Source organism: Trematomus bernacchii, unplaced genomic scaffold (genome assembly GCF_902827165.1).
Source record: "Trematomus bernacchii unplaced genomic scaffold, fTreBer1.1, whole genome shotgun sequence".
Taxonomy (NCBI): Eukaryota; Metazoa; Chordata; class Actinopteri; order Perciformes; family Nototheniidae; genus Trematomus; species Trematomus bernacchii.
Genome location: NW_022987735.1, coordinates 237,030 through 379,764, shown reverse-complemented (window position 1 = coordinate 379,764; position 142,735 = coordinate 237,030). Strand labels below are relative to the sequence as shown.

General features: G+C 40.9%; 2 protein-coding genes across 8 annotated transcripts; both read right to left on the bottom strand.

Moving 5' to 3' along the window:
- Positions 1–34,702: 34,702 nt before the first annotated feature.
- LOC117495008 (zinc finger protein aebp2-like) lies at positions 34,703–58,118 on the bottom strand. 3 transcript variants are annotated; one of them, XR_004557146.1, is made up of 9 exons: positions 57,436–58,118; positions 55,839–56,049; positions 55,376–55,483; positions 54,412–54,587; positions 51,760–51,884; positions 45,698–45,765; positions 38,651–38,764; positions 37,471–37,500; positions 34,703–35,971 (listed from the first exon to the last, which is right to left on the bottom strand). XR_004557146.1 is itself a non-coding variant. In XM_034146065.1 (9 exons), the coding sequence occupies exons 1-9, from the start codon at positions 58,047–58,049 to the stop codon at positions 35,965–35,967; spliced, it is 1,464 nt and encodes a 487-aa protein (XP_034001956.1). In that variant the 5' UTR covers positions 58,050–58,118; the 3' UTR covers positions 34,703–35,964. The 3 variants fall into 3 exon arrangements, 2 of the variants coding, with proteins under 2 accessions (XP_034001956.1, XP_034001957.1); XM_034146065.1 differs by having other exon boundaries at positions 54,401–54,587; XM_034146066.1 differs by having other exon boundaries at positions 54,401–54,587; positions 55,839–56,040.
- Positions 58,119–59,212: 1,094 nt separating this feature from the next.
- On the bottom strand, positions 59,213–142,447 carry plekha5 (pleckstrin homology domain containing, family A member 5). 5 transcript variants are annotated; one of them, XM_034145976.1, is made up of 29 exons: positions 142,339–142,447; positions 142,164–142,240; positions 140,872–140,929; positions 93,836–93,919; positions 87,169–87,289; positions 86,974–87,078; positions 85,276–85,348; positions 83,097–83,197; positions 81,736–81,851; positions 78,326–78,907; positions 76,495–76,978; positions 75,911–75,994; positions 75,108–75,227; positions 73,551–73,604; positions 72,564–72,644; positions 69,611–69,673; positions 69,442–69,522; positions 68,556–68,705; positions 68,335–68,436; positions 67,619–67,774; positions 66,863–67,009; positions 66,183–66,300; positions 65,195–65,310; positions 63,742–63,951; positions 63,481–63,642; positions 62,878–63,011; positions 61,978–62,120; positions 61,597–61,693; positions 59,213–60,302 (listed from the first exon to the last, which is right to left on the bottom strand). In XM_034145976.1, exons 1-28 carry the CDS (start codon positions 142,428–142,430, stop codon positions 61,605–61,607), a joined length of 3,903 nt encoding a protein of 1,300 aa, XP_034001867.1. In that variant the 5' UTR covers positions 142,431–142,447; the 3' UTR covers positions 59,213–60,302; positions 61,597–61,604. The 5 variants fall into 5 exon arrangements, with proteins under 5 accessions (XP_034001867.1, XP_034001863.1, XP_034001864.1 ...); XM_034145972.1 differs by lacking the exons at positions 66,863–67,009; positions 72,564–72,644; positions 73,551–73,604; positions 75,108–75,227; XM_034145973.1 differs by lacking the exons at positions 61,597–61,693; positions 66,863–67,009; positions 72,564–72,644; positions 73,551–73,604; positions 75,108–75,227.
- Between the last annotated feature and the right edge of the window lie 288 nt (positions 142,448–142,735).

The following is a 142,735-nucleotide window of genomic DNA, read 5'->3' as shown; positions in this document are numbered from 1 at the left end:
GACTTTTAAGGAAACGTTTTTGCCTCTTAAATTGAGAATATAAAGCGTCTCATGCCCTTAATTTTTTTCCGTTCATCAACTGGGGAGGAGGGCCTCAAAATATCCCATTAAGAATTGCGTGAGGACAGTCTTGTAGACGGCAACAGGCTTTAAAAAGCCCTACTTAGTCTTCCCAGTGGCTGTTTGACGTCATTTAATATAGGAAAGACTGTCTTAAGTAAACTGACAAAAATGAGAAACCTCTCTAACAGCTTACAGTTGTCATTTGGTTAAGCCTGAGAGTTGTAAACATCAGGGAAAAATCGCACATGATCCTGCCGAGTAGAATATGTGCTATAAGTTAAGTGTTAACACGATGGAATTCTTAAAGGCTATTAATTATATACCTCATAACACAGGAATGAAATACCTCTTATCCGATAATAACTTAACACCCTGTAATAGATTCAGAGAACCAAGCAGATAGATTAAGCATGATATAAAACATCATGTCATTCATAAGTGAAAGCCTGACCCAAGCAGTAAAACAAATTAATAAGGAGCTTTGCAAATCCAGATGTGCTGTAGAGGTGGAATGAAGGAGAGGAAAGAGCCAGTCATGCCAACATTAATTACACTGTAATCAGAGTTTTCCGATTTGAATTCTATTGTAATATTATATTTTAACTGTACTATGTACTATTTGATTGACCTGAACTTTAATCTTATTTTATAATTGTTTGCGTGATAGAGAATATGCAGTGTGTTTAGTATTATGTACCTGTATAGGGACTGCAGATGGAAATGAGCTATTACCTTAAATCTGGCATAAATCATCTCTTCTCTCTTCTGAGAATAATGTATTTGTATGCATGGTCCTTGTTTAAATAAATACACACATTACAGCCAATACTTTCGCTCTCTTTTAATCAACTTCAAATGTGTATTTAATACATCCTCCATGGGTAAAACTGCAAACTTAATTTTTTTTTTTTAGATGCAATTGTTCCATTTTTGTATTTTCTTTAATCTTAACCACACAAGGTGCTGCCAAGGAAAGACCTCTAGACATTTGAGACATTTTGGCTAAAATGCCAAACATCTGTCAGTGACAATTGAAATACTCCTTGTGTTTGTTGAAGAACTTTATCCTCCCTTAGTTTTGCCTACATTAGTTTTCTTCATGTTCACCTGTCAAGTCACTTTCTCTCAGTAAGTAAAGCACTCGGCACCTTAATATATTTACCAGATTACCATGGAAATTGACAGAGATATAATACCGTCAGTTAGCAGCAGCTCAGCAAAAGCCTTTGACTGGATTAATCTCTAAATGCAGGGCTTTTGTTGGTAAAAGGGATTTCTCTGCCTGACGTTGTTTAAACAGAGATTCAGAGTTGGCACAGAGAGAGGACGTGTGTTTCATTGACGGAAAAACCCTAGATTTTATGAAGGCATAAAATTAGAAAAAAAGCCGTATTATTTGCCTTTTCCTGTGACTGGATGATAAGCTTTTGTCGGACTTTTGTTTAGAGCAAAATAGATTTGGTTCAATTTACAGAAGGCATGTGTGTCCCGGGATACACTGAGCATGAACTGGTGTCAGGAGTGTTTATAAGAGCGGTGCATGCACAGACTCTCTGTACCAACACATCCCGTTACCCTTTAAAGGCAAAGCCAGCAGAGACACATGTTACTGTTGAATTTAGAGTTGTCACGATATCAGATTTTCACTAGACAATGATCATGGCCAAAATAATACCAATAGAAATAGATATATATATAATACATAATGCTATCAGTCAAATGAACCCCTTACTAGGTTTTCTGTGTGTTTTGTCTCTTTTTCGGCAATTAATTAAACTTAAAATACAAGTTATTGGGCTGGAGAGAGAGTCAGAAATCTGTTCAAAAGCCTATATTTATTATTTGCTGGATCATTTTACACAATAATATCATATTTAATATTACCATGTACGTTTTGTAATTCTACTGCTATCATCTACACTGGTATATCGTGATTTCCATTTAAATGGTGATTGAAAATAAGGAGTTCACATGTTAAGTAAGATTTTCCCGGAGCTGAAATAATAAAGTTATCATGATAGCAAGTATCGCAGAATGAAATGCTATAATGTTACACGAAAGAGCTCTTTCAAACTACACCATCACAGGCAGTGAGTATTTCTCTGTGTTCTGGGTTGAAGGTGAACCAAAGGACACTAATGTCATCAGGAGCCTCCTGTGTTTTCTGTAATCTGTGCTGGTGTGTCTCTTTATGCGCTCCAACACATTTACAAGTGTATCCACTGAGCTACAGGAGGCAGTTTTAAGTCCAGGCCATGTTCTCCAGGAATTTGTTTTCATGTTGACAAAACAGTTAGCTGACTTTCAAACCCTGTGACGCCACAAACCCCTGACTGCTTATTTTTCTCCTTCAGGAAACCTTAATGAGTACTACACTGAGTTCGGACATGAGCCACATTTTTCAGAATATATAGAGCTGAAACATTTCCCTGGGCCTGCATTATGCACAAGTTATTCACGGCTCACTGGGAGCGTTCAATAATTAAAGTGCTAAAATGGCGTATGTTTAAACATTTAAACACCGCCTTTCGCCTTACTTGTGCACTGTACTATTTTTCCCTCTATCCCACCAGCTAGATGTGCATGGGGGATGTGTCGTACAGCGACTTAACAGGATACAACTAACATTGTTGTCACACAAAACAACCAAAAAGAGATAAGTGGAATTATTCAAAAAAAATAATCTTACACTATGTCGGAGTTCCTTTCAAAATATCTATTTCATCAGCATTTTACAGTTAATTATAAAACAATGATTCCTTTGTTGTAAGTATGTTGGTGACAAGATCCTACTTAGCTGATTTGCCATGACACGCTGGATTTTAAAATATTTAAATAAAACACATTAATGGATTTAATAATTTAGACATCATGAGAAATCAAATCAAATAAAAACAGTCTACTGCGCAGCGATAAATAAGTTGCAAACTGAAAAACTATCTGGAAAGACTGAATAAAATATCCAGAGCAGAGAGCGATGAGAGCTGCCGAAGTGTGTCCCATCCCTGCGGTATCAGATTAAGGGCTTAATGACTTCCAAAGGCCTAGGTCATTTCCTGTCTGTGCTTCCTGGTGCTCAGACCTACATGTATGTGTGTTGGAGTTTCCCTGCAGCCCTCACTCTGCTCCCTGGGGAGCGGGCCTAAACGTGGTCCAAGTGGTAAAAGCCAGAGACTGGAGCTCTCCGACAGACCCAACCACCGGGCCCTGGCACTGATCTAATCTGTGCTGGGCAAGAAAACCCAGCACAGCTTGTTATTCCTCCGGTGCAGGAGAAAAGTGCTCCTTGTGCTCTGATGTTGGCCTCAGTGGCCAGATAAGCCTGCATACTCACTAACAGCTCAGGAATCCCAAGATGAAGTCTGTTCAGGAAACGTATGCCCGTAGATAAATGTATGAGCAAGTAGTCATGACTGTGAGTGTGTCTGACAAACCAAGCCTCCAGCCATATTTGCATATGTATGAGAGCATTTCATGTTTGTTTGTATGTGCAGCTGACGGCACATGCACATCATGTTTGGCTGATACAGCATGCACACCATCTGGGAAGAATATACTCAGTATGTTCAAGTTTCCTTGGCTGGATATATTTGCTGATCCATGATGACTGGCAGAGAAGCAGGAGCTCTTGCTGTGTAGTGCGCTGTGTACGAGACACTGACATCATGTGATGTGATGAACCAAGGTAAGCTTTACCACACACACACACACACACACACACACACACACACACACACACACACACACACACACACACACACACACACACACACACACACACACACACACACACACACACACACACACACACACACACACACACACACACACACACACACACACACACACACACACACACACACACACACACACACAGGTATTAAGCATGTACACACCCAGGATTTACCCAGGAAGAAATGGCAATTAGCAATTATGTAAATGTTTTCCAATCATGAGAACTATAACGAGCAAAACCTTTTATGTATTAAAATAATTACCATAGAGAGTCACTAACAATGATGCATTGTCAACCACGCTGTAAACATCAGACAGCTTCCTCTTTGCTATCTGTTACAAAGCACAGCACCATGGTTGCTGGATTCCCCTCCATTGACAAATAAAGGTACTAAGTTGATGATTGGATATGACTCTTCAAGAGATTCCTTCGAAGCAGTAGTTGACTTCTCTCCATGAACCATATCCTGCAGCTTCATATAGTGTCCAAAGTTTAAGATTTAAGAGTGTTTATTCCTGTCTTGTTTACAGCCCACATGAGGTATCTAACAGATATACAGGTGATACTATTTTGAACTGTGCTACTGTTCAGTTCAATAAGCACTGTACGTTTTCTATTATTGGCAATAAATGCAACATTAATGCATTTCCCCATATCAATAAGAATATGGAGAAATGGTATGATTATGATTTCAAAAACACTTATGTGCAACTTATCCCTGTCAGAGCTTTAAACTGGAGGCTGATACCCTTACTGCTTCAGAGAAACCAAAGCATGGCTGACATTCACCTTTGACCTCTCTGACGGAATTCCATACATGATACTTAGAGCTAAAGAGAGTCAAAGCTAAACATTCAAAGACAAGAGGGTTCCTCATTGTAAGTTTGGATAATGAGAGGGTCTCAAAATATAACCTAGGTTTACTTTTCATATAGACTACCTTGTTGGTAAACTTACATAATGTTCTGTTATTATTTTTCCGTTGAAAAACACAAGCAGTTTCCCCTTTGAATTGTATGAAAAGGATTTCATTGAAAGAGTTTCCCTGTGTCATGGGGATTTTATGTTATAGACATGATGCTGTCTCCACATGTAGCCCTGAGATCCAGTTTACCATTCACTCTCAGGGTCACGACTGGAAATAATTACAACACTCACACCACTGCATTTTAAACACTAAGGTTGGTTGGTCTTCCCTCAATGAGAGACGTAATAAACACTGTTATTTATTTATCTAAAAAGTCCCAGTCGGGAAATTGCAATCTTATATCTCATCATTTTTGGATCTCTGCTCCATACTTAACTTTCTGCTCTGATGTTTCAGGAGCCAAGGAGAGAAGTTATTTAGGAGGGGGAGCTCTGACTGTAATGTGCTGATGTCATGGAGTCATCTACAAAGCCACCTAGAATCAAAACATGTACTCTTCTGTAACTAAATAATCTCTCCTTACTATAATCTGTGCCTGCCTGTTCTTTTGACATTAACTCCCACTTGTAACCACGCCACTGCTGTCAAATAAAATGTGTGCTCAGCTTACATAGCCTGTATTAATACAGGATAAATAAAATAAAACACAATTAGCTTTTATAGGGAATGGCAAACTCTGCTGCTACAAATACAAGACCTTTTGAGCATGCATCAGCTCCTTCTCCTGCTCTGGTCCTGGCTCATATAACAGCTGCTGGTAATGCAAGTTGAGAAAGCCAGGTTCATTCAACCGACCTGCAGCGTTTCTGCAGCATGAATGAACACTGCATGTGTGAACACTAGGAGCAGAGAGAGGGTATATATATATTGAGGGGGAGAGTATCCAGCTCATGGATTATAGTGTCAATCGACAACTTTCCGCTCTAACTTGTCAATATGATGTATATGTTTATTGCACAATGTAATGGCTGGAGAATGAAGATATCATTGGTGTTTATATTGGTTCCTTATAAGCCTCACCTTCACTTTGCAATTTGTTATTCCTCCAGGTCGCTTTCACAATAAAATACTACCAAAGATTCATTCCACAGAGGCAACTCAACAAAAAGGTTTAGAGTAGCTATCCCGAGCTTACAGAACAACAAATAAATGGTCAATTAACTCTTTCTACTAACCTAAATCATTAAGTAACTGAACCCGCTAATCTTTTAAATTACAATATGTTTTACTCTGCCTTTCTCATAGCACTGGGTCAGGGTTTATAATATATTTATACTTTTTTTAAGTCAACAATTAGATTTGATGCTGCAGTTTGTCCTGTGTCGTTGGTAACTGAGGAAACTAAAAGCATTGAGTTGTATTGGCATCAGCAGCACAAACAATAATGCCACTTCATTCTTTATCCCATTGTCAATTCCGAGCACAATCGTCCACATTGATTCATTCTCGACCTTGCTGACAAGCTTTATATAACAAATGCAAAGGCAAACCCATCAGCCATTCAGTTTGGATTAATGGTTTAAAAAACATATCATTTCTGACATTCATGTTAAAAAAAAGAATTGTATTAGTTTTTTCAATAGAGTTTAGATTGTTCTTCCTTTGCCGAATAATTGGACGATCGATTCAACCACGCACAGAAACAACGTTATGATACTCATTATGTTAATCAATTGCAGCAATAATACCATTTTTATATTTTATCTTGATATGCAATACTTCATGTCCCAATTCATTTCGATGCACACATGCTGGAATGGAGTACCATGAATGTGTATCCATTATCATTTTAGTGCCCATCAACCCACTTAATTAAAAGCACTCAATAGTAAGGATAAATGACAGTCAATAATTTCAGAATATTAAATAATTATTTTTCAAACATTTCAACAAACATGATAATACTGATATTGTTTTCTCACATGTGAATAACGGCCGACCTGCTACCTTACTGACCGAGTCCACACACAGAGGCATTTTCAATTTAGAGGTCACACAAGTCATGGCTAATAGAGTTCTGTCAGGATTACAAAGGCTTAATTCAGATTAATTGTAACATGTATTCCTCTCCGCTCTGTGTATAAATCAAATGTGACAGCACAGTATTGAGTCTTGCTGCGGGGCCGGTGGGTATTACGACAGTAACTTGACATCTACACACAAGGCCTCTCAGGGCAGGTGGTTTTAGGCTGCAGAGATTTTTGACAGGCTCCATTAGCCAACACTTGACTCTGATACGGAGGAGAGGATGTAGACTGGAGCTCCAGACCCCCCGGGGTCCTGTTTACCTTTCAGACCACACTAGATGATAGTCTATCTGACAAGGAAGAATGTGAGAGATACACTCATGCTAACACCGCAGGACACCAACAGTGTGCCAACATATAAAACATTGTTGCAGAGACTGTGGGTGTTCATGACCTCACTCCCTCCTGGTTTGGAGCAACAACGTAGCTGTCAAACTGAGAGTTTTTTTGATCATGAGAGAAAACCTTTGTTTTTATCTCCTATCTTTTATTTTACATGTGTGTGTGTCCATCTAATCTAGATTGGCATATGTTGGTTTTGTATTTTGTTGTACTTGTTATCATCTTGGGAGTTTGGGTATATGTTTTGGAGCAAAAGAGGGATTGGAATTATACTAATTATTTCTATAGGATGATTTTATGATTTATGAAATGCAAAATGTGCGAGAATAGAAGTCAAATCAATGTTTCAGCAGTTTAAAGAAAAACAGAGCCGGAATATTCTGTACAAGATAAACAGGAAGTACAGTACCTGTGTTCACCTGACTAATTTAAGGCAACTATCTACTATTACTATATTGTGTTATTGGTAGATGTCTTTATTTGGTTTTATTGGCAGTAGTTATGTAGAAACTGGGTGAGTATGCATTTTGCGGCGGGACTGCAAATCATATCCTTGACCCTTCAGTGTTGAGGTATCTCTGAACATAAGGCCACCCCGTTACCAACCAATCATTGTATTCTGTCTACTCCTCTCTCTCTCCAGTGGGAATCTTTCCAGCGGCTCTGTGTCTCTGTGCAGAAATCAACACAGGAATCTGTTTGGTTAGCAATGTACAATTAGAGGGTTTTTATAGTGTTTTATAACGGACTGGGTTATGAAAGTGGGGAAGATAAAGGAACGACTCCGTTTCGAAAGAGCAACGTACTGCAACTCAGCTTAACTCTGTAATAAATATGTAATGCAATGCTCTCACAGTCTCACAGTATTGCTAGTCAGAACGTTTTGCAAAATGTACCTGACAAGGTGTTAACGATTTTCTCAAGTTCATAATTTAGACTTTTTAAATTATTCAATGTAAAGCCTTTTTATTGTAAGAAAAATAACTCTGTGATTTTCCAAGCCCACATTTTCTTTTCCAAAAACTATAATCACTGCAACATAGCTCTGTTGGTGAGTTCAGGGAGAGTCAACATACACTTTTGCACATTACAAAGTCCTCTAAGAAAAGCCACAGATGGATCTAGAAACCAATTTCAGAGACCAGGATGCAGAATCATTTACATTTCACAACAAGAGATTCAAGCCAACTCAATTTTCCATGTAGGAAGAACGTAGTAACACGAGTAAGGGATGTGATATCTTTTAAATGATTTTTTTTCCTTTATCGTAATTTGTTAATGTCTCAGGATTAAACAGAATCGACAGTGTTTACCGCTCAGTAAGGATCACCCCTGTCTGTATTTTAATTATATTCTTGTTTGGTTTATTTCCACAACGAGAGAGACAGATGTGTTCTGGTAACCTTCCACTATTTTTTAAGGGTCCACTTAATCAATGTGTCTGTTTGCGGTCCAGATAACGAAGCTCAGACATATGAAACAAACAGGGAGTCCAAGTTTCACCCAGTGAGAGATTTGGATGGAGTCTTGGACTCTTGGCTAACCGGAGTCTTCCTCATCAGCAGCAGAGAGGCTGGACTAATGTCCGGAGAGGAACCAACAGCACAGTGCATGTGAGGCTGCTGCAGCATGACACCAGTTTTTAAGAAAACAACTACAGTAATAGATGGGGATTACTGCAGAGGATTTGACGATCATAATCAGATTTGACACTTTGATCACTATCCAATCCTACTTTATTTCTAGAGCACATTTAAAAACAACAGAGATGACCAAGCGCTGTACATCAATAAATATATATATTAAAAATAATCAAACAGATATAAAACACATGTAAAACACAGGACAATAAAACCATACTAGCCACAGACTGAAAAGTCAAAACAATATAAAACCCCAATTTAACTGTGCAACAAACATCTCAATATTCTGTTTTTAAGACTTCATGTGTTGAAGAGAAACAATGCTACACTGAAAACAAGGAGCCTAACGGCCCGTCCACACGGCGGCGTGCGTTGAAGCTTCAACGCTTCTTCCCATTCACTTTGAATGGGGTGACGTCACGCTTTGCCGAACTGCATTGTGGTTCCGTCGCTTCGCTTTGCTCGCATTGCTCGCTTCAAAAATTGAGAAAAGTTCAACTTTTTGAAGCGTCGACGGAAGCGTCAGCCAATCAAATCATATGCCAGTACAAGCTCTAGCCAATCAAACCGCGTGCTTGTGTGTCCGGGCGGGAGATTCATGTGATTGGTTGTTGGTCGAGTTTCAGACACGCCCGCCGGCAAGCTTCAACGCACGCTGCCGTGTGGACGCTGCGTGAGGCTTTGCTAGGGATAAGTCAGTGATTTCAGGAAGTGCCCGTTTGATTTGGAGAAAAAAAAGTGCAATTTTGGAAATGATTATGATTAGCTTTTGACCATGAAGAAAATCTAAGAATGTATGCAAATATATATATTATATATAATATATGATATTATATATATATTATATATGATATTGACTGAAAATATGGCATCAAATGAAACATTATATTATTTAAATTATTTATAATTTTCCAGAGCCCAAGTTCATTATTATCAAATATATGTATTGTAAGTATTGCAGCAACTCATTTCATTTTAGCAGCTGTAAAAATAAATGATTTAGTCAAATAAATGTTTTAACATTGGTATATAAATAAATAATTTGAAAAAACCTCTAAGGGTCTCTTGAACTATCGGCCATTATCAAAACCTGATACGGGGAACCTCCAATGTGTTTAGCACATGAGGAACAGCCTGTCAGGACGTACTGGAGTATAACATCTTTTTTTGTGTGTGAATTAATAAGATGGTGAAAAGCAGCCTCCATCCGATTATCATTCATAACATACCGACAGCGATACCACAGCACACACCACGTCACTGCACTGCTCTTCAGTCATTACTGTCATAATCCATTACAGGGTTTGAACGAGGCTCTTTGCGTTTCAGTATTGTTTTCACTGGAGCTGTAGTCTAATAGTTGCTGACTTGGCCTTACTTGACAAAGTTTCAGTGAGCTGGCAGAGATGATAGATTCTGTTGGTCGCATTGTTTTTCCAACATCTCTATTTGGCTGGTCTGACCCTGTCATTTATAATGGCCCCCGGTCCATGTTTAATTCATACAAGCCGCGCAGAGTGAGGCTCCACACAGGAAGCTGGCATTACAAGCGACGGCCATTGCACTTTCCTGCGTCATATTCTTTATCGAGACGGAACTCCGAGACAGGATTTATGATCAGCAGGCAGAACATGATTCGTCAAGCCCAGTTCTTGCACCCCTGCTAACCTCAGATTTCCCATCAGTTTACTAACAACCAAACAACTTCTCCCGGCTATTCTCCAAAGCTGTCAGCAATTACATCCTGAATGTAAATCCATGCTGGAGCTGTGAGTGACACAATGTAAACACTAATCAGTTATGTTGCATGCTTTATCTCCACAGTGTTACAGTATGGTGACATTAGCTGGGTGCCTTCCAAGTTGCATCAGGAGCCTCACTGAGTCTCCGCAGCCTAATTAGGCGCTCCAGTAGCGGCTGTCAACACCACCATCGTGGGCTTCAAAGCTCGGGCTGTAGCGTGTGATCTGTCTAAATATTTCTTTCATGAAACCCTCGTCACATCAGTGCTGAAAAAAAAAAAAAAGGGTCAGAGAGAGAAAGAGAGGAGGGAGGAGGAAAGAGTGAAATCAGGTGGTGAGATCGAGCCAATGGAAAGGAGCTCGACCCCCCCTCAAAGTATTTGAAGCTCCTTGCATGTCATGAGCAGACCCAGAGGGACTTCTTCTGTGATGCATGAAAAATCTCTTTTTATAAGTCCTCACTTACACTCTGATGCTGCACGGCATCGCTCCAATGGCAAATACTGGCTGATAATTTGCTGTTGCCGCAATGTCGCAAAAAATGTTTACAACCCAAATGTAAATTAACATGAAAAACCTTTCATTTTTCGCTTCATCATAAACATTTATGTAAAATCTTGGCATGACTGTGTATACCATACTCGATGGATAATTCAAGGGGTTTTACACAAACAAAGAAAAGAAAGGCTTACCTAAAGAGGGAGAACAAACAAAGTTACTGTACAAGCAATTCTTCATAACAATCCACATTCTGCAGGGGAGAATTAGCCTCCACTGTTCGGGCTGAGGGTGGAAACATAGTTGCGAGTGAGTGCTGCAGACATTCTTGGAGTGTTAATGTCATCATGATGGGCTCACCATGGGTCCGCAAACTGACAGACCATCATCTGCATCAGGCCTCCAGGCACGCTTGTGGTCCCGAGTGTCTCAAGAGCGAAGCAGAGAGAGAAATCTGCAGTTGTTTAAAGGTTACACAACATAATATTTGGAGGTGATCTATTTCTTCGAAGGACTGTGGCGGCGGTGGTGACGGCAGTGGTGTTTGTGGTCAGGCTGGAAGGCTCTGATCACATACCGGCTCTGCGTCTGCTGCAGCTGGAAGCATGGATGTTAAATGTCCTGAAGAAGAACTGCATAAGATGGAAATAAAAATTCCACAAGATGTAAAAGGCCTGAACATTTGCATCACTCACTATGTTTCCTTTATGATCTCATGTTAAGAGATGAAATAAGACAACATGATATAACGTAAAAATGCCAGTGGCTGTAAAGAATCTCTTGAGACTGAGATACGCATGCATGCACAAACAGTCATATGCACGCACATAGTATACATGAATGCTCCCATTAAAGTTGTATAACGTCTTTTATTGTTTCCCTGTCTCTCTTACTTTTCTTCCATATGCGACTGTTGATTTGTGTGACATACTGTATGACCATGGTTGCCACGATTTCCATCTCAAAAGCACAAATAAGACAAATTGCACATTCTCTCACACATGCACATTTCCAAACAATGACGCACATGATCATACACAAACATCGTCAAGGAACATCACAACTAACGAGACTAAGCTGCTCTCGAAGAACACAGCAAGATTTAATCTAAAAAGTAACATACATACATTAGAGAATATTACACTGAATATTTTCTTAGTTTATGGTTTCATATAACATGAAGCCAGTCACACAAACTCTAACTGTAGCCATTCATTAACTAAGGCTTTGTCTTTAAATGTGTGGCCCTTACACAAGCACTCTATGTACGTCAGCATCTATAAGAGATCAATAGACCAACATGCCATCACAGTAAATGTTTGACACCACCTATAACCATTAAGCAACGTGAAATTGAGATGATAGGAATTTTTTAAATCATCAAAAAATCCTCAAACTCTTAGCAAGTCCATAGGGCATTTTTTCTCAGACTGCATATAAACAGCCTGGTAAACTCCTCCAGTCCGTCGCACACTTCCTCTCAGATTTCAATAAATAAAGTTGTTTGGTAATTCTCATGTTAGAGATTAACATCGGCAGATTTTAGACAAACTATTATATTTTCCTTTCAGAAATGATTGGAGTGCTTTTCCTACTCTAATAAAAGCTATTCCAAGCAATGTTGATGACATTAAAAAAGCGTAGAAACTATATACACTGTAACTGTACAACTATTAGATGTTTACGTAACTGTAGGGGTCATATTCATGTTAATTGGGTGTTAAAAAAGTCTTCTTTTTCTCAGTTATATTTCTTTGCTTTACCAGAAATATTTATTTCAGCATCAAATATGCCGGATTAAGTTGAAACAAATAAAATATCAGATCTTGTTTGATATTTTCAAAATCAGATCTCTGTTAAAATGAACCCTGTCTTCAATAGTAAGAGGCATTGCCAGAGCAACAACAAACACAGTTCTTCCAGTGTCTTCATCTGAACTGTGATGCAGAGACAAGGCTGAGATGAGCAAAGGATGCTGTCACCACAATCAACCCAGTCAGAGACGGGAGCATGTGTCATCAGAGGAGGACTTAAGGTTATCGTATTTCAAGATGCTCTGCTCTCATATTTTCTCTCAATCTCTCCGTCTATCTTTCCCCCGCTCTTCCTCTCAGCTCCCCGGCCTACTCTGCATCGCTGTGAGCAAACAGAGCCTTTCCAACAACCCCTGCTATCTCCAAATGTCAATCATATACAGGAGAATGACTGCAGGCAACACATTTTAAACAACCATCGTAGTGTCAGCTTCAGATTAACCACGGGCAGGACACGGGAGATGTGTTTCCTCAGGTCCTATCAAATCAAAAAATCCTTTGAATTTCAAATAAAAAGCAGCAGTGGCACCTGTGGCACGGCAAACAGTGAGGCAGCATGTGCCACAGGCGGGCCTTTGGTGTGACATCAACCAGCCAACCAAAGAACACCCTGTTCCCAGTCGCTCAACGGTTCACCAACATGTGCAAATGCATCAAAGCTGAACACAGGGCCATTAAGGAGGTGACAATGACTGCCAGGAAGCTCAGTTGAGAGGGGTGTCCGACTCCACAGATACAGCACCACACGGTCACTGCACGGTGGCCCTGAGAATCACTGATCTTTGGTGGAGGACAACCTAATAAATCAGCTGAGTGGCTGTTTTTTATGTGGGCCCTGCACTATATGCTTTTATCTTCACTATTTAACTACTGTGAGCCTGATAGATACAGGCAGTAAAAAGGAAGAGGTCTGATAAACAGTGCAGAGGGCACCACAGTCATCCATCACGGCCACCTCGGGGTTTGGCCTTCTACTGTCGTGATGCAGAGATTATCTACCATCGGATAACTGGAAGGGTGGCAGCCCATGAAAGTGTTGAATTTCAGGTGAGCATTTAGAAATGTAAAGAAAATCAGGAGTTCAATCTTCTTGTCCTCTTCATATTTGAAGTTCTAAGATTCTCCCAGGGGTCTCAAACTCAAGGCCCGGGGGCCAAATCCGGCCCGCGACTTCATTTTATGTGGCCCCGCAAGAGCTTGCAAAGAATATAATACGTTTATTATACGGTTACATGCCACTTTACAGAAGCAGGTTGCCCATAAACTACATGTCCCACAATGCATCTCGTTTTGTGACATGCGCACTGAAGAGAATTATTTGCCCTGGACTTCTGCTTTCAGACGTAGTTAATTACTAAGTTATTATCCTATCCGATAATAATCCAATTCAGAGGCAATAATGTAATATAATACATTATTTTATATATATATTATATATTTATATAGTTACAACCGGCCCTTTGAGTGCAACCTTTATGCGAATGTGGCCCGCGATGAAATTGAGTTTAACACCCCTGCTTTACATAGTTGAAAAAATAAATAAACAAACCATTAACTTTAAATGTTAATTGTTACCTTGCAACAAGCTGCCATACACTACCCCCATCCAAATGCGAGTGCAAACAAAATGGGTTTGCACCTGGAAGAAAATGGCATTGCGCCTTTTTCGCACCTCTTATGGATGTGCACCTGGACTACATGTAGGCCTTCAGCATTTGACCAAGGGTTTTCCTTAACAGAAGCAGATGTGACTGATAATAAGTCAGTATGCTTCAAACTAAGTTCTTATCGTATTGTCTACCAGCATCTGAAACCCTTTCCCCACCAATTTTCTACATCAAAATGTAGGGGGTTTGTCCCTAAGTTCTTCAGACAATCACATATTGTAACAACGCCCACTTTAAAGTTGATTGGCCAGGTGTGCAGAGGTGACAAAGTATGCAGGATTTGAACTTTTCTAAAAAATGTGTGAATGCTTTGAGATCACAGCATGGATCCCGCCTTAATGCATGTGCCATCTTGGTCACGTGTGCAACTATTAAAACAACATCAAGTTACGCTGTGTGAGAGTTACAGTTACTCTCTGAAACTGTCGTGGAACTGTGGACAATTGTACATCTTCAACTTAAATACTCAGGAAGGCTGCTGCATGTGTCATTTTTTTGTGCAATGTTTTTGCCATTGTACAACACATTGGAAACGTTTGTTTCTTGCTTCCTCATTTTTCTCATCTTTAAAAATGTTGCAGCTCTGTGTTTTTTGGATTGACGTTTAAAATAAATTGAATTGGTTGCGGGTTCCACTGACCAACGAGTCAATCATCAACATTTGGCACGGCCGCAGACCGATGTTTCAGATTTCAAGAGGCACACGCCCAGTCCCCGCGCCAGCCCCAATTACACAGCTGTGGAGGTTTGAGGGTCCACACGCCAGTTTGTCCAAAAATATGGACCATTATCCCCATTTGAACAATTCACCGCATTGCTCTCTATGACTGCAGGCTTTCCCCATGCTCTTCAATGTGTCCATTTGGAACAGAAATAAACACATTTTCCATTAGGATACGGAGTACTCAAATTGTAACAATAATTTAGAAACCCGAGAATCAATTCACACAGTAGTTTGAATCGCTATTTTCATTTCATTTCAAACCTTTATTTAACCAGATTGGTCCCATTGAGATCATAGATCTCTTTTTCAAGGGAGACCTGCAGCATATAGGTTCCACATGAAACATAAAACAATAAAGGACATCATACAATTAAGCTATTGTGTGTTATCAATCTGTATTGTACAAAACAAGAGTACTTTCATGGACATCTCCATAGTAAATGAAAACACTTAGAAACTCTCCAGATAGTCATCCTTCCTGAATCGAAGTAATGGCACACTTGGACATGCTTGTCTTGTATTGAAAGGATATACTGTAGTCATCAGTTTAACACACTGAGTCATAATGAGATCTGCCTCTAAAGTGAATTGACCTGTTTGATTTCTCTGGCTAAGTAAGGGAAGGATCTTTCCAAAGCAAAGTGAGGACATGATTATCTGTCTCCCACATTAAGCTCCGCACTAATCTCTCTGCTGTCCTCTTCAGAGTCGTTACATATGCAGACAGTATTATTTTTATGTCGGGAAAATGAAGAGATTGTTTCCCGGCTCTGGCACTGTCTGTTTCTCCCGTGACGCCTCTCATCACTGCGGAAAGTCTCCCTCTCGTCGGCCGTGTTAACAGCCAGGAGCTCGGGAGACAAACTCCCTTTCTCAGATGGCCGATTTCTCACTTGTCACCGTGAAGGAGAGGACTAAAGGCTCGCTGGCACATCTGAGGCCACAGAGGGATTGTGCTCGTTGTCCTCTCCTTGCTCTCTCCTTCCTTTGACTTACTATCAGATGAACTATGAATCACACAATGAGGCCAGCAGCCGGAGTGAGTGACATCCCAAAAAAAGAGAGAATTGTTTCCACCACACATATTCAGGCATGGGGAGTAAAGGATCACATGGGTTTATGTAATCAGGACACAACAAAAGGTAACTGTAATCCCTTACAGTTACATAACAAAAAGATGTGATCAGATTTCTGTTATGTTTCTCAAAATTGGGGAGCAGGATTACAATGTTACTACAAAAGAGCATATAGTGTTTGTTGGAAAAGGAACAGATGTATTTCTTCTTTGTAAGTATACTGTTATGTAGGCCAATACTTTAAGTGTGAGTCTATACGATTACTGCCTGAATTTGCTTCATGGTTTCTTTGGTTCTTTTTTAAATTCAGTTGGAGAATGTATATGTTCATACAATTGTGTGTGTGTGAGATTAACGGATTAAACTAAAATTGACTATTTACTCAGATTTTATTTTTGTTTTGTTTTTAAACTGTAGTATATTTTTGTCCTTTCTAAGGTTACTGTTGACTTACCTAACACACTTTATTAAAAACCCATTGTCATTATTTTCATTTGTATATGTATTTGCATTGCATTTGATATTGAGGTAATCTAAAAGTAAAGCTAAGTAATCATGGTATTTTGATACTTAGATTAGGTTACATTTTGTACAGGTATTAAGTAATTGTAACTGAATACATTTTTAAAGTAACCCTCTCCAACCCTGCACATGTTTTTGAGCAATATGGAAGAATAAGTCTAGAAGTATGAGAGGAAATATGAGGGGAACACCCCTGCATCGTTGAAGCCATTCTCATTTCCCTAAATTCATTTTACAGTTTACATTTTCCTCTTTGAGTCACAACAGCCAGCCAGAGTGAAGAACTCAGGATCATGTATGATTGCATGTATGATTGCATGTATGATAATAACGGGATTTGTATGTATCGCACACACTCATAGCCAGAATCCAAATTATCTTTCAATAGCATCAAGGTGCGCTGCACATTATAGGATGTGACAGGACAATTTGAGGATATAAATTCAAAAAATTACCATTTAACTTCTAAGATTGAAGCTGAACACTTTCTATTGGAACAGTTATACTTTAATTATTTTTGTTGGATTGGCATCTAATTCTGTGGAAATTGTCAAATCTAACCGGAGAAACGTGTGGTTTGAATCTTGAGGTGGAGCATTTATAAAAATAAGAAAAAGATAGAAGAAGCAGTCTTTATCAGTGTACATTAATCTATTTTAGCGTCACGTCTCTGCTTTTGGGACGATGCATTCATCATGATAGTATGATATGTAATGTAATCAAAAGTGACTGTTTAGCACTCAGGTGATTTCCTCCCATGCACTCTCCATGCAATCATTTCACTTGAGTCTGTTGTCTGAGAGTTGTTTTACGCTTCTGAATGACTGATATCGGTTTCTATAAATCAAGGAGAACAGGTGCAATGATCAAGACCATTATGGAAGATACAAATGCATATTGACGTTTGAAGACAACTGGAAGAGTCGTTCATCCCTTGTGTGTTGCATAACTAATGCGAACAAACATTAGCTTGTGTGGTAAATTAGGAGGAACAGTAAACAGAAACAAATGAGGAAAAAATGATGTTAAAAAAAACATGTTGATGTATTGTAATCAGATATGTAAAACTGCGATAAAGACCATAAGATGTGTCTTAAAGGTTTGAGGAAATGCAGCAGGTGGATCCAGTTAACGTCATTTTGTTAAGCTATATTGCCGCGATCCACAAGCATACAGACTTAACTCTACAAATGTTGTAGCGAATCAAATTAATCTAATGAAACAAGCATTACATAACAACTAATCAGCCTAAATAATGCTGATAGAGCCACTGAGATCTAACAGGCAGACATTAATCAATCTTCTCATCAAAATAAATGTATAAGCAAACTATCTCTTCAGAAATAATGTTTGCCTTTCCCCTATACTGTAGTTTAGTAGTGATGTGTATGAAGGTTACTGTTTCTGATGGGAGATATCTTGAGTTTAGTTATCAGAGTCAATAAGAGAGGAAGAGGAGAGACCTTGAGAACAGTAGGGTTCACAGCCAGAGAAGTGACTCGATAAACACAACTTCCCTGATAAGAAGTAAAGTTCTCAAGTCATGCAAAAGTGTGAAAAATCTCTTTACGTAGTACATTTGATCTCAATTGTATTTCCTCTGCTTCCAGCATTTTTAATTTCACACAACTGTAACGCTATCCCTCCTCCATGGAGCTCTGATTGAACTAAGTCTGAACAGAGGGAGAGTTTGATCAAATGCTCAGAGTACTGTGAGCTGTATGCCGCAGCTTAAAAAAGAAAACTGCAATTGTCCCATCGTGCTTCATGTTCAAAGTGTTCTCCTGCAACATGTCTACTGTGAGCCTCCTCTCCTTTGCCGTGTTGCATCATGGACGGCTGATGTAAGCTGGTGAACACAAAGGGAAACGCTCAACGTCATTACTTTGGGGAAGCCTGTCCTGCGGTTTTTATCGTCTAATATAGCCTGACCACACCCAGACGGCACTCCAGACATCTGCCTGCGTCTGGATGTCTTCATTCTGGTGAGACTGGTTATCTCTTTCAGCCTGAGCTGGAGGATTAAGACAATGTTTCCAGAGAACAATTGTAAGAGAACAGCAATGTGAAATTTGGAAAATGTGTTATTCTTTTCAAACAAAGAAGCTGATAATATGATCAGATGAAAGAGAGCGATCCGTAAATTATAACAAAGGACAGGAAGATGAAAACGTTGTGGGTGGTTGGTATAGTTTTCTTTTTCTGGCAGCTGTCCCGATGCCAAATTCGGCGACACATCTAAGAGTTGCCGTCGCGTCCTGATATAAATTCAATGAAATGGAAAAAAGCAGGGCGTCCAATTTTATTCATGTGTTCCCACCCTAACCAACTGAACTTCACCATAGCCGGATTTTCCACTTCAAAGGAATATTGAGAGTGGCCCTTTTTTTCCTGCTTCGCGAGTCAAGGTTTCAATCAGTTTGCGAGTGAGACTGTAAATGTGAAATCAGGCATTGGAAATGTTATTTGAAAAAAAGAGATGCTTTCTCTTCCTGTGGAGCTATCTGTGGAGCTGGCGTACTTTTGACAGCACCTCAGGGACATTCACAAAGAATGAGAACAAAAGCTTACCTTTGTAGCGGAGCATATTTTGGAAGGTTCAAACTGGACAGGGCATAAGGGACGGAGCCACAAGAGAAGGCTGACTAAATAAGCAGATTCTGACCCACTTAAACCACTACTATTAAATGGGTTGTTTGTAATTTAATATGTGGGGCAGAAAATACATTTACAGAGAGAAATAGAAATCAAATAATATCAAATACATAATTACAAGCTAAGAGTCTTAATGAAACATCTGTCCAGGGGTCCTGCCTATCCATCCATTATGGAAACTGTGGGACCGCTGCCCACCTTCACAAACACACTGCAGCACAGACCCTCTGCTCTCATATCGGGATGAGATGCTGCAGCAATAGAGCTCACTCAATCCCCCCCCCCCCCCCCCAATAATGGCCTGACAGCTGGGGGGCTTTACCATCATCAGCATCAACTTGAAAGCTCATCATACAGTATATTCTCTTTTTGTATAATTGCTCCACATATTGGTTTATTTAATACTATCACTTTTTTCCCTTATGATTTACTTTTGAACATTATATATTGTTCCCTCTGGAGTTAAATCGACAAGTGTATTCATAAATTGGCAAATCAACACAAGTAATGTGCAACTATCTTGATCATTCATTCATCTCGAGAGTCACTTTTAAAGCATAAATGCCAATGATTATAATAATAATATATGGTATTGTTATGCCGCTTTTCCTCGTGCTCAAAAACGCTTTACAAGCAAGTAAAGAAAAACAACAACAAAAGGTTATAAATTAAAAAGGTTGTACCAGCCTGTTAGATTTGAGTTTATAAAACGTAATAAGAAATCAGTTTTGGGTTGGACTGCTGATCGAGACTTCAGACAAGATGTTTATTTGGGCTGTTACAAATGTTTGTATTATACTTTTACTTTCTTTTTTACAAGACTATTGATCAACTATTAGAAAAAAATAATATTTTATACTAATTAATAATGAAAATTGTTTGCTGCAGACAATCTATAAATCAGATATGCACAGTATTAATCCATTTCTCTGGGTTTGTGATTAACTATTTCAACAAGATTCAATTCAAGATTGATAATGCCGATTACAGTATACAAAACATAAAGATGAAAGAATACATCTTAGAAATATAGGAAGAAAGACAATATCATTTGCGATTTTCTTTTATAAAGTAAGACATGTTTTGCATATGCGGCAAGTCAGACCCTGTGTTCTTCATGGGTGAATGTTTGAAACAATATTTCAATTCTATCTGTCCACATGGGTGAGGATAAAACGTACATGTTAAGAAATGTCATATATATGTGTAAGGGATTTACACCGGGTGTAACTGCATGCCAAAGTGCAGCACTAAGACATGCGTACTGGTAATTGGTTTTAGGTTTAAGAGGTGTGAATCATGACTGCATGTGTGTGTGCATGTCTAATATACTGTACAAGCAGAAGCACAGTAATCTTGACGGTGATGCTTATGTGCAGCCAAATACTATTGGTGTGTGTGTGTGTGTGTGTGTGTGTGTGTGTGTAGCAGTTCTGCAAGACAGCTTGGAGATAACCTGGTGACGTAACAGTCAGAGTCAGGTCCGCTATCTCTCCCTGACAGCAGGGCCGTGCGTCACTCCTTACATGCCGAGCCAGCGAGAGAGAGCAGGAGGGAGAGAGGAGAGAGAGAGAGAGCAGGGAGAGGAGTTAGGGAGAGAGAGGATAGAAAGATGCCTCGGATCATTTAGCTGAGGCGTGTGGGACCTGGGCCAGGGCGACACTAAAGTGGGAGTTTTTAATAAGAAGAGGAGGGACAGAGGGAGGAGAGGGGGGTGATTATGGAAAGCACTTTCTACAGTAAGTAGTAATCAGTGAGAGAGAGAGAGAGAGAGAGAGAGAGAGAGAGAGAGAGAAAGAAAGAACAGCAGACACTGTTTGAAGAATAGAAATGCAAAAGGAAGAAAAGGGGGAAGAGAACACAAAAGGGTTATCTGTAGTGAGAGAAAATAAACAAAGTGAGATGTGCACAGGAAGAGGCCACAGTTCATCGTATGATAATGAACATTTTCACAAGAAGAAAAAAAAGCAATATGATTCAAAGAATCTGGAGCAAGGTTTGTCAGAGTGTACCAGCTTGTGCTCAGGCTAATTATAAGCATTGCTGTGTGATAATTACATTCATGCCCGTCTCTTCTGAAGAGAAAAAGTCTCCCTGTGGATCGCTCAACAATCCAGTATCTACATGCCCACAAACATACCTGCCATTCTTTTATGGTTTACAGGTCGAGGATTTAAAATGAAGAAAGTTGTGTGAACATAGATGTGTAAGACACTTTAACCTTCTCTCTTTGTATGTTTGCATATTTGTGCGAATAATACATGATTAATTGGACTGAAATTCAACTAACATGAAACTAATTATGTAAATTCAGAGTTTGGTGAAATGAAAAACAGCTCTCAATATAATGTAGTCCAGTGCAACATAACCTTTAGCTATGACCTCAATAAAAAACTGAATTTACACATTTCCAACAATGTCAGCAAAAACTGAACATTATTAACTTTTTTAAGGTAGAATTAAAAATATTACAATGTATAGATGATTGTTTAGGTAAACATTAAAAGTGGCCACTGATCGTATACATGTAATTACATCAATGCAATCCTAAGAAGACAACAATCAAGCTACACAATAATCTAGGCTTGGAGCAGATAGATCTATAAATAGGGTTTTTGGAGCTTGATAAACAGGTGAGGTAAGCTCAATGAGTTTGTTTAACTCTTAGACAGGAGCTCAGTTATTAAAATGAACAGCCAAACTAATGTTTATACATAAAGATCCATGGGAAATAATACAAAAAAGTAGTAGTTATAGTTACGGAAGAAAACAAATATCTAAAACACAAACACAGGCTGCAATGTTCTTTGATGTCAACTACAGAATGCATGACCTGAAAAGAAAATCAACAAAGAGATGTGAAAGCGTGACAGCAGGAAGTGCTAGTATGCAAACCTTCAAAAAGCCGTACTGACGTGTTATCATCAGAACAGAGAAGCTTGTTTATCAAATACTACATGCGCAGAAACAATTTGTTGAGAGGTAAAAGAATGATTTCAGATATTGGGGGAAAATCTGCCTATTTATTTTTTGCAGGGGGACACAGAGGATATCAAAATATGAATCTGATAATCTAACTAATAAACATATTCTCAAAAACGTTGGCACTTCTCCTTTAAGTTGAATATATGCTAGAGTATGTACAGTGTGTGATTTGAGTGTAGCAGAGCAGCTCCATGTGTTCCTGTGAACTCACTTTTAGGCTTTGCTCCATTAATGCACACAAACGTGCATATGTTCATAAATAATGCAGCAGAGTCTGGAGTTCATTTGGTCAACATCACAGGAATGTGTTTGCTGATGAGGAAGCTGCTGCCCTCAGTTCCCTCTCCATATCAATGAGCTAGGACTGGGTTGTGCGTCATCAAAACAGATCACAGTGTTTACAGTCAACGTCCCTGTCTGTCGGTATGAAACCTGCATCCAGACAGAAGAGCAGAGAGAACTGCACTCACCGTGAGGAGGAGACGTCTGTCAACGATCCTTCATATCATTTTATTGTTACAGCAAACTGTAAACAGCTGTTGTGACAATAAAGTCATCAGTGAAGACTATGAGTGCAATAATGAGGTACATTTGTGAATCAATAAGGAAAACAATTCAGGAAAGCAGGAAGTAGAAGCATAAGAGATCTGTCGTCAACAAAAATGCAGATAATGATGTGGCGTTTCCCTTTGCTTAGTCAGGGCAGGTAGAAAAGAACTAAATAGGGCAAATAAACAAAACCAGTCCCTTATGTTCTGGCCAAATCAAATCTGAAATGTTGTGCGTGCTATATCAACGATTAAAAAGACATTGTTATTCCCCCTAGAGCTGTGGGTTATTCCAAAGTGTAGGTTGCATCATTAACTTAATGGCTCATATGTCGGAGCAAAACCACAGTTTAGCTTTAAGCACTTCCGTAGTGAAATCACAGCCGGAAATTTGACGCACATTAGGAAATTATGCAGATATTAAAACACATACTTACAACAAAAAGAGCGAAGATATATACAATTGGAAAAACAGATGCATAAAGCAAATGCTGCAATACAACAACTTTTCAAAGCAAACGAGGTATTAAAGAGCATTACATAAATATATAAACACATGCTTTCTTTTATTATATAAGTCATACGTTTATTTTGTTTCCATTGAACATTTAAAGGTGGGGTAGGTCATTTTGGAGAAATTAGCTCGAGTGCGCTAGAATTTGAAAATACACAGCCGGAGAAAATCTGCCACTTCCTTACAGAGCCCCTCCTCCAACACACACGAACGCGCACATGACCAATGAGGGCACGAGATAAGTTTGTGCACAGATGGAAGGCTGACAGGCAGGTAGGCTAAAATGATTGGTCGTGCTTTTTACAGTACTACGGCTTCCACAGATCACATTTTTTTATGGATTTTTTGTCAAAGCACTTAAGATATTCATTGCTATCGGGATGTTAAGAGCATTCCATGGAATATAACAAAAAGTGTATCTCGAGCCGGTTTCTCAAACTTACCTACCCCACCTTTAAGTCTTGCGGAAGTTGTATTTTGAGACAACTTAATTCATCATTTTATTCTAAAGAGTTTATTTGGAGTTTTTTGGATTGAAAATGTCACTATATTGTTTATTTCCCATCAAAATGAGCTATTGAATAAGATTAAGTGAACTGAGCCTGGCAGACTGTTGTTTTCATTCATATGAGTTCCTGTGTTCTCAGGAGAACTGAGGAAAAGGGGGCATGCTCAGAGACTTATGACTTCCTCACTCACTTCACTCCTTTCCTGACTATATCCCAGTGTTTATATTTTTACACACACACTCATTCATGCATGAGCAGGGAGGCTTTCACACAGCACTCACAGGTCCAGCACAACTGCTATTTCTGCACTTGAACGGAAGGCATTTCAGTACTGAAACACAATGGCTAAAGTCATTGTCTGCCATGTTTTGGACTCCGGGTGAAAGAGCACATGAATGAATATTACTGGCACTCCAGTGCATTAGAATCACATGAATGTTGCATGGGCAATGCATTTGATGGTGAGGACAGTTGGCTCTGTGGTTAAACACCACTGCACAAACACTACATTGTCCAGGTGAAGAGAAACAGGAGGCCATTGCCCTACATCAGAGCAGAGGAATGATGAGTGATGAGGGAGGGAGAAGGAAGCAAAGGCGGAGCAGAGGTGGGAGAGAGGGGGGAGCAAAAGAGAAATAAAGAGAACAAGTGTGGAGAACGACTGTTTATTTGACGAGGGGTGATTACGATCAGACAAGGTGAAGCAAGCACTTTTGCGAAGGGTGTGATCCCTGAAGAGAGGAAAAATTGGATGGGCAGGCCGAAAGAGGGGGGCAAAATATGTGAAAGGGGAGAGACACAGAGGAGGGGGGTAGAAAGAGAGAACATTCAGAAAGAGCGGCTGCTTTGAAAAACATCTGGGAGCCATCAGGGAGCAGAGAGAAAAACGCTGGACTCAGCTGAAACTCTCGCTACACGGCTTGCTACTCGCCTGCTTCCCGTCCAACTAACACCTTCCCCCAAAAGACACACAGTAGAGGAGGGAGAATCTATCAGAGAGCAGAGAGACCTTGAGCTCTGCAAGCTCCCACTCCCCTCACACCACTTCTGTGGACCATGCATTGTTAATGAATGGGATTCATCTGAGGTCAACGTTGCAAAAACGTTGCAAAAACGTTTACTGTAAATAACATTCAGACACGCAACTTTTCATGACTGAGATTCATTAGGAGCTGTAAAATGCCACACATCAAATCTTCACCGTGATATGTTTGGTGCGGCTACGCTATATCCAAGCAAATATACTGCGCTCTGTACTGACGGCTGTCACCTGCACTCATTAATCATCTGAAGGATTCAACATATGACGTTAGAGGAGGCAGCGTTCTTCCATAGATGGCTGTAAGAATTCACCTCCCCAGACTTCCACTTGAAAACACACAGAGACATGGAGTTTCCTGTGTGGTCACAGTGGTGTGAGCAGAGGGTGGCATCTGTCCATGTCTTCACCCAAATGGCACGGCTCATGTGATGGCATTAACAGAAATGTCAGTCACCCGGTCCCAGCGGTTGTGTAAAGGGCAGACTCTCTTTCTCCGTGGCACCACCACAGCTATCCACTAAACCAACGGATTCCCATAGCATGTCTCCATTTCAGTTTCAAAGGATGGCGCAGACACGCAGCTATAAATGATATACGCATGAAGCCTACACTGCGGTCTTTGAGTAGAAATATCTAAAATCAGATATCCGTGGAAAGTTAATGAGTGTGTAAAGAAGAAGTCTAAAATTCCCCATTTTCATTGTTAAGGTGGAACTATCGAAAAAAGGTCATGGGGTCATTAAAGTTAAAGGATTGTCACCTTGGGAGAATACATGTTCCAATTCCTCCTTAGGTTACATCCTGGATGCAAAATGTTGCATTTTTCTCTGAGGGGAAAACAAAATAGAAACAGTACATTTTCTAATTGGAGCAGATTATATTGTAAGAAATACCTTCATGTATTCCCAATGTACATCTTTATTTATCATTTATCTAATATTTCCTTATGTACAATGTTATTTTGTTTAAACAATCACAACCTGACCAACATTTTGGCCCTATGCACCAATTAACTAAAGAGAGAGAAACAAATAAGTTCATATGCAGCTCCGAGATGTGAATATGTATTTTCTCAACATAATCAAATGTATATACGCTCAAAATTACACATAGATCCAATCTCACAATGCTAGCCTCGCTAACAGCGATGGGAATTATCACTGACCTCTCAAAGCCGGGTCAATTACAGTTTGGTCCTGAAACCCCCTTGCAGCAACTTTGTCCATCGCGAGTTACCTCTGGACAAGACCATGACAACTTTGTATCAGCATGCATGTCATGCGGAGAGAAGATTCATTTCTTTATGAGACATTTGTAGAACCCTTCTTTCCATCAAATCTGTAACAGGTCCAATTTCAGTGGTAATCCCTTTCTGAAAGAACACATTGATATGTAAATTATTGTCTGTGCGAGCAGGATTGTTATTAAAAAGAGGACACAGATTGAAAATGATTCAGGGACGACCCCGGTAATATATTCATACCATGGCAGCACGCTCCTGTCTCAACATGTCAGGACCTCCCCGATATGTCCTACGCAAACCGTCTATATTTCCTCAGAGATAATTGGTAAGAGATTTATTATGAATGAAGAATTATATATATATGAACATAAGGTTGCCTAGTCAGTTTATAGGCCACTACTTCAACCAAATTCCCCTCTAAGTCTGACCTGTACGTCATTATCTCTTCTAAGTGATTTTCTCCCATCTCTAGCGGTTTCCCCTCCCCCACTCACATCCTCTGCCCTCCTTTTATCCAACTTCCATTCTTGCTCTCTTCGTCTCCCCCACACGCCAACCCCGCCTCTCTCTCTCTCCCCTCTTCCTCCTCTCATTGCCTCTTCTCTTCTGGCACATCCCTCTGTCTTTGTGTTGCCATCCAGAAGAGGTAGCGGTGACGATAGCGGTGATGCACGGCCCAGGACAGCGTTGCGGAAGAAACACGGGCATCATCATCATCATCATCATCATCATCACCATCATTGTCATCATCAGCCAGATGAGGAGAGCCAAACTTGAGCTGTGTCCATCCCCATCAGGCTGGCTGACAGTCACAAACTCATCTCTTATTCACTCCACTCATCAATTATACACAGGCCAAAGGAGCCCTGAGAGGCAGGACGCTGCAAAGGACCCTTTTTCCACGTGTCGTCCCCCAACTGAGACACATCGCAGCGCTCAGCCCTCATCATCAATGTCCTCCTTCAGTCTCCCTGAGAGCAGGAGACAGCTTGTCATCATGCCTTTAGCAACGGCTGCTGTGTGCGGATGTCATGTATCTCGTCGTGAGACTAAGGTTAGATCATCCCGCCAACAGTGACAAGATGATGAGAGAGAGGGAAGACCTGAGGACCCTCCTGCATACAAATATTCCATTTCATGTTCATTTGTGGTGTGTCCTCCATTGGGATCTATTAAAAAGAGCAAATACTTCAAAGTGCAGTGTAATTGGTTGCTCCCTTTAGATACAAATCCACAGACCAAAACAAGACTGACAGATAGCCAACATCAATCCTGCTCAGGTATTTATACAAGCCTCCGTTTTTAGTCCACATGCTGAACCATTGTTTCACCAACTGTGATTTACCACACAAGTGGGACCCATAACAGCTAACAAACATGACATATAGTCCTGGGAAACAGATTAGGAAAGGATAAGCAACATTTAACAGTCGAGTCAGTCCATTACGGCTCCAGGTTGGGCTTGTATCAGCAACGTGTCAGTTAATGCAGAGTAAAATAGTGCACAGGATTGATAGCTTTGTCATCAGAGTTTAGATTTCTTTTGATGTTGTGTTCAATGAAACATCATTAATACAAGAAGAGCTGAGCCTTGTGATGTTATCTGAAGGATACAGCCTTCGTGCACTTCTAGAAAGGAAGATCAGAGGTTAACGGTGAGTTAGCTATCACCCGAGTGCAAACGAGGCTAATTCTGACGAGTAATAAACCCTCCCAGCCATTCTTTGGAATATACAGACTACTCTTTTTTTTTTTAAACAAGAGGCTAGTTTGATGTTTTAGAAAGACAGCAGCATCCGCTCACACACACCAACTGTTTTACAGTCACTAGTTATTTCCATATCAGGCAATGCAGCTGGTGTTGGGGAGCCCATTCAGAGAGGTGGGCTGGCCCTCAGATGAAAGAGGTAGCATCCATGCCAGAGTTAGCGTGACATGCCCATTCCTTCTGTGTGTGTGTGTCCGTGTGTGTGTGTGTGTCCGTGTGTGTGTGTGTGCGTGTGTGTGTGTGTGTGAGTGAGTGAGAGGGAGAAAGACTGGTCACCACTGCATAAAGTAATCTGACCTGAGCAGGCATCTAAACACTAACCTTGCAAGTCAGCCGGATCTAACAAGCTCAGCTCAACAGTTCCCCTCGCACGAGATACAAGCCAAGGGTGATGGATTCAATATGTTTTCTTTAATGACAATGTTTTATCTTTTAATCCAGTCCTATTTATAGACACATTTTTCATCCTATATTGGAGAGTCAAACCGAGTTATCTAGGGCTGCTCTGATTGGTTTTGTCTGGAAGCACATTGATCACTATTATACAGATTGCAACCACCTGAATAAGGAGTGTTGGTATGTACAGATGCAATGTTACTCATTTAATTCAAACATATTGAGAGCCAACAGTACCGCATGAAGATCTATTGTGCATCTTGTGTGCATGTAGTGACTAGGATTGCAATAATGAAGGTGAAATGTGTGCATGAAAGTGTTTATTTCCAAGATTATTGAATGAATAGTACGGGGATATTTGTGTGTGAAATTCTCATTAGAGCTGTATCACAGCACATCTGAGATCCATAACATGACCGAATCAAAAAAGACTTCACATTTATTTATTGTGTGCATGACAGCAATGTGTCAACATTCACTGCGACGTGTACACAGGCCGCTAATGTGTAACCAACGAAACATACTGGTGTACAATAACGCAGCATTTCACACACTGTAAATCCCACACGTCAAATTCTATTTCCTGTTGGCAGGACAGGCGAGTACATATGGGATTGACTCTATTTCTCTTTGTTCTCCTCACAATGAGTATTATCTCAGAGTTGTAGCTGCTGGAGCCTAATGCTCGATATCAGGAGCAGATCGTGAAGGGAGGAAAGGATGGAAAGAGGGCAGGAGATAAAGATAGACAGAGAGAGACAACACACAAAGATAGGCAGCAACTCTGACAAATTGCTGAAGCCTGGAAAATGGGAGGCTTGAGAAGAAGAGCTAGCAAGCCAATCACATTTTAGGGAAAACATGTTTTTAAATCATCAGAAAAAGGAGATCCAGCACAGATAAAATAACTACCAGCAAGCCCCAATTACTCCAATAATACTTACCTGTTTTCTGACAATGGGGGAGATGCCAGTGATGATGAGATAATGCTTATGGCAATGATTAGAACATGGCTTGATGTCCTGTGAGTAATTTGTTTTGACATTATCTTGCACAATAGTACAGTGTTGCACCATCGCTCGCTCTCACGTGTCCTCTTTGCAACAGAGAAAATAGTTTACATTCTGTCTGACGTTGATCCCAAGCAATCTGACATGAGGGAATTGGTTAAAAGGCAGACAAGAAGCATGACAATATTCCCATATGGTGACCTCAGTCACACACACATGCATCCTCCAGAGACATACGCATGTGAAATATGTTATGGCATAATACCTAAAGGATTGAGACTTACTCCATTTCACATGAGGTAGAAGGGAAGCTGATGCTAGGCATGGCTAATGTGCCTTCACTAATTGGTTCTCCCCAAGGCCTGAGTTCAGAACAGCAGAAACAGCCGATCCATTTATTTCTGCATCTGTCATCAGAGCACAGCATGCTGCAATCCCTATCATCCCATCCGCTTCCCTTGACCCTCATGAATCAGCACATCAACCTGTCACGATTAGGTCAAAGCTGAAGATAAATAAAGCACTGTAGCCACACAGGCTCCTAACGTTTGTTTAAACTGTAATTCTTTCACTACATTGTATACTTTCTGTTGTAAACTGACATAAATCTGAAGGACGAAAATGAATTCTCATGTCATTGTATTCAGTACACTACTTTAAAAACCTGATTTACATATAAATAAATGAGGATAAATAAATATACGAGACGTAAATCATAAGCAGAGGTCAGGAACATAAAGTAATGTTAGTCTGGAAGCGGAGCATAATTGGTTTATGTTTATATTGGTGATTATTTGTCTTATGAGGATTTGCAGTTGGAGGTTGTACAGTTGTATCTCTCTGCAGAATCTAATCCCACCAGAACCAGAAAACAAACATAAAAAAAGATACAGTCTGATATATGAAGACAACAAATCAAAACACAGCACAGTATTTCCATCTGAAATAGGAAACACATAATGCTGCAATCACAGATACCGTTTCTTTCACTCCCTAGTGTTGCTGTTTTTCCTCCACTCCTGATGACACTGAGAATCTGATGAAATACTATCGTCTATTAATAAAAGCTGGTACTATTGTTCAGCCTGATGGGAGAGTGGAGAGGGAGCGTGACACTGGATTTGTTTTTGCCACACTGTCGAATGCCCTTTGGCCAAAACCCAGGCCCTTTGGGCATTCATGTGAATGAGACTGGGGCGAGCACAAAGAAAGTGCTTGACATTACCTCATGAATGCAGGCCTTCCCATTGCTTGTATTTCAACCGTAATAACCCCTAAACAAGGCAAGGCACTAAACACTGTCTTCAAAAGGTGGTGATGCTATATTTGCGTGATGATTGTGTCTATTGGACTGATTGCACTGAGGGAGCAACGATGCGCTTCTATGGGAGTGGACAGTCTGTATAAGGATACTGACAATCAGGTTTCATTTATATTTTGTGTAATAGCCTATGCTTAATCATTTGCTTTTCGCAAGTTATATAGGAAACTCTGTCCCAGTGTAAAGTATACATCTTAAAACAGGAAGCGATTAGCCTAACTTATCAAAGACTTGACGCAGAAGGTAACAGTTAGCCTTCCTACTCACAAGTTCAAAAACAGCTACCTACACCCTTTCATTATAATCCAATGCACTTTGTCAAAAATCTGTAAATATTTAGTCATACTTTTATCTGTTCGATAAGTATGCTGAAAATATATTTTGCTCATACAGCGCCCTGTACAAACACACTTCCAGGGCATCACTTCCGCTGAAAATAAGTACCACGCTGATGACCTTAAGCCATGGCACAAACAGTCATATTATAACAAGTTAGCATCAGACTTTTAAAATGACTTGTGACCTGACACGCAGCAACAGTTCCTCCCACCTTCATTTGGTCAAATTGCTCCATGCTGATGACAGAAAACAATCCTGAGCTTCACAAAATCTAAGACTGAAAACTGAAAGGAAGGGATAGCCCGCACTGTAACCCAGAGACCACCACGAAGGACAGCCTGGCTTCCCCAGCTGGAAGATGTTTAGACAGGATCAGGTCCGTGTGTTGACAGGAGAGGTCAGCAGTCAGGGCCACTTAAGGATAGATTATTGACCGCTTCTCCATGCAGTCTGCACTAATAGAAGAGTCAAACGCTGTCAAAATATATTTGTGTACAATGCTTAAACAAATGAATAACAGAGTGAATAATACAAGGAGACAAATCTATGGAAGGAAAGTTATGTCACAACACAGAGTAGCAGCATCTCAAATGGACTAGAAGGAAAACACTGAGATAGAGAGGCCTCTCAATAAAAAAAACATTAGGGCTTTTTGCTGTAGCAGAAGAGTCAGAAACATGACAGAAACCCAATTAAAACGACATCCACAAAGGAAGAGTTGGGGAGTTTACGAATAGTCTTGCAGCTGATATGCCCATGTCTTCTCTCTTCTAGACACGCACCATGTGTATACTTGCTCCGGGTCCCTGCATTCATTCCTTTTATGGGTCGTCCTGCCAGTGATGCATGTGAAACGGTCTTGTTTATGTACTAGATTTCTCTGGTTCTACCATTTTTTTTAATTACTCTTTCCAAAGCCAGATGCTGTTGATTATTAGGCTACTGTTGTATGTTAGTATGCAGCCAGTGAGTAAGAAATGCGAAAACATTTCTCCTGAGTCTGATGATCTATTTTTTGGTGCCGAAAATGTGATCCCTTTCCTTGTTTCGTCAGAGCTACCTCACGTAGGACAAACTGCATTTGTTTCCAAACAAACAAAGACCGTGATTACATATTACAAAATGGCCATAGCAGCCCGTGTCCAAAGCAAGAACCAACCATAAGGATGACAATTTGAAATATACACCCAAGTCTCAGTGCTATGATAAAAGCACTGAGAGTTAAACATCCAGTATTTTTTATAAATCTCAATTTTCACGTTCGTTACCTACTCAGTTTTCACAAAACTTTGATTGTTCCAACTTCCGCTACCTGGAGAGATCGACTGTAAGACATTTGGTTGAACTGCCTCTTGGAGAAATGCTCTCTAGCTAGCAGTGAGGCAGTGTATAAGTCTTGGCTTTTATAGTGAAAGTTAAGAAGGGAAGGAGTGCTCTGTAATGTACTGCTGTTGACAATTTGGGAGCAATAAAGAGTTTGATTTCCTAGTTTGGACTACAGAGCCCATGTGTTATCATTTTATTACCTTTATAAGTATATGCACAACTTAAGTGTTGCCAAAATAGGGCAATTATCCTTAAAAGGCACACAGAATTGCATAGTGAAAGCAAGGGAAACGATCTTACTGCAGATAGGGCCATTGTTTTGAACATTGTGGAAGCAACATTTCCGTCATAACGATAAGTCAAAGGAGAAAGGCATCTATTCTTATTCATTAATAGCCTTTACATTATCAATCATAAAGCCCTACCAAACTGAAGTCTTCACGTTGACCAAAAAACAAGTTTCTAGGATTTTCTTCTTTGAAATATCCAAAGTAGCGGGGAAAAACAATTCCAATTCAGGATTTAGCGCAGCAGCTCATCGCTTTTGTTCTTGATGTAATACCTTCCTTCTTCACCGAGACAACGGTGCATGCAGCCAAAGCAAAAAGGACGATTTTGAGCACAATGACAAACTCAGATGGGTGATTCAGAAACAAGAGTAAGAAGATCTGCAGCAGATGGAAGAGTTCCAGGTTTGAGCAGTCGTAGCACCAAACCAACAGACAACACTTGCACACACTGTCACACATGACAAATGGACCGGCTTAATGAGTTTCACATGTCACAGTACACAATGTGCTTCAATTACTGAAGCAGAGCAATGTTGAAGAATGTCATTTAACTCCCATGCAAACATGCTGTGATGAACCCAAAACAAGAAACACTTTTTCATCTGGGATTTCCTAACGTGGAGAGACAAAAAGGGATTTGCATCACACTTGGAGGAAGAGAAGCTGAAGGAGGGAAATTCACCTCAGAGATGAGTGAACAGGCGTCACTTCAGGGTAACATCCCAGCGTCTCCTCCACAGACAGGCTGAGGCTGGATCAGGTTCTGCAGGCAGAGCTCTGCCAGCCCGCCAGACTTTCTATCAATCATTATTCCTGTGCCAACTGATGTCACTGCTGGAGTCAGGGTTCAAACAAACCTCCACAAAGTGCCAGTGTTTCATTAAAAAATGGTCATGTGAAGAAAAGCCTTGAAATGAGACAATACAGAAACATGTAGGCTCAATGCAGGGGCAGATATTATAAATCTTCCAAAGTTGGATGTTATACGATTAATAATGTGATTTACATGATGTTTAGTAAAGTCAAGGTTTCCGGGTCAAAGTTACGGTAAGTACAAAAGAAAATCAATGTCGGTTGGTTTGATTGGGTACTCATGGATGTGTTGGTCATAGTAAGAATCTCGAAGTAACAAAAGCAAAAACTCAAACACTTTGCTAGACTTACTAAAAGCCAAATGACAGCAATACAAAACAAATTGGTAATGAAAGTGGAAGGGCAATTCACTGAAGTAAAGGAACATGTACATATCTCAAGAAAGAGCACAGAGTAAATCACAGTGTATACAACATTTAAAAAAAACGAGTAATATTGATCACTTTGGGAAAAAGCATTCCTGATTTGGCCCACTTCCTGTTTGTAACCTTGACTCCAACTTTTGTCAGAGCCACAGGGTCTGCAGGGTTATTTACTCACCGATACAAGAAACTGAAGGTCTATTCAACTGTCTTACAATAGAAGTCACAAGCAACTGATATATTGTACAAAAATGTGCACACTCTAATCTCACAGTGCACACTTATCATGAGAGCTTCCTGCTCAGCGACAGCTTTAAATCTGTGATAAGATAATAAGTGATTGTTGATGGCAGTTTCAGGATTTTATAATAGAATAAACAGGACTTACTAAAACCTATACAGTTTGTCAAGTGTAATGTGTTTGCAACGTGAAACTAATAAACCTATGTCTGACACATTATTTTGCCTAAGGTTTGAGTATTAACGTTTTTTGAGGGACAAATAAGAGCATCAAAAATACACTTTAACATATGAAAGTTGGACCAGATGCACTTGTTTACATTTGAACATATTGGCAATTTACTGAAATGCAAGTCAGGCGTTATTGTAATGAGCCCAAAATGTGTGTGGCTGCATATCTTGGACTCATCTCTTTTCAATTTACCCAAAACAGTTGTGCGAGCTGCCTCGGCCCAGTGCAGATATGAGAAGGACATAAAACAAAGCACACAAACCAACGGGGTGCCAACAGTTTTTAGTGCTTGGCGTCACAAAATAATGGAATAGCACTTGAAGGCCTCATTTTATCACAAGCTGGAGTCCCAACTCCCCATGAATTTTGCATGTGTGAGTGCATGAGATATTAAAGAACAGGACAGCCATGTTGTAGAGGACCTCTCTCTGAACTCACTTTTCTCTGCAGGCATGTTAAGTAACAGCTGAGGCCAGCAAGGGTCCTGCCCCGCCGGCCCGTCATTAGCTCCTCCACAGCATGCTCCCAAAGCTGCTCCGCTAATGGACGCCAAATAACTCAGCCAATCCGCTTAATGCACACATACGGAACTCATATTCATAACACAATGGATGCATGAACCCTTCCTGCCATTCAAACACCTTGCACCCTCATGTGTAGAAACAATGTGCTTCAACATCATTTGCCCACATTTTATTACAAACAGAGAATATCCATTCCAAACAGGGACAACATATATATATAAAAAACACATTTATTTTAACAATAACCTTTGAGTGCTTAAATATGATATGAATTATGTACATGTTATCTTGGGAAGCAGAGGTGATTTACCCTTTGAGTGCCGAGTCATTTCTATGCTCTCTCTGCAGACTGGGTGAGATTAAGAGTCATGTCTGACATGACTAACACAACATCACTCTTTGTTGTCATACACACAGGTAAAAGTACTGTAGGAAGAATAAATAGGATAATCAGTTAAGACTTCTGTCATATACAATGTTATTTAAAGTAGAAAGTGCTATAATACCCCTACAAGTGACAGTTAGCATATATTATCACAGTAAATACGGTTTCAGCAAAACCTTCACAAAAATCCACAGAACACCAGCATTTTCATGATATAAAAATAAGTTATAAATCTGCATAAATATTTTACACAAAAACAGTTATAAAATATGCTGTCTTTTCTGACAAAGTTACACACAACAGTTTGTATACTTTTGGGTATTAAGAACATTTTCAGTTTGGTGTTTGTTAAAAAAAAAAAGACATTCTTTTACATTTTTGATGAAAAAGAGTAAAAAAACAAAACTGTAAAAGTCCCGTTTTCCGCCACGCTTGAACAACAGTTCAGATATACTAAAGTGAAGAGAGAAAAAAATGCAGCACGGCCAAGTTTCATTTCCTTTTATCGCCACTTCAATCCCCCCGTTGAGTAGACACAGATGAAGAGCGTCCCATCCCATATAGACAAACCTCCTATGAACAAGCGTTTCCCCTTAAGTATGGAGTCCACAGATGACTCTCTAAAGGCTGAGCACAGAGAGGAGAGAAGGACACAGAGAGGGAGAGAAGGACACAGAGAGGAGAGAAGGACACAGAGAGGGAGAGAAGGAGTTGTTCTCAGTGTGTCATGAGAGAGATTACAGCATGAAAAACAAGCTTTATCCTGGATGTTCAGACAGACTTCCTTCACAGACACATTACAGTGTGTACGGAGCTTTTGCTGGACGGAACTACTGAGGTCAATTATTGGAACAATGAACAACGGCCAAATATGACCTGATATTGGAGTGAGACGAAGGAATGCCAAGGGTCGTGGCTCCCAATTAACTGGCTTCACGGTTCACAGGAACTGTGAAATTGTGGGCGATAAGTAATCAACTACGATGATGTTTCACCACAGGAGGGCCGGAGCCCCGAGGAAAACTGTGAAGGCACGAACATTACCATGCCATCGAGGCAAAAGCCTTGTTTGAGCTCCATTATGGCACAAAGATTATGGACATTTTAAGTGTTTTCAATACTACAGTATAGAGAAATAGCAGTTGAGATACAAAGCAGGAATAAGGCAGCGGCTCTGTGTTGTCTGCATACACAGAACAACGTTACTGTGAACTTCAAAAGCTGTGTGCAGGTGGTGATAAAAGGCATTGATGATGTGACATTAATGCACCGCACGACTATCTTTTATTCATCAGCCTATCCGTTCTGTATCTGAGAATAAAGACACAGTATTTGCAAAGCCACAAACTTTGCAAATACTGCAGTTATTTAAAATACATTGAACTAAAAGAATATTTAACTCATAACGGAATATACCAAAGGCAAAATCGCTTGATTTACTCTAATACGCGCATTATACGTTTTTCAGTTTGGAACTGCAATGCAAAACAATTACAATATTTGCATTACACTTATTATACTCAGAAATACAATAAAGTATGTCTACACAAAGCATTATGCGTTTCCTTCAATAATACCATGAAAAAACATTGTGCACTTACTGTTATTGATTACCAAGATGTAATAATGGTGTGTTTGAGTCACACACACTCCATTGTGTATTTTGTGTGTAGATATATCCAGGGTTCATACACTTTTTCACCAATGATTTTCCATGACTTCTCCATGACCTTTACCAAATGTTCCATGACCAAAGAAAATGACTCTTTCTCAGCGGTACCACTGAAAATTGTTTATTAGAACACGGAACAGGAAAATAAGGTCTGCATATGAAACATGTTGTAAAACAAATAACTTACAGTATTTATGATCATTATAGTATTACTATTTCGGCGATTAGAAAAAATAAAAATTATATTTGATGCAACTTTAGTTACATTTTCATGACTCTTCCAAAACTTTGGGAGAAATATTGTTTTCCATAACTTTTCCAGGGCCTAGAATTTGCATTTCCATGACTTTTCCAGGTTTTTAATGACTGTATGAACCCTGTATATCGTATCTAAATAAGTCCCTAGGTATATTTTAATATATTTGTTATCACATGTTCAACTGTTGAAGCTTACCTGTGTTTCAGTCGCTTTTGAGGAAGTCCTCTGAAAAGACAGAAAAAAGTATGTGAGGCCACTTTGCAAAAACATCTCACTTTGTACGATGGGATCATGTGTTTGAGCTGATTTCAGTGCAGTAGGACTTGTGATAAAGTGCAGTAACCTCTACATGGAAACATTGTTGAAATAATATAATCCTGGACTGCCACTACGTCAGTGTCTTCCTGCCATCCCATTCACGTGCAGAGGGGTTCAAATCCCCTGCTACGCTTACTGCCACAGGCACCAACCACCTCATTTGTTTAGGGATTTCATGCATTAGGACAACCTTGACATAAACTGGCTGAGTGCTGACGGTTATATTCAACTGTGAAACCAGAGTCCAGCAGCAGCCCCTGCAGTTACTGAGCCTTCAGGTCTAATTAAAATCAGCCAGCCTGTGTGCTGATCAGTGCACTCATGAGCCATATATCTCCGGTAAGATGACCACTCTGTTATTTTAGGCACATTGTTCCTCTTTCAGGATTCATTTTCAGCTTTTTATGGCGTGTCATAAACCCAACTTGTTTTGTTCATCTCAGTGATGAATGAACCCAGTCTGCACAAGATTCAAATAACAGTTAATGTTTAGTGGAACGTGATGCAATTGAAGACGGAGATAAATATAAGCTATGAAGTTACAGTTGCATGCAAGCAAGAAGTGATTTTTCCTCCTTAATCTGTTAATCGGATGATATCTTCGCTTCCCTAAATAAATCATTTGTTTTCATAATATAGCATTTAGAGTTTTTTTACACCAGTAAAATAAGCATTAAATTGAGCAATGAACCTAGATCAGTTTTACAGTTTGAAATGTGTGCCTTCACACAAACCAAGTTTCTTTTTTTATGCATTTGTCTTTTCTGTCCTCATTTTTTAAATCAGGAGTTGGTGCCATCTGGTGGAACAAAGTCTTAGGATGACACACACACACACACACACACACACACGCACACACGCACACACACGCACACACACGTGGAGGGCAGAGGATGAGCATTCAAAAACACTTTGTTGTGGTCCTTGAATGCTTCACACAATGAAACCTACTGAGCATTACATAATATTTACACCTGGGCAACATGCATTTAGATCTACAGCAGTATGTGTATAAAAGGCCACTGGTGGCATCACTCACTCACACACACACACTCACCTATAGATGTTTTGGTCTAGCAGCATGGCAGCATCCTGCGGTAACTGGGATAAGTGCACCACTTTAGTCTTCAGCTGCGACCGCTCCGTTTCATTCACCCACACGTCAGGTAATCTGTAACACACACACACACACACACACACGCGCACAGAAAGGACATTTGGTCAGGGTTTGAGCTCTAACAAGAAAGAGAGAGAGAAAAGGGGGGTTAGGATGGGAGTAAGGTTGAATGGAGCGGGTTGGGAGGGATGGACAAAGAGCCTCATTGAGTCCAGCGCACATGTTAACACCTTCCTCTGAACACTGAGTACATTTCCATAAGTAACATGTCCTTGACCAAGGCACTGGGACTGACATGCACACACACACACACAACGGTACACACACACACACACAACGCATGCTGTCCTCCCATTCTCTTAGTTATCAAGTAACTTCTAAACTGTATCTTTATATATTTTGTTCACTTGTGTGCAACAAGATATACGAGATGGGGCGTATGTCAATGTTTATTTGCATGCATGCCAGTGTGTTTTTGTGAATTTAAAATTATACAATTTTAAACTAGCTTTATTCTGTGTGGAGGCTGTGGCGCAGTGGACTAGTGCGTTGGTGTTCGGATAAGGGGAGCACAGGTTCAAAGCCCACTGCAGTCAGCATGTCGTTGTGTCCCAAGACACTTCACCCCAAATTGCTCCTGTGGGGATTGTCCACAGTATTGAGTATGTAAGTCGCTTTGGATAAAAGCGTCTAACAAGTGACATGTAATGTAAAAAGATATTCCAGAAAATCAGAACAGTCTGATGTCACCACCTCTTTAAGCTGTAGGAAGGTGATGTCTTTGAAGACAAAACACACAAGCACATGATGTACTGTACCCGCAGCAGCGTGATCCCCCGGTGAAAGAGGGGAGTGTGTGTGAGCACTGGCGTGGCAATTCGAGGTGCAGCAGAAACAAAGAGCTTAGCGAGTCCACTGCGCCTCCCCTCCCTCACCCACCCCCCCCTCTCCGCCCCCAGCATTCCCCCCGTCACCATGTGCGTCATCACAGGAGCCCCCAGAGATGCAGACATACGCGCACACACACTCACACACTAACTCTCTCTCTCTCACTCACTGCAGGCAGCAGTTAGGCGGGCAGGCAGCCACTGAGCCAAATCACTCACTCACATGCCGAGTCAGCCCATTCAGTGTGGATGTGTGCAGGTATCACTTCACATGCATCACATTCAGCACAACTGGTGCAGGTAAGAGAGGGAGGACTATTGAAAACGGACAAATGAAGGACAGGAAAGGACAAAGGGAAAGTGGAAAAAGGAGTGGCCCATTTTACTGTACAACAACTTGCAAACAGTGTTACCAAATACTTTTATGGCATGTTTAAGTAGCTGGAGGGTGGGGTTAGCCACAAAGGACCATTAAATAAATATGATAAAGTGCAAAAAGCCACAGTAGTATTCTAATCTACCAATATACCTCCTGAAATGCTGTTTTAAACAACATCCTTTAGGTAATCGTTTGAAAAGCTTGACTAGATGTTCATCATTATCCCATGTGGGCCTTAATGTCCGTCCCTCTGTGCTCTTTTAAAGAACACATGCACACACACACAGAAATCAGGCATAGTGAGGTTTTTTTAGCAAGAATGTGCACACCTACAATTATGTGTGCATGTAAAGTGACCAGAGCAGTCAAAAGCCCAACTGACTGATTTTCAAATGTTAGTCAACAGCTGTTAGTTTTTCTTGAGCTAAGCAGTCAAACTGAGTCAAAGTAAATACACGTATTAGTCTTTGGTTAAAATTAAAACGACATGAATTAAAATGTTTTCTAAGCAGCTCATCAGTCTTAAGACTACACATAGAAAGTGAAACAAATAAAATATGTGATGGTAATTGTGCAAAAGTGTGAGGAACAACATGCAAAATGTCTGATCATTGTACAGTTGATGTACTTTTACCCTCGAGTACACATTTTGAGTGGGAGCATTGAAAAGGTATTGAAATAGATATTGTGGTGCATGGTCTCCATCCCCTTTAATGGAGGGGAGAGAGGAAAGAGGAAGTTAAGAGGCAGGTCCAAGACGAAAAACAGTCCCCTTCAGAGCAGCTTTAAAGTTTGGGTTAGTCTTGAGTTAGTGTCCATGTGCATCACAAACTTGAAATGACAAACGAGGACCTAACGAGTGTTAAATATGCAGTAAACACACGTGTGTTTGTGTGTGTGCACGCTCACATGCTCGTTCCACTCCAGAGTCCACGTAAACATGTCTGAGCGAGTGTGCCATGGTACTGATGAGTTATTATATTCTGATGGATGTGAGGCACACAGGAGGGCTGCTATGGGGGGAAGGGGGGGGGGGGGGGGGGGGGGGGGGGGGGGGGGGGGGGTCAGCATGTCACGCACATATCACACATACACCCAAGTGTTCATATCCCTCCCCCACACACACACACACACACACAAACAAATAGATGTTCAAAGACCCAAAGGCTCCATTCAGTCACACCAAACCAAATAAAGACAAATGGATTTATTTTATTTTCCAGAGGAGACCGTTTTTTTGGCTTGCCCTTTTATGAGCCAGAAATGTATATTGTGAGTGGGCCTGTGTGTGGGGGGGGGGGGGCAACTGGGGGTGCCTGCCAGAGTGAAGCCCTGCCTTCCTGCCTGGATTGATGACTGGCTCCAGGCCTTGAAGCTCACAGTGGTGACAGGAGCACTAAGTTCATCACAAAGCAGCAGAGTGTATATTAAATCTCTAACATATTAATAAATGGCTTCATATGGAGCAGCAGGAATGACTACTCAAATGTTCAATGTCCCTATAAACTGCATCATCCGAAAGAGAGCTCAGAAAGATAGTCCAGGGACTTCAAAGGTCTTTGCACCAAAAAGAAAAACCTTGTTTTGCGGGTTGGGCTGCAAAACGTCAGCACCATCACTCTTTTGATTGCACTCCAAAATAACTATATATGGATTTATTTCAATTTCAAAATATTTCTATAGGACTTGGAAATATGCATATTGTGAGTTGCCATTCACCGCCGAGTAACACATCAAAATATACTTACACACAGAATGTTAAACCTCCGACTTATCCAACATTTGGAATTATAAATGGATAAAGAAGCTTGCCAATGCATACTCAGGTAGTTTTGTGTTTTTTTCTTGCTTGACATCAACACAGGCCGAACTGAGGTTTAATTGATGTTTCACGAGTAGAAGTGTATTCGTTTTTACAACCAAATTACTAAAGTGTTATACCTCTTTGGAAGTGTGGGATGGTTCCGGTTAAAAATCTATTTAAATATCTACATTTTCCACAGAGTAATCCTTTCATTTGTTTAGAAAACACACACATGCATCTTTTGATATTCTTTTGTAAATTGGTCCATATATCCAATGTGTTGCTATTCATTAACCCTACCAGAGTGTGATATTCTTAATGCACTTTTGTAACAGTCTAAAAATGAAAGCAATGAAAATAAAATAAATCACAAACTAGCTAACAAAGGATGAAGAGATAAACCCATGTTGTGCACGATAAGCACCGTGTAGTTTGTACCAAAGTGATGTACCAGCATGCACCCAGAGGCTCGAGGCGTTCACTGTCACCGGCTGTGTTTCTACTGTTTGTTATTCTGAAGCATTCAACAGTATGCACGGGAATCCATTCATTCATCCATCAAAGATTAGACAGCAATTATGGCTCTAGGTTTCGCTCGCAGCCCACCCACCCCCTCCTTAGCGAGCCGCTGGTGGTTCATGTTCAGAATGGTTCATGTTAATCAGTTACTCATTAGTCCAAATGGAGTTAATGAGTGTCAGTCAGAATGTGAATGGTTTGCTCCAGCATTAATAAACATGACTTCCCACATTCACACAGCTAATCATTACACACAGCTAACACACACACACACAGTGTTGAGGGTCACAGCACTTGATGGCTGAATAAATGACCACCAGGTTAGATACTAGGACATTACATTACGCCAAAACTAAACATTAACTTGGCTCAATTGACACTCCGCACCAACCAAAACAGTTTACGCTAAATCACTCCTGTGAACAGGGATTGCAAGCCCTTCAATTGTTAATTCCACATGCTGAAGCCATGTGCATCCGGCTTTACAAATAGCAAGGCCAAGCATTTACAAAGTGTACAGGGTGGTGTCTTTTTTTCAGCTTTTACACAAGCAAAAACAGTGTGTTTGTCTCTGTATTTTTAATTGAAATTGTAAGCATGTCCGGCTTTCTACCTGGGGAGTATCTTATTCAGGCTAGAGGCAGCAGCTCTATCCAGTTTCAGTCAATTGGACGAAGATTACATCCCTGTAACCTCACGAAAGTTACTCAAAATATAGCTGCAGACCACAAAACAAGAACAATTCTGTCTCTTTATTTCCATGACTTCCAAGTAGATCATCAAATGATAAGCATTGCAGTCGAGCTGGTGATGTCCAGCTTTAGCTTTAAGGGCGATATCATGTATCTAGCCCGCAAAAACGTATAGGGTAACATTTCATTTGTATTTGTATTTGTTCCGTTTATGGTATGCACAACTTAATGTATAACAATTGTTTACAAAACACGTCTCTATAAAACACACCATCGACCGAAAAGGAGCAGGGAGAAGAAAATAATCTTATATGACCGGCCCCTTTCTAAAAAAACTAAATAAATAGAAATAGATGGTCTGTCCTTCATATTTTCTTATTCACAGCCAAACATAACAGTATCGTAAGATAATAAGAGAAACACAAAAACTTCCTACAAAAAATACTTATTTCCCACTTGACAGTTAAAGGTGGGGTAGGTAAGTTTGAGAAACCGGCTCGAGATACACTTTTTGTTATATTCCATGGAATGCTCTTAACATCCCGATAGCAATGAATATCGCTTTTACAAGACTACGGTTTAAAAAGAAGTCAGATTAAAACGTTTAAATCTCAGCCAAAAGCTTCAACGGACACATTCATACCTTCATCTACTGGTCAACGTTGTCTCTGTAGGGAGATAATGCTGCCGCCCTCTCAGAATAACATATCATTGTGTAGTTCCTTAACAAACTCACTATGAATTGGATATGCTTTTTAAACAGAGCACTTGCCTGCCGCGAGGGAGAAGTATGACGTAGCATCACAGATGAATCCTGCATGGACCAAGCCAAAAAGTATCCCTCTCTCTTGTTTTCCATTTTTGTTTAATTATCTCCCCATAATTCACTCTGTTTTCATTCTGCCTCTTCTGCACATTTCTCTCCCCCACAACCATTTTCTTCCCACTCCCATTTCTCACCTTCCTCCATTCACTGTCTCCCCCATCCTTTCCCTCATTTATTCTGCCTAAATCTGTCTTTTAAACTCAGTATCAATCTCCATCAACGTCTCTCTGTTTGGAATGAATCTGCCAAGTCTTTCCTGATCACCAAAGTTCATCTTTCTCTACTTCCCCCTTCCCTTTCATTATTTCTCCATGCACAAGATTAAACTCCCACACACAGGGCGAGGAGGAGATAGCAGAGGTGGATCAGAGAGGGGGAAAGGAAAGAAGAGGAGGAAGGATGGGTTGATAAAGCACCAGAAGGCTGAGAGAACAAGGATTTAGCTACAGTGTGTTCATGGATGGCCGTCAGCTGCAATCTTCGACACCATTCATCATCTGGGTCTCCTTACAGTGCCACTAGGCCAAATGTATTTTTCTCTTTGTCTTTTTGACCTTGTTCTCTCTCTTTGTTCATCTCTTTCCACTGACTTTTTCTCATCTCCCAACCTCCTTTCCTCTTCTCTTTCATTCTTCCTCTCTGATCATACTCGGGCTGTGCAGTCAAACTCTTTAATGGGAGTGTTGGACGTTTTGGTGGGAGCTTCCTCTAACAAGAGCTCAGCTGAATAGCAGACAGTGTTCTGTGAAGCTCTCCTTCCTATGGGACAGACCAATTGTATCAGCACAGTGCCGAACCTGCATGCCCTTCTGCAAAATGGTCTCAATGATTTGGGACTGAAAGTGCGGCCAATGTCCACCTCAAGTTGGCAGAGCCTGGTGAGAGGTCCAGGCGTTACAGCCAAATACTGGGATGGGCATTCATTACTAAAACTGGGATTTAAAGAAAAATATGGATTGGAGAGCCTATAAAAAGAACAAATTCAGCCTCCAAGTAATTTTGGTTGCTGCACCACAGTTTATAAAGAAATGTCAGTGGATCATGCGAGTAAGACGAAGCAAAGCAGATGGTGAAGAACCAGTGCCACACCAGAGAAGGACAGAGACCGACTTTAATGGTAGTCTTCTGTGTTATGATATCCATGTTCATATTTTCAGAGAGAAGATGTTGGCGGATCATCATCAGTATTGCCCTCAGCTTCCTCTGAGGTAAGCCCTAGGGCCTCAAGCTGGGGTGTGATGTGCACTATAACAGGACCTAGAATCCTCTCACACAGCACAACAAATATTGGATCAGCCCACAGAGGAAGGGTGAGAAGATTTATAGCAAGCCCTGATGTGGAGGAAGGCCACCATGTTGTTTGCACAACGGGATGGAAAGGAGAGTTGTAAATCAGACAGAGATACATGTACATTGTTGATGTTCACGTGCACACGCAGGGACCGTGCTGCTCAAAAAGGAAATGATTGTGTGACAGGCTCAGGCTTTACATGGTAAGCATGTGCAGGAGATTTCTAAATGGGATGGCGAGTTGCTTGCTTGTAGATCCGTGACATTTTAAAGGTTATCTACAAATCTCTCAAAACTGTTTATAGCTGTCCTGCATACAAACCCATGACCTCTATATACTAAGCAGTACTTCACATGTACCTTAAGCAGTTGCCCTACATGGATAAAGCTACGATGAATATCCACAACAACAGGGATATTCAATACACTCTCCAAATTCTTGTCTTTTGGCAACTCAAAGTAATAATGATAAACTAATTAAAAACATCAGAATTTGATTGTGAACACTAACCTGAAAAACGTTTTTTTAAATGCTAGCTGAGGTCAATTCTATGGATATCTATGGTTAATGTAGGGGACGTTTTACTTACATGTCCTCAGGTGTCCAATGCAGGAGGACCTTCACCTTGCCAGATCCCTCTTTCCTTCTGGCTAGTACCTGCACAGAGAACACAAAGATGAGTAATAAAAAAACACAATAAGTGCTTAGATAGGTAGTAAGTTACTCAGTTAGTTTGCCAAGTAACCAGTAAGAGCTTCACCAATTGAGCCCCACCACAAACAGACAGAGGTATATAATGAACCAACATATTATGGTTAATTTCCAGACAGTTAACAGTGGTTTTACAAGCGTCAAATGTGTAAATGTGTTGCGTTTGGCTCCTATTGCAGCACTCTCTTGTCTGTAGAGAACAGGCTTCAAAGACATGCCCCTGTCCTGGCCCCATCTCTCCGATGTATAATGAGGCTACATGCTTCAAACATTTCACCAAGTGATACACTGGCTGATCATTACCCTAATAAGAAATGTGAGCACTCTTAATTATGTATGCAAGAGCTCAGTGAGATTTCTATTTTCAATGGGATCTACCCCAAATTCCTCTGCAACTTGCTGTAAGAGCAAGGAATTCAAAACCAGACTAAACTTAGATATCTCCCCGGTATCTGGACTTAACTGAGAACGGCTTATCAGAGCTGACATTCTCGAGTTCCAAATAATAGACATGGGCTACACAAAGCAGTTATCACCATAAACAAGTCACTGTTGTTGTGGATTGTGTCAGCACCAGCGTTTGAATACTTTAGACAGCAGTGCGACACTTCTTTCTAATGTTTTCTACAGGAACACGGCAAGATGTGCTTCTTTTATCTGCGTTTTGTCACCTGGTTGAACTTCTAAATATTTAATCTGGAAAAAAACGCACACTTTAGAGCCTTTCTTGCTATGAAAATACAGTTGAAAAGATACTATGTTTCCTGAATAGTTGGTCCCTCTCATAACACGCATAACATTTCATCTATCATGCTGTGTTGGTTTATAGTAAAACTGGTCTGGTATTCACACAAATATTGTCAGTAGGGGAAAGTAGAGCTAGAAAAATAACCAGGAGTGTCAAAAATAGCCAGAGATATAACCTCTTGCATCAATTGGCTTTTTTTTGTCTTAGGAATGTCTATTTTAGGAAAAGGGAATGAGCTCACATGTGAAGAACTCCGCTTACGCACATAAATATCTGAAATTATTTCTGTGACTCGAGGGACCGGCTGAGGCTTTGATGGAAAACTGGTTTGAGGACAGGAGGGACGAGGCTCCACTGAGACAAGAGACACAGAGACCTAGAATCACTCTCCTCCTTATCTCAAAGTTTCTCTTGCCCTCTGATTTAGGAGCAAAAATGTGTATTCATTTGAGGATTTTGGATCCTTCATTCATTTTATGTATCCTTATGGTCAGACCATTTTGGCCTTTGTTATTTTAAAGGTCCAAGTTATTGTCTTCTGCCTAGCACAAACATATATTATTTGTCTCTTCCAGGAACTTTTTCTACACTACTGTTAGAGACTACCCTCCGGCCATGTTGCTGTGTGTACTGGAGGCGCAAGAATAAATGTGCAAATCTATCCAGATATAAAGCCGTCTGGTATAAACAAGTTTAGCTACATTTTGATGGACTTTTTGGAAGAAATATTAAAGGGGACCTATCATGCAAAATGCACTTTTTGATGTCTTTTATACATAAATATGTGTCCCCGGTGTGTCGGAACTTGGTCGGAACTCACGCAGCCTCAGAAAATAAAACCCTTTCTCTTTTCCTCCGTACCCAAATCGTTAAAAAAACGGGGGTAGGCCTACAACGAGCGGATACAGATTTGCTGCCGATATTACGTAATTTCGGATGGTGGACGACCCACAGAAAGTTGCTATCAGAAACAATGCCTGACGTGTTTTTGACGTAATCTCGTCTTTGTTTACATTAGCAAGCCTCGCTAACACTCAAAGCTAACCTGTACTGGAGAGCACATGTGTTTAAAAAGCAGGAAATAAAAGCATTTGAGCTCCATACTGTTTCAGAAATAATCCTTGATGTGGTTTAGAACAGGATGGCGTTTTATCACAGCAGAATTGAACTTCATCTCCGGTAGAATTCTGATCAGGCATTAGCTCCGCCTCCTCTTTTTTTCTTGTTTTTCAAGCTAAGGACCCAAAATCCGCGTTTCTCTAACAGGGCTGGAATAGAGGGATAAGAGGGATGTCTAAAATGCATGATCTGTTTGTATTTTGAGCAAAACACATCATAGACATGTTTTTATATATCCGAGACCCATAATATATGGTGCACTTTAAGGCTGTTAGCAGATATGAATTGTGTTGTTGTTGGATTGGTGCATCAATATTTGTCTGTGAGAAGTTTTTTAGATAGCAGCCAAGTTGGCACATCAACACTGTTGTTGCCTCTTGTCTGTTATGCAGTATTCAAGCGTAAAAATCTTCAGAGTGGAAAAGGGAACGAGTAGGCATCACAGCAGCAGTGCCAACAGAATCAGTGATTAAACAAAACAATGACTTGAGCAGCTCACACTTTAACAAAAGTACTGTTGACGTGTAATATAAACCCTTCCCTACAACCTATACAAATAAAATGTGTTCAATAAGGTCTGACTTTGTAGGCCAAATGTGAGTTCTCCATCTGTTTCCCTGTAAGTGTCAATGAAGTCGACATTGACGTCCTGTTGGACAGGTGCAATGGGCAGTTTGATGTCATTGGTTAGATGCAAAGTCCTCCATCTCTTCCTCCATCAGTGAGTTCACATACAACTACTCAACCAGGTCACAATCAATTTAAAGTCTTCCTCTGATCAGTTAGGGGGATTAAGAAAACCTGAATGTGTTCCTCATGAACTACAATTGCTCTGCCATGTATACAGGAAATCTTGTTTCTGATTAGCTTTCCCAATGTTTTAATTCCAAAAAGCCACTTTAACTTCAAATGGTATAGTTCATATGCAGTATAATTATGTTCAGTGCATTCATATTTAGAATAATTTTGCATTCACTTGCATACATCGTGCAAATCGCTAGGTTTGCAGCATTTTCCCAAGACTCTTGGGCTAATTAAACCATTCGAAGGAGCAAAATAGTCTCAGTCTCTCTCTTACAGCCGTGATTCATAAGATCTGCCGTTATGTGATCATCCTGCAGCAGAGCTTGTGTGATAGCTGTGGCTTTGATTTGAGTTAGACAATTTCCCTTTAAGTTTTGGCTTTCGTTAAGAGGTCTGTTTTTGGTTGTGAATTATATTTCGGTTGTTAATAAATGTCCTAACCTTTGCTTATACTTCAGACTTCCTTGATCATTTGTATTGTATTGTTCCTCCCCACATCCACTGGAGTTTCAGGGAACGTAACGCACTTTGTTCATTTATTTGTTTTCATTAACAAAAAAAACGTATCAGTCACTTTCTACTGTCAGATAAAGCAATACAAATAATATATCTTGACTGCAGTTTGTTAATGTGCCAATTAAAACATTGTTATCCTTTGTTTACAGAAATGTCCAAATAAATCTTTAGAAGTTGCAAAAACTCCTTCCCAGCATTAGCACAACTCGCCTCGTAAATTAACTTTGTCATTGCAATTGTGTTCTCATTTATATGCCTCCATCTTCTAGCTTCCCACCAAGGCTCAACTGTCTACTGCTGATCCACCATAGAAACACACAAGGGAGGAGAGACAACTCTGCCTCAACAACAGGGCCTGTGCTCAGCTTAGACTCACCAGCAGCTGTTTCACTGCCCTTTTAATTAAAAAAGCCTAGCTGTTAACCTGCGCCCTCGGGCTCCTCACAGCACCGGGTTAATAATCACAAACATAGGCTACACTTGAATAAGCCATGACCATGTATGTAAAGGCTGAAGATGAAGAAGTGCTTGTGTTTAAGCAGCATGAAGTGATTTGTGAGCCGAGTGTTTTTGATGAGGGCAGTTGGTGCTTTAAGGGACCGAACTTAATCCTCTATAGACGCATGAGAGGGAGGTAGGAGAGAGCAGGAGGGAGTGAACAGTGGATATTAACGTGGCCGCTAAACAAGGCAGTGCAGACCAAAGCAGGGGGAGGGAGGGCCTGCTGAAACTGGGTGCCTGTCTAGTGTCAGGGGGTCAAGCTGTGGATGACGCAGATTGGCGCAGTAACAAAAATATCCCATCATAAACATGACTGAGCTGCTCTGGAGTGTCAGCAGGACCACTGGCTAAACTCCACAGAGCCCCCACAGCTACGCTCCCTCTCCCCGGGCCTGGGAGAGGTCCGCTGGGGCCCGGGGTCTGACGCAGCGCCGCAGTCCTTCTGCACCACAACCCTCCCGGGACGAGTGAGAGGAGAATGTATGCCTAACTGGCCAGATCTCCTTCCGATTCCATGACCCTGAACTCCACTTAACCCCCTTTTCCTCGTCCCTTCTCTCCAAGTCTCTGTTTCTAGCCATTTGTTTCTCTCCCTCCCCCTGGCTGGCTCTTCCTCCTTCTCAGTCTGTGTCCAAATATGCGGTTTACCTCTCTTAACCTCTTCCCAAGCTTCATCTTCCCATTTCTTTTGTTTTTTTTTTACTTTTCTTTTAAAATTCTTGGCTGCTGGTGAGCAGTTGAGGTTTAAAGGGAGCAGAGCAGAGCAGAATCCAGTTGAAAGGGAACAGAAACAGAAGCTCAACACTGCACATTTCAGAAATGCTTAAATTATTAACAGTGGAAATCTTTTAAAAAGGGAAAGAGATGCACGAGATGGCTTCATGGCGATCTATTTGCATGATGAAAATGTGCATGCATGCATTGGAGACACATGTATAACCCGCAGGTCCATCACACACTCGCATCATCAGTGACCTTGTAGGCTCCGTGCACACACACACACATCTTACATTTTAATTAAATAAACTTACAAATTATGTATCAGAGTGAATATCATCATTATTACTATACTGCACTTGCAACCAGTTCAATTGAATGTTACAATATATTCCTTTACTGTATGGAGGTTTCTTAGATCCTTGTTCTACACGTTTGATTTGTTAAACTATGTGTTATTGAATAGATTAGTCATATTGTGATATTTTAATATATATATATAATACCTGTAAAAGACCTTGCTATATTGGCAAAGCACGTCATATATCATTTATGAGTTCAGACATCTGGAAACAAAAATACTAAATTCCTAATTTTCTCTGCAGAAAGCGAGAAACAGATAATAAAGACCACATTATGTACTAGGATAGCCAGTGTACATACAATTACTGCAAATGACTAAAGAGTATGTTTCTATAAGAGTATACATGCAGCAAATAATACAAATGTGCTGAGAAACCGAGGATAATGACCCTTTCATTGTTTAGCCTTGTGCTATGTGGAGTCTTGTACAGGAGACACAGCGCTCTCTAGTGGAAGGGCACAAGAAAAGCAGTCTTTAAAAAAAAAAAGGATTTTCCATACACATCCAAACTGCTGTTACTTTAACTTTACATATACATTATTACTCAAACAATTATTATCATTATCTACTTATCAGTGATTGAATGCTTCACTTGAAATGATATTTTTCCTCATCATATGGACCCTCAACGCTAAAAGGTACAAACACATTTGTGTAGCTAATTAATAATGTGTCACGCACTGGGCTCAGAATGGAGAGAGAACCTACACAAAAACAAAGCAATTGTGTTTCCTGTGAAGCGTAATTCACAGAAAAACAACATTAAGCCTTTGGGCGATTCACAAGGTTCATTTCAAGTGCACGGAAGTGATTTTCAGATTGTGAGTCTCTCCCGCCCCCTGCTGTCTAAAAAGAGAATTACATGAAATAAAATACTTTTTGAAAAAACACAAAGGGTGTACTTATGTGAAAACAACCATGCAAAGTAAATAACCAGGCAGAACATGTCAAGTTGAAGTAGTTTCATTTCTTAGGACTGATTGAACTTCTGTTGTACAGTTTACCTTTTACCTACAAAAGGAATGCATCTGATCATTTCTCCAAAGGATAAGACAATGCCTCCTTTAACCCTCGTCTCTGAATATCCTACTCATTGCGTTTAAACATAAAAAATGCAGACGGAGACAAGCTCTACCAGACAACACAAAGTGATGAAGCTGCACAGACTCACCGTGCTGTGGAAGACCACACTGTGGCCGTTGCCCACACTCTCGATGTGGGTGGCAAGGTTCAGACAGATGGCCCTGTGGCGGATAGCGTCCATGGTTTGGGCATCGAAGAAGTCGTGCGGCCTCGCTGGAGGAGGAGAGGTCAGATGAGAGCTGAGTCAGGCAACAAAAACACAAAGGGCGCCAACTGTGGTTCAATATATAAAAATTCCAAGGCTTTTCCAAGTCTTTCTGTAACAACCCGTAACTACGTCAAAGTCATCTAATTGCTTTAAAATGCTATTCCATTGTGGTTTTTCATTGTTGCTTTGCACCAACTAAAGTCAAAATGAGGTCTATGCAAAGCACTTTGTAGAAATGTATTCCAAAAGTATAACATTAAAAACAGAACACTCTTGCCAGTCTCATACATTGGCTTTATTTGGGCAAAACAACCAAACTAGCAGAAATAGGATCATCATTTTAGTAAGGCCTTTTGCTACTATTTTTTTCTGAACAGTATATCCTTTTATGATTCTGTAAAGTGACCCATCAAGATGAGGGCCGAGCAAAAAGTTAAAAAATGACCCCATCACACGTATTGTCCTAACCATTTGATCTTAACCACGATGGAAAACGTCATGAAGTCAGGGAAAGATGTGAAGGAGAATGTGAGGACGTAAAAAAGACAACTGTCGTGCAAAGAATATTCGATTGCACTTACAGAAGGCTTATGTAAAGCAACTCTATTTCTCAATGCTGTATGATTCAAGTAATGATTCCCATCGGTAAACAATTAAAGAGCAGATGTCATTTATTGCCGTACTGCTACATTAACCCTCCTGTTATCCTTGGGGTCAATTTGACCCCATTCAATGTTTAACGTATCTAAAAAAAAAAGGTTCACATTATTTGTTTTGCTTAGTATTTCATGACTTTTCCTAATTTAGTGCGGACTAATGGGTAAACATAAAATGAACATTTAAATGAACGCATCGGTGTTCCTTGGGGGTCAATTTGACCCCAGACTGTTTTAGTAGTATAAAACATATACAAATGTCAATATTTTACACATATTTGTCTTGATTGTGTAGGATGATATTGAGGTGACTATTACATGCAAATGTATCATTGTAAAACAATGTCCTTTAACAGCATCAAAAAGATCTTTAACATTTTATTTCAATCAGTGAGATTTTATGGTGATTTATATATTTTTCGATAGTCACATAATAGGAATTCTGGATGTATAAAGGGGTCTGTGGGGGGAAGGTTGGGGTAATGTTTTATTTAAATGGTTATTTAGGTAGTCAACTAAGATACCTAAAGCACCAGACACATATATTTTGGTTAAAATTTGGAATATGATCATTGCCTTGAGTTTTAAACTACCGGGGTCAAATTGACCCCAGAGGATAAAGGGTGTAAGGTCAATCTGAGCATAACAGGAGGGTTAAGGAATTGTGGGATGGCTTTATCATATTTTCTTTGGTAAAGGATGGTCCAGCGAATCCTCTGCTAAAAGAGATATTATTCAGATAATTCAACCGGCTATTGTTAAGGCTGCCACTTAAATACTTCTGGGTAATTTCACTGAGTTTGTACCTTCCTAAGCCAAACAAACTGATGACAGCCGGCCGGGTCTCTGCACAGGATCTTACTGACACTCGATGTACGACTAGTGTTTAGGAAAACCCTTGATATAAGGACTGCCTTTAGATGGATACATTTGTATTCCAAACACCAGACTCATCCCTGTTTACCAGCATGTTTCCAGCCAATTCACTGCAGTGTGAAACAACTTCACAAGGTTTATGTGAATGAAATGCTTTTTGGCATTCAACCATCAACTCTGAGATGTGAAGAGTGTCCTTGAATGCTACACTAAGGAGTCTAAAAGGGTCCCTGTTCCAGCTGGATTGAAAAACAAGGACATTTACTTGGATGGATGATAACCTCAAGCAGGTTTTGAGTCTCTGATTATGTTCTTAAATGTTCAAGGAGGTTTTCAATCTAAAAGTTATGCTCAGGGAAACAGTTTGCACGAACTATAAACAAATGTGTTAATATTCTAAAATATGCTAAACAAATGTGCGGTCTCTTAATTGTCAACATAAGGTTTAGGATTTATGGTAAGAGATGTTTTTTGCTTTTCATGAACACAGCAAAATGCTATTCGTCTGAAATTCAAATGTGGATGATTTCATGTCACACGTATTTTAAAATCATCTCGCACTAAGATTACTAGTACAGTAAGTGTAGAAGTATAACACATGCCTTGGTTTGCATACTGCAGAGAGAGGCCATCTGATGCAAAACATGTTACAAGGGAGTAAGTATAACACTCTACCTGAGCACAGCGCGTATTCAAATAGTGAAACGATGCAATTATATTTAAAAGTTGTTCTGTGAAATGCGGAAAGTTGCCCTTGGGGGAATCTGTCCAGCTACAAGCGTATGTTCTAGTTCGCTTGCTTGGTGTCCAGTTCTAGCTTCTCCAACAAAGAGATGTGAGCGGTTAGAAGCCAATTATGTACAACAAACATGGCAGCGCCTCAAAAATGCACTCAGCTTGTAATCCTATCCCATAAAGAAAAGAGGGAAATCACAGTAAGAAACTTTTAAAAAACAGTAAGTGTGTGTGCGTGTTAGGTAGGTACGTACGTAGGGAGCACCTGCGTTTGTTCTTGAGTTTCTTCCTCTTGTTGAGCCCAGCCTTGGAGGGGGACTCCTCCTTGAGTTTGGCCTGGCTGGACATCTTGGAGGAGCTCTGCTGGCTGAAGTGGCTCGGGACGTGACGAGCTAGCCCCCCCTGGGAGGCAAAGCTGGCGTTGCAGCCGCCGACTACACACTGCAGCAGAGCACAGAGGCAGAGGATGATTGGTACATCTGTCACTTCACAGGGCAACATGACAACTTTATAAACAAAGGAATAACACCATTTATTTGAGTCAATAGCGTTGCAGAACACGTGCTGGTACTACTGTAGGTACTTTGATGTATTATTGAAAGATGCCATCAATCTGGCACTCAAATTGCTTTTTTGGCGACGTCCTGACGTGAACTATAATCCCAAAGTAGTCCTCAAATGTTCAAATTGTGTGTTTTTTGTCACAGGGAATTTTTAAGGTCGATATTTCAAAACACATTTGAAAGCAGCTTAAATTGATAGCACCTAAATCAGGTATGAGTAAGGGACTGTGCATTGTGCTGGAGCTGTTACTCTCTCATGGCCCCACATGGACTGACAGGTCTGATCACTGGTTAAATGATTGGCCACCACAATGTATTTGTGATACAGATAAGATAAGAAGTACTTTATTGATCCCAATTTGGGAAATGTTTGCATTGCAGCAGCATAAAAAAATATGGCATTGTACAATAAAAATTCAAAGACTAGAAATAAACAAGAAAGTAGAAAATATACATGTTGAATTTAACAAGGTATTATATATATATATATATATATATACATAAATATATGACAGATGGAATATTAAATATTGAACAGATTATATAAATGTAAAATGTACAATGTGGTTTTATTCCAAGAGATAATAGCTTAGATAGATGCTGATATTAGACATTTTACTCATATAACAACATATTATCATAGCAAGGTTTACTGTTTTTCTTTACCTTGAAAGGCTTATCTCCACTGTGAGTCAACATGTGTCTATGGAGCCAACTCTGACTGGTGGATGGTGTGTTGTACACCTTACAACCCTTCCATAGACACACAAACACCTGGGGGACAACAAATACAAATCAACAGATACAGAGGTAAGATGACAAGACAGCATAAGGAGGTATCTTGCACAGAAAGAGATTGAAATATTTCTTAAATTATATACATATGCACACTGGGAACAGTTCTTAAAAAAAGGAATAATTCTTCCACAGAAAGTAGTTCCCATGCCAACAGACATATGAACTCAATGGTTGCATGTAGTCCAATTTAATCACATCATTAAACTGTCTTAAGCATTTCAACAGTTAATGTTAGGCTGAAAAAAAGGGACCTAATCTTGTTTTGGCTACCTGTCAGACACAATAAAGGACATCAACACGAAGCTTGTCCAAAAGTTGAAAGTATACTGACCTCTCCTCGCTGCCCGTCGACATGAATGCCCCTGATGTGTTCTGCCAGGTCAGGACTTGAGTTGAAGCACTGAGAACAGAGGTCCCAGCAGCAGGGGTACCCCACTGTCTTCACCCCCGAGGAGCTGGCACTGCTCTGTCCGTTCATCATGGCAGGTGTGGAGCGCCCACTGGACACCGTGCTCTCCATCTCCATCAGGGTACTGCTGATACTGAAGGAGAGGAGAGAGTGGAGAGAGGAAGGAGAAAGAAGAGTCCAACTTGTGTTAAAGGTCACTATTATGCAAAATCCACTAAACATCTGTGTAAAGAGATTCTGAAAGTTTCAGGAAAAAAGATTTGCTCTCTATTTGTCCTGATCCATTTATATAAAACCTGTCTGAAGTGAGCTGATCAGATTTTGGCCACTTTATGATGTCATAACGATTTTCTGGCTTGTGTAACCATTAGCCAATCACCAACCAAGGTAACCCCCCCCCCCCCCCACACACACACCTTATCACCTGAATCTCCTCCTAGAGCACCATTGTGTTTTTTTTTTAACCCAATATCTCTCAGAGGGGCGTGGGGAGTGGCTCCTTATTTTCATCTAAAGTAACAGACAGAGAATCAGCACTTTTGAAACAGGGCTGAAACAGAGGGGATTATGGGATGCTACAATGATCTGTTTGGTATTATGAGCCAAACACTTCAGAGACATGTTTTGTATATATCTGAGACCTATAATAAATTGATGAAAAACAGTATAATAGGGGACCTTTAAACATGGTGCTAAGGACATCAAGAACATCTTCTTAGCTTAGATCAGGCTTTGCACTGCAGTGGAGAACAGGTGCAAGCCAAAATTGAATAGCCACTATGCGTGAAAGCCATCAGGCTGAATCCGATTTTCCATGCATGCCACCGCTTCATCACTTATGCCAAATCAATTACATCGCTGGATTTCATGCTTTTACCACGAAATTACTCATTTACTGGAGTTTCAACACCACAAAAGGGCTCATAATTTACTCATCACAAATCCAACCAGTAGGCCTTACTGATCCCAGTGTTGGCAGCAGTTTTACTGATGGAATCAGTGGAGTTACTTTTCAATACATCAGTCACTTTTCCTTGGGTGTTTGACCTTAACTATTTGTAAGCCAATGTGCAGTTCACACAAGCCCACCAGCATAAACTGAAAATGGAATATTTGAAACGAAAAAGATTATCTTATATGCGCATATATATATATATATATATATATATATATATATATATATATATATATATATATATATAATATATGCGCATATAAGATAATCTTTTTCATCATCATTCATAATTATTTGAGCATGGTATCAAATATATATATATAGTTGATACCATGCTCAAATAATTATGAAAATGATTGATGGGTGTGATTAAATTGCCGTTTTCGCTTGTATCATAGTTGAGTAGCCAACATTGTGTTCATAGTTTGACCTATTAACTACAAATTCTCTAATTAGACATTTTTTTCCTCATTTAAAAACGTGGATAAAGGAAAATTATCCATGCTACTCTAACCCAATTACACCAAACACTGGTCAAGAAAACCCGAAGTGTCTCACACCAACCTGTCCTCCGAGTCTATGCGGCTCAGCGGTTCTCCATCCGAGGATGAGATCTCCACACTCGGCCGCCTCTTGTCGTCCAGCTCCCCGCCCCCGCCGCCGGGCTTCTCCCCGTCTTCACACGCTGCTTTGCTCTTTTCGCAGTTTACCTGTCCCGGTTGCTCCTTTGCGTCTTGTATTGCGTTATCGTTGGCAGCAGGTATGTTGTTACCATCCTCCGGGCTTTGCTTTTCCTCTGGCTTTACCTCTGGCTTTTCCTCTGGTTTTTCCTCTGGTTTTTCCTCTGGTTTTTCCTCTGGCTTTAGCTCCGGTTCTTCTACGGCTGTCTCCCCCTGGTTCACCTCAACACTGCCGGCTGTCACCGCCTCGGCCTCGGCCTCCTGTCTCTCTGCAGCGAGCTTCTCTTCGCCGGCCTCCCGTCTCTCTGCAGCGGGCTTCTCTTCGCCGGCCTCCGCCTCCACCCCTTCCATTTTCGGTTCTACGCTACTGCGCGGTTCCTCTTTATCCGGCTCGGTAAAGCCATTTTCGGTCTCTCCGCCGTTGCCTTGTGTCTCCCCGGGCGGTGCATCGCTCTCAACACTGAGCTCGGGTGTTTCTTCTGGGGTCGCAGCAGACATTTCGGCGGCGTACGTGCCGTGTGACACTTTCTGTATTAAAATTCACCCGTGGCGCCCAGAAACGCTCCTCTGCAGAAGAAGGGCGGGGTCAAACACGCTGTCTGCTCTCTGATTGGTCAGAGGCGGCACGAGGAGGTGAAGCTGGCGATGGTATTTAAACTTTCCATGTGTTTCCAAAACCACACAGCGGGGTTTTAAATATGGAAGTCCATGTTTAATACAGCAAACGTTTACCAATTAAGGCCAGGAGAGCATTATTTAGAAATAATGCACATTTTATTTTGTTTTGTATCAAACTCACACACCAAACATCACCCTCAGACAAACACATGTTATATGAATATGAATTATACCGTTTGTCTCTGCAAACCAAATATTAACCTTTGCCTTTCATTGTTATGCTGCAATTACTGCTTATACGACTGGTTTTTATGTCAACCACCCCAAGAGTACATCTACTGACAATAAAGACTAATTTATTTTCTCCAAGGACTAGGAGCATCACTGTGCTATAGTAAAGCCTTCTCGGATGACTTTATTTGCTGGTAATAATAATTAAAGGCTACTAATGCTCTTCATTTCAGGAACAAAGGTTATGTTTACGTTTGTTTTTTCAAACAAACTTCACTCATCCTACTTGGGCACTGGGAAAGATAAGGTCTCCATTACTACCTTAAGTGATGTGGTAAGAGTTACTGTAAAATACAGTATAACCATAGATAGACTATTGACCATACCTAATTGTGACCACAAGAGGGAGCCACAGTTCTATATTTAAGATGGCTGTCATTCATACTGAGGACCTCAAGGTAGACTGTATCATGTCGCTTTCTCCTCTTAATGTACCCCACAAATGACCAATTAATTATTTGAGTAAGCTGATTATTTCAGTTCTTAGTCCACTATTAGAGCATAACATTCTGGTAATAACAGAGACCTTGTAACTTGAATCTAGGATACATGTGTTATAATTTCTACATTAATGTAGTCCTGTTATGTGAGCAAATCAAGAGTTATGTTAAAAGACAAAGCTGAAAAATACTAACTTTACATGACTCTGTTCTCAGGACTTTTTAAATTTAATTTATATGATAGTCATTCTCATAGTAGCTTTATTCTCAGCTTGTCCACTACAGGTGTGGTAAATAACAAAATGCAACCGCTTGTTAAGAACAGCAACATTTATTTAACATGATATAAAACAGATGGAATATGAACATTTTCAAATCAAATCTAGCCCGTAACCTGTTGGATACATCTTTCCATCCTGCTATACCATGTACATTATATACATAGTGAACCTCTGATAATTACACTTTGTACACACACACAAAAAGAAATCCTCGATCCACAAACGTTTTCTCTTTATTGCTTTTCAGATGTGCTAATCTTTTTTTTTTTAGTTCCAAGACTTCAAACCAACATGTCATAAAATAGAACCAAACTCTTATTTCCTTCTCTCAGTTTAAATATATCTCTCAGCAATAAAAAAAGACAGTATAGAGTGACTTAAACATTCACATACTCGTCGGCAACAACGCGACAGGGACTGCAGAAGATCCCTTTTTAAATAATTACAACCCAGAAACAGGAAAACTACAATTAATCTTTGTCTGTAGCAATAAAGTGTCTCCTCCTTTCATTATAATGGAGGGATCTACATCTCTTATAAAGTCATCTTTAGTATCAACAAATGTTCTTTACAATAAACGGATAAATATGAATGGTTGGGTAATGACCGATGTTTGCAAAACAAACTGCGTGACTTATAAAAGATGGAAATGAGCTAAAATGATGTGTTTTTGAAACCTTGTAGGACAAACATGGTGGAGAAACATGAATGAAAAATGTGGCCTAAACACTTTTTTCACAGGCCTTCAGTCCGTTAGCCTCATATATATATATATACACAGACAGACGATGGCCCTTTCCAAACAAGAACCTAATAAAACCATATAAATAATAAAAACAACCGTAAAAGCATTGTAAAAACTGAAAATGGAACTGCAACAAGAACAGAATCACAGCGGTCATGTGTGGCGCCCAAAAAAAGGCAAAATAACAGAGAAAATGTCACAGAGAAAATGTTGTTGGTGGCTTGAGACGTCACAGTGAGCATACAGAAGTCCAGAGTGGGCAGTTTCTCTCTCTGTAGGCCGGGGCCTTGTGCTGATGGGGAAGTCTTCAGGGATCTGTTACACCTCCACTGCTGTTTCCTTCATGTGTATGTTCTCACTGAGGCCAGGGCCTGGGCTGCAGATAGAGAAGGGGACATTTTTAAATAAGGGAAAAGGTCATATTATGCCCAAAATGTAACACTAGATACTAATTCTCATATACACTCAGTGCCCACTTTATTTGCAACCTGTGCAATTATCCACTATGCAGTACTTTGACACGTTGGATACATATTGTATTACACTCTACATTAGGGCTGCTCGATTATGGCAAAAATCATAATCACGATTATTTTGGTCAATAATCGATATCACGATTATTAAAAACGATTATCCATTTTCTTTTAAAACATCCATTTATTGAAAAAAAAGATTTGAACAGTATGTTTTTAACAGTTGATTACCCTGAACTTTAAGTATAATTCAACTGAAAACACAAATAAAATAAAATAATCGTTTTATTTCGATTACGTTGTTTTCGTAATCGTTGCAAGCCAAAATCGAGATTAAAATACGATTAATTGCACAGCCCTACTCTACATTTCAAGCAATAATCTGGTTTTCTTCACTAATACTACACCACGGTATATATTGTTAAATACACCATTTACACATTTATTATTGTTATATGAAAGTACAATGTGCACATTTCTACTTAACTTCTTACATTGATATAAATATTTGTATTCTAATCTTCTTTTGACACATTTTGACTTTAACTTCTAATTTTTGTTTAAATATTTTATTTTCAAAAAAGGAGCAAAGCTTATTTTCCCATGGGATATAAAAAGTATTCTGATTCTGATTCTAATCTATTATGCCTATAAAGTTGAGTTTTTGTTGGCATTGTCGTAAGGTGTTAATTTAGTTATATATTTACGCACTGCGGTTATAATTAGTACCAGAATGCGTTATAATGAGATGTTTTTCTAATATCCTTGCCAGCACTACACATAATTGAATCCAGACATTCCAATCTTCAACAGAAATTGCTCATTATAAAGTTAAAAGGTAGAATTTATAGCTGAGCTGTGCTTTAAATTGGATTGGGTTATAAAGTGGCCACTGATTGTATATGCAGTCATTTGAGTCTCATTATATAACAAGAAATGGTGTTAAATGTAAAAAACAAGGCCCCTACGGATACATTGAGTTGAGTGATGTACACAGGAACAATTAAGGACAAATGGGTTTTTCTTCAACAACACAGAACACATAAAAAACACATCACAACGGTTCCCCCTCTTTAGATGTTCCTACAATTAATCATCAATCCCATTATTCTGACATGCTCCCCAAAGACAACAATGAAACACTGAGAACACTTTAGATTTGTGAGTAAGGACAAAACAGGTTGATGAAGGCCTTACTGGAGCCACTACACACACATGAAGTGAGAGCCATCAGTGAGTTGGGGTGTGTTAGGAGACTGTGGTAGGGATGGGGATGAGGGCGACAGGCTTTTCACTGCAAGGAAACAGAGCAACATGTGGAACAGGCAGGCACACACACAATGACAACAGAACATCAGTCGATTAATGGCCAAACACAACAAACAATGAAGACCTATTTATAATACGGTGATGAATGACTGAACACATGCACAATGGAAGCAGCTGCAGTTTAATAATCCCCAATGGAAAGTAGTGATCTCTGCGAGCAGGCTGACACTTGCTTTTGTTTCATCACATGCTTTACTCTCATCAACCCCCCCCCCCCCCCCCCCCCACACATTCTCTCTAGAGATGTACCTGCTACCAGCTTGCTGCGTTTGGAGGCCTCTGCTGCCAGCTCGTAGGAGATATTAATCATCTTCTCTTTCTCCTGCGCTGTAACCTCCACTTCAGTCTCCTCCTCGGGGCTCAGAGCCAAGCTAGGCAGCACATTCTGCATACTGGGAGCACACACACACACACACGCATAGATTGGTCTCTAAAATATAGAATTAGAATTGGGAGGGATGAAACCCTCTTTTAATGGTCACACATGCAGAGCACACAGCACACAGTGAAATGTGTTCTCTATATTTAACCCATCCTAGTACCAGGAGTCTAGTACTAGGAGCAGTGGGCAGCTATTGTACAGCGCCCGGGGAGCAATGGGAGTGAGGGGGGAAGGGGGGTGTCCGGTGCCTTGCTCAAGGGCACCACGGCAGGGCAGGAGGTGAACTGAGGGCAGGAGGACTTGAACCGGTGACCCTACAGCTCCCAGTCCAAGCCCCTACTGACTGAGCCACTGCGGGACACTGTATACAGTTTACAGCTTTGACTAACATAGTTTCGGGAAATAACACCGTTAGAAGGGCGCTCTCTTTTAAATCAATTCAAGAGGGCTGACATTTAGATTAAAATGTCACTGTGGCTCAGAGCTTTTTCCCAAAATCTAAGCCACTGATCTGCATGGGAAGAGCATCATGGCCTCTTTTGAGCCCTCTATGGGGAGTTCTCGCTATGACCGCAAACTTACCCCTCACTTCTAAAAAAGGGATTTCATGCCTGACCTCAGCTGGGAAATATCAGTGCCCATCTGCAAAGTGAGTCCTTTGTCCAAATATCCTTAACATGTTATAATGTTAACATCAAAGCTCTGAGAGGCCCGGTCCTTGCTTGTAAAAAGTGATCAGCTCAGACAGATCATGATGATGGCTTTACCTGTTTTTGGCTATGAGGGCTTTGATGCGATCAACTTTCCTCTGCTTATCAGCTTCCTGCTCCGGGCTCAGAGGCTCCTCGGGGTCTAACTCCACATAGCGCTCAGGAATCAGCACTTTGTCAGGCACTGAAAGCTGGAGGAACACAACACAAAGAACAATTCATACAACACACCTCAGACAAATGAATGGCGTACAGAAAATGACATGACTATACAAATATCAGATGCTCGTCAGTATCAGGACAGAGGAGGCTGCTCCACATTTTGGATGTCAAATAACAAAATGGAGCATCACCGAAGGCTTTGTCCTAGAGCAAGTAATGCTTAATGCAAGACATTCTGCTGCATGCAGAGATCAGATAGGAACATAAGCTGTAAGGAGTTTATTGATGTAATCAGGAGAAAGGGCATGCACCAAAGGGCACGGAAAACATCAAGAAACACCTGGAAACCAAGTGTAATACATATAGGCAGAATATGAAAGATTTTAGAATATCCGTGAGTATATATAGTGTTATGCATATCCCTTTTGAGAGATATCCTGCCTACAGGGTTTTGCCACTTCCTCTCGATGAGTAAGACAGCCAACTGCTGTGCCTCACCTCCCGGTCCATATTTAAGTGGTCCGCATGCGAGGCTTCTTTGAGACGGGCGATCTCCTCGGCCGGGGTCTCCTGCTCCTGCACCAGCTCCTGCTGCCTCATGGAGGCCTCCAGCGCCTCGATGTCAAAGCTCATCACATCCTCTCTACGCCTCTGTTGTGACTGGAAGAGACGGTGACAAAAATGCAGAGGGATTGAGTCACCTGATAGGATTTCAGCATTTGATATACTCTGAATTTAGGTGCAGAAGTCTCCCTATACCTGCGTGCTGCGAAAATGGTTCTCTTTAGTGAAAGAGTGACTGCGAGTGGGCTCCTGGCTGCCCCCCCTGATGTGGTGGCCTTTCTTTTTCCCCCGGAGGGTCCCCTGCTGGTGGCGGCGGATCCTCTCCAGCTGCTCCTCCACGCTCATCCTGGGCCGGCCGCTCTCCCCTGCAGGCAGCTGCTGCTCCAACGCGCTGTGAGGACGCTCCTGTTAGCCAGAGGGGACCACCATACACACCACCGAGGGACACAAACAACACAATAAATAGAAGTTAATAACACTGGAGCATGCTTAGAGACAAATAGGGGATTTTTTACGCAAAGCCACAGTTTGGGTGTGTAGCTAAGTAGCGTCATACTGCGGTCGGGTCAGATCTCATAATGCTTCTGCAGTGCATACAAAGTATTGTTGAAAACAGTTTGAATACGAGTAATTGCAATTTCTCAGTCAATAGAAGAGAACAAACATGTTGCTTCTTTAAACAAAGAAGTCAGTATTGACCTAATGGCTCTTTAATGTTCACTCTGTTAGAACCTGGCTGGCTGCTGTGAACACACACACACACACACACACACACACACACACACTCCTGCTGGCACACACGGGTGCACTGAGAGAGGCTGGGGGCTGTTAATGCCTGAGTAGAAGAGGCTGATGATGGTTAGTGAAGTGAAGAGAAGCTGTTCACTCTCAGGTTTGTGCCATGCTGGAGGCTCTGGCTGATCTGGATTCAGTCCAGAGCCCGGGGACGCAGCCTCCACTGCCCAGATTGTTCAAGAGGCTGCTATCCAAGTGAACTGTGAAGGACTGTGACACACTCCCTTTCAACTGCAAGCTATATGGCCTACAGTTATGACTTCAGTATTGTATGTGTGCGCAGCTGACATTTTACACAGTTCTTATAGGTTCATTTATACAATATGTCCATCCACAATATTTCCAAACACATACAGACGCTCTAAAAAGAGGACACACCCTGCAGTGTGGTGCAGTAATGACATGGTAAGTATATTTAGGTTGATAGTGTTTGAGGCTGGAAACTGTATAAACCAAGCTTGGCATCCATTTCATGAGCGGCTGGTTTTAGGAGCATGAGTCACACCATGGTCACGTGAGGAGCGGCCTATTCTGCCACATGCTAACTTTCAACCAAGAGTTTAATAACCAAAACAACCAATTAGGAGGGGAGTAATTGCAATTTAAGTGGAGGCCAGTTTGCAGCTTACAATGATAACATAACAAGACAAGAAAACAAGGGCAAACATCAATAATTACTGCTTCTCTACTAGTTAAAGATGGTTTTTCATTTAGGAAAATAAGTGCTTGGCAGTTTAGCCCTTTTTAGATTTGAAAGTTAAGTTACAAACAACAGACTTCAATATGTGTCAGCGATGTGTACCAAGTTTTAAAAACGTTCTTAAAAACAATTTACACTTTCTATCACACTCACCGTCCTGGGGTCAGGCCTCTTGCTCTTCCTTAAGGTGACATATGAATGTATTGAAGAAGATTCAGTCACCGGAGATCTGGTCCTGGGTGGGACGATTCCCACTGGGTAGGACATCCCTAGCAGGTTAAAAAAAAAAGACAGGAAGTCAGTGATCAGAATGGTTCCATGAGAGAGCATTTACTCATCAAAACACAGTGCTTTTTTGATGAGTATGGTATAGTTTAGGTAAAATAATGTTAATGTAAAAAGTTTGAATAACATGAAAAAAGCAGTATCAGGGTTCCCACATTTACTTAAACATCAAAATCAAGACTTTTCAAGGACCCAAAAATTCAAGGACCTTCCACGCTTAACCCTGTGAAGTCAAATCTGGCCTTCAGTACACTCTCCCCACAATTACAGAATTTCCCGCGGCATTTGCAGCATCGGCAGGTTGCTAATATTGATTGTGTGTCGGTGTGGAACAAGAGAAGAGCTACAGTGTAATCGTTCAACTTCAGAACTCCTGCATTACGCTGTGTCAGCTGTTTTAACCCCCTTTCACAGAAAATATAAAGTACTCTAAGGTTTTAACAAAGTCGACTTATATTGTAATAACTCAATGATCCCAGCACTGATATTCAAACCTGAGCAGTATCTTTGATTTACACTGTGTACATAGATCCAGACAAATGGCTGGCTCTGGGTAAATGCCACTGTATCTACGGTAACCCTTGCACGCCAAGTTAGGGTTGCCATGAGATTTACTTTGTGATGTCCTGGCCAAGCTTAATGCTTTAGAGAAGGCTGACATTGTATTTCTACTCTGTGTCAGAGATGCCTGAGTGAATACCATGGTAACCATCAGTGCTAAAAAACAAGTTTATGAGGTCACACAGTAATCATTTAATCGGCTAATTGAGATTTTGTTAGTGTAAATAAAATGTATAATTTTATAGAAAACTGCAATTATCAGTATTTTTGCGTCATAGTACTTGGCAGAATGTACCTTTGTTTCCAGAATGTTCTCTATCAGCGTGCTCAGATCGGTCCTCTCCATTGCTCTCATCCACCTCCGCCACTGTGGTGAGTTCAGGTTCACTTTTATACAGCCTGTAGTCCGGGCCCTGCCATTGGAAAGAAAGACCAAGTTCAACACGCAAGTGACTTCAAATTTGATTCCAAAGTGATCTATAAAACATTTTCTATTTCAGAATGATTTCAAAGGCTGCGGAAAAAACACACATCCTTTTGTAGAAAAGGATGTTTTTTTACAGACTGGGCCATCTAGACGAATAAAATGTTGACAGCTTGAACTTGAAGAAAACACACATCATTTTACAGCCAAAAGAAAAGGGAGGCAGTCAGACATGGCCCAGTTTGCAACAAAGGACAGAACACACAAAAAATCACTACTTTTCCACTCAGACACACAGAAAAGGAAGACAAGAAGGCAACTCAATTGAAATAAATAAATAAAAGACACATGAGTAAGGCTTCATCCTGTTAACTGAAAAAAGAAAATGATGGAGGTATGGCGTCAAGGGGAAAAAAGGGGGGTATGATACAACCAAAAGAAACTCAAAAACCATGAGATGTCTGTCAAAATGAAAGAGGAACCATCACAGCGAGCAGCGACGTGTGATGACATGGAAGAGGGCGGGGTCAACCAAAGGTCACCAAGCTTACGCTGTGCGTGCCATTCCTGTGATTGGCCTTCCTGTCCTCCGGTCGGTGCAGGGTTGAAGGACGCACACCAGTATGAGAGGGCAAGTTGGGGGGTTTGGGCTCATAGGACTGGGGTAGGGGTGGCCGTGGGGGCACCGAGTCCTCCTCCTGGGGGATTATACATGGCATGACAGGACAGGGTGATGTGACACATGGCGCCACCACGCACGCTCAGGGCAACCAGCATCTGGTGCTGAGCGGTTCTGGCCCAGGGGGGGCGGGCAAAACAGATGATACGCCGGAGAGATGCTGCTGCCGCGTGACTGACACATCCAATCAGATACCAGCACTCAGACTGCCATGAGCCGGGCTGGCAGTTTGAGGACTCATCTTAAGTTGGTCATCAGCGACACAACTACAGCAGATCAGGGTAAAGCGAGCTGAAGGGCTGTAACTTCAGATTAGTTTTAGGATTTATTCTATTTTCCTCATTTAATAGATTTGGTGTCTGGTGTATAACATGTTGGAAAATAGCAAGAATTCCCTTATGTTGGCGTCTTGTGAGACAAACAGTTCAAAACCCCAAGATATTCAGATTACAATCATACAAAAAAGAGAAAGTGGTCACATTTGAGAGACTGGAAGCAGAGAATATTTGCCATTTTGCCTTTTAAATGACATACACGGGTAAATGATCCTCAACATGATGAAATCCCTTATTGCTTCAGTGCTCAATGACTGTATGAACATGAATATCGTCTGTTAATGTTGGCTCACCTCATTTTTGTGCTTGCTGAAGTTGTTATTGGACCCGTACAAGTTCATACCCTCAGCATTTCTCTGAGCTCTATGTTTGCTGAGGGCCTCCATGACATCTTGTATCCTCCACAGCTCTTTCTGGATGCTCACATGCTGCTGGCTGGGAGGCTCCGTCTGGGTGCGCACAGGAAACACACACACACACATGTTCACAAATCGCCTGATTAAACCAGATGATTACATTTGATTTTCTGGACAGTCACAGGGAAAGAGATGTGTGATTATGTTCTGCTTGCTGATGACAGGTTTGTCTGAGAGTGAAGGGCACTGAGGATGAGGATGTCTCTCTGACTTCTATACACTGAATGACGGTAGCATCGGCTCTGACTCGGGCTCAACCAGGAATAACTGTTTTTCTCTGTCTCTCCACTTCTCCCATGATGAAGGACAAGATAACAGACAGAATTCATTAGGAGCCGCTCCATCATCGCTAGTCATCAATCACTCACTGTGGAGCTTTGATCTCTCCGATACCTCCCACCACACAGCAGCTAAGGGCTAAGGAGCATAGACATTTTTTCCCCAAAGTCAAAGAAAGTGTTGACAAAAAGGATGACTTTTTTCAGATTTCTTTGAAGCTTTTGCTGAATATGTACTCCAACCAAAGTGTGAGTATTAAATCATGACAGTGTGAGACAGCACAAGCAGAGCTTCAGTCTCAAGAATGAACCCACCTGAGGGCTTCCCAGTGCTTCAAGCTGCTCCAGGAGGTTGTTGTTAGCCAGAGTGACATCTGCTTCCATCTTATCATTATCCCTCCACGACCGCTCCAACTCCTGGAGAGATACACTTTGTGAATGACAATATCCACAAAAAAACCTCCAGTCTTTCAAGCACTCCTAAAGAAAGAGCTTGAGTGTCCAGCCTGAGTGTGTGTGTGAACGTCATGACTCACTGCTGTGATTCTGGAGAGCTCTCTGCAGGTGCTGAGCAGGCCGCTCTGCAGTAGGTCTCTCTGCTGGATGACGCTCTGCAGGCCGGACGGGTTCTCAGTGCCCATCTCTATCTCCTGGCTGGCTGAGAGCAGTGCAGTCTCCAGGGTGTGCTGAAGAGACACACAACATAACAAATACACACACACACAGGATGAGCATGGAACGCATCACTGTAACCTTTAAGATCAGCTTTAGTCATAATGGATGATTTAAGACTCTTGTTTTTAGCATAATACATAATGGCTGCAAGTAATTTATTTTCTTTATTGTTAAAACTTTGTATTGTTATTTTGAGATGTTTCCCTCTCTACTACCAACGCTCTTGCTAAAACCACTCCTTTGAACCTGACCTTTAATGAAATCATGAAAGTTCTGTAAAAAGTGCATCGTGCACGTTTGGGATGCTGTAGTGGTAACAAAATAGGTTCTTGCATAACTCCAAATAGACTATGTTTCATGCTAGATTTCACACTGTATTCATTAATGTTATCCGCAGTATGATCATTATATATCTTTGTATGCAGTTCAAAAAGTCTGCTGACAATATAAGGTCCGATTTCCTCAATATAAAAAGTCCCTGAAATCCTTTGCAGGTCAAACGACTCTTTGAAGTGGATGCCAGTAGCTAGGCAGTAGTTATGCATTATAACAGATGCACAATACTTTTGTTGTGCTCTCTCTCAGTGTTGTGCATAACAATTTACCATAAGCTAGTCCTATCATTTGAACAGAGCATAAACTGTGTATTCTTTTCAGTTTATTTTTTCTACTTGGCACCAGACTAAGTAAGCCTTTCAAACTGTTTTGTGAGAATGAAATGAAGACAGATGTGCAGTGTTGGGTCACCTTCTCTCTGTACAGCTGCTGAAGTTTGTCCTCCTGTGTCTGCACCAATTTATCCTGCTCACACAACCTGCTGAGTTTGGTCTATAGAGAGAAACAATACAGACATGTGAGCCATCTTGTGTGGTTGAGTGGAACATTACGTCATGAGAGAGCAAAAGGCAGAACTTACATCAATGTCCACCTCTTCTGGCATATGTGTATATGCGCGCTCCCTGTAGTCTTCTGGACTTAACTGTGAAGACAGACAAGATATTAGACAGAGACACCAAATATGCACATACACATTAGAATCTGGAGATCTAATGCAGTGTCGTGATAGGCTCTCCCACTGAGCCGCGGGGTTTGTCCTTGAGTAGAAACTCAGATTTCACAGAATCAGACCGTCTAAGTTAGCAAAGCATCAGTGGGAGAGCGGCCAGTCTAAACACAGGCTCCTCTCTGATGAGTCTGGGGCCTCGAGTTTCATCACCCACAATTGTTTGTCTCCATCAGCACAAAGCAGTGGTTTTATTGGAAATGCAAGGGGAAAGCATGTAAAACAATCTCGCTAACTAAACTCTAGAGTCAGCACATAAGCTGCATCCATCAACTGTGTTTTCTCCAGCACAAGCTCTGGTCTAAGGAATCCGCCTGACTCAACTTGTGTTGTGTTCAGTATTACTTTAAGATAAGCCCAAAACAACTGAAGTAATCACAGCTAATCTTAAGAGTTTTTTTTAGTATAGTAGTAATGCTACTGACAATTTGTTATAGCCATTAAGGTACTTTAATTCAGGCTAAAATCCAGACAAGCAGTTCAATGTCTGCATTGAGATGCTACTACACTATACTTTACAACACATATATTAGATATACTATGAATTATGTCAACATATATCAAGCTGTAAAAACAAGTAATGAAAGTAAACCTCATCCTTTTGCTACCCTGACTAAGAAAAGTCACGGTGCTCGAACGGGAAATAAATTAAACTGCATTGGATCCCATGTTTCAGAAAATCACATAATGCTACATTGTCCATTCACTCAAACACATATATATGAAGTCCATAAATATTAGGACAGTGACGTATTTTTGTGCTGTTTTGATATTGTACGAACTTTTGATATGAAAACTACATGACTATAAGGTCAAAATACAACTTTCCTTTACATCAGCATTGACTCTCCCAAAATGTATATAATGCTCAGAACACACTTTATATCTTCCTCAGACCCTCTGCTAGGCCTGGACTCAAACCATCTTCTCTTATTGCTAATTTGTTGTTATCTTTGCTTTAAGTCTGGTCTTAAGCAAGTCAAGCAAGTTCTTTACCCTGGACTAAACCCCATAAAAGCTAAGAGTCTGCACTTTAACTTCATTGACAATATTTAATTTAAAATCCAATATGCTGGTCTGCACAAAACAGCCAAATATTACTCACTGTCCAAATATGTTTAGCCTCAACTGTATACCAATGTTTTCAGACTCACACCTGCACTCTCTCACACACACACACATTTCTCTCAACACCTTTTTCCTCGGCTGAAGCACACAGTACAGTTAAAGCAGGGGGGGGACCTGAGCACCACATGGCATTCCACACAGAGCATGCAGACTCTGCCACAGTGCGGGGGCTTCACTGTGGGGTTGTGTGGTGTGGATTACGAGTGACATGTGGCGGAGGAGGAGGAGGGAGACAAGACTTCTGACAGCTGAACAGGTGGGAATGCAGCTGTTGTCGGGCCGATATGCTAATGAATGGGGAGGGGGTGGGTGGGAACAGTTTTCAGCGACACTTTTACACCTCAGGAGGCGGTCACAAAAGTGGCAAAGTGATGTCATAGTCATCGTCACACACAAGCTGGTTCTCTTTATCCTCTCCACCAGCAGAACAACACGGGGGGGGGGGGGGGGGAAGGAATGCAGACAGGTAGGAAGAAAGAGAGGTTACCTAGGAAACATTAACACTCACTGACCATTTGAGGTATGAAGTTTAATACATAACTGTTGCTGTGTATTCAGTGTTAGACCACTACATCCTAACATCAAATCTGCTTATGCTATATAACCTGTGCATTATTAACTGTGCAGTGCTCATGTCACTTTGGATAATTACTGTTCATTTCAAACAATAATCTGATTTGAATCATACATATAATTATAAACACTACAACACCACTGTATGAACTGTAAAATACACATTTATGCATACAAATATTGTTGTTATTTGCAGTACAATGTGCGCATTTTTGTTAAAATTATTTGGTTTATTTCAATATTTCTATCCATACATTATTTTTATTTGTGATTGTTTTTCGACTTTGATTAAAATTGTATTTCATCTTTAAATGTTTTTCTAAAAAGGAGCAATCGTCACAACTCAATATCCCCACCAGGATAACTGAAGTAGTCCGATTGTGAAATGTTTAAAGTAGCACTGGTTGACTCAAAATGAATTCTAAAGCGTTACATTGTTTTACTGTGAACTATTATTGTGGGGAACATGTAATGACTTTATTGCACTTAATTATGACCTAAACCAAACCCTCCAATTTTCACAGCACGATGTAGTATTTGGCCATCCACTGGACTGAGTATAGACATGTCTGACAACACTGCATTAAGTCACACTAATTAGAGTCACCCTGTTACATCTAGGTGTCCCGTCTAATGAGAGGGAGAGCATATGAGAAATCACACACTAACCTTCACTGGTTAGAGCACGAGACAAGACAACAAGAGTAACGTCTAAAGGGTGCAACCACAGCTTTAGATTTAGGACAGTCCCAAAGCTAGCTGATGTTTTCTTGTAGCAACTTTTAGAGTGAACTTTATCCGGCCCTTACACACAAACTTCACAAAGAGAGTGAGGAAGGGATTTAACTGAACAGTGAAGCACGAACCATACAACTCGTTTACAAGTCATGTCACAATTGGCATGACTTCTCATAACAGGAGGAGAACATTTAAAAGCAATGGATGAAGAGGTGTTTGCGATACAAACGATACAGGGAGACCAGTCTCAAGATGCCATGATGAGGACTTGGACACCGGAGGAGGAGAATTGCAAACACCAAAATAACAACAGAGACCGGTGAGGAGGAGGAGGAGGAGGCGGAACAACGCCTTCGGCTGGCCTTACTTGCTGGTAAAGTTGAGGCCTTGGGGCAGAGTTCTCAATCAAAGTGTGAGTCATGGCGATTAAAGGGTCATTTTCCTTCATCTAGTCCAGTGTGGAGAGGAGCGATACAGCAAGTGTCAGTTTATAGCAGTGCTTCACTTCAAAGAAAACACTGACAAGCGACAATATGAAATAAAAACCTCGATAGCTCTCATGATCATGAATAAGACTCAAACAGGGATGAATAGAGTAACGAGAAGCAGTCAGAGACACTTTCAGGAAGACATTTGAGTGCAAAGACGCCATGGAAAGCTCCTGTTGAACTTTGATGTACAATAATGATACAAAAACAGAGAGGCACTGGTGTTGCAATGCATGTGGCTGTAGATGGTAAACGTTTTGTATTCTGGTTCCTTTTCATACATAATTCTCAATTGTTACAGAAATGTGGTTAGCTCATGTTCTGTAGATACGAGTGAATCTCCTCTATATTTCTTATCAGAAATGCACATGTTGGCTGTTGTGTACTACTATATGTTGCCTTTGTAATTACTCAAACGTTTGAAGAACTTCAGAGCTATAAAAATGATAGATTACATTTATTTGCATATACTTAAAATGTCAATGATATGATACACATCTGCAAACAATACAGAATAGAGTAATATCCAGATATTCAGTAAATATATCTGACAGTGAGTTTAGGATACATATTAAGACTAAATGATGAATGATTTTGCTGTGTAGTGATTGGCATTGCAAACAAGCCTAAGCTCTAACTGATGTGGTATGTGACATTGGTCCATGCATTGTAGTTGAAAAATGAACACTGATCCATTGGGATAAAAATACCAAATATACGTATAAAATCAAACTAATGGTACATTTGCTAGACATCAGAAAAGGACTTTTCAGCAGACAGTACTGATTTATATAATAAGAGCAGAGCATTCAATGGGCAGTTCATGACAGAGGGAGACAGGGCCATGCGGTCATGCATTACCCCACCTGATTGTCCAAATACATGAGGTTCCTTTGGAGGTGATGAGAGAGAATGTCGTTCTAACGTCAGCAGCAAAAAAGAGGAAATACAAGGCAACAGGAAAGTGAGAAAAAAGACCCCACAGTATACACACACACACACACACACACACACACACACACACACACACACACACACACACACACACACACACACACACACACACACACACACACACACACACACACACACACACACACACACACACACACACACACACACACACACACACACACACACACACCACACACACACACACACACACACACACACACACACACACACACACACACACACACACACACACACACACACACACACACACACACACACACACACACACACACACACACACACACACACACACACGGTGTTTCTCAATCGCGAGTACGCTTGCTTGGTAGCACATGTCTGCCGAGCATCTTGCTTCAGTAGCGAGTCAAGAATACTTCCTGGCATTCGGAAAACGAAGTGTGCAGGTGTGCGTCATATGAGAGGCCCCGCCTTACATCTTCCGCCACAGATTTGGGGAAATTGGTCCGTGCGCAAAGCATTGTGGGGATTTTAAGACCGCGGAGTCTACTCATGTGCAGCCTCGATATTTCTCCAAACGGAGTACGCAGGGCTCGGTAGATTTCCAAGTATGCTGGAGATTGGAACAGTACTTCGGCGGCACTCGATGACGTAGTATGCTTGAAATAGTGGCTCTGAAGCAGCTTTACTCGCGATTGAGAAACACCCAGTGAGTGCGCTCTGAGATAACCGGACAGAAAGGAAGAAGGGACCAGTCAAGGTGGAGAAATAAGGTCAGGGAGCAGCTGTGCTATATAAAGTAACAGAGAGAGTACTATAGGAAATGAAAGACTAGAGCTTCATAAGAACCAAATAGCAATGTGCACACTTGACCAAATGCAGGCAAAATGCAAAGAAAGCTATGAGCTGAAGTTGGAATTTGCATAATTGACCTAGTCATTATGCCACTAAACTACATAAGTTAAGGCAACACTAGGCTATACTGGTATAAGGAGCCAGTAGTATGTTAACCTCAGGCCTGGTTGACCTACATCAGGAACAGAATCTGCACTCTGACGTCGAAGAAGAGACTAGTGGACCTAAACTCCTTAGCCCTTCCCTCTTTAAGCTCACAAACGGCTTGACGTTTCATTATCTGTTAAACATCCGTCTGGACTATTTGGGGAAGTTCAATGATTCAATCAACTGCTCTCCCAATTTGAAATCGATCAAATATAATGATCGGGTAACGCTATAGAGCCTAATGCTGTTTGTAACAAAACATTTTGGATGCAAAAAGCTGATCCCTAATTACGATGGAGAGAACTTCAATCCAGAGTTTGGTTCTTATGGAGAAAATGCTTACTGCAGCAACTTTCTCATTAGGTCAGCCATGTGTGAAGACCAAAAAGAAATCCTCTTGACCGAGATGGATAATGGAGGTGGTTAAAGATGGCATTCACACCACACGCTGACACACAAGCCTGCAGGAGCATCTCTGGGGGCCTGACCTTTGGGTTGTCGCCATCCATGTTTAGTTGCATAAGCTGTGCTACAGTGTGCTCCCGGATACTGTTTAGCTCTGCCTGCTGCCGCCGCAGCTTTATCAGCAGCAGAGTCAGTTCCTCAGGCTGCAAGGGAGGGAGGGAGGGAGGGAAATACAGCCACAATGAAACAGGAACACACCCCAAGGGGAGAGGGAGAGGGAAGGAGAGAACACACCAGGACAGGAGATTTAGAGGTGTCAGGCTCCCAATAGGTGAACAGTCCATAAATCTAAGTATTGAGTTTGTCATGCAGTTTAGTACCATGAGATTATCCAAGGTGCAATCGCAGTCAGCAGCATGCAAATTCAACACGTCCACTCGAGACAGAAGAGCAGTTTAGCATGTATTACAGAATCCAGTTCACACTTTAGCAGCTCCATGAGGACATAGCACTGTGTAGCGCCTTGACATCAATTCCTGATCTGGCTTAGAGAGTTGTGAGTGACGGCGTTTTTAAATCTCCACTGATGTGAAGCAGAGGATACCCGAAATCCCACCACTTGGAACATACATGTGCCTAAATGTGTCTCTAAAGATTCTGTCACAATGTCTTCTTGGTAGGGAATGAAGGACAGAAAGAGAGAGAGGGAGAAAGGAAGGGTAGGTGAAGTTATACAAATAGCTGTGTCTCTGTTAGAAGTGCAATTAAACCGGAATGACTAAGTGTGTGGTCTCCACACCTTTTCAAGCGTGAAATTACTAGGTGGTGTAATACAGAAATTCAGTTAGAAAAAAGTGATGGACACAGCACATGGGTGAGGACTTACTGTTTTGCCTTGGAGAGACTGGGCAGTGATAGGCTGGACTGGGATCCCTGCAGGCATAGACCTCCTATCAGGGGGGTAGGCATACTGCAAGACATAGTACAAAAAAACAGTCGTTTTACACTATGACATTTGTAATAGTCATTCACATCCACCACTGTACCATAAGCGGTATGTTTAGCCATTTAGATACTTGTCTTAGATTGATGTCATCATGAATCTAAATAGAGAAGAATGGAAGAGTACTGTATGTAAAACAATTATGCTCAATCACCCGAAAAGCTGTGTGATACAAAGTACATGCTGTCAAGTGTTTTTAAGAAAAGATTATACTTATAATGGAAACTACAGTAAGCTGGTTGTACAGCTGATTGTTGCAGGAGAAGTTGCTTTTGCTTTCTGTCCTACAATATTTATTTTTGCTACGATCTCCTCAAACTAAATATGTGATTTTATCTCAGGGATAGTCATATCAAGAGACGATCAAATCTAATCTATAAGCAGCAGCCTAGAAGTAAAAGTGATTGATCGTATCTTCGTTATGTAGGTGAACCACCCCTGTAGCATGTATGTGTGCTGTAATTGACCTTGTTGGGCTGTGGTCTCTGGCGTCGGTCGATGCTCATGTCTCCTCTGTAAACGGGAGAGGAAACCTCAGAGCGAGCACTGTTCATGTTGTAGGATCTCATGGGAGAGTAGCCGCCGTACATGGACAGGGAGCCGTGGGAGGGAGAGGGGGGGATGGAGTGGCTCGGTGCGGTGTGCTCCGACAGGTTGATCATGGTTTTGGGACTGGCCATGTTGCTGTAGAGCGCCGCCGGCGGCCTGGTGTAGGCCTGCCTCTGCTGCCACTCGAACAACTGCCACATGGTGTCGTCCCGCATGGAGCCGCGCCTGTCCCCCGGCGAGGGACCCAGGGCCTGCTCGTACAGAGATGGAGACATGCTGCAGATGCTGTCCCGCTGCGCCATGCTATTCCTGGGCATACTGCAGTAGCCATCACCATAATGAGGCATATAAGGAACCCGATGGCTTGGCATGTTTCTAGGCAGCGTCTGGTATGACGTAATGCTGGGGAGAAAAAAACAAAACAGAAGTTGTTATGAGTTGAAATATTTAGCAGTACCTTTTGCTGACTATTTATTATTATTATGATGTAGTTAGATAACTGCTTAGATATCTATTTATTTTTATTAGAACTTATCAACACTCAAAGGAGATACAACTTAATCATAATTCAACTATTTTAGAATTTGATTTTGTCATTTTCATAAAATATGAATTCCAGACTAATAGACTCGTTGTTGGATGTTGATCGTAGAGATAAAGTTGTTTATTGTAACTCAGATTTGTTTTCTTCACATTGAAAAATGTTTGACTCAACGTCATGTTATGAAATAGAAAATCGGTGAACGTTTTTTATTTGCCTCTTTAAAACTTTGTATCTGCAAATCACCTCTGGTCTAGTCTTCAATAGGGACGCTTCACTCTAAAAGAACCCCCCCCCCCCCAGGACCAATAAGACCTTTCCAGTGACAACAAAGCTCCTCTTCCACAGAGTCAGTGCAGCTGGCATCAAGAGAGCTTCCTGTTCAAACTGTGACAGTGACTACTGTAGCTCTGGGCTGTAAAACCCAGAAGCATTCAAACAGGCTTGTGACTTTATGGAAACTAAGGATCACTCGGGAGGACATGCATGTCATGTGACGACAAACGGAGACTGTTGAAACGGCGACGGGATGGGGTGAGAGTCAACATGCTTTTCAGAGGAACACTAACGGAGATCAGGACCAAGGACCTCGTTGTTGATTCATCCGTGACAACTTTTAACATTCATGAATTGCTCAGAACAGGGATGTTTGTTTATTTCTAAAAAGGAGTGAGTGGAGGCAAAGAGGATATATTAACACAAGCCAGGCGATGATAAACAGATGGAGAGACAGACACGCTGACAGACGGACAGACACAGTGAGAGAGCAGGTTTAATCTCAACCTATTAAAAAGGGGGCTCTCACAGCAGGGTCAGTGGCAGGCAGTAACTCCAGCTCAGTTCAGCTTTTGTTTATCCCCAGTTCCGCTGACTTTTACATTTAGCAGTGTGATATTAAATTGTGTAAATCATTGTGAGGAGCGTATGAGTCCTCAGACCTATTAGTTTTTAAAGCCGAGTTGTTTAAAGTCAAAGAAGCTTTGGAAAATTGGACTCTGCACATTTATAGTAATTTATAGAATGCACCAAGTTTAGCCGAGTTCCAATCCTAGTTGTCAAAGTAGGACAAGATTGGACTCTTGTGCAGTAACCTAAATCAACTTGAGCTGGCATATTTTCTCCTCTTACAGCATACATATCTGGAGACGAAATAATGAGTATATGAATGTTTTATTTGACACTGCAAAAGGCCACATAATCAAACCAACCTCCTGGTGTCGTCATCCTGGCTGCGTCCTCTCTGTGTGCGGACCCACTGCTCGAGTTGCTGCATGGAGCTGGTTCTGTTCAGGGAGGAGCGGTCTGGCTCCTGGGGGGTAGACTGCTGAGAGGGGGTAAACTGCTGAGAGGGGGTAAACTGCTGAGAGGGGGTATACTGCTGAGGGGGGGTATACTGCTGAGGGGGGGTTCCCGTCTTATCAGCTGGAGAGTGCTCAGCAGATCCGTTGACCTGGGGGCTGCGCTGCAACCCGTCTACTTCTGTGGGAGTCTGCGGCGCGGCGAGGTTAGCTTTGACCGCCGCTGCCTGGGCCGGCTGCAGCTTGATGCTGTTGATCTTTGTGAGGGGACGCTCCCGCTCCGCCCCGTCCTTCTGGAAGCCGTAGCGTTCGGCGTCGCGCAACTTCCTGTCTTCCTCTGCTGCGGCGGATTGGACCGCTGCAGCGTGCTCACGGTCAGCCTCGCGGTTCAGCTCATTGTTCTGGATCTCAGGCTGTGTGAGTGGCGGCTTGTGGTTGGCTACACTGTTAATTTCTTGGGGTCCACACTGCTCCACATTTAGCTGGTCCAACCTGATAAGAACAAAGAGGAGGCGTTAGAATTATAACGAGAAACATCTGCGTTGGCTAATCAAGTCATAAGATCACCAGCTTAGAGATGGCGAGATGGTAACTATATTATTGCTATATTATTTTATTGGATTAAATAAGAAGATGGGATAGTAATCTGTGTCATTGATCACCAGCTAAATGAGTTTAAGGAGTATTGTTAAAATATACAGTAACTGTTGTGAATTGTGAACTCTGCGAATTGGGGCAGCTCTGAATCTGAAGTGAAATGAAAATAGCCGGAGGTGAACAATGCTTCTTCCAGGTGCCAGAGGAGGTCAGGCATGTAAAAGGGAAATCAGATATCTCCAATAAAACGCTGCCTTTCCTGCTGCACGGTACAAAGGTGCTGCTCAGACCGGTAATCCATTTTCTGCTCCCTTTTGCCTCCTCACTAGAAGACCTATATACGGCTCCTTAGGGAAGACTCCAGAAGTAATGGACACCAGTACTCCTTGGCCTTAGACAGACTCAAGGTCACAGCTTCAAAGTTTGGCAAATTCCCCTCTAGCAGCACGCCTCACTGGGTTAGCAATAAGAGGGTAGTCGGAAAGGCATTCCTTGAGAGTTTCCACTTGTATTCTTTTAAATAGCTGCACCAGTCACGTAATGTCTTCTCCAGCCATCTGTGGCTCCAGCAGCCCAGCAGAGCTCACATTCAGCTCTGTGAAGGGTCTGCGTGCATCTACTCATCATGCTCCTGGAGAGACTGTCGAAGCATTAAAGGGAAAGCTCCTTAACAAATAAGGAATTGGGATACCATATCAGGTTCTTTTTCACAGCTCCCACCAGCTTAAAATATAAAGAGATGTAATAAAGTGTAATACTGTACATAGAATACAATACACACTAGATAGTGACTGAACTAGGGTATCCTTCAGTCTATATAGATTTTACAATTCGGTTCAAATAGATAGCTTTATAACGACTTCACATTTGACAGTGCTTTTCCGTGGATTTTAGGCACTACTGCTCTGTGTAATTACAAAGCACTTTACCATAACGCCTCTGCTCACCCATGTTAAAAGGAGCACATTAGAAATGGGGGTTGCCAAATGACATTTAACAAAGGGTAAAAAAAAGGGAAGAAAAAAACCCCTATCCTGATGAGTCAGTGATCTTCATCAGCCAGCACAGCTTTGCACAACATCCTCTGAACAACAACAGCAGCAGAGATTCACAAGGAATGCGTGTGCTAATGCAAATGGCATTCATGTGTATGCTACTTAAGCAATAGCTCACGACAGGCCGTGGTATATGGCCATTATATCACAGTTAAGGGGCGTGGTTCGGCCCGACGCGAAGCAGTTTGCTTTTCAGCCCAACTGTATATTGTTTTTCTCAGACGCGGAGGGATACTGACTTGTTGTGAAAAGTAACTTACAATTCTACCCGTGGTATACGCTCAGTATATCACGGCTAAGAACCAATCAGATTGCTTGATTTGACGTGTCCGTTTTATAATCTGTAATAAACCTCAACAGAATGTTTTGTTTTAAATAAGTCATTCAACAAACCCTGACTCCGGAAATGTCAAAAATGGTGAACTTTGCTTAAGAACTTAACAGGCTTGGACAATGGAATTGAAAGCCCTCTCTTACAGTGAAAATGGAATTGAAAGCCCTCTCTTACAGTGAAAATGGAATTGAAAGCCCTCTCTTACAGTGAAAATGGAATTGAAAGCCCTCTCTTACAGTGAAAATGGAATTGAAAGCCCTCTCTTACAGTGAAAATGGAATTGAAAGCCCTCTCTTACAGTGAAAATGGAATTGAAAGCCCTCTCTTACAGTGAAAATGGAATTGAAAGCCCTCTTACAGTGAAAATGGAATTGAAAGCCCTCTCTTACAGTGAAAATGGAATTGAAAGCCCTCTCTTACAGTGAAAATGGAATTGAAAGCCCTCTTTTACAGTGAAAATGGAATTGAAAGCCCTCTCTTACAGTGAAAATGGAATTGAAAGCCCTTTTACAGTGAAAATGGAATTGAAAGCCCTCTCTTACAGTGAAAATGGAATTGAAAGCCCTCTCTTACAGTGAAAATGGAATTGAAAGCCCTCTCTTACAGTGAAAATGGAATTGAAAGCCCTTTTACAGTGAAATGGAATGAAAGCCCTCTCTTACAGTGAAAATGGAATTGAAAGCCCTCTCTTACAGTGAAAATGGAATTGAAAGCCCTCTCTTACAGTGAAAATGGAATTGAAAGCCCTCTCTTACAGTGAAAATGGAATTGAAAGCCCTCTCTTACAGTGAAAATGGAATTGAAAGCCCTCTTACAGTGAAAATGGAATTGAAAGCCCTCTCTTACAGTGAAAATGGAATTGAAAGCCCTCTCTTACAGTGAAAATGGAATTGAAAGCCCTCTCTTACAGTGAAAATGGAATTGAAAGCCCTCTCTTACAGTGAAAATGGAATTGAAAGCCCTCTCTTACAGTGAAATGGAATTGAAAGCCCTCTCTTACAGTGAAAATGGAATTGAAAGCCCTCTCTTACAGTGAAAATGGAATTGAAAGCCCTCTCTTACAGTGAAAATGGAATTGAAAGCCCTCTCTTACAGTGAAAATGGAATTGAAAGCCCTCTCTTACAGTGAAAATGGAATTGAAAGCCCTCTCTTACAGTGAAAATGGGATAACAAAAAGGAAAATCACCAAGAATATAACCAAGTAAATCATACTTGTTTAAAGAGCTGTCATCGGATGCCTTTTTTTAAATGTTTATTTGTCCTTTGAAAAGCGAAGCAGCACAGTGTAATCGGCCAACATCAAATAAAATACAGACTATATCCTTTTACAAACCTTTTGACCGGCTCTGAATGCAGAAGTGCAGCATCTGTCATGACTTTCATCCAAGACTCCATCTCTTTGGCTGTGTCAGAGCAGAAATAGTATGTCCGCATGTTGGGATGCGTCGCCTGTTTCGACAATGGACAGGGAAAGTGACACACAAAGTTACCTGAAAGAGAGAAGAAGAAAACAGGGATTTTAGACAGACCAATGAATTAAGATTGTTTTTATATGTTTCTAACTAAATGTAAAGCAGTTGAGACACGTGATGGATTTTTGTTTTTATGCATATCATTTTGGCAAATAGTGATACAAATGTGATGTGATGGTGTGTGCAATACTACACCTGTGGGCATCCGCACATAAATCAAAAAATGAGACACCTGGGTTTCATGCATACCATGAGATTAGAGCAGAAAATGTGCCGTCAAACTGAAGGACTCACCGTGCAGTTCAGCGTGTGGCAGACACATTGTTCCGTCGTTGCTTTGTTCCCTTGCAGCGAACAAACCAATGTATTGTTTCGGCCAGCCACAGAAAGAGAAAAACAGAATGTTTAGTGGACAACCTCAATATCCTGTTGACCAATGTCTGAAAAACAAGCACCGTCATAGCCCCAATTACTTCTGAATATCCCTGAGAACTAAGGATGGTTTAATAACATTGCTATTTGGGCCACAAGAGACAGGAAAAGATTCAAAGATAAATACGCAGTCAAAAAGTCATCCATTCCTGAGCAAAGCAGTGTAAACTGAGGAGGTCGTGCCCTGCTCTCGTGTTCCTCTCTCTCTCTCTCTCTCTCTCTCTCTCTCTCTGAGTCTCAGTTGGAAAGTTGGGCTGTGTGGTTGCAGAAACCTTGAGCAGACTCCTGGGCGTCTGTGTTTGTCTGCGCTTGGCAGGATAACTTTGTTAGGGTTTATGAAGGACGCACAGTCATATACTGTACACACCGCGGCTGCCCTGTAACTTGGGGTGTCCAGGTCACCTAAGAGTACTGCCGTGCTTTAGTACTACGTTACTGGCAGTAGCAGACGTATCACAGTTGGCAGGAAGTGTGTTCGCTTTCTAAGCATGAGCAATGTGTAGCTCAAGTTTAAATTACTTCACTGTGAGTCAATTGCTAATGTTTCTAAAGCAAAGAGAAAAACTCTTTGAATCAGTGATATGTAAGCTTAAGAAAACACTTAGGAGAGCGCTAATAAACATCAAGCAGATCAAAAGAACAGCTCAAAAGGACCTTTTGGGAGGTTTGTACATTTAGCTCTAATCATCTCATTTAATTGGAGCTTTGAATAATACTAATGCTTTAATTATACCCAACCTAAGACTGTGCAGTCTAATAACGTTTAACAGGAATGAAAACATGCACTGACCTTGAAGGCATATTTTCTGTTTATGTGATCATCCACCGACAGCATGGAAACACGAAAGCTCGGCAGGAGGATGCTGCCTAATATCCCTTCCTCGTTTTCATCTGAAGAGAGAAAAACAAATCAACACAAGGCATTAAGTGCTATTTTTGTCAGTTAGCTTCATATTCTCAATAATATTCCAGTGAACTCTGAATTATGTGGAACACTCATTTGCAAACATAAAACAGGGGAAAAGACAAACCAAGTGAATAGCAAGATAACAACTAAAAGAGTAGTGTGTTGGACAGATGAGCAGAGTCCAATCAGTGGAAAAGATGAACATTGATTCAATGTCCTCTACAGCAAGGCCGCTCTAATCCTCGGCACGGCTCCACATTGACAATGCAGCTCTCTCCACAGGGGGGATTAGATTGGGTCCCGAGTTTAAGCTGGGAATTGCTTAAACTCCTAATTTGCTATAAGCAATATAACTAAACGAAAACAATGCAGGAAAACAAAATAGATCAGGAAAGTGACTTCTGCTGTCCCAGAAGCATTAGCTTTGTCTGCATGGTATGTGTGCAAAAGTGTTGACTATGGCTGCCATGTAAAAGCCAGTCTCCTGAAACAAACACACATTTGAAGGACAGGGCTCGTGGTGAATGGTGGGGAACATTTGGGGAAATAAAAAGCTACCTGAGCTCTGTTCGGCCTCTGGTAGTAAAGAGTAAGAGCTGTTTGCCCTGGAGCTATGCTAGAGGATTGATCTTTTCTTTAGCTGTACATGCAGCCCACTGGCCCCACATGTATTTATTCATCAGGTCTCTGTGTCTGTGCACAGAGGGCTCTGCAGAACATAAGCTCACATTGTGGGGGATCCTGAGCGTACAATAGTCTGATATCTACAGCAGTTAGCAGTTGAGGGGCAGCACAGTTCATGACCTCGCTGCCCACTCTCTGCTGATGGGTGGATTTCTCAACATGTCCGTCCGGATAAAGCCTTTGGGTCCGCTGCTGTCTGTGGCTTTTATCAGCTAGTGGGCGGAAAGAAGCGACAGGACGGGCAGACAACAGAAATAACACAGACGAGATGTCATCCCGATCAGCAGAAATGATGACTGTATCCGTATACAGTGAGCAGGGGGCTTTGGGATATGTGGATATGCCAGGCAAGACTTGCATTCACTCTTTATCCGCATCCTGGCCTAGATTACATTTAACTTACTGATTTACAGAATTCATTTCATTTTATTTTTCAATAGTAATGCGGGATGAACTCTGGACACAGCTGTGTCAATATTTGATATCCACATTAGTACTGCATGATAGAAATGCCCAGTCAACAGCAGCTCAGTCAACAACATCTAATAAAAAAAGAACACCGGACACAAATGTTTTCCTACAGCAGCGAAGAGAAAGGGCAGCCAGATCTTAATAACTTATTTTAAATGGACTGGTGTTCCCACAACAGACTTATGATGAAAAACACAACTAATATTATGACTACAATTAAGTTGCCTAGGGCTATTTAAACAACATAACAGATCATTCAAGTTTGCTCCAGTCTAAAAAGAAATGTTCTTCACTTGGTTGTGAAAGTTCGGGCAGTCTTTACTAAATTACAGGACCAAGTAAGAACCACTGATATTCAAAAGGAGGATCAGAGTCATTATATAATAGTAGTCACTCTAATGTGAAATTAAAAGGGAATCTTAAAAAGACACATTTTGTTAAAAGCATCTTAATCCAAGTAAGTATGTAACCCCTTTAACTTAAGACACATTTTGTTAAAAGCATCTTAATCCAAGCAAGTATGTAACCCCTTTATAAAAACAGCATCATCTCTGGAAACTTGTTTCGTGACTTTATATACGAGCGAAATCCAATGTCCTGCTTTTGCTTTCACTATCAACATTACGGTTGTATCAAAGCCTATTTAAAGCCCTGGCTTTGCTTGGGGAGAAATTATCTCTCAAATGGCAAATCAGATGACAGGAGAGCCATTTCAATTAATATGTCTCCTTAGTTGGTCGTGACAGGCTGCTTACCACAGGGCCTTGGATCCAGATGTATAAACAACCGCCAAGAGCCCAGCTCTGAAGGTCAAAACAGCCCTTTGAACTGCTAATGGCAAAGCACCATTGTTGTAACCCGCGCAATACTAATGAAGCATGTTAGTGGCTGAGAGACCAGGACTCACCTCTGTAGTAGAACAGGCAGAGGTCAGACAGCACAAACCACCTCTTTTTCCACAGCTTCATCCCTGTGCTGTCCTGGAAGACACCAAATGAAATGGGAAACAGTTAGTCCAAAACTAGTGGGAAAGGTCTGACTGGGAAATGATCGAGAACAGTACTTGTTGTAGTCCACTCCTCTCCTCAAATGTAATTTCATCCAGTGATTGTTTGCTAGTTGTAGCTCAATATACTTGTTATTATCCATTTCCAATGTAATACTTTTTAATTTGTATTTTGAAATTGTTATTCACTTCCGGTTTAGTTTTTCTGGACCAGTATTTCTGCACACTTTGGTCTGAAAGGCCTCCTCCGCTCCTGACGGTGTGCAACTCGTCCACTTTATGCTGCAATATGTCTGCCACTCAAATGTAACATATTATTGGCCTGAGATGAAGTATGGGGTACTTTATTTGGTTGAGGGAAAACATTTGATTTCTGGAATAGAAATAACATAATAAAGAGAGTGTTCCACTGCGTATAACATTTCCGACAAATAAACAGTTTTCACTTCTAAAAAGAAAGTATGTTATTCACTGGGCAACAAAAACAAACCTCCTTTGCTTTAGTTATTCTCTGGTATCGCAATGCTGCGATCAAAGGGGTTTCAGGCTGCGTCTTGAAGGGATAAAGGGTGAGGAAAAGGGTATTTAACCCCCCCCCCTTTTGCTTTATTGGAAAACTTGAGCAGAGTCCTTAATCGTGGATTTCACCCGGAGACAAAAGCAGGGGGAGGGACTTCAACAACTCTGTCATTATGGTCAAACGGCATGTGGGCTGCAGTTTACTTTAAATGGAAATTCACTTCCATGAACCATGGATGTTTAAGGCATTAGTATCAAATAGCAGATGCTGCTCAGCGTGATGATAATGGAAGCACAGAATCAGAAATGTAACAGAAAGAGTCCAACCTCTTGCATCTATTCATGTATCACCTTCCCTCTGTTCAATTAAAAGTCTTAACAACTCATTTCAAAATGTGTTCATGAAAAAACTTGATCAAAAAACTTGTGAATAAGGTTTCTTTCACCATCCCTTCAAACCACTGTGGCATTTTCTTTTCCCCAAAGGATCACCTAAAGGGCTCCAGCTTTCCCTCAGCCAAAGACTTCAATAGCTCCCAGGTTTCAATGAGGCAGGGAAATAAAAGTGCAAATCCAGCTTTTATTCAGGGAGGCAGATTTGTGAGACGTTTGCTTGATCTACGTCACCCTGATTGAGGTCCCCAAAGAAATAGCAGCTGGCAGCTGTACCAAAAGGAAGCCATCGTGTGTTCACAAGCTGCGCCGGGAGGCTGCAATCAAAACTAAATGAGTCTCCCACTTAGGAAGCAAGAGAGAGTCCTGCCTGGCAAAGAGCTGCCTCAAGCACCCCCCCCCCCCTTTCACCCTCCCCTTAAAAAGTAACCAAGGAGCTGTGATGAGGGATTGGTACTTAAACACTGAGCAGAGACACTGGACAAAGAAGTGCTCAGATGCTGTAAGACATCAAAAAACTTTATTTGTTTCCCAAGGCGAGAGAACATTGCTCTATGCGTTAAAAAGAGGAAAGTTGTAGAAACATAACGTTTGAGTTTACCCGATGCTCTTCATGCACTTTTCCCCCAAACATTTAATCATGTAACTTTATTTCAGGTTACTATTTGATTGGCTGATATTGCTCACCTGTTTATAAAGCCAGTTCCTCTTGATTACTGGGGCGCTGGGATTCCTCCTGATGGAGTTGGATCTCTTCCCAAAGTTGTGGATTTTTTTGGAAGGTCTTGAGGGCTAGAAATACAGTGGAATTGTGAGATCAATCCACACAAAGGGAAGCTAGACCAACATGCATGACTATCCTGTCCTGTGTGTGTTGCTCACTCTTCCTGCTGGACTGTTGGGGTTCGCAGCGTAGTCCGAGCCGCTGGTGTAGTTGGACGCCTCAGTCATGGTGCTCAGTGGCCGATCCATCTTCTCATTCGACGGCACTTTGGAAGCGGATCTAAAGAAAGAAGACGCATAGAATGCCAAGAGCATATTAGCAAATCATCAGTCAGAAATAGAGACTTCTGCTTTATATTTACTGACCTCGAATATAAAAAGGAGAATAGGAGGAGGCAGACTTTATTGTCCACCCCTCGGAAGTTCAAACTCTTTGTTATAATGAGATCTCAACATGGGCCTATGTATCTAGCCAATTACTCCCACCATGTCACAGCAGATACACTCCCAGTTGTCTAACAGCTTTTAATGGTCTGCAAAATTGGCCTGACATAGTGAAGAGCAGCAGTGAATCAGGTCAGGATGCTTTTAAAAGACAAAGGAAAAGTTAAGGAAAAGTTGACAGCATCCTGAGTTCAGTGCATTTGCCATAGGATAGAACACTATGTGAAATAAGTTGTCTCGGGCCCGTGGAGATGTCCTACATTCTGTACGAGGGGAACAACGCTGTGGTCTAGAGGGAACGAGAATGAAAAAACAGAGGAGCAGAAATACTGCAGCAAAGGAAAAAACTCTCTCAGATATACTGCTTTGGTTTCAGGTCACTGAGTAAGAGAATAAGGAGAGAAGCCGCCAACCCTGCACTGCAAACTCCCCCATCTACCCTGCCAATTTGATGAATGACCTAACAGTTGTAGACTTCAGATGATATGGTACCGTTTGGTATAAATGAGGCACTCATTACAAAGTCTATAACCGATTGATTTCTGCATCATCTACTTGTCATGCATCTGTACCGATCTATCCAACGATCAGAGAAGAAACTCAGAATCCATTTAGAAATGTTTTAACAATTCAGACTCCATGCCGTTATTCTCAAGGTGCACAAACACGCACAGCGATCGCAAAGGATAACATCAGCTGGGCTCACAGCAGCAGGCAACACACAGGATGTGCGTCTCCGTGCAGCACAGTGACAGGTCTGCAACTAGCAAACACAGAACAAGGACACTCACTGACCCTGTGTCACCTGTATTAGGAAGAACAGTCACATGGTTTGTTATGAGGTAAGGCTTAACTCCAAGAAGAAGCCAGGTCTAACTATTATGTACTTGAGATCTTGTGATTGCTAGTTCAATAAAAGAGTTTCATACATGAAAGAGACTTTTTCTTAATAGTATTATTATAGTTCACTGGCTGTCTTAAGTGACGGAATAAAGGAGGGTGTTCTGTACAGAGGTGGCAAATCTAAGAAGTAAATGGATGGACAAGTGGGTGACTAATGCTCTCTCTAGTTGAAGTGCACACAATGTTCTCACATCTTAAAAACAGCAGCTTCTCCATGTAATGGCCTATCTTGAGAAAAATGAACTGGGAGGATTTGCAGCACTTTGAGTGCCAGGCGATATCCTAAGTGAACCAAAATCAATGGTGTGTCCACCGGCCATCAGAAACACAGAGGAAGGGGGGGGGGGGGGGGGGGGGGGGGGGGGGGGGGGAGACAGTGGGATGAGAGATGTGGCTCTTTGGACCAACAAACCATTTTCAGTCTTTGAGCTACAATTAAGTAACTTGTGTGATAATCACTCGACTGTATATGCGCTGAAATGAAAAAGCACTGAGTAGCCCCGTAGTGTAAGAGATAGACAGACATACAAAACGAATCATGCTGCATGACAGTCCTGATGCACACATTTGAATACCCTTAAACTACATTATTTAAAAGTACGCTGAAAATGTTCATGAACTATGTTTTATATTATGATCAAAATAAGGTATAAACATTAAAAGCAAAATCACAAAACTAACAAATATACAAAATAATGGCAATCTTTATCTACGATTAAGTACAAAATGTTAGAAAAATAATGGAAATCCAAATAAAAACAGTTTAAAATATACTTAACATTAACAAGTAAAAGCAGCATATCCTTTTCATTGAAAATCAATGTGTGGCATTTGTATAAAACTAGGAAAACAACTAAAAAAAAAATGTATCACTTAAAAAAAGATATGCTTATATATATATCTGACCTATTGCTTCAGCAGCAGATTTCACGTAACAATGTAGATGCAATCACAACATTTTTGCAATAATTGTGCTAATGCAAAATTGTTGTAAATACTGAATAAAGCTGTGGTTTTGTGAACAGGTGGACTCTTTAGTTTTTTTAACTCTTCAAAGCATTCCCCCCCGGCCTCTGAAGTATTTATTTCTAACCCACTTACAGTAAATACAATGCACACATGCAATGGAGACCACCAAATACTCCACATCTATATTTTGAAATGATCCTAAAATATAGCATGAACTTCCACAAAATGCTGTTTTGAGAGTCTGTCTGCTTTAAATGACTATTTTCTTGTTTAGGTTGGTGCTCGTCTCCAGACAGCACTAACCCACAGTGGACAGGACTGTGGTGAATGAACACTGTAACAGTTGTAGCAACATACCAGAGCTCAACAACGGCCATCTTTGTGTTTACCACAGGTCCATGACAACAGCATGTCGAGACAATACATCTCAAAGTCTTGAAGAACAAATGACTATATACCTGTCAAGCCGGAAAGGGGAGTTTAGTTAAAAATGTGGCCTTTTTTAAGTTCAAATAATATAGCGTAGCTTTACTGAGCATCTATCACCGTGGACAGATTGCATGACCATCACAGAGCTGACAAACCATCCTATGTCAGGACTAACCCGTATCCATTTAGGGCGTCACACCCCTGCTTGGTCCTGCATGGATTTTGTGTGCCTGTGTGGGGCTGTGTGTGCAAAAAGAGTGAGGAGGGATTACACTGCCACTGAAGCTTGGCGCTCTCAGCACACGGGGGGGGAACAGTGAACTGAGCGGCTGAGGGTGCATTTTAAAATGACCACACAGCATTTCTAAAGAAATAAGAGTGCTTTCAAACACTTTTGTTTGGCAGTGAACCTTTTATCTTTTTTTAACCAACAAAAGACTGAAAGACTGAAAGACAAGGCAAGCAGATCAAGATATCAGTGTGTACATTGGTCCCAGGCTCAAAGATGCAGTGTAGTCCCTGCAGTTAGTTGTTCACTGAGGTTTAGAAAGACACAACAAACGGTTCAGACGGTAAAGTGGACCTTAGAGGACTTTGGAATGCAAATGCATAAAACAGGTCATCAGGCAAAACCCTAAAACACCCACAGTGTGTTGTTAGTGTGTGACAACAAGTTAACACAGACGCGTTTGAGGTTTTTACATAAAATACTAATGTGGACGACACACAGTTAGTATAGCATTACCTGCTAAATGCTGGGTGACACCATTTTCCACAATTCACACTACAAAACAGAGGAAAAACAAGTGTGTCGACATTTAGAGATCATGTTTTTACCAATGAGGGGTTTTGAAGAGTGTGGTTGTTATTAGGGATGCCAGAAACTGACCATGATCAAATTAGAAAATCGGACAGCCCTGGCAAATATTAATCGATTATTCGCCGCCGCCACCAATTATTTTGGTCAATAATTGATATCACGATTATTAAATACGATTATTCAATGGCTTTGAAAACATCCATTTATTGAACTTTAAAACAAATACAAATAATAATTTGAACAGTATTTTTTTTAACTGTTGATTACCCTGAACGTATAATTCAACTGAAAAACCAATACAAAAATAAATGATATATTTACATTAACATTTAAATAAATAATATAAAAAATAATAAATACCAATAAACAAGATCAACAAATATTTTGGAGCGCACTTCCACAAGCTACTAAACATATATAAATAAAAAATAAATGAGACTAAAATTAATTAGATCAAATATGTTGCAGTGCACTGTCACAACCTAGCAAAGCAAAAATAATCGTTTTTTTCGATTATGTTGTTTTCGTAATTGTGGCAGGCCAAAATCGTAATTGCGATTAAAATACGATTAATTAGCCAGCCCTACCAATGGCCATTTACAATTATTAATACTATTACTATTATTAGCATTAGTCTATATTTTGGTTGAAACTAAGCCAGAAAAAAAAAGAAAAACATAAATAATAATAAAAATATATATAAATAAAATCGAATTTTAAAAATAATTTTCGATTATGGAGACTGTAACGAATATTCGAAAAATCGAATAATCGCTGGCATCCCTAGTTGTTATATACCGAGTCTATTTATTTCACAACATCCAATACAAGACAAGTCATATGTGTATGTTCTCTTTTCTCCTATCGCCACCCAGGACTGAGAGCACTTAGGAGTCAGGGATGTGGATACATCTGTGACTGTAATATCTAACTATAACTTTGTAACTTTTCAGTTTAATCTTGTATTATTGGTACATTATATTAATAGAGAAAGTGAGTGACAACGTGTAGATCTAGATACTTGTCAAAAGAGTATAAAATACACAACATTCCCATAATGCAGTCCAGCTTTTCAATTTTCAACATTGACTTGAATTGACTTATACATCGAGAGGTATTAAAGGGAGCCCTAAAACAGCACAAACTGCATGGTAAAGTCTGCAATTAACATTTTCATGACATTCAACATGAATTTAAATGACACCATGCTCTAGAAATGAGTTTTATGGAGGACTTACGGAGGATGTCAAATCATATTTTGGTAAACATGTGTTACATGCGAGTTATATAAATCGCTCCTGTCAATTTGCACATGGTGGACCACTAACATGATAAGCCAAGACGTACTGTACAGTACAGTAATGACAGGAGAATGCTGAGACACTTGCTCATCTGGGAGACGCTACTTCACAAAGACGGGACCGAGCCATGACTCGCACATTACAGCACACCTGAACATCAGTCTGAGTGACAGACGTATATGTACTGTAAGCATCACTGTCTTACCGGTGCTGTTTAAGTATATGATCTTTACATGTTATACTAAGTCTGCACTGAAAATGATCATGCTAAATGTAAAACTAATTCCGTGTTTGGGATTTACTGAGAGCAGATTAGGCAGTGATTTTCAGCTTCTTCAACCTCTTTATCCCCGCGGCAGCTTAAATCCGTCTTTGCCTTTTATTACTTGTCCAGGGTGAAGATTTTCCTCTTAGTACTTTTTCTAAAAACAGAGCCAACTGTTTGATGAAAAGCACTGTAAAACGTGGAAATAAAACCATGTCGAGTAGTAGGATTATAACTTTGATGTGCATTCCCAAAATTGACCTCTGGTACATCTGACATTCATTTGGCAGATTATTTTTACAATGACACGTTACACTAATTGCTCAGTTAGATATCATCTTGCAGCAGCGTGTGGAGCCTCTCAGCGTGAAAAGCAGCAGAGATGTGAGAGTAGCACAGTGAGCGGAGGAATGTGTCAAGAGAGTGCAGTGCGACAGTTATTGCACAACAAGTGTCTTCACAACCATTTTCCAATCATCCCGTCTCTGCTGACAAAATCCAGCTCGTACGAATTTGAAGAGACACAAAAGCTCAAGATATCATATCCTAGTAAAACCAGGGCTTTCATTCCTAAGCCACATATTGAAAAAAGATGGAAAACGGTGCCCATGATGGGACATCAGGGAATTCCTACTCCACAAGATATTGGACTCTGGCCATAATATCCCACATGAAAGTGAAATGTCATGTCTTGAAGCAGAGACTATTTCCATCAGCATTCATCGCTCAAGAAGATAAGTGACCCCAGTTGAGATGACATCACTTCGGCACAGCAAAATAACTTTATAGAGAATCTGCCATGACAGGGGCTTTCTGAGGGAAGTGAGAAACTGAGTGGATCTGATACATGCTGCACAACGTTAAGCTAAGATGACTAGGGCGGTGGAGTAGAGTTAAAGCTAATGTCACTGCGTGGGTTGTGACAAAAACTGTCAAGATTATGTATATTTACACTTTTGGGTTGGGCATCCATCTTCCTTTTTCAGGGTTTGGACATGCTGCAAATCTCTGGACAGACTGCCTGACATGGTCCACACCTGACTGTGAGTGACCCATGGCTGAAGTTCAAGAGTGAAAGGTGGATCAAACAAAAAAAGGGACTACTGACATTTCCTGAGATTGAAATAAACTGCAAAGTGTAGTTTGACAGATGCATAGAGTTGTTGATGTGAAAGGTTGAAGAGGACTGGCCCTCGACCCAGTCATGTGGTCAGACATGTGACTGGTACTGAAAGTAGTGCACAACAATCACATGGACATAGCATTGTGAGTGGGTACTTCCTTCTACTTTTGACAACTGGAAAGGCCATGAACTCTTCTCAGGGTCAAAACGAGTGACGACCGTTAAATCCCTGCATTCCCAGCAGCTGATGTCTGCATGATACAAAGTCTTCTTATTGTCAGCCCTTTGCATCAATGACAATGGCACTTGACACTTGGCAAAAAACAGCAGCTTAGCTATGCAATACATACAACTTCTTTTATAATATCAAAAAAATGGTCACTGCCATTCGAAAGTGAACTTCTTATTTCTAAGGAATTTGTTTGTTACCATAACTAAATAGAGAAGCGCTGAATAGAAAAGGCTTTGATCTGAAAGGGCAGAACTGCAAATAGAGGGTGGCCAAGTTGCACACTGTAGTGCTCAAACATGCTGCTTGGTAGCATTCTAAAAGCAAAAAACAAGAGACTTACTGTTCGTTGACGACAAAGATGCAATTGTCTTGTGAGGGCTGGCTTGAGACAGGATGCTTGCAGGTCACCTTCCGCTCATTGTGACTGATGAGAAGAGAGAGAGAGAAAATAGAGATCAATATTAAAAACACTGTAAACACACATCAGTACAAAATAAGGTAATCAACAACACTTGATATAGCTTAAATAGTGAATTGATATCATGCGTATTGCTCTGAAAACTAAGAGATACTTTCCAAAAACTCCAGCTGTAAAGGCTTAAGAGAGGTTTTCAAAACATTGAGAGCAGCTGAGCGAGAGTTTGTATTGGCTGTGTGGAAATTGGAATACTGAGAGGCAACAGAGCAGATAAATAATATGGAAACAATATTAGCATGCTGTGCCAAAATGCTAGATCATCAATCAAAAACGGGTCCAAACTGTACAATTGTGAAAACTGGTCCATCCAGAGATACTGTACATGTCTAGCACAGTGTCCTGTACACCAGAACATTAACAAAAAAATAGCTTGCAATGACAAGACAAATGATGACTCCGAACAGAAGCAGAGAAAGGCTACAAAGGTTCAACAGCCAAAATGCCTCTTTGGTTGGAAATAAGAGCACCAACTTGAGCTTTGGAAACAAGCAAGGGGTGAACAGATTGATTTAAACATATGACCAACATCCAAAGGTTCCAGCAGGCTGGTCTGGTGGGCCATCCTGCACCCAACATCTAATGACAGAGGAACAGTAGATGCTACCCACAGGTCCCTTTGGCCCATTACAGCGGCCCACAGTCACTTCCACCCTTACGTGATTAGAGCAGCAGGATACAGACCACACAGTCATTGGAAAGTAGGAGTCCGAGGAAAGGGGCTTTCACCACAGCAGCAGCTGTCCAGCTAAATCAAGTCTGGTCAGTTTTGTGTGATGTGGATGGCCTGGGGGGGGGGGAGGCTCAGTACACTTTCCAGTAAGAATGACAAGCTTTGGTGTTTATCACTCTTAAAGCTCCCATGTCATGCTTTTCCGGTTATTACCCGTCCCCTTGTGTGTTATGAAGGTTTTTATGCATGTAAACGGTGTGCAGAGTCAAAACCCTCAAAGTACACCCTGTAGCGAGTAAAACTCTAACACAGAAAATACCTCCCCAAAACGCCTCGTTGGAGATACGTCACTGCCCATTTGAGTCTTCCATTTAGTTCCGGGTACCGCCTGATGTCATGCGGTACCCGGAACGAAATGGACCAATCCCGAAGAGCTATGGCCACACCAGCAGCGGCGTGTTCCTCCTCCAGAGGTTCGAAGAACCGGCATTTCACAGACGAAAGCTTCCAAAACATTGCCCAGTTTGAGGCCGGATATGCACAGCTTGTTTGGACCGTTTGGAGCAGGGGAAGATCTGGGTATACAACCTGTAAGTTTGCATTGTTATTTGTGTATTTATCAAACAAGACTGTTTAAATGTGTAAACTGTGTTGGACTGCTAAGCCATTGACACAGTGCTAACTGTGCTAACTAAGTTGCTAGAGTTTCCATATATCAACTCTAATATCAGCAGATGGCCTTGCATACATGTATCTCATAGCAGGAGAATGTCTGCATTCACACACAAAATACCTATTGACAGTATACTGCGGGTGATTTGCCGGTCAGTCGCGAAACGTAATTACATTATAGCTGGCGTAGCGATCTAACACACGGAGCTTGAGCTAGTTTTGGTCAGAAAAACATTTTTGTGATGCTACGTTGCTAGCGTTTAAATATATCAACTACAATGTCAGCAGATGGCCTTACATGTTTGTCATGGCAGGAGAATGTCTGCAGTCACACACGGAATACTCATACAGTATACTCCGGTTTACCGTACATTGTGACCGTACATATACTGCATGTAGCTAACGAGGCTAGCTGTATGCTAGCGCAAAACAATGTATTCATGCAAGTTACATTGTATGGTAGCAGAATACCCGTATACGATTGCAATTATAAACACGTTATTGCTAGCCTAATATGAACCACTAGCTTTTGTTCATAGTAGTTTTATTACACTGCATTATAGTTGCCTTTCCTCCAAGCTAACGTTCATATCGTGTTAGCTACCAAGGTAAACAAAGCTAGGTTAGCATATTAGCAGGCAAGCTGTTCATTACACAACTACTACTAACGAATCTAAAACAACTAAGTTTCTCTAATATTTTGTGATTTGCATTTGATTTCGTCCAGCCAGATCCTGGCGGACAATCCATGACGGGGAAGGGATTCTACTACTACTGAGGCGTCGTGCTAAAAGGCACCGCACCGCACCGGCTGTGCGCAGGCAAGAGGAGGAGGAATGGATGATATACCGTGTATATATGTATATTTATGTTCATTTTGTACATTTCTAAAAATAAAGTTTAATGGAAATACTTAGTAGGCCTATCCTTTCTTCCCTGAATTCATATATAGCAAACCATGATTTGATTTCTCATCAAACAGTAGTAGTTTATAACGGGTAAAAATAACTTACTCTTTGTTATGAGAGTAGCTCGTAGGCCACAACGGAAAGACAAGGAGACATACACGAGTTTACAAAACCACGGCACATTTATTGTGGTAAATGCAAAGATAGGTGGTTGAGAGGATCGCAGAGTTAGTCTTCCTGCAGCCGCTTTGGAGAGAGACTGGGGCCGTAGTGTCCGGAGGTGTCCGTGATCGCGCTGATTACCCTCTCAGCTCCACCCCATCGTAAGACAAAGGCCCTGGGGCCGTCACACTCTTCTATAACAACAGTTAAAAATATATATGTATATAAAATATACCGCTGTACCGACGCCATGATAAGACTGATGTTACGCTGAGAGCAGCCGGGAAAAGCACTGACATGGGCGCAGCCTCTCTGGTGGTTGACTAATCAGAACGAGTGGCCGAGCTGACCAATCGGAGCACACTAGGCTCACAGGGAGGGGGGGGCAAGAGCTCCAACGAGTCGTTTAGTGGAGAAAGTGAATACTGCTGAATACACATGCTTGACAGAGATGCTGTATGCGAAACCAATGTGAGTTTGGAAAATTGCACAGTATAAATCTATTTTAGTATACCTCAACAATGTAATTATGATCAGTGGAAATGGCCATGACATGGGCCCTTTAATATTTAATGCCGTTTCAACAGCTTCCTTGGCAGTAGTGACTACGCTGCCAAATTAATCCAAGATCCAGACCCAGTTCATCTGCCTCCTGTCCCATCATTTACAATTTGGAGATGGAAAATCGATGGTCATTTGATTACACTGTCAGTAAGTTACAGTGATGGGAGCAGCAGTAGCAGTAGAGAGTATGTTATCAATACGTTAATCAAACATAATGACAGCAGTTATTATTTAACAAGACGTTGTGTCAACAACAGTTTTCAAAGCTTCTACTACTGCATTTACCGAACAGAATTCTACTTTTCAACTCAGTCAGGCTGCACTATAAACAGACGAGAGTCAAGCTACAGCCCAAGAATAACAGTTTTTAAACACAGGGTACTCATGGACTGAAAAGAGCAAATACCAAGAATGAAATAGGGGGTTTAGTTTCAGTTTAGCCTGGAGAGCAGCAGTCTCCACAGCTCTGGTCTATAATTACTGGAGGCACTGTTGGCAGCAGAGCACTCGGTGCGGTCTTGGGGCAGACCCACGGCACCATTTCTCTTTGGTATCCCTTCACATGTGCCTATACTCTTCTGCTTATAGGTTGGCTATGGATTTAGGAAACGAAAGAAGTCTGGATAGGTATTTATATACACAGAAGTGGGATGAAAGAATAATGTTATGTGGAATTATGGATAATACTTAATAATCAGTTCCAAACTATCCAAAACTTGAGAATCATTTAGCTTTGATCCTCTTGATGCATGTACCACAAGTTGGCCTTCATGTGGTACTTTAGCCATGAGTAAAAGGAAAAGAGGTTTAAATATAAGTTCATTCTGCCAACCTATTAATTGGCTATGCATGCCATTTCATTACAGGACTGCAAAGCGTTTTATTCCTTCTGGGATATTTAAAAGAATAATGATCTAATTGCATGAAATATCTCCACAGTTCACAGTATGCACTTTTGTCGGTATCACCTCTATCTGAATGACTGCCAAGTGTCGAGTAACCCTATTGCTTACATGGCTAGCAACCTTATAACTATGGAACAGAATGACTATTTACACATAACATAATGCATATTTTGCATAAACATTGTTATATTTGTATAATATCGTGTGACTGCTAGTGTTGCCAAAAGAGAGAGGCAACTTGACAGTTCATTTACATTCAAAAGAGTGATGGCCCCGACCCAGTCTATATACTGGAAGAGGATCCAATATGATGCCCATGTTGCTCTGCTTCTGTTTCTGCTTCTTGCCATAGGAACTTGACACCATAACTTGGCATTGGTCCAAAGCACCCAATTAAAAGACTGCCCCCATTAGTAACACCTGTTCATCAAGACTTTTTGACGGGACCCCGAGTCAGGGAAAGCGTTCCAGGTTAATGTACCCTACTTATTTGCGATCACAAAAAGTGCAAATATATTTTCTGGAGCATTGTTTAGCATGGCTATTTGAACAATTTGAATGATTCTGCCACATTGATCATAAAACCAGACCAACTCTAAAGGTCACTCTGCCCACTGACCTAAATGTGGCAGACAGACATTCTGCAACAGTGTTTCCGCCAGACCAGGGCTGAGAGGGCGGGGGGGAATTGATGTCACGTCGTGTCACGTGACTTGAATTTTGAATTGAGCCGTCCCTTATAGATACTATCTCTTTACGTATTAGTGATGGGAATTCCGGCTCTTTATAGTGAGCCGGATCATTTGACTTGGCTCACTAAGAAGAGCCGGCTCTTTCGGCTCCTAAACGGCTCTTCATTTTACCACAGTTTACCACGGAGCCTCGCAGCGGCGAAACTGAGGCTCCGGCGCTCGCAGTTCACGCGCGTGCTCTACTAGCACCCCCCGTCAAGGCTCGCCGGCAGTACACTTTCCGTCACAGGAACACGCTTTGTGTTTTGAGACTCCTTTGCCCCTCCAACAGAGGGATGTCCTTGTCCTTTTCCTTTTCGTCATTTCAAGCGATAAAAACTCTCGAATTAAACGCTGTTCTGCAAGCATAATTTTCTTCTGTAAAGATCAATCAAATGTCACATCAAATGAATTTGAAACAAAATTCAATGTTGAATTGAATCAACAGAAACATTGTGTTATCTGTTTTCAAGCCTCAAGCAGTTCAAACTGACATACAAAAGGATGATGTAAATCATATTGGTTAATAAAAGTGAAAACTATTAAAATATCACCTTCAAAATGAAGTTTAGCAAGGTTCTTCAGGTTAAATCTATAACATAAAAAAGGTCCTCCTGATGCTAAGAACTTTTTAGCAGATGTGTTGACTGAAACGTGTGCGAGGTCAGATTTTTTAAGAGGGGGTGGTGTGACATCAAAGAGTCTATATGAACACCTATATGGGCGGAAGCTATTTGAGAAGGTCCTTAACATTCCCAACATGATCCATGTGGTATGGGAGAACAGCGAGTTCTTAAACCTCAGTGATAAACATGGAGGCCATGCAGCAACATGATGGCTCTGGTGGTGTGTAGGCCAAAATAGGCAGGGTGTGTGTAACAGCAGTACACAGTTTCCGGTTTAAATCTCTTTTAGACAACCTAGAATAGAAGTCAACAAAAATCAGTTGTTTCCTTTTGCACTGGTCTCTAAGCTATTTCTTTTTTCTGTCCACATTTACGGCAGTGACATCTAGCATAGCAGTGTGATGGGGTGAAAATCCTGAGAATAAGGATAAAGGCATCCCACATTGCAGAAACAGAATCAGTTGTATTGCCTCCACATGGCTTCACATCCTACCTCCATAACAGGAAACAGTTTGTCTCCATCAGTGGCTCAAACTCACCCCCGGCCCCAGTCCACCACGGTGTACCCCAGGGCTCTGTGCTTGGCCCCCTCCTGTTCACCATTTACATGCTCCCCCTCGGCCAGATCATCCGACATCATGGACTCAATTTCCACTGTTACGCTGATGATACCCAACTGTATCTCAGCACCACTCCATCCTCCCAGCTCCCCCCTCAGTCCCTCATCAACTGCCTGCATGACATCAAAACATGGATGTCTTCCAACTACCTTAAGCTGAACAGCAATAAAACAGAGCTCATGGTTGTGGCACCCAAGGCCCTGCTCCAGAAGGTTGGTGACTTCATCCACGAGGTCGACGGCTGCTCCATCTCCCCATCTCCTGAAGCCCGCAACCTGGGTGTCATCCTTGACTCCACCCTTTCCTTCCATTCCCACGTCAAATCTGTGACCAAATCGGCCTTTTTCCACCTGAGGAACATTGCCAGACTCCAACCGTCACTCTCGGAGTCGGTTGCCGAAACCCTCGTGCATGCATTGGTCACCACCCGCTTGGACTACTGCAATGGTGTCCTGTTCGGGGTTCCCAAAAAAACCCTGGACAGGCTCCAGTATGTCCAAAACTGTGCTGCTAGGGTACTCACGCACACAAAGCCGTGGCAGCACATCACTCCCACCCTCATCCACCTACACTGGTTGCCGGTCAAGTCCCGTATATCGTACAAAGTACTCCTCCTTACCTACAAGTCCCTCCATGCCCTTGCCCCCCAGTACCTATCGGACATCCTTCACCCACATGCCCCACCCCGGAACCTGCGGTCCTCAGACTCTGGCCTGCTTACCATCCCCCGCACCAAACTGCGAACCTTCGGGGACAGAGCCTACAGTGTGGCAGCCCCCACCCTCTGGAACGCTCTCCCTGCGGAGATTCGCAACATCCCCACACTCGACGCCTTCAAAAGGGCCCTCAAGTCCCATCTGTTTGCCAAGGCTTTCGGCCCCTAATCGATCTGTTGTTTTGTCTGTCTGACTTTTGTTTTGTTATGTTTGTTTTTCTTATATTAGTTGTAAAGCGACCTTGGGTCCCTTGAAAGGCGCTATATAAAATAAATCTATTATTATTATTATTATTATTCAATAGCTGATTGCAAATTTGACAGGATTATATTGCCAAACCATTATTGAATGTGTAGCTTGGTTGCTTTAACTCAACATACATGAAGCCTTCTGAAAGCATCACAGGATGATAATGTAATCAGCAGCCAGCCAACACAATCAACTGATGCTGCACAGCTACTAGCTCCAAACCTCTTTTGGAGTAAATGTGTTTTGCAAAATACCTCTGCCAACTTATCTTAGTTTAGAACGCCATTTGTGACGGTCACAGATGCTCTGTGGAGTGTAGTCTGTGGTCACTACAGTCAAGATTAAGTCAGCATAAGATCAGGAGGCTGCACAGTAAGGGGAGCATATGGTAACATTTGTGCTTCAATAGAGGGCAACACATGATCCTCTTTAGTCTTTAGTCCGGTTTAGGGTTTCTTCTTGTTTTCCAGAGGGAGGTGTTGTTTCTGAGGGTGGGTAGGGGTGAAGGGCACCAGGAGGGGTCTTGTCTCTACGCCTCAGATGTTTAGTTGTGAGGGTCTAGGAGTGTCAGTGAGAGCTGACCACCCTGTAGTGAGGCGGGTTGGGCAGATTTCTGAGTTCAGTACTGTCCTGTCCACAATAATTAGCAGTGAGCTGCAGTAATGAAGGGCTTAAGGTCTGGGGGTCAACACTCCACAGGCTCAGCTTTTATTGTTCAGGAGGGTCTTTGATCCGTCACTCCCCTTCTACTACAGTTTAACAACAAACAACTGAGAGGCTCCGAAAAAGGATCTTTACATTAGAGGAGGGAAAAGGTCTTCATGAGTTTTGACAACAAATCGTTGGGTTTTAACAGTTCGGGGGGCCCCACTGCAAGCTCCCTCATGTTATTATTATTTGACTTGAAAGCCAAACCAACCCTGGAGTTCAGATCTTTTCTTAGTGCGATTTAAAAGGTGAGTTGGGGCGTTCTTTAGTGTAGCATTCCACCTTCTTCATGTCGTCTGTGAAGCCAAAAGCAGCACTTTAAATGCTATTTGGAGAGATAGTATGTTTGATGTTGATACAACATGCTCAACTTAATAAAAACATTTTCAAAAAGGGAGAAACTAAAATCATCTCTCCCTCAACCTGCATCTATTTAATTTAAAGTACAATGGAGTAGTTCAAACAAATAAGGTCGAATAGAGAGGTGTCATTTGTCGACCCCTATAGAGTCATTATGGGTTTTGAGCAACAGCATAGCAGCGTCACTATGTACAGGCAAAACAGAAAAGGAAAGGAAAAAAGAACATAACTTGATAGTTGTTTTGAACTAAAACTGGGGGTTTTCCTCATTTGGGTTTGAAAAACCCCCCAAAAACCGGTCAGTCATAATGAAGAGTCTGAACTGCTGTTGCTAATTTGATTATAGGGGAAATTTATGGAAAAACGTTTTTTTAAACCAACTTTGAAACAACCTACCCGATTGTATCAACAAGCAGATGGAAGATTTGTTTATGTTCACTTTGTTACAATAAAATAAATGTGTTTATAACTATTTGACCACTCTGTAGTTTGTGTCATTTAACTCGTGCTCTAGAAATGGGCCAGAAATCAGTTTATATTGAAACATGTCGTGTGCAGCAACGAGGAAACTGACTGATTATCCTCTTTTAATTAGGGTTCATGCATTTACTCTCACATGATTTGTTGCTGTGTAGAAGAAAAAACTATTCAAAGTCAAATACTGTAGCATCATTTTATCTGCATAACATCCATGCTGCTACAAGGTAATCAAGTACTACTGTTGCTTTAAGCAAGCACAGTAAGCCATGCCTCTCGATCTCTGTCAACTCTGAGGAGTAAATACTACCTAACCACAGCAAATGTATCCTTATTATCTTTAATTGAATGCCCTTCAAGCCGCTACAAGGCCTGAGCATCCTGATGTGTGGAAGTGAACAGTGCAGGTCAGAGCAATATGATCAAATGACAGTGCTGTACATGCTTTAATCATTATAGCATTGATGAGAATATTTTAGCACATATCGCCTCGCAGGATTTACCCTTATCCTGCTACCAGTGCAGAAAAAGATAAACATACCATCTTATTTGAACCGGGCATATTTCAGCTATGGTTCCCTTCACATTTGACTCTTTATTGACCCATGGGACTAACTGGTGACACTTCAAAACTATATCTATCATTGCTAAGATCATACAAACAATTAAGAATTTCCTTTAAAAAGGCAGTATACAAGAGGAAAGTCTACTATAATTCAGCAGGAAAACTCATTTATAATCTAACCACAAATCACCAGAGCCTTTCAGCGATAATGAATGATCTTGTTAATGCTCACAAATCTAATCCTATTACACGGGAAGGAACTTGGACAAGACGCCAGGCAAGACTAGTCATTACTGAATAAAGCTTTCACAGTATCAGGAGAGTATTCTTAACTAGCATAAAAAAAGAAGTTGGTTACAGTGGAACTCCTCAATACCTCATGGTCATTGACTAGAGGTATGAAAAGCCCGCCTCACAATAGCGGAGCTGAATAAGCAGAATAGGCAGTTTGTGAGTGGGGGCAGCGAGAGAATAGACAAAAAAAGACAAAACAGGGGCTTTGCAGTCCCCCCAGAGGGCACATGAAATGCATTGCGACAACATGAAGCAATGTGCTGTCACAGAACGGCAATACCTGGATTACTGTCATGTCTGTAATTAATCTGGGTACATCACTTTAAGGCAGTGTTGCAGACAATATGCATCAAACCACACTCACAGAAAGCACAGCCAGTAGCTTCAGCTGTATGCCTGTTAAGCTTTGACTTTCACCCAAGACCTTTTACTCAACCACAGAAAACAGCTGCTCATTCGTGCTACAAATCAGATTTTGTTCACAAACAATTCAATTAGCAGCCCCCCTCAAAGCAGCTGCGACGGCGTGCTAAGTGTGTCAAGGTGACACAGCTGCAAAGCCGACTCAAGAACATTTGAAAAAGCCATGGAAACAAGCTGCCTTCTCAAAAAAATAACTACTGAAAGAGGTTAAATGTTGTATTTATGGAAAGGATTGTGAAAGTTAAACCGCAGTGCATTGAAGTCATGTCAATCAAGCTTCATTGTGACATTCTGACCAGCCAACATGATGCCAATGTTCCTCATTACACCAAATAATTGGTTCCTTAAAAAGGTCTATCTATGAAACAGAAAATCCAAACATTACAGTAACAACTTAGCTAAAGTTTCCATCTTCACTTCCGGTGTTTGTCAAACTCCCCTTTATAATTATCCAATGTTTAATTTCCTGCTATATTAAAAACAACAGCATTTAATCTTCTTTCAAGGCAAATAGATAACATGAAGGAAACCCAAAGACAGTATGTCCAAGTAGACTGTGAGAATATGTGTTTTCATTTCCTGAACGTTAGACAGACCTCATATCCACAATGTATAGCTAGTTAAGTCCATAGCAGGACAAAGAGCAGAAGCTCCCAAAATAAACTCTTCTTATTCTTATCAAGGTCATCTCCTTAAAGAAATAGATTGATGAAAGGCTGGGAAGATGCAGGCTTAGGGACTATTGACTGGTATGTTTTAAAGATGTGTTAAGACTACTATTACTTTCAGCTTTATTTCAATCATTAAGACCAAAATAGTAGTAAAAAGGGAGAACTAACAACTGCTTTCAGGTTTTTATTCCTCTTTCTTACCAAAAAGAACAACTGCTTTCAGGTTTGTATTCCTCTTGTTTACCACATACCAGAGTGAAGAAGCATTAGAATTTGAGCAAAACTCAAAATGGTTCCAAAAGATATCCAATAGTACACACACATACGTAGCACTAGTGTCATTCCCTTACTGATATTTTCTTACAAAACATTACTGCTGCCAGCATGCAAATTAAACATCTAGCATTCAATTTAAAAACTAAGCACACACTGTATTGGAGGGCAACATCGTACATACATTTTCTCCATATTTCAATCAAAATACACACATTTGACCAATGTTGGTAGGTCTGCATATAGACATTAGTGCATTGGCTGAATACAGGACTGAACCATGTCTGCAGTTGTTACCATTTTGCTGATGTATCTCCCATTACTCAAAGCCAGAAATGAAATGCGGCTCCACCCTCCTCCCCCCTTGATGTCTAAGCTCAAAGAGTGCAGCCAATAACAGGGCATCTGTATATCTACTTTACTGCTGACCTGCTCTTTGAAAATATCACTTTCTTCCATACAATTTATTTGGATGGTCTTATGAATACATTTGCTCCATCTAAGACTTTTTTTTATAGAATATTTCTAACATTTACCTATCCAACTGAACCTGGACTGCATAAGATTTATATATACGAGAAAGTATACCCTTAAGGTTTAATCATATAGTTAAACATACTTTCTTTAAAGTTTATGATTGAAAGGTTTTGCAGTCAACTGTACCGTTTGATGAAGGCGTGCCTCGCCCCTGAGCTGAACTCCACAAATGCATGATGTCAGTAGGAAACATTGCTTAAACATCAGTGACTCCAAGTCTGTAGGAAACACTGAACGTGGAGGACAATAGTCACTGAATCAGCTCATTGGGAAAGAGATGAAGTAATAAGGACAACATAGCTGTTCCTTCTCTCCCTGTGGGTTTGACATATGTCATCCAAAATCCGTTGGCTTTTTACAGTGAGAGCAACACTACACACATGCTCACCACAATATACTTTGTAAGAAAGTATGTGTAAGTATAACGTTCAATACAAGGGAATCTGTTTTAGATATTACAAATAACTGTGCTGTGTGCCAACATCCACTTATTAGTCAATCAATGAGACCATACAGGGTCGAAAGAAATACACACAAACATAAAGTGCCATCATTGTACATGCAGACACATACATGGTGGCTAGATTGGTAGGCTATATATTCAGACTTCAACAAAATGAGTTTGTTTACATTATGCAAAAAAAACATATCCTACTGGATCACCATAAGGACATTTTCAGGAATTCTGGTATAATCCAAAAAAGAAATAAGACAAAATACACAATGCTTAGAAGATGTAGTGAATTTGTTCTGCTCTACCTTGGTGATTAAAGAGAGGAGATAGTCTAGGTTGCTGTGGGAGAGACAGTGGGCAAGGCCATAATTATGGCTTAAGACTGTGAATGACAGATAAAAGCTTTTAAAGATCATCCAGAACCACTGAGCAGTTCAGTACGGTCAGGAACAGAAATTACCATCTAATGCTAAGTCATGGAATATGTCATGGGGGAAATAGGGGCTCTTCAGTAATGCTTAAAGTAAAGGGATGGCAAACACTTCAGAGAAATGGAAATGAAAATCTTGTTTCTAATAACAGTGTATTCAAATTGGCAGGGCAAGCTTTCTTTTCTCATTGAGAATATAAATGCATCAAAACCATACTACACTGAAATTCAAGAGAAAGAAAACAGACAAAAACTCAAATCAAAAGTCAAACGTATTTTCCCTGAAGGGTTTTGCTTTCACAGTTGTGTACAGTCGCTGGAAACCTGGGGCTCAACTTGAACTGACCAACAGAAAACTATGAAAGAAAAACATGTAATATTTGATTTGCAATTTCCTTTTGGCATTGCAGGTTTAAAGTAGAGTTGTGAAAAGCAAGCCTAGAGCAAATATGCAGAATGTCTACTAGAATGGAAAATAACATTTATTTAAAAAATACCTGAAACAAACTACAGAAGAAATCACACAAAAAAAAGGTCCACTTATATAGCATTTTATCCTACATTAACTCCAAGTAGCCTATAGGAAATCCTCTGGGTGACCATACAGAGGTGCATTGACAAAAGGCTGACAAAATACTAATCAGTGTATGGTGGAGTCCAGTTCAAAGGCGCTGTTTGCACATACAGCCATGTGAGAAACAAACGCTGACTGGAAGCCTGGCAGGAGCTGGTTAAACCATAGACATATAGGCTATTACAACTGCAAGACAAAGCCAATCACAGGCGCTGCGTTCATCTAAATGGCTTTTTGATAGTATAAACCCCCACCATCAGCACAAAAACAACCCGAACATTATCGCGTTAAGAGCAAATCCCGCTCAATGTATACTGTATTTAGTGTAGTGTATGTCGCAGACGTCGACAGCACTGCAGGTTTTTTTTACTTACAATGAAAAGCTTCCATAAATCTCCAGTTAAACAGTCGCGGTGAAGTCAAGCGTGCCGGAAAAAAACAAGGAAAACGTTTTATCCAAGTGGGAACGCCACATGCACCGACGTGATAGTTTCTTGTTACTTTGAAGAAGAGTGTTATTGAAGTCCGCTGCTGCTGCTGTGCTCACCAGGCAGGAGCCCTCGCGCTGACTGCTGCGCCGCGTGCGTCCGTAGTAGACACACACTGAAATCCGAGGCGATGACGTCACGGGCCGGATGTAAAGAGAGAGCAAGGTGGCCACTGGCACTTTATCATGCACTCCCCACACAATTACAATCCGAACACACACGTACGCACACGCGCGCACACACATACAAACACACACAGAGACCGGGAGAGTGTGCTTCTACAGTGTGGTTGTGGGTTTCTGGTGACATGAATTTTAAAAAAGACAACCGTAGTTTCCGTTACAGTAACCGCAGGATTTATTTTTTGAAGGCAATTTACAAATGTCCAAACTCCTCCACACGTGGAAAAAAATGCCTGGAAAAACATGGGACACACCAGCTCTACCCTGGACAATTTTACAAAACCGCATGGAAGAACTAAAGTGACACCAAATACCAGTTTTAAAAGTATTCCATTGTTTATTTCTGTCTGTATCCAGGAAGTCAATAATATATGTTTTCCTCAGAATGTTATCTCTGAATGTGGGGAGCTGCCCATCCCTCAGCTCATTCTTTAACAAGTCTTGACAGGGTGGGCATGTTGTAAAATGAGCATACACTGCCTTTGGCTCCAAAAGGCTCATCATCATACAAGTATTTTTGAAACATCTTGATAAAGTGCTGTTGAATCTGTTGCAAACACATTGGCGCCACAGTTACAGGCATTTTGAAACGGCAACTCAAGCCTGGTATCCATTCGTGTCCATTCAAGTTACTGGATCTAAGCTATCTGGTGGAAGCTTGTTAGTTTCAATAGGATGAAGTAAGTGAAAGAACTGAATATCAAGTAGGTCCAGCAGGGAGCCTGCAGCTATTGAAGACATGAAAGCCTGGACAATGACCTCGCCACCAACCTAGCAGCCAAACAGCTCCTCCACTCATCAACCTGCTGGGTGCAGTCAATGGTGCAGGAAGACACCCAGAGACAGTCAATACGCTCTTTTCTCTCCCTGTTCCCTGCCATTACTGATACTTGAACATTTCTTAAGAGAGGACTAGCTTTCAACGTCACTGAGTCTTAACAGAAAAGGAAAACAAATACTAAATGCATTTTTAGTGGGTTGAAAACAGTTACGAGGCATGACAGATATTAACAGCATAAGCACCATTTGAACTACCATGACCAACTCTACTACATTAATAATGCAACATGCTTCCATTAAAAAGGGGGAGGGGGGTACACTAAAACATTCAATCCCTCAGCCATCCTTGTTCCTCCAGGGAGGGCCTCCCATGCTGGGGCTTGGAGCCAGGGGATATGACCACCACCTGGGGCACAGAATCGACACCATACCCCAGGGAAAGCACAGAGGGAAGGGATTGAGTATCTGGAGGATATGTGATATGATATAGAGACCCAATCCATGAAAGATGAATCCATAGTGAATAGGAACTTGTGCTTGAACACCCACAAAAAGGTGTCAGAGGGGAAAATCAAACAAGCTGTTAAGCCATCTGTGTATGTGCTGTGTTGCTACAGTATGTTTATTTTTATTTTAGAAGTCTGCTGTCTGCATTCATACTCAAAGTTTACTAATGTTAAGAAAACAGCTTCCACTCTCTTGAGCCCTTCACATCGTGCTAAAAATAAAACAAGATGGATCCAGACAAAACATTTGATCCTCACAACACCGTGAGCTTCATCAATGTATATTCCTCACGGCTCATTCATTGTAAGTTAGTCCGAGGGTATTTGCTGGATGATTCAAGAGTAAATGTCACCATCATAGCCACGAAGCCTCCCTTAATTACTCCAAGCATACATCTGCAGTCTGGAATCAAATCTGAACTGCCGTGACTTAAAATGCAAAAGGTGTTTTACATTTTGTTGCTTCATGTTTGAAAATGTGTTTTGAGGAAACCAAAAGCCACAATCAACCCAGCAGCTGAGCATGTGTTCTGATTTCAACTGTAGGCCATTTTTAGTAATTTTCTTTTTATAAACTAGGAAACATGTCCAGATCAGGCTGAATAGTGAAACATGTTCCTTACACCAGGTCATTAAGCGTTTAGTGGGAGTGGGAGACTTCTGTTCCAGGAATCTGTATAAGGAGGAGTGTATACCAAGGTCATACAAACTATTTTATCTTAACCCAAAACTGAACTCCATTGTACGGCTACACACCATTAGGCTTTATGACAGAGTCAGGATAACATGGGCAGGCTCAGATGTGTTGATGTTATCAGAGCGCTGTGGTTGGGCTCCTCCACTCCTACTGTCTGGCCTTCAAAGCTCCAGGCCTTGTTTAGTAATGATGCACTGTGTGTGTGTGTGTGTGTGTGTGTGTGTGTGTGTGTGTGTGTGTGTGTGTGTGTGTGTGTGTGTGTGTGTGTGTGTGTGTGTGTGTGTGTGTGTGTGTGTGTGTGTGTGTGTGTGTGTGTGTGTGTGTGTGTGTGTGTGTGTGTGTGTGTGTGTGTGTGTGTGTGTGTGTGTGTGTGTGTGTGAGAGAGTACACAGACTACAGGCAACAGCAACACCTGGGGCCTATACTACGAAGCCGGATTTTCCTAACCTGGATATGTTTGAGTTAGCCGGTTGGCCCAATCCAAAACATACGCGCTCTCGCTAAGCTGTACTACGACGCTGGTTATCAAGTGGATCGCTCAAGCCAGCCGTGTCCTATCTAGTTAGGTGCGCGTTCACATGAAAGGGGTGGTATTTGGAGCATTCGACCAATCTCAAACATGGAGAAGCGTACTGACAGCGCAGCGTCATACTTCCTGAATGAAAAGTGAACTTTAATATTAGTCAAATATGAAGAAGTTAAACTTTAAACATCCATGACTTAAACACTTTATCCAGGATAAAAGCCACATAGCTGCACCTGCAAGGTGAATACAGCTGGTAAAAGAAAAAGCGTTTGAATGCGTACATTAACAGGTTTATGAAATCACTGCCCCGTCCAAGACACGAGTGGATCTGACTTTAATTAGGAGAATTTGACTCGAGTGTTTCGTCAACTTAATGTGTTGCTTAAAATAATACTTCTGCATACAGTATGTGACACTGTGAGTGTTGCACGGCCAGATACGGCTCAGCTGACTCAAATAAGGAAATATATGATACATTATGATGTGATGTGATGTGATATGAATGATAATGGGACACATCGACGTCTGCACTCACAGTGCCGCGGACTGTACTTAATGTTACTCTGATCCGGTTACTTATGTTGTGGCAGATATTTAAGTAAGCTTTCTTAACGCTAATGTTATAATAGTCAGATTGCTCTGAAGATGGGAGGGGATATTTTATTAATTTTCACGTTCACACAGTCAGTTGATTTTTGCCGGCCGTCTTTCCTGCAACGGCAGTTTTTCTGTATTTCCTCTATCCTGTAATATGACTTGATAGCTTTAAACTCCGCACACGGAGCTCTGATTGGTCAGCAGGCGGTGCTTTCACTGAGTTGATCTCTTAGCCTGCAACCTAACCTCCTCCCGAGGAGGTTAGCCGCTCAGCATAAGTTACCATGGAGATCTAGCCCGCTAAAAAGAGAACCAGCGTCGTAGGACCGGAAAGCCCGAGTTTTCCCTGAAGTCAGCCGGCTAAGCGAAAATCCGGCTTCGTAGTACAGGCCTCTGCACAACTCAATGTTATCCATTACAATGGCTCTGCGACAATACAGTTGAGTATCTTTGAAAAGTATAAAATGTTTAATCTGTGTTTATAAAGGTGATGAGTCGTCTGTTATTTCATAAGGCCAGTTTGTTTTGATGTTATAGTCGTTATTTAGTTTTCCTGCTATTTTTACATTAAAAACGTTTTTTAAAAAACGATTTTAATGTACACAATTTCATAAATTCATAGTGTGAATTAGGGCTGTATAATTTAAAATTGTTGTTGTTTTATTTGTCATTGTGATGTCAAAATGCACGATAAACACATCTCAAAAGACAATAAAAGCAATATTTCCCTCAGCATGTTTTTGAGTTAGATACAGGAGGGTCAGCAATAAATTGCACTTTAAAATGTAACTATCATTCATTTGTACTGGTGCTTTTTCCTATCAAATGTATTTTAAAAGTATACGGAAAACAGTAGAAAGGCAGAAATAAGGACATTCTAAGGGCATGTAATCTCATTGTCAAAATACAACATTTAGCAAATATGGCATATTTTCCTTATGAAGATTGAAGAAGATTCAACTAATTGTCATTACGTAGTGCAGGTACTATGTAACAAAACGGTTTCTCTGCATTTGACCCATCCTAGTGTTAGGAGCAGTGGGCTGCCATTATGTACGGCGCCCGGGGAGCAGTGTAGTGTGCCTTGCTCAGGGACACCTCGGTAGCACTTGGTCTTTCCGGGAATTGAACTGGTGACCTTCCAGTTGCCAAGCCAAGTCCCTATGGACTTCGCCACCACCCACCGATTGTGCAATCTAATCATTTTGCTTTTGTTTCTAAAAGCAGTCATACCTTGAATTGCATAATATGTCTTTGCGGCACAGTGCAGGGAAACTGAGCCCATAGAGTATTCTATAGATGAAGCTGACAAGTAAGAGATGTTTAAAAATAAAAACCTTCTCCTCTATTGTAGATTGTACCAATTATCAATGAGCAACAGAGCATTTCTTTTCAGCTACAGTTTGCACTAGGGGCTTCATCCGGTTCTCAGCTGACAGATGCCGAGGAGAAGCTTTCAGACTCATTAACTGCCCACACAGAGTCGCAGAGAGACGGGGAGGGAGAGGGAATCGCTAAGTGTTCACATGTTTATCTACTCTCAGAGGAGCCTCTCCTACCTGCCCACTCGCTCTCGTCTCTGACTCTTTCCTCTTCCACCTACACTCCCACGCTCTCCTTTGTCAGTGTCCGCCACTCAGAGCACCAGCAGGTTATTTACCTGCCGGTGTTCAGAGCAGCTGCAGGTGCAGTGGCTGCAGGCTACAGCACCCAGAGGTAGATGGTAAAGAAAACCGTCAAAATCAGAGCGTTTGCCATTACTGTGCAGCAACCTCTGTTCCAACTGAGTGATAGCGAAGGATTACTGCATGCACCAACACATGCATGACCAGCTTGTCTTCAGGGAGCCAGTGAGAAGATGAGCAGAAGTGGCCACCCTCTTGGTGCATGGTGTGTGGGTGTGTGGGTGTGTGGGTGTGTGGGGAAAGGGGATGTCTTCTGCTCCAGTAATTAGCTGTGTGTGACAAACGGAGCTGAAAAACAACAACAGACTCCTGGGAGCCTGAGCGGCCCATTATCCACACACAAAAGACCAAAACATGGTCCCTCCGGTAACATCAGTGAATCGGAAATTACTATGTTCTTCGTAGAGGTCAAATGTATAACTGATCTTAATATCTGCTTATCGAGCCATGGGATCACATGCTTGCAAATGCTATTTGTATTTGTTAAGTGAAATCTGGAACACTGGATAACTTGAAATACATTTGAAAGCCTTCAGCTAATGTATGACATGGCAGACGATATGAGAGGGAAGATACCAGCCACGATTGATGCTCCCGAACATGACGAACAACAAACAGAGCAGCAGAAAGAAACCTTTTGAACCGTTTCCATCTCTGCAATGGAGACAAGGTTGCCGGGAAATTAGAAATCCCAGCATGAGAGAGGTTTAAGTGTCTGCCCAGACTACAGAGACGAACGCATTTGCATCTGATACTGAACTAAAAGCATTTCTCTCAGTACACTTCAAATGACTGTGACCACTGTATATTAAATAAAGAAGTCAGACAGGATCATTTATTTCTTGAATGTCCTTCACAGTGCACAGAACGTAAAGATACTAAAAACAGATCATCAACTTCCCCCAACAGTGTAGTTCATGACAGTTTTCCAAATGCCTTTATGTGAAGATGTAATGAGAGGTAAAGGTTTTTACACTAGCACACTGGGAACAAAGGAACTAATGAACAACATCAAAAAGGAACGTGGCCATTTTTGCAGAGGCTAATAAAACGGACCAATCAATGAGGAAGTCAAACTCACCGCCCCCCAGGCTGCCAGGAAGTTGAGAGGAGCTGAATCCTCTCGTGAATAACAACACCCCACTGACCATAATTATGTGAGCAGGCCAAAAATCACTGCGCTAATGACACATTGAGAATCGATAGGCGTTCTCTAGGATCTGCCTCATGCAAATGCAAGAGACATGCTAGTGGGAAGCACAGGCAGTGTCCTGGGATTACACCGAGAAGTGAGACTCACAGCCGTGGAGAAGCAAACGTGTGGGAGGAAAATGAGTCCTGCAGATCAGTGAACCCACATCGCGTTTCAAGCACAATGACCCTTGGGGGTGACACGAGAAGGTCAGCAGAGAGCAGAGGGGTCGCACACTCGCTTCACTGCTCAGGCGGCGGCTTTGTGAGCATTGGCAGCACTGACAGTCTCAAATTCCAAAGTTTGCAAGTCAAAACAGCAACAGAGATGCGCTGTAGCATGCGTGCTCTCCCAGCACAGCCCCCTTCAACACAACTCAGCCAAACTCCTGACTGCCTGTGTGCCGAGAGAGGCTTGCTTTTTCCCTTTTCAATTCAGTATCAGAAAAAGGGTAAGAAGCTCTCGTCTCCAGTTGTGCAAGAGGTTTTCAGACATGCTTTACAACTCCTGTAATGAAACGGACAGCATCGACCAGTTAGCAAACCAAACACAGAGTCAACAGTTTGGTTATGAATCATTTAGAGTTGAAAGATACACACAAACACTTCTGGGTAAGCACGGCATCAATAAATGAGGCCAATTACTTATTATATAGGTTAATGAAATCTGATCAAGTCACATACTGTAAATGGTGAGCTCCGAGGCTAGCAGAGAAAGATAAACAGAAGGAGGGTCCATGCATATGAAAACAAAGACAGTGTTTTAATGCAGCACTAACACTGCAGTTGACCTGGAAACGTGGTCTCTGCTCCCTACTGTTTTCCCCTTGAACTGGTATTTATATACTGTGTCCACAAATTCCCTACCATTATCTTTCCTAAATCTTCTAATATGAGTTCAATCTAAATTCACAATTAATTTGAATGCAACATGCAACCCTTACATTGGTTTAATGCAGGTTGGAGGCTACTCTGTAACACTCTGTAATTTCACTCAGAGGGGAATTTATTGTTTACATTTAACCAAGAACCAACAGTGCACGCAGAGAGAGAACTGAAACAGAGACGTTGTTTCGTAGTGAATACGTAATTCTGTTGGATACAGTAATGTACCCAGAACTACAATTGCAGACTTAAGACTGTGAAGAGTAATGACAAGGGATTATCCAGTGTAACTGGGTCAAACGTGTGTGTTGACAATTCATTCAGAAGACTAGTTCAGCAGATATGCCTGTCTCTCATTTCAAACGGTTGTATGGGGGCATTGTGTTGGCTTACTTTCGAGCCACATTAGACATACTTTATTTAATAATGCATTTCCAGTCATTTACTGAGAGGATGGATGGTAAACCTCAGCTACAAACAGTACTTTAGATATAGATACTATACATATATAGTCTACTTGAACAATACAAGCCTATACTAACAGAATGCAGGATTAACCATGGCATGTTATTCACACTGCTCAAACACAATATCTGAAACTGCAAACACTCTCAAGTCCACTCACACTTCCTCCAGATTCACGCTATCTGCAGTGTTATAAGTCAGGCCTCGATCAATACCAGCTTCCACAGAGGACACATAAAAAGATGCACACAGTTCATTGTAAGACTAATGAATGTATTAACTCTTGTCTTTGGGTGTAATGAGTCTGTTGGGAGAGGAGAATGTAGGCCATGCTGCTGATTTGATAGAGCCAAAAACACCAACCCCATCCACATACACAGAGGGTCCATAACCCACTGCTGACTGATGATTATACAGCAATAGGGAAGCACAGCATGTATCATCGCCTCTTCCATCAGCTCATTTCCCTCCTGAGATTACGTTGTAGTAGCAAATTGATTATGGAGAACAGCCATCAGATGCAGAATCAGCGTCTGTCGCACACATGTCCACAATGTACAGTACAGCAAACATAAGGCTATGAATGTTATCGACTCGGAAATGTATCTCTGAATGTAATAAAAGATTAGTTATGTATCCATTCTGAAATTGAAATTGATCTCTAAACAATCGTAACATTATCTTATAAGTGTGTTACTCCAGATCTGCAGCAGATTTCCATTTATCACAACCAGGAGGACCATTTACTCCAAATGCCCCTTTCCTCTTCCTCATAAATAGCTAAAGAGAGAGCGGAAACTGTCTATCCAACTCAACTGTTCTGGGACTACAGAAACATCACCCGGCTATAAAAAGCCTGAAGTTTTATGACAGTCACTTATTTAAAGACCAGGCCGATTGCCAAAAACGCATATGAATGGGGACAAAGAACTGAAATGGTGAATAATTTCTTTTGAATGAGTTAGACACAGAATTACTGCAACAGGTGCAACTACATGCAAGAATGTTATTGTTATTGTTATTGGTTTAGAACGTGAGAGTCCGAATAGTGTATGTTACAACAGCAATGGCTACTGTAGAGGCCAGAGGGAGGTATTCTATATGTATATCTGTGCTTTCGTAGCTGTTGGCTTCTAATACCTACTTTAAGTGCATAATAATGCATGCTACAGGAAAGAAATGAGTGTACTTTGGTACAATTCAAGATACTGAGATACTCACTGTGTCCCAGTTCCATGGTACCTATTTGAGCAGGTTTCGAGTATGCAGAGTGTATACTTGGAAATACCTGGAAATGATGCTTCATCTTTTTAAATGTAATGCATAGAGGTAATGGAGAAGCTACTAAAGGTAGCAAAAATCTGTAATATTGGGAATCAAATGTGACCGTGTGGGAAATTGTGATGAGCATTCTTTCTCCTTTTAAAGGAGAGGTGTCATGGCCATTTCCACTGATCATAATTCCATTGTTGAGGTCTACTAGAATAGATTTATACTGTGCATTTTTCCAAACTCACATTGGTTTCTCATACAGCATCTCTGTAAACTACGTGTATTCACTGAATTTCACTCTCTGCCTTTAACGGCTCGTTGTAGCTCCAATAGCTCCAGCCCCCACCCTCCCTGTGAGCACAGTGTGCTCTGATTGGTCGGGACGTTGTGAGTCGCGCTGAGCTCCGTGGAGGTGTTGTTTCCTTGTTAGCGATACACAGCCAAACACAGCCAAACTCATCCTGAGCACACACAAAGTCACAGCCGAAGTAAAAACAATAAGTGTGGCTTGATATTGAGTAAGAAAAAGGTTGATAAACGCTGTGAGAATGGGTCTGCAGAGAGAAATTCGCCGCGATCCCAACTGTCTGTTATCAGCCTGCAGCCAGGGAGGAGAAATCAGCTGAGCTGCCTGCTCCCTGCACACAGATGTGTGTGTGAGGAAGTCCGTGGATTGGTCAATTTGGACCAATCAGCGGGGGCTTAACGTAACGGCTCCGCGGACGTAACGTAACGGCTCCACGGATTGGTCCATTTCGTTCCGGGTACGGGTTGACATCTTGCCGTACCCGGAAGAATCAAATGGACAATGACGCATCTCCAACGAGGCGTTTTGGGGAGGTATTTTCTGTGTTCGAGTTTTACTCCCTACAGGGTGTACTTTGAGGGTTTTTACTCTGCACACCGTTTACATGCATAAAAACCTTCATAACACACAAGGGGACGGGTAATAACCGGAAAAGCATGACACCTCTCCTTTAAAGACCAAAAGATGAATTGATGCAACTGCAAAACAATCATCAGTAGATCTATAAAGAATGGACAGTAATAGTGAAAGATAGCTGCATTCAGTGGGGTTTCCCTATAGGTTATTGAGCCTGTTAGTGGCGCTGGTAGTAGAGCGAGCTTTTGATCCACTACCTAGCCTTCAGCGGTTCTGAGCATGCTCAGTACGCCTGCCAGAGGGCCAGCTCCTGCTTTGGCCTACTTCTGATAAAACCAATAATGTCATAGGAAGTTTCTTTGCAATGAGTGAGCCTATTTGTGCGTGTGTGTGCACTCTGACAGTGGATGGTGTGCCCTCAATATAGGAGTAAAAATCCAATCTCATCACAACCGCAAACAAATAATACCACCATTGGTGATAGGCATTATTGATCCGTCAATCATCGGGGGCTTTAACAGGCAAAGATATATAGTCATGATGTAGTTGGAGGAAAAGCCACAACCACAATTGCAGGCTGATGGATAAAAAGACTTTAATTCCAGATCAACAGAGAGATTGAAAGAATGGCAGCTCTTAACTGACACTGTAATGAAATGCAATAAAGGATCTGTTAAGCTCTAGTTCCTCTGGTCCCCGGGCTGAGATAGCTGCTAGCGTGAGCAGAGAGAAGGGGCAGCTCCGCCTCACTAAGACATCGGTCCAACTGATTATAGAAAAGATGACCAACAGAAGTGGGTCAGCCACGAGATTGACAGACCAAGATACTTTGAGAGACAGGAAGAGAAAGCGAGAGTAAATGTGAGAGTATAACTTCAGAAAGTTAACCGTGTTGGAAATTGGAATAAGGGCGATTTAACTGTAAGATACTCTTTCATTTTCTGCTTTGGAAACTGTTGGTAGAAACATAAAAGACACAGCACAGCGCCTGTAATCACGCAGGGCGATATGTACATGTGAAAATGTATATTGTAAGATTATCATTTCCTCTGTCTTTATCTAACCAGATGAGCTTTCCGGCAGTGAGCTAAAGAAATACTCATCTTGTGCTGTGGATGTTAAATATTAACATGGTCAAGCTGCAGGAAAGCAAACAGCAGATGACTAAACAAACACTGCTGGGAGCACATATTCCAGTTTGTGTCTAAACAGTTTCAGTCATGTGGAGGAGAAGTGCCTTAGGAAACCACATATGAAGTGACTAAAGCCTGCCTTTAACAGACCTAGATGTTACTGTCTTTTTTTCTCTCAAAGATGCATTATCGCTATTACTGTAGTTTATCCAAGTCAAATGGTGATGCAAAAGGAACGGAAATCTAAGCGCCTAGTCAGCAGAGTGGTTATATCGCATGCCATATAACTGCAGTGGTCGATTCTGGCCTGTATTGCTCATCTCTTTCTCTTCCCTATCTCTACACTCTAAATGCAGCGGAAAATAATCTTTAAAAAAAATCTGCAGTTGATGAAACTTTTCCAGAGAGTTCTGTACTAACAGGGAACAAAACAAAAATCCAACTTCTGTGCAGTCGAACAACAACAAACCAGACGTCACGCTTAATGCTGGATCCTTGAAGAAATGGATTGGCTTCAAACCTCAAACCTGACTGCTGCCTCATCAGAAAACCTAATCCACGCTTACAGATGTGCACGCAGAAGGAGTGGTGGACTTCGAGAACACTCGGAAATGATTGTGCCTCACTCACAGAGTCATAGGCATTTAGTTTAATAATGACATGAGATATTCATCTGACTCACAATAGTGCAGGGAGAAGACTAACGTACTCAGGGGCGGTTCTAGGGGGGTCAGTGCCCCTGTAACACTGACTTTGGACCCCCCTGTAGCCCCCCTGAAAATGAAAAGTTTATGATTAAACTATTTCTTGGCTGACGGAATAGGCGGAACTAACGTTATTTGTCATTCTAGTCGGACCCATTAGAGCGTAAAAACTGTAACTCTAAGTATCTGAAATAAATGTGTACCAATAACTGTATTGCATTGTTTTCTTATGCACAATTACTTCATACTGTCTTTGACTTTTTCGTCCTGTATTTATTGTGCCCCTCTCAGAAAATAACTGGCCCCAGCCTGGCCCCCCCAGTCAAATTGGTCTAGAACCGCCACTGTTACGTACTACTCTTGAGAATTTGACAAATGTTGAACCTATCAGCTATTTTCAGTGCAAGGTGCAGTTAAACTTGTCAGTACTGCTCATAAATAGAATAAGGGTACAGGGTCTAAGTGCATCCCAGACTAAGTCCCAACTGAACTTCCCCATATTCACATTTGACACTCTGCTACACCCTGTTAATCCACATCTGAAATGGGGGCAATCAATGCCAGCTCAGACAAGGGCTTGGCGTGTGCAGGGGAGGGCACAGCTGACAAATTGAGGACAGCTTTCAGTGCTGGGCAGTCAACTGATTCACTGACTCAATCCAATGTGAGTTTGGCATGTTCATGCATCTCTGCTCTTGGCATCTACCCTCATATTCCTCATTCAGACCAACAAAGTCTAATTCTGACTTTATAGAATGAATTCAAATGTGTGCATCCTCTTTGAAACAGGCTGAAGTATTTCCAAAAGTAGTATTGCTCCTTAAAACAGACTAATCAGAGGGAGAGGTCACATTTTAGGAGTGTGTTCAGGGAGTGTCTCCACTTAGGGTGACCCACTGCTGGTTTTGTAGGTGCAGCCACATTACTGAAATCCTCTGAGAAAAAGAACAACAAACTACTTCTGTTGGGGTTCAAACCTCGTTACAGCTCATCACACCCACAGCCAGGCAGTCTGCTCCAGGTTAGTCACGGTAACTGCTTTGGGATGATATTGTTTCATAAAAACAAGCTCTGTGAAAATCTGTTGTAAATGTCTCTGCAGCAGCTCCCTCCGTGTTACAGCCCTCTGACCAACAGCTGCATGTGTCACTGTTGAGTTATAAGGGGTCACAAAGGGAATACACCTACTTCCTGACAAGCTCATAGATAATAAGAGGGGAGGGGGTTGCTTGGAAAGACAGGCGAGAAGGACAAAGAGGCAATTGAGTGAAAGCTTTAACCTGGCTAAACTGCAAAAATTAAATAAATATGAAAAGGACAAATGTGTTCCACTTCTAGTTAAGTAAGGAGAAACTATACACAGACCTGCAGAAAGAATTCAACAATAGGGGTTTCTGTGGTAGCATGGGTCACATGCACCGGGCTATTTCCATCAAGATGGAGTTAGCAGCTAGGTGAGAAGCAGAGCAAGACAAGACAGTGGGAAGACATGTTCCCTGCTGGACACCACACTGTAAACACCTCAAGGTGAAAGGCACCCAGTCATCCTCCTACACTTGGCAAGGCTTTTTATTTTTCTGAGTGAAACATGTAAGTGCCACTTACCTGGATTGATGATGCAAAAAGCACACAGAGTGGGGGCGAGGAGGAGAGAAAAAGGAGAAGAAGCTGTTAGTCAGAGTGCACAACAAACACAAACTATTTCTTAAATTAGAATACATTATGTACAAAGATATATATATTTTATGCGGTGAACTTTCTATGATTATGTTTAAAGAGATGCTGGATGCTATGGAAACAAATCCAACACTGCCCTCCAATGGCTACAATCATTAGTTACACAAAACAACTACAGAACAGTGAAACCTATGACAAACATTAAATATAACATTATGATCACATGACTCCAATAAAGATAATCCAATCCAACTGTATTTATATAGCACATTTAAAAACAACCGAGTTGACCAAAATGCTGTACATCAATAAATATATAAAAAGCGACATAAATACATTTAGACAAAACCGATAGGACAAAAAACTAATGTGTATAAAACACAAGTAAGTAGAATAAGTAGATAAGTAAAAGTACTGGAGCAGACTACTTGGAAAGAATGATGTGAGTTTTCTAAGGGTCTATAACCACAAAGAAAGAGATACAATCAGCTGATATGAAAACTGTTAACTCATACCAGCTTCTAAAACCTATATAATCCTTATGCAATCAATACGATAAGATATCATGCAACTTCTTGTTCCTATTGTCCTGTAAAACTTGTTTTGAACTGGGATTATACAAGTGACGATGTTATGCTACATTGACGCCCTCTGCTGGGCAAAGTCAGTAACTACACTTGGTTAGCAGCGTCATAATAGCACACAGGCTGACATCTGGTCCTAATCTCGCTGCTTATTTCTCACTTTCAGCAGCACAGTCAGCTTCCCCTGCAGCTGGAGCAGGATACAAAGAGAAAGCACGATCTGGAGATGAGCATGGGAATGCATGCAGGCATAAACAATTAACACCACATAACAGGAGGCCTCGGATGATCTCAGTAAATCTATGCATATTCATCAAAGAAATCGCAAAGAAGGAGATTTGTGAGCACAGCTGCTTGACTGTTAAGGCTCATCTATGTTTAGACGAGAGGGCTTACAGACAGAAAGACACAAATCCAAAGCAGAAATGAGATATTTTCTTTCTGTTCACTTTTCTCTCGAATGCAAATATCCAATCAGGCACGCTGCTTATTTTCAGTCATTAAAGTTCAACACATTAATCCGGACATTAAATGCAAATATCCCATTTTTACAGGTTCCATTGTCCTTTTTACTGTCAGACACAAAATACAATACAACGGATGGGATATCTCTGTTGGATAGCTCCAACAGACTGCTGCAGCTCCCCTGTCTCAAGGACAGATACTGGAAAACATTCCTACCCACTGCAATAACACTGTACAATAAATCACCTCTGGCTGGAAGAGAACTCTCTGCTTCATAGTTTCTCTAGAAATAAAACCACGTTGTACATTTTACTCATACATAATCTGTTTCATATTTAATACTCCATAATTCCATATATTTTGAATATATATATATTTGTATATATATATATAATATCTGTATGTATATTTTCTATTTTGTATTTTGACATGTATATTTTATATTTTATATTTTATTTTATTTTATTTCTATTCTTGTATATTTTGTTTTATTGTAAAATGCCTTTTATGCTGCTGTAACAAAAACAATTTCCCAATTTGGGATAAATAAAGTACGATCTATCTATCTATCTATATGAATTGCATTGCCCAAAAAACCTTTAGTTCTGTTATCTTACTATAATTACTCTTGAGGCACATGGGACTACTGTTTTTATTTTGTCATTATATTTAAGGAAATAACAGAAGTCATTTGGCCCAAAGACTAAATTCAGTATCAGAAAATAGCTGTGTCTCAGAAACAACTAGAGCACAATAAAGTATTTGTTATAAGAACTCGTAAAAACAGACTGGCTATTGATCCAAGTGTGATTTCTTATGAGATCAAAAAATGTACTGTTCGATACTATCCAAAGTCTGTCTGAAACAGATTTCAATACAGAGTCTAATAATAAGAAATGTTGTGGAGTTGTCTAATTGTTTCATACTAAATATAGTCTCTGGCACATATGGGTTTAGTAAACGAGTATTATATATACATGAAACATATTACTTTATCTTGGGACTTGTCAAACCCAAAATGTAAGACACGTATTTGGGGTGTTATTGTTCCTCAGACACAGGCAACGTAGAGCACACTACAGGCACACTAGTGGGTCTTCTGATATAAACCTGTGAAAAGGTTTTATTTCACTAATATTACTTTCATGTATATTTACCTTCAAAGAGGCTCAGAGATGATTTAGATCAAAGTCTAGACACATGTTTAAAACTCAATCAGACATTGTCAGAAACTAAACCTTGATCAAAGAATAGCCTACATTCACTTTTGAAAATATCTTCATAAGGAAACCTCAAAATAAGTCCGATCAAAGTTCCTTTCATCTCCATGATGCACGCATAGATGCGCAACTCATTCTGCTAATGGCTGTGCAGGAGGAAAATGAAACGGCATATGCCACACATACAGTACACACAGCACGATTGTCAAGAAATAGCTTTTCACACAAGCTCTGAAAAAACATGATTAATTCTTCAATTTGCAGCAGGTTCACCAGACTCCTCCAGCTGCTTCTGGGGGATCCCCCTGCTGCTCCGGGACCAATTTCAACATGTGGGCCCCTAAAGTCACGGGCCTCCTGTCTATTTGGTAATTTTGTTCCAGTGAAAAATGGAAACTTCACATGCCTGGATCACCTCAAACTGTTCAGAGTGAATCAGCCGCTCAACTCCAAAAATGCGTAGAAAAGGCACCTGTGCTATGTATCTCTTTATTACCCAATAACACCGTCTGACAGAAGAAGCACATCATCGCATTCTCTAAACAGAATCTGCATCATACAGCGATCTCTATAACCGTCAATCCTAGATGTGGACAAGGAAAAACTTTCCAAATGTTTGTGAAATGTAGGAAACCTCAGGAAGAGCGACATTAGAGGGATCCCTCTCCCAGGACAGACAGGTGATATGTGTTGTTGTGAGCACAGAGGAGGATGTCACAATCCCTCTTGCTATCACATAAAGCCCCTATAGACATCTGCTTGCTTTATAAAAAAAACTGGGACACAACACCTTGTTCAGAGAGAGAACATGATCCTGGATTTCAAAATGTTAGATCTTATTCTTACCGCATCCCACTCAGCTGGAAAGCAACAACATTTCTGTGGGAGGTAACAGTTAAATAAAGCCCAGAGAGCATATCTGTAAACAACGAGGAGACACCCTGAAACACTGATGTTGCTTGTGTTTTGATATATTATACATCAATATCACATTACAGAGAGAGGTAATGCTGCCAAGTTGACGGTGTGCAAAGACCACACTGCAGCCTCCAGGGGTTCCCTGCTTCTCTCTCTGACACAGTCTACCTAGTCTAGCGCTTTCTCTCTACTTAACAGGATGCCTTGCTGAAAATACCAACTTAACTTTTTTTCCTTTAACAGACATTGTCTTTTCTTGTTTTTATAATAATAACAATGCAGTGAAAACAATAGTGTGTGTACTGAATTTGCTTAGACACGTGCAGTAGCTTAATCAATGTTAATAAGGGTTTTAATTAATGTGAGAAGTTGCTAAAAATCTATTATTGGACATTTCCTATTATATTCATGTGATTCATTTCACACAAAGAACTGGTTAGAATAAGAGACCCTGCAGTTCAAAGTGTTAAAAAGCTCAGTCGAGCTCTTTCCTGGTACCGAGGATTAGCACATAGAGTAGAATGGGTCGCACAAACATCCAGCTTCCTCTCATAGTCAAACATGTCTTGCAGGGAAAATAAAAGAATAAACTTCAACACTAAATGTTTTCTCATGTTGCAGTAAAGCGTAACAACTTCTCTGTTCATTACAGCATAGTTTCACAGTACTGCAGTAGACCTCACACCACCACACAGATGCTGCTGCCAGATACCTTAGGGAACTGTGACATAGGCCTTTATTGTATACAAAACACATGTAAACAGGATCAGCAGACTTCCATGACTCACAGATAATCACATTCACCATCAGCGTAGTTTCATATACTGTAGGGTAAACGCAGCTTATAGAAAGATAACATAGCATTTGTATGAGCAGCATCCATTAAACATAGCATTACGCTGTCCTTAAAGAAAGTTAGACGAAAGGTTCTGCAGACTGAAACTGAACTTGTTCCCAACAGACTTGCATTGATTTCCTCTTCTGTACGAACTAATTGTAACACCAGGTGGTAATTGAGATAAACTTAAGACGGCAGAGCCATTCTGTTTGCAGAAAAGCTAAAAAAGAAATCAATTTTAAGCAAGTGGCAAACCTACAAGGCAGCTTGAAATACTTGTTTTCTTTATCAAACAAAACAGATGCTTTCTTTAAACCTAAAAAAAAGCATCCATACTAACTCAGTAAAAGTACAAAGAAATGTCATACCTTGTTTGGTCACATTAGAAGAAACAGAAGAAAATCTCTTGTGGTAAAAAGAAATGAATTGTGCAACGCCTACACAGGACAAAGGCTTTAAATGATTGACTCTGCTGGTGCTTGACAATATGCTGCACCTAAGTGCAAACGAGGAAATGAACAAATGAGCCGCAGGGAAACCGAGGTGAACAATGATCCCTCTGTAAACAAAGCACTGTGATACCAGTGGCATTATCATGATGATGTTTGAATTGGTACATTCACCGTAAGCGATACTGTATGACTCAATATCTTCATGCTTATTGCACCATTGATGAGGGCGGTGACTGTTACAGGTTGCATGGAAATACAAATGAAGCAACAGAGCTGGCCTACGTTTGTGATTGGAGGGAAATAAATCATAAAGCTTGAAGGATGTCAAAGATTAGAAACTCCTGGAGTCTGAAGTAAGTTCTTTAAGAACGAATTTTGCGAGAGAAAGTCTTCTTTTTGATTTATTATGCCTCATGTCTGTTCCACTGTTGCCCCACATGCTTTTTCCCTAGCAGAGACCAAGCTACGGCCGTACTGACTTAGTCACCAACACACTGCTTCCTCAGTAAACACTCTAATCTCCCAATGAGTTCATTATTGGTGAGGACACATCAGGTCAATCTAGGTCAGTGTATTCACGCAGGAGGGAAATGAGGCGGTTCAATTTGACCGTTAATGTTGAATCCTGAAGCAAGTGTGTGTGTGGGATTGAGGGTTATAATATACAGCTTTGACTTTTGGGAAAAACAATAGAGGCTTAGCAACACGTGCTAATAACTGAAACCATACTGCATTGAGTTGAGGTTTAGTTTCTCTGTTTGTTTGGCTTCAAGGTTTAACCTTAAGACCTTGTTATGCTTCCGAAGGAACAATGCTGTATTTGTGTATTTTTGAGATGTCTCCACCTGAAATGAGAAACATCAAAAGGCCGCACCAAAGGGCCTTCATCCAGGTTTCACTGATCAAGAGGACAACAAGAAACATGAACACCAAGGTGCATGGATATTGATGTCTGCGTCTCACAGATCTCGTCTAGCCTAGCTCCAGAATTCATAATTGAAATAAAAAAATAATTTCTGGCAAGCATTTCAAATAGGTCTGGTGTTATTTTGTTGAATAGTTCAAAACTTATATTGATGACATTCCCATGTTCAATCAGCAGTAGCTGAACCCACAAAAGTCGACCCATATTCCAAGGGAAAACATATTTAAATGGCTGTCAACTGCTGCTGACACACGCAACAGAATGTCAGCTTTTATGTATCGTATCAAAATGCTGCTCTGGAGTCACAGTTGAAAACTATTTTCAGGTTTTTATGTAAACAGGCTTTGACTTTCAAACTTAGAACCAGATCATTCCTCAACAGCTTCCTGTTATTCCAGTAGTGTGTATGTGTGGGGCAGTTTCAAGTTCAAACTATCTAAACTCTATATACAAATATTGCTGAGGAGGACGTATAGATGTGCAACCAAACTGCCAAAAATGACAACCATTCCTGTCAGGCAGTGTCCTGGCTGTGTTTCTAAAACATGTTTTCAGAACATTGTGACTGTAGGTAGATTAAAGCTGATCTTAAGATTGGCAGAGAGCCAGCTTCAGCTGTGCTTTAGTTCTTGGCAAAGAACACATTTCTTGTGTACACATTTACACTGCCACACTGAATGACTAATGAGCCTCCCTCCCCCATGAATAAACAATGAAAACAAATAGGCAGAGGCAAATCTAACAGCTCTGAATATCTACTTAATGCTGTTCCAAAAGATTACACGGAAACTTCTTATAGATTTGAAGAAAGTTTCGTACTCTTTAAAAAAAAAAAAAAAAGGCAAGTCTGTAGCATCAAGGAGCAAGGCTCATCAAACTACAACATGTCACATTAAATCATGCACATCAAGTCTGACTAGGACTAAAAATACTGAATAAGACCTGAGAGTTATTTATGAAGTTCTTACACAAACTCTCAGCTAAGAGTTGAACTTTTCCTTTTAAGAGAGCATGACATCACTATTACGCAGAAGAACTGAGCCAAAATGTAGTGTATTAAAGATAAGGTATTTTATTCTCAACAGTCACGCTGCACATGAAAGTTATTGAAATGACTGTTATTCAAAGCACCACTTTTCGATGTATTACGACATACCAAAGCAAGCAAGCAAAGCGATCAAAAGGGTACCATACTAAACATGTAAGAAAGTGTTCAAAGTGTTCCAATCGAGACACATAGATGTAGAAACAAATTCACAGTATCCTAGGGCGACCTTAAATGTCTATTATTATGTCAAACCAAAACCTAAATACATTGTAATTATTATGATGTAAGACCAGAAAAGCAGCACATTATTGAGAACCATCGCCTTTAAGCATTGTTTCTTGAAGGGATGAAACAATTACATTTTGTCAAAATAGTTGCCAATAAAGTTTTTGTGAATCAATGAATGGAAAGCTATAATCACAACATAGATGTTTTCACCCACATTACAAGAGGATGGGACGCAAATGCAGTTTACTATCCTAGATACAACATTACATCTATATCATCTGCACCAACAGCAATTGACTGTGATGTTGGTGCAGACAGTAAAGTCATATTAATATCATGCCTCATCTGTCTTCCACTGTGACATACACCGGTCACACACACACACCCACAAACTCAATAGGGACCGTTATCAGTCTGGTGGCAGGTAGTAATAAAGCTGTCACAATGGGGAGATGAAACACTTGAAATACTAAATCGTGCTACCTCTCTGAGACTAGACTGTTACACACCTGAACTAAGAACATCCAAATGATGTATCACTTGTATATAGACTCTTATGGCACTACTTCTATTCTATTTTATTGTATTTACTTGCACTATTCTATCTGTTTTATTGTGTTGCACTGATGGAGGAGCCTGTGACCTAAGATTTTCATGGACATAACTACACTGTAGCTATGTACGTATGACCAATAAAAGCCTTGAATGTGAACCTTGAAATCTCCATGAAGCAGAGTCCGAGCAATCAGAACGTCACACTCATATTATAGGGTGTGTTTATATGAACCACCAGCAGAGGTCTTACAGTGAAGAACAGTGGGCTCCCCCTCACACAGAGAGGAGGAGGAATGTCAGCACACATTGGTTTGTGAATAGCAGCACAGAGGTGGGAAGGCTGCATTTATCCTTAAGCAACTAGTGCTCATATGTAAACCAGACTGAGGACTTGCAGAGACATCCATCCTTACTGCTGCAGAAACATATTGCAGGGAGCTGATCAGACTGACGGATCACTGTGGGGTGCAGCCATCTCTACGGTTATGAAGCCCCTGTCAGCTCACTCCACTGTGGCATCATCTCTCACACACTCACACACACCGTCTAGTAGAAACTGAAAGCAGGCTGCAGGGAGCCCAGCTGCAGTGTAAAGAGAACACATTGATTTCCTTGCACCTAGTACTTAAAAGGTACCCTGTGGAGGCTTTAATCACTATTGGCAAGGTAGAGCTTTGTTTTAATGAGCATGTCCCTGTAACGTTTGTATTCTGAGCTCTGCAACTATGTGCACAAGTACACACATGCATGCACACAACAAAAGTGAGGGGTAAAGTTTGACTAATTTATATGACTGTAGAGCGTAGGGTTAAATTGTTGTACATACATTTTGAAACAGCAAAGATCAAAAAGTCGATTTTTACTATGAAGGATTCAACATATTTAAAGCAAATGCGTTCCAAAATGAAGGTAGGAAATAATATAATTATAAATGTTTCTTACAGTGCAAACCTGATTTAACAAATCTATCTAGGCAAGTGGATACGGAGGGAAAGGACGGACGAATTGTTTTATAAATATGATAAAGAAGATTATTCTATTCTATTATTATTTTAATTTTTTTACTTTTTATTGCTATTTTATTTCTATTTCAGAAATATTTTGGACTGTTTACTTCTTGTGTCTTAATTTTTCTTATGTACATTTCCTTGTCTTTTATGCTGCTGCAATGCAAACACTTCCCAAATTGGAATCAATAAAGTATCTATCTATCTACCTATCTATCTATCTACCTATCTATCTACCTATCTACCTATCTATCTACCTATCTATCTACCTATCTATCTACCTATCTATCTACCTATCTATCTATCTACCTATCTATCTATCTATCTACCTATATACCTATCTATCTACCTACCTACCTATCTATCTACCTATCTACCTATCTATCTATCTATCTATCTACCTATCTACCTATCTATCTATCTACCTATCTACCTATCTATCTATCTATCTACCTACCTATATATCTACCTATCTACCTATCTATCTATCTACCTATCTACCTACCTATCTATCTACCTATCTACCTATCTACCTATCTATCTACCTACCTACCTATATATCTACCTATCTACCTATCTATCTATCTACCTATCTACCTACCTATCTATCTACCTACCTACCTATATATATATACCTATCTATCTATCTATCTACCTACCTATCTATCTACCTATCTACCTACCTATCTACCTATCTATCTATCTATCTATCTACCTATCTATGCACGTATCTATCTATCTATCTATCTACCTATCTATCTATCTATCTATCTATCCATCTATCTATCTACCTATCTATCTACCTATCTATCTATCTATCTACCTATCTATCTACCTATCTATCTATCTATCTATCTATCTACCTATCTATCTACCTATCTATCTATCTATCTATCTATCTATCTATCTATCTATCTATCTACCTATCTATCTATCTATCTATCTATCTATCCATCCATCTATCTATCTACCTACCTATCTATCTATAGAAAACAAGCAGTGTATTTCTGATGAATGTCTGAAATGAGACATTGGGGTAACCTTATGTAGCATCCTAGCTGTGCTTTTCTTCTGAGCTCTCTGTAAATCACCTGACCTCAAACAGACGGCTACAACTCCGGGAAGCAGGAAACATGCAGCGCCTCACAGGCACTCATTTAGATCAAGGGATGCACATTTTAGCAGTTTGTTTTCTCCAGGGTTTCTGTTTGCTGGACAAACGGCTTGTGTTCTTTGTAACAATTGAAGTACTTTTTCCTGTGACTTTTCCACAGTATAGCACATTCTTCCTATGGTCACTCCAGTGATGACATTAAGCGTGCGAGAAACACGAGGGGTGCAATATCAATCACAGCGGGTATACATTATTCAAAGAGACACTTGGCGTGGAGTACAATATTTGTTTAAGAGAGGACAGCCACATCTGAGGACAGAGCGTGGGAGAGGACAGCAGAAGACTCACTGCTCAACAGTTGAGCAATAAGTGCAGTGTATTATCCAATCACTGCCACTCTCTGCATCCCTCCCTGTCCCCAGAAAGAGAGCCATATTCCCGGCTAGTAATACGCTGTAAGCATACACAGATATTGTCAGGATGGAGATATTTTGTTAAGTTATTTCTTTCTAATCTAATAGTACAAATACAACTCTAAGAACTTGGTATTTTTTGAGAAGTTTTCAGCCTATATGTGCAGTGCCCCATTTAGCAGCACACTTTACAGTCATGATGGGCTTCACACTACCTGAAACCCCACAGACATATGAGAGGCAGCAATAAGTGGTTCTAAAAAGCTGTTTTACTTTGGGTTATGATATTACATAAGGTCTTTGAAGATGAATGGCTTCTACAAGTGCCTTGAAGATGGACAAGAGAAAACGCTTACCAGTGCATCTATTCTCTTCTGAATTGATTAGACCTTTAGATATAAAGTAAGGGTTATCAAATCAACACATGTGGCAGCCAGCCACTTTTTCTCAATGATATTGACACTCACTATGAAATGGCTATCGTGAGCGGAAAAAATCATCAAAGGCTCCCACCTAAGGAGCCAAAAGCATTTTAAGATGTCGCTGAGCTCAAGAGATTGGAATTGTGAGAGGATTAAAAACTTAAGAGAGGAGTCTCAGAATGAAACAATGTCCTGCTGATACAGTAGCATACATTATGTCTAGCCTGAAAGACATGTGCTGGGGAGAGACAAGTGTGGGACATGTAAGATCTGCACGGGGAGCGGTGCAGAGCACGCTGTTGCCAGGAGAGAGAGGGGGGGGAATAAGCCAAAGCAACAGGACCAGGAGGGTACGATATTAATCCTTCCATCACTGCTAAATTGAAAACTTGGCAGCAACCACTACATCGGTCTAGCATTAACCCTGTATTCAATCTTCTGGTAGTAGGTGAGAAGAAGTAGTGCAGCAATACATTAGGGGATGTGGTTAAGAAGGTGTGATCCATGTGAAAGCAGAGGGTCTGGAGGGGGAAAAAAAAAAGACAGTACTGATTGCCTGCTTGGAAGTGAGTCAAGACAAATTGAGTTGCTGAATTTGTAGCAATTGGTTTCAGGAAATAGTAGGCTGTTCCAAAGCCCTCGGTGGACATTTTAACATGATGCTCCAAAAGCTCACAGCTGTAGAACATTTGAGCAGAGCGACGGCTTCCAAAAGCTTCCTAATCATCACGGACCATCTGGAAAACAACTGGGCTGTTTACTGTCCACTGGACTGAGGGAGACGGACAGGAGGAAGAGAGGGAGGAAGAGAATGATAGAGTGAGTAGGTGAATGCTTCGCCATGGCATGATAGTGTTTTGGAGCCGTGTTAGAGCTTAAGAGATATCCATCGCCTCGCTCACAGAGCTCATCACGATCCAAAGTAAAGGCATTTTAGGAGCGAATACAAGATGCTTTCCTCTTGCACATGCACGGATCAGCTCTCCTTCTGCAGCATCTCACCTTGTGTATTGTAATGATTGCAAGTTTTTGCTTTTACGCAATATTGAGTTCCTAAAGTAATCAGGCTCTTTAGAAGCAGTCAGAAAGGCTGGATGGGGTTTTTATGAACATTGAACACCAGAGGAGAGCAGGGAACTGCCAGGATACTGCAGTTTCACCAATGGCTTGAAAACATTTGTGCAAAAACCTTCTCACTTTTCCAGCTTTAGGAATAGACTACACAGGTAAGTGGACAGGATGATAGAGAATGCCGAAAAGGACAAAGAAAAGCAGTTCCTTGAGATGTATCCATCGTGAGAAGTCTATCCTAAGAGTTATTCTTGAATAAGTGTAACCATGGTTGGTGTAGTAAGGTCTCAGATGTAGACCCAATGGTGTGTGGAATAGCAGAGCAACAGCATGCCCCCCCCCCCATGAAGGCAGCTGATTTAACCTGGCACAACATACGCAAAGGAGGGCTCATTGCAGATTACCACAGGGATTACTAAAGTTCATCAGCATCAAATCAAAGACACCACACTTCTAAGAGGCTTTGAGACCAAAGAAATAAAGAAGAATGCACTCAACCTAATAAACCCAACTTCATTCAATCATCATACACTCTATGCAACAGGGCTTTTAACCTATTCTGAAGCACTGGGCGTTAATCATGCACAGAGTTTGAGTTTCGAGAATAGGTGTATTTGGCAAGGGCTTGTGCCCTCAATGACAGCCTGAAATGGGAACAAAAAAGAGATGTATCTCTAAGATTAAACATAGAGAGCCATCACCTGATAGCAACTGGGACTAGTACAGACAAAGACTCTCTTGATAAAGTTAAAAGCAGACGTGCCTTAAGTTCTCCATCCTGGAAAAGAATCCTTCCCCATAGGAGAACAAGAGGAACAAGCTAATATTAGAGTGTGCAAACAACAAATGCATCGCAAAAACCCTCAGATATGGCCGAGACTACTAAGAACAACAGCCGAGGACACTTGGCCTGATGTGCATTTTCACAGAGAAACTGTCTTAATCAGCACCTGGGGCAGCCACTGACATCAGAGGATCTCTCACACACACACACACACACATTCACACTCCAAACACCAAAACACATACACACTTTTCTACCAGTGCTAGCCAGATGGCGGAGACCCCACAGAGACTGGAACTCGTGAGAGCGGTCTGAGCAGCTCAAAGCCCGCCTCCATGACTCTCCGTCTCCCAGTCAGCACCCACACTCCCAACAGAGAGCTTTGGAGATGGAGATTGGGATGATGTACAGCAGATCCAGGTCTTCTGGTTTCTCTCTTAAATCACATTACACACACAGTGAGCTGAGTGAGTAGCGAGCGCTGACAGAGTGAGTGAGTCAGCAGCTACAGCCATCCGAGCCTCCCCCTGCCAAGGGGTGAGTAAACACTCTCAGGGCTCTGCCGTTTGAATAAGAAGTTGTCCCTGGTGTGCCATTTGTTAATGTTAGCCATGTGTTTGGGAGCCAATACGTCTTTTCAAACATAATATTGCATACAGGCTTCAAGAAGATGATCATCACTATTATTTGGCACGCTGTTAACATTAAATCAGTGTATGAAAAAATGAAATAGGTAGAGGCAAACATCTGTTTTACACATGGCAGACATTTAATACTATGATAGACTTTTATACTCAAATAACACAGTGCGCAATGCTTTTATTATTCAATGAAGTTGTCATTGTGTTTGGATTTTTTCTGGGAGCTTAAGTTTCCTCCAACTCGCAGGCAATTCATTTGCCCGTGGGAGTGAAAGAGGTCATGTGTCTTTGAGTGGTGAGCTGTCCAGTGAGCGCCCTACCTCTCACCTTTTGTGTGCTGGGATTTGCTGCAGCTCCAGCAGAACAAATGAAAAGAACTGGCTCTACTTGTTGTTTTTATAATACATCTCTGGAAATGCTTCAAGGTGCTATAGCAAGGAAAGACACACCGAGGGAAGCAAAGCCTGACACATCAATGTGAACGTGGACTGTGATTTAATTGAAAGAAAATGCAAAAAGAAGAACATCTGTGTGTGTTGCCCCAGCAACGCACACAGGAGAGGGTTAATTAGTTCTGAATGGGTATGGTTCAGCAGTGGGAGTTAACTGGTATCATAGTATGCCACCTAAATGTTGTTGCTGCCTTAGGGTTACTACAAAGTAACCTCTTCATTTCTACACTTCCTTTCTGTTGGCCCTACACTGTAATGAAGCCATGTGACGCCTACACTGGTGGAACACTTTCAGTTCATTATGGCTTTAGTTTTATGCACACGACGTATATTATATTAATTTTTTACATTAAATACCACACACACAACATACGATAGAGATGGACCCACGTGGCAGAGTTTGGAGAGAGAAAGTGGCGTGCAGTGCACACTGATTATCAACGGTGGTTTAACACATGAACGGTTGATTAAATCTATTCTCAACGTGTCTCAAAATTGACAATGTTACACCTGCAAGCTAATCAGTCACAATTATTCCCTCTGCCATGGTATTAAAAGATGTATCCTTACATAGAACATGTAGTCGGACTACACTGAAGGCTGACCACGTAGTCACAATGCTCTTAACTGCTGCAATCATGCTTTGGGATCAGAGAACACTTAATAAAGCCCAGTGATTGGTCACATCTTTCTTTACAGTAGGGGGCATTTGATTGGAGCAGGAACTTTAACCGTAAAGTCAATATTTCACCCGATTGAGCTTAATTAGTCAGAATGTGGGGGACCACACATTTGATCACCTATTAAAGGATAACATAAAGTATATATCTTGCATTTAATTTCAAACAATTCCAACCACATGGTGACCTCTTTAACTCTCACTTCTGTGGCTGGATTGGCAGAGTTTCCTAATGGTCTGATAAGGCTCTGCTCACAGACAGAAGCTTGGATTATTCCTCAGAGAGAACGGAGAGGCTTTAAAGTCTGCTATAGCTGAATATCTGGCATATATGGGGGGTTGACAGGCACTCACATCATGGTCTTCATCAAAGATCAAAACCTCCACTAAAGATGAAGCTATTGCATAAACAGAAAGGTGAACAATAGGAGCTCTTTCCTCAAATTGTCCCTGAGCCTTTGGGATGTTTTACTACTTCACTTTAGCTGATGTCACTCATGAAAATGAAAACAAATCCCCTATGCCTGAGGTCTAATCCATTCTTCAGATGTCTGATAAGATGCCTCATTTCACTGGTGCCCTGAAGTGTCAGTCTCTGAAGTGTCTGCTGCAGAAATAAAACTTTGGAAGAGCCGAGAAGCAAGGCAAGAACAGAGAAGCTGATGTGGACAAGTTGATAATGATTTGAAATTGAACTATTCGCTTGTTTTATAATTGGAAGGGTAACTTGATTGATGCTAGGTTTGGAGGTATTGTACACTTCTGCTCAACTGCAAAACATCAGCGAGATAGCAGATAGGTGGTTAACAGAGTGGAGCGTTTAGCAGCAGAAGAGCCAGATATTTCCCTCAAGGAGCGGTGAAGAAGCTAAAAAGGGATTGCATATTGGATTTAACATTGACTGGTGCTGTCCAAAAGCACATCATCCAATGAATGCTTATGTCGCTCTGTATCCGTCGGATGTTTAAATGAGAAGCGATGTGCTCACAAGTTTGCTGATTTTAGGGGAAACTCTCTTGACAGAAGCATCACGAAATCTCCCACTTTTTCTGGCTTTAAAAATCTCTAAGTAACTTATTATGCCTTAGAAATAGTTTCCGAGTCGTTTTTACCACATTAGTCACTAGGATGAACCGAGGCTCTGATTGGTTTAAAAAAAAAAAACACACAGTCATCAAAAAGGTGATTTGTTTATTGATCTTTTAGTGACAATTACCACAACTGAATATTGATCCACATGAGAGCAACCGGATGCACTACTTTGAAATGTGCAGTCAGCAAGTGCGTGAACCTTCAAAGCCCAAAATGAGCCAACAGCTACACAGAGGTCCAACTAATGAGATGTTTTATCATTATTGGGCATATTACAGTTGACGTGCTTTGCTCTGTTCTGAGTAATGAATTAAGCAGCTATACTGTAGAGTAAGTAAACATCTCAATTAAAGTGGAGGTTGAGAGCAGATTAGTACAATATTGATGTTTCTAGTTGCACTTTATAATGATGATAAGCACTTGGAAGCGGTTCATTGCCCTCAACATTCATTAACATAATGCTAGCAAATGGATCATTAATAACTGGGCAGCAATAAAGCAAGACTCTTGGTCTGTAGTACTTGGAGGGCTAGCCATTGAGTATGCTACTGTAATTATTACGCACTCGTTATTCTCTTAAAAGGCTTCAGCTATGTCATTGTGTAACCTACATCAGTTAGCCCTGACTTCAGCAGTTCACCTCCTTTTACAGACAGACTAGATGAGACAAGAATAGCAAACAAGGAGAGGAAGGCGTTATGAGATCTGCACCTGTCTATTCATAAACATAATTGCTGGAAACAGTTCATGCATCCATGAAGCAACGATTGTAATCGATGTTGTAATCATGGTCATCACTCCCCTACCAAAATATTATGAAGCCTTGTGGGAAACTGACTTCCCCCCATTTATCCTGATAAACACTTCTGAGAGGTCGTCAGAGGTCAGCAGCACTCATTAGCACACAGTGACAGACAAACATTTGAACCAAATGCTCCTTCAATTGCCCAAATCATGTCCCCTGCCTTGCTCAAAATGAAGCTTAAGTTAAAATGTGGGATTATGTGTTACAGAGATAAAATGGAAAAAACAAATCTGCCAGATGGCACACTCATCAAAACCCTGTTTTCGTCACATCAAAAACAAACTGACCCGAAACTGCACTCTGGGTGAGTGTTGTTGACCCGGGAAGGGCATACAGAGAAAATGTCATGAAAATGAAACGACTCTCTGTATAGCATGCTTCATAGAGCGTATGGAGCATACAGTATGTCCATATCTATGATGTCTTCAGCATCAGAGAGCCCAGCTGTGGGTCGTTGCACAGAAGTGTAGTTCGATAAGAGATAAGACTCCCAGCTCTGGACAAAAGGTACCAAATAACAGACGGGTTCATCTAAAGGGGAAAGAGTTACTCGGATGTGTCGGATTATTTTCAGCAGTGGCAGAATGGCTTGATGGAAATAAGTGTTCTCTGATTTCTGAAAGCAGTTGTGAGAGCAGGACCAAAAGCTCCTGGCTGAAAAAGTTGAATTGAATATGACTAATGGGTGGCTGCTATTGACCGCTCCTCAATGAGCCAAAGTAGATGTATTTTATTGGTATGTGTTGTTCAGACAAAACAAAACAAGCCCCATTGAAAAGAAAATAATAGTTGAGCAGACGCAGCAGGCAACTCAAGTTTTAACTGTAGCATGCCCTTTTTTCATTAGTCACAGCTTCAACACAATGACTTTAATTTAGGGCTGTGCAATTAATCGTATTTTAATCGCAATTACGATTTTGGCCTGCCACAATTACGAAAACAACATAATCGAAAAAAACAATTATTTTGCTTTGCTAGGTTGTGACAGTGCACTGCAACAATTAATTTTGGTCTCATTTATTTGTATTAGTATAGTTATTAGTAGCTTGGGGAAGTGCGCTCCAAAATATGTGTTGATCTTGTTTATTGGTATTTATTATTTTGATATTATTTATTTGAATGTATCATTTATTTTATTTATTTTTGTATTGGTTTTTCAGTTGAATTATACGTTCAGGGTAATCAACAGTTAAAAAGATACTGTTCAAATTATTATTTGTATTTGTTTTAAAGTTAAATAAATGGATTTTTTCAAAGTCAATGAATAATCATATTTAATAAACGTGATATCAATTATTGACCCAAATAATCGTGATTATGATTTTTGCCATAATCGCACAGCCCTGCTTTAATTATATATCCGTCTGTGAATTAAATAAAGAGGCTAATGGTTTGCACATTTACACCTCCTCATTATCTCACTCTGTTGGCTGTAAAGCAAGTACTCTCCAATTGACACAGAGCCTAGTTCCCCAAAGCAAAGAGTCGTGTTGGCATTGGTCCACGTGAAAAAAAAACACAGCAACTCAAAAGAGAGTGCTCAGTCTGAGGAGAGCAATAAGCCACGACTGATTCAATTACCATCTGCGCTGACCTTCACTCATTCAAAACACACAGTGCCATAAAATAATCAAATCTTCTGATGCCTCTGGTAAACACTATCACACCAACAAGAAGCACCTTCCATCCGTCCAAACACATCCCGTCAGAGGACAGGCTACGTCAGCACAATCTGTTTCTCGATGCTCACACTGTGTAACCCGATGGTAGCAGCCAAGCCACACAGCCAATGGGAATGGGCCAGACCCCCTTTGCAGGCTCCAAACAGACCTGAGTCATAGAAATGTATCAATGATCAAGCTTTCAACGTATAGGTCTGACAACAAGAGGAGAGGGTTTTTTGTGTTTAAACTAGGCCTTTTTTTATGAACATTCAAAATGCAAAAACTGAACTAATTATTAACAATACCAAATTGAGGACAACATAATGATATCCTACTGTATAACATACAGCATATATGTATCCAGCTTCCATCAGGCTAATGGCTTAGGAACGTTTTCAGAGTCTTTTATTGGCAACCTCACATAAAGCCTCAAAATATCCCAAGTACTGTCCAAGACTGTTATCACATAAATTTGTCAACAAATCTCTATGTCAAAACAATGAGTCACAAGCAAATGGCCAGGCATGGTTTTCATAGGCCACTTACTCAAGTTATCTTCATCACTAAATACTGACAAATTGAGCTGTTGCCTTGATTTGACAGAACTTGTTTATCAGCCAGCTCAATGACACAATACACATGCACACAGCAGTGACCATGCAACTGGAGTTCTGAAAGCTTTTGTTAAGTAAACAACAAATAGGAAGCTCATGGGCTAGTCCCAGTACACAGCCTGGGGAAATGAGTGTCACTAAAGCAGTCCAAACAAACCTCCAGAGTCAGGGACAGTTTCATTCCTCAGGCCATAAGAAATTACTTGTTACTTGTTAGACGCTTTTATCCAAAGAGACTTACTCAATACTATGGACAATCCCCACAGGAGACATTTGGGTTGAAGTGTCTTGCCCAGGGACACAACGACAAGCTGACTGCAGTGGGGTTTGAACCTGTGATCCCCTGATCCGAACACCTACGGACAACCCACTACGCTGTGGGCCAATTATCTGTATTGCACCCACAAAATCTGCATCAGCTTAGATGTCCCCACTTAGCAGGCAGTGGAGTATGTCGTAGGCCTTCTAGTATTTTCTGCGAACCCCAACATTTTTTATATACGGGCAATGTAAAATAAGTTTACACTTCATTTGTCGGGCTCACAGTTTAGCTTTCAGTTAATCCCTTTTGTGTAGTGTTCAAAAATAAAGGACAGCTATTATAGGTATGTGACATGCACCGCTAATGAATGACAGAGGGGAATACAAGAAGGTCTAATGCATGTTTTACTGTTTCATTAAAGGTCATAACAGGGATATATTCTGAGGCTGTTTCTCTGTGTTTTGGTATCTTACTAGCCAACTGCCATTGTGACTACTGGTCGGAAAAACATGTTACTAAAAGGATTCCATTCTGTTCACCTGCTTGAAATCATTGAAGAAAAAACTAATAAAACCACTGCATCAGCGAACACATGGTTGCTGTAAATTGTCTAAATCTAGTTTGTTAAAGAATCACTAAGCTTTCTATTGCTATCAAGATGACTGAGGCCGATTTAAAATGGTTGTAATTGCACAGTATGATATTAGATTCACTGTCATCAGCTGAGCTAATACATAACAAATAGGCTGTATTAGATTATATGCATATATTAAGTGGTCAAATATAACGTTTTGAACCAATAAAATGATCTTATCTGTCCGTGTATCTCCTTAAGCCCTCTCTCTGAATCCTCTGTTAAACCTGTGTACATAAAGTGTATCTTGTATTTTGCACACAGCACAGTGACCTCTGTTGACAGCTAAGGAACACGTAGAAGAGCAAAGGAAGTCATACAAAAAAAGCAGCAATTTCTTCTGCAGCTTTTAAGGACAAAACAGCTGAATTCAAATGAAAACTCTGTCTAAAATGTAGCTAATGCACGCAGTTTAACAGTTTTTTCAATTAGTCTGCACTTTTTTGTCATCAGTGTTCCAGGATCCCATTGATAAACTAATGAATGTTGTGCCCGAGTCTGTTTTGCACTGAGAAGCTGTGATAAAATACTGGGACATAAAAGTACTGCTTTTCAGTCGACTGCCTAGCAACCTGCCACATGAAGCTACTCAAATTCACAAGGAAGTCGAAGACTGAGAGAGAATTCACTGAGGATAATGAGACATAATATCCTACATTTGTAGCCTGTATATTGCAATGTCTTCAATCATACGCATCCTTGTGTTCTGACAGAGGAATCCATTTGCAACATACGGTATCTCTAACTGCTGAATATGAGGGGTATTTCGATGGGACGTACATAATAACACAGCATTTAAAGCTACATCCTTGGACATAAAACATTCTGATGATGAATCAGTGACGACTGAATGACAGCGCTTGAGATCTCTTTTGATCAGACGCATGCTTCCGGCAACCATGGAGGGGAAAATATGAAATGCACTCTAGTTAGGGACTTTGTAACATAGCCAACTACGAATGTAAATCTTGTGGATCCTGGTTTTCAAAAGGAACATAAACTGAACAAATCAAAGTGCTTTCATGGACATGGAAGATATATGAAATGTCCTCCTGCCCACATAGCACCAACAAATGAGCGTATACTCTGGATAGGAGGTTCAAACAAAACCAATACAGGGAGAATTGAAATAGGAAGTCTTTTTAAGGTCCTATAATACTGTAGGTTGGCATGTACCTACAGAATATTTTCCAACGTCTACTTAAAACAAGTTGTCATTTTAAACTGTGAGCAAACTCTATAAACCCAACAATGAGGATAACCCATGTTTTTTTAGCGGATTAATAACTGTCAGAAAACGAGAACACGTTGTACTTTGGCTCAACTCTCCAAGTAGGCTTAGCTCTGAGCAAGGTAAGTCTGAATAAATAAAAACAGCTCACAAGAAGACAGCCACCACACTTTGCCCACTTTATCTAGTATTTGCACAACGTCCCTGTTTAATCATTAACTTTAGTGATAGGCTTTCTACAGTAAAGAAATTGTGAGTAAAGGTTCCAAATGTACAACCTTGAAAAGTTTACTAATAATACAACGGATGTTTTCAGGAGAAGTCACGCATTAGGAGGGGGTTTTCATGTATCTGAGGTGATAAACAAATGTTATCGCCAATGTTTATAATTAGGGCATGCTGCAATTATGGTGACATGAAAAGGGGAAGTGCCTTGAGCTTATATGGCCTGGTCAGGTATTTGTCTGCATGTTCTGGTGTCATGGTGGGTGTGTCATGTGGAGGGAGGGTTTTAACTCACTTGATAAAGCACCGCGCACCCTCGAAAGTATATCCTTCTTCCCATCCAGTCGGTAGGTCTGTAAAGGAGAGAGATGTGGACAAAAACATTTTAACATAAACTGGTGAAACAAACAGATGTTGCCTGTATTAAAGCAACTAGGGCTATGCACTAGCAGCTGTTTATTCACATGCTTAGATGTAGAGCTGCGACTATTTGTTTATTAAAATATAAGTTCATTTTTAAAAACAATTTGAAAATCAAAAACAACATAAAAATTGCTAAAAAAGGTATAGAAGAAACGACCCATTAGCACTACCCACATCTGAATGTTGCGTAATTGTTTTGCTTGTTTTGTATGACCAGCATATCAAATCCAAAAATACTGTTCCATCACAAAGGCAAATAAAAGCAATAAATTGTCACAACTGGATTTGCTAAATATCTGTATTTTCTACTGAAATTGTACTCTAACCATTAAGAAATTATCATACTATTTGCAAATCAATTTAATGGCCATCGATTAATCAATAAGTCAAGCAATTGTTTCAGCTCTAAATACTTTGGACTGTGGGAAATTCTGATGGTCATTTTTCACTATACTGACATTTGTATAGACTTGGGTGATTAATCGAGGAACAAATCGTTAGTTGCAGACCTTCTTGGATGCAGCAGCCACTTAATGACATTAGTGGGAAAGCTCTGCAGAGACTGATGGTTATAAGGAGGCTGCATGGTGATTCAACCAGTGAGACACTTTGCAAGGAGCTAGTTATGTCCTTATAGCACACTGCGTAGATAATATTGGTCAAGAGCTTTCTGGAGTGGTGGAAGCTTAGTGTAAATGTACAACTAACATTACAATTCAAACTCCTGTTGCTGTCATTCCTGTCAAACTGTGTGTCTCTGAAGCGTACATATGTTTAAGGCTGACGTTATATGGTAAACAGGAAACGTCGAACATTAAATAAAATGCTTCCGAAATTAATTTACATACTGGTTGTTGTTCGTAATAGTCGTGGTTTTAAGACTTCACGCTTAACGTCCACCACTCGTCAACTTCACAAGAAAAAGAGACTAAAGGCTCACGACTAAGTGGCACGAGCAGGGCAGAGGTGGGCACGAGAGGGCTCACTTTTCACAGCACACAAAAAAAAAACACTCGTGCATTCAAACAAGCAGCAAGCATGTCACCCTATCCCTATCTCGCAGTGTGGGAAGTGTCGGTGTTGGGTTACGCTCCACAACAACACATGACGGCGGACATGTTACACACAACACAGAAACTTGACAGGCGTTCAGTGACACCTCACCTGGAGTTTTCCTGTGCCCGGTTATTACCGCCTCGCCACTCACTGGATGCAGCCAGGTTGTACTCTTGGCTTCTTCGCTGTTGAGAGAGAGGGGCAAAGCAAGGCGTTTATTAATACACGGAGACTTTTTTTGAAAACGGGTGGACATTAGTTGAGTCTATGAAGGGATTGTTACTTAATGAAGAAGACACGTCCATCACGAGTAACCCCATAACTCCAGGAAGACGGGAGGCACGAAATCCACTCGGGTTGTAGGTCCGCCGCCATGTCTGGCAATACTGTATGACAACCGCGCGGCTCCGCTCTCAGCAGCGCGTACACGGAAACCTTGGCAACGGCGGTTAGATGAGAGGAGGGCAGACAGGTATAGTTTGTCTCGGAGATTATTTCATTGCAGTGGTGTAAAGTAACTACGTACATTTACTCAACTACTGTAGCCTACTTGAGTAACATTTTGAGGGATTTGTACTTTACTTGAGTAGACTATTTGAATGTGTTGCTACCCCACTACAATTTACAGGTTTATAATATACTTTTATTTCATTAGTTTTATTTACACATTTTGATTAATA

Coding starts and splice junctions, on each gene's coding strand:
- LOC117495008 (XM_034146065.1), bottom strand. CDS start 58,049: ATGTCTGCTGCGACCCCAGAAGAAACACCCGAGCTCAGTGTTGAGAGC. Junction 56,050..57,435: donor CGCATAGACTCGGAGGACAG/GTTGGTGTGAGA, acceptor CCTCTCCTTCAG/TATCAGCAGTACCCTGATGG. Junction 51,885..54,400: donor CAAACGCAGGTGCTCCCTAC/GTACGTACCTAC, acceptor CTCCTCCTCCAG/CGAGGCCGCACGACTTCTTC.
- plekha5 (XM_034145976.1), bottom strand. CDS start 142,430: ATGGCGGCGGACCTACAACCCGAGTGGATTTCGTGCCTCCCGTCTTCC. Junction 73,605..75,107: donor TGGATGGCGACAACCCAAAG/GTCAGGCCCCCA, acceptor TGCTGACGTTAG/AACGACATTCTCTCTCATCA. Junction 62,121..62,877: donor GCCCTCATAGCCAAAAACAG/GTAAAGCCATCA, acceptor GTGTGCTCCCAG/TATGCAGAATGTGCTGCCTA.